Source organism: Peromyscus californicus, unplaced genomic scaffold (genome assembly GCF_007827085.1).
Source record: "Peromyscus californicus insignis strain IS unplaced genomic scaffold, ASM782708v3 Scaffold_19__1_contigs__length_69161282, whole genome shotgun sequence".
Taxonomy (NCBI): Eukaryota; Metazoa; Chordata; class Mammalia; order Rodentia; family Cricetidae; genus Peromyscus; species Peromyscus californicus.
In genome coordinates, this window is record NW_026294491.1 from 57,412,950 (window position 1) to 57,539,383 (window position 126,434).

A 126,434-nucleotide genomic window follows, 5' to 3' on the forward strand; every position below is an offset into this window, starting at 1 on the left:
TATGGACTTGTGTGAACAAATGGGTCTCTGCATCTCTACCCCTTTCGTGTGCCTTTCCTTGAGCTCTTTCCTTCTGTCTATTTTATCTTGTTTTGATATATTAGGTTGTGTTTTATGTTACTATATATTATATGAGAGAAAAGCTGTTTCCAATAGAAAGGGGGAAAAAGAAATATTCCCAACCACTGAACATTTTTTCCTAAGCTCTATGCTCTTAGAGAAGTCGACACAAATCATCATTATGGGCAAATGGAGAATTACCAAATTGTGCAATTGGGCTGGTTCCCTTAATATAAGGTACCTTTATTTTAGTCCTGTCAGAGGCGTACAATATTGCCGATTCTTTAGATGTAAAATAAACAATGCCAACAAAACAAAAATGGCTCAGAATGTTGGTGCAATATATTTTCTTTATTTAAAAAAAAATGTACTTGAACAGCAGCTGTGGCTTCAAAAGAAAATGATTTTCAGTGTGCAAAGAGAAACGGACAAAGATGAAAAGTACTAATCCATCCTTCCCCAGTACAGTCAACAAACCGTTCTTCAGTTCAACACACAGCTGGGACAAAACCAATAAGTCAAACGCTAAAACATCTTCTGAATGTTCTCATAGAGAGTACTTACAAGTGCTATGTACAGGTTGACTTGACAGAGGACTCTTTGAGAAGTCTCCCAAATAAATGGTCCAAATTCTAACCGTCTACAAGAATAAGTGGTTGATGGTTTCAAGGGCATGTTCACAGTAGTTAATGCATCAATAAGCTCTGTTACTATCACAATGAGTAGGAAGCTTAAGGTACGATGCACCTTCCCATGGCTTAGGATGTGCTTTTCATCTTGGACCACTTTAATCATCTATAAAGACTGAAGAGTGGACACTTCACATGCTATATACTTACAATTAAACTTCGATATCAGCACTGCAGTCAACGCTGACCATATATTTTCTCAACTTAAAAACAAATGCAAAGAATACACTACAAGCTTTTTTTTTCGGCATTTCAAAGAGTATATTGAAGCTGGCCACTTATTTCTGAAGCCCTGACGGACAGGTGCGGGGTTTCTCGGCCTCAGAACACAGATGCTTATTTCTTGTCACAGTCACCATCATTACTGTGACTCTCTCCATCCATAACATGGGCACTAGTAAATCTGGAACTGCTCTGTTTGAGAGAACAACAACATTTTTGAGGTGCATGTCTGCTAACGTCAGGCTGCCTTCAACAGCTTCCCAGTACTATTCACAGATGCAGAATGGTGTAGATCAGTGGTTCTCGACCTTCCTAATGCTGTAACCTTTTAATATGATTCCTCATGTTGTGGTGACCACCAACCACAAAATTACTTCACTACTACTTCACAACTCTAGTTTTGTTACTGTTGTGAATTGTAATGTAAACATCTGATATGCAAGATGCGACAGGATTGCGACTTACAGGTTAAGAACCACTGATATAGATGGTCTATAACCCCAACCCACACTCCCTGAAGCCAGACTCGGATTTGTATGGATTTACCCATATTTGAGCAATGATCACTGGAGCAGAAATGTTTAATGCTTACCTTAGGGCACTCCAGAAAGATGCTAAGGATGAAACTCAATGGGAAAGGGAGAGCTTCAAGGATAGAATCTGAACTCAGCTGAACTTAAAACCAGAATGAACTATGGTCTTATGCCTCTCTGGGAAATGAGTAAAGATATTCTTCTGCTTTTGAAGTATAACCAAGGACCACAAGAATACAACCCATGTTCAGAAAACCTCAAATATAATGCAATTATTACCATATATCTTTACAAAGCACTTAGATGGGAGATGGATCTTTTGCACCCAAAAATACGCATGTGTATGCAAAGGTACATATATACATGCATGTGCTTATATGGATGAATGGATAATAGGTGGATGGATATAGATGATAGAGAAACAAATAGATTTTTTTCCTTCAGTTCTCCCATGAAGTAGAAAGATATGTTGTATATCTATGATAGTATTAGTTTATCATTTCACAATTTAGACAATGCACTACATATCAAGGAAACACCACCCCTAAAAAGACTAAAACAAATAAACTTGGAGTAATAGAATTATGCCTCCGGTGTATTTCAAGTTGGAGATTCTAACCCAGCTCCTTTATACTACACTCACAAAACAGAAGCATAAATGTCTGAAGCAAGATCACCTCTTCAGGCCCGACTCGTCTGACTGCGCATCCGCTCCAGACATCCCTCCCTTATCCCACAGAGAGAAAACCATATACAGCAAGTATACCATGTTCTCAATTCACCCCACTACTTCTCTTGCTGGTTACCTAACCCCACGTCCTTGACTCTCTATGCTCTGATAGCAGGACCATGTCTCTCTCCCTTGATTTCTGTCACTCTCTTCATGGATACCTATTAAATACACTCTTCTGATAAGAGCTAATGTTATGTGATAATCAGTGATTGGCATGCCATCATATAGCTTTCTCTGTCAAGCTTGATTAAGGAAATGGGGATGTTAAGGGAAGAAGTCTAATTAGCATCTAGGATCCTGCAAATGCAATAGTTCTAGAAATATCTTGCAAATATGCTTTTCTCAATGCCTTCTGGTGACCACCCCTAGACTCTACCCATAAGCCTTCAATCCAGATTCTTCTATCCTGATTCAATCCACTTTTTGTTATTTTTAAGGATGAAAAGTCTGATGCATTTTTGAAATTCCCTAGTTTTGTTTGATGTTTTGCCTCTTTAAAGTGTTTTGCTTATACATGAGGTAAGGTATTTTATAGACAGATACACACCATTCTCTTCATACCAAGATAATAATGAAGGAGAATGATGGATTATTTTTACTTTTTTTAACATGTGTAGTATTATTTTATTTGTGCCAATAAAACTGTATTACTAACAAAATGTTTAAAAATTCTCCCTGATTGTTTTGAAGTGTCTTTAGCCTCTTTAGAGTGCACTATCGCATGTCTGTATTTGCTCTCCTCTTGACATTATAGCAACCTTAATTATAGAAGAAACAGTTTTCCACCAAGAATTCAATTTGTCACTCAAAATATTTGTAATCTTTATATATCTTACTCTGTTGTGAATATTACTTTGACTAGGCAAAGGTGTGTTACATGTTTGCTTATGCTGCATTTGTTTAACTATGTAAAGATGTGTTATATTTGTTTATGCTATGTGTGTTTAATTATGTAAAGATGTCTTGCTGTTTCACCTTGCCTGCCTAAGGCACCTGATTGGTCTAATAAAAAGCTGAATAACCAATAGCTAGTAAGGTGAGAGATAGGTGGGGATGGTGCATAGCTGAAGTTTCCAGGGGACCCGAAAACTTCAGCTACACTGGTGGGCAGAGAGAATAAGTAGGAGGAGACATCTATGCTCAAGAGAATAAGGGAAGAGTATAAGTGAGACACCAAGGGCCAGCCAGGCAGCCTCCAGTCAGTCAGACATGGAGTAGAACATACAGAATGAAAAAAAGGTTAAAAAGGCCCCAAGGCAAAACAGAGATGAAGAGAAATAGGCTAATTTAGGTTCTAAGAGTTAGTGGGACAAGCGTAAGTTCAGGCCAAGCATTCATAATTAATAATAAGTCTCCATGTCATGATTTGGGGGCTAGTGGTCCAAGAAAGCCTGTTACATTACTCTGAAGTAAATGAGTAGTGACGTTGCATTTAGACATTTAGCAATTCTCAAATCACAAGTTTGTCCAGAATTGTACAATGACAACACATGAAAATTGTAAGACAGAGAACTACAGAGATCATTTTCAGATCAGGCTGAACTCCTCCCCTCCCCTCTCCACTTCATCGTGCTGAACACTTCTTCACTTCTGCTGGTTTCCCCTTTCAGTCTCCCCCAACAAACTATAAGCTGCATTCTTACACATCCTCTTCTCAAGTCTGTGTCCCCAGACTTCCACTCATGCATTCCCCTTTGGTTTGAAAAAAGGATATATTCCCTCTTCTGTTTTTTTTTAAAATTTATTGTAGGGGGAGGGGCTATATGTGGAGGGGGAAGCTATGTGTGTGAGTGTGGTGTGTGTATTAGTATAGTGTTTGTGGGAATGTCGTACAGGGATTGATTGCACACCTCTGCATTTGCTCTTGGAAGCCAAAGAAGGAATCAGAGGTCCTGCTCTGTTATTCTTTGTCTTTTGAGAGAGGCTCTCTCATTGAACCTAGAGCTAAGCTGGTAGCCCTAGCAATCCTCCTGAACACCCTAACCCACCCTGTGCTGGGATTACAGGTGTGCAGACACACCTGGCTTTTTTATGGATGCTTGGGATTTGAACTCAAGCCCTCACATGCGGGCAGCAAACGCTTACTCACCAATCCAGCCCCTCAGTCCCTGTCTTCTTATTTATGAAGTTGTCACTGCCAACTTTCTATCTCTTTAAGAAATCCATCTGAAGAAACCCTCAGCATGTTACCCATTCACACTATACTCCAAGGTTCCCTTTCCCTCAATAATATTAATGTGGAATGACAGCCATTGGGGGATATTTTACAAAACATCCAATCAGCTTCCAGGAGCTCTGCAAGAGGGAAAGCCTGAACTCATGGTGTCCTCTCCAGTTCTCTTGCAGCCTTGCTGTGCTATTCATCAAGTCCTAGGAGAAGGTACTTGTGGCCATTTCTCTGCTCTGGCTTTGTTGTTTCCATTTTTAAACTACTTGTAGGACTTGGCAGGTCCATGTGTTATATCATTCGATCACCAAAAAGTAATTTAAGGGTTATATCCCAATTTTCAGATAAGCACACCAAGGCTCACAGAGTTATTCTCCCAAGAACTCACTGTAAAAGCATAAGAAGCAACTCCCCAACCCTGGAGAGCCAACTGCAGCATCAATGCTATCTGCTGTATTTCGGTGGCACCGCCTTTTTAACAGCAAGCTATAAGTTTACACCACCTCGTAATTATGAGAGTGGATATAATAAGTAGTGGGATCAAGATGCTTCATTCTGTATCTTTCCTCTTTTAATTTACCTAGAGACATTCCCTTTTAATCACCTGCAATGAATGATTGCTTATTACATAATTTTATGGCCCAGATACATGCAACACTAAAGCTGACTGAATTGCCCTTGATAATTATAGCACGTGGGGAAAAAAATCACATTTGCTTACCTTGACCTACTTGAATGAACTGATAATGTTCATTCTTAGCAGCCATCTAGCCAAATGTTCCCTATCTCCATGCAAGTGTAGCTCAGTCAGAATAAAAGCCCGTGAATCAGAGGCTTGGGGATTGTTTTGTTTTAGGTTGGGTTGGGGGATTTTTTTTTTTTTTTACTGTTCTTTGTTTTGTTTTGTTGTTTTGCTTTGCTTTTGCAAAAGCTCTGCTAATGTTGGTGCTTAATTCTCTGTAGCCATTATACAACTGTCCTGCTTCCCATGAGGCACTGAATAGAATTGTGTACTTGTAAGTTTTTGCATAAGTTTGTACTCATTAGATAATAAAGCTAACATGTTACCTAGGAGGCATACTTTGACCTTAAAGAATGAATGATAGAGGTGACACATGTCTCTTTCATGATTCTATTCTGGCCTCTCCAAAGGACATCATGGGTAAGTCCACTAATGAGCTACTGATAGATTCTGCAGAGACGATGCCACTCATAAGAGACAAGGACTAGAGTTTACAATGCAGGGGTGGTAGACATCACAAAGAGCATCAACAGGTCTCCATAGTCTGAAGGAGTGAAGGGATGCCATGGCCATTTATAGGTCAGCCCCAGGTTTCCTTAAATGCTAATGGAAGCATGAGCTCCTGCCTCTAAGAGATTCTGAGAAAAGCGTTCCCAGGAGAACATTTACCTCTGTCCAGTGGGTCTGGATAAAGGTGACATCCCATGTCCTATTCCTCAGCCTTCCCAGTCATATCAACTAGAACAATACAGGCTTGGGGTACATTCTATTTATGAATGCAATATTCACTATGCATCCAAAAGAAACTTGTCCCGGACATAAAAGGTTCTAATTCCAGTCCCAAGATGTGCTTGTGACCTTGGGTGAGGCATACACATTCTGTACCTTATCTGCTGAACAGAAGTCCATCCTTTCCTCCCTTTTCACAAAGCATCAGAAAGTTTGGTTAAGACAAGGGAGCTTTAACAAGAACACACAGTACGATGGAAACCAAAAACATTACTGTTAAATAAATTCCTAGTGGCTCCAGCTAATGTCTTTTGTTGTGCCTTGTCACTACAAGGAACCTGAAGTATGTCAGAACCACCAAAGGTCCCTCAGGTCACCAGCTGCTGTTAACTCCCCTGTCACATGCAGTGTGGTGCTTGAGAACTCAGGCTCAGGGGTGTCACACAGCCCCCAGAAAACCCTGCACTGGTTCAGGTGCTATGAAAGCATTTTCTGAGTTTCCATTTCCTCTTCTGAAATGGGGTGATATGTTCATGAGTAAATCCCAATGAATCTGACTATCTAAGTGAGGATTAAATGAAGGAACTAACCCATATAAGAGGATTTAACATGGAATTCAGCACCCAGTGAGTGCCTGATCAGGGCTAGAAATATTACCGCTTCAAATGTCTTCCTGTGACAAGAATAGAACCTCCAAGCAAGAAGGATTTTCAGAACCAGTTAAGTTTAGAAATGGATAAATTCCTATGAGGAAACGTGAATGTACTCAGAACCATCCATGCATAGGCCAGTTCTTCAAAATGGAGGCGTGTTATCTACACTTTGCATGACGTCTTTGAAGATTAAAACAGTTTCTTTGTGCAGAAACTTTGCAGGGCTGGATTCAAGGGGTCATGCTTTGAGAAATATTGCTCTCAAAAGTCAGATATTCATTACACTATGATGTTAAGCTCCTCAAAATATGAGAAAGAGGGTCAGCAAAGGGATTCAGCAGGTGAAGGCACCTGCCACCAAACCTGACAACCCGAGTTCAATCCCAGAGACCTGCAAAAGGGAAGGAGAGAACCAACTCAGACCTCCACATACATGCCATGGCAATGTGCTTCCCAGATTTGAAACACACAAATAAATCAATTCAATTTAGAAAAGAATTTAATATGAGATGAGGGAGAAAAGAAATGGATGGATGCACCTAGTTTTTGTTTCTAGTTGACTGAGTTTCAGGGCACATTGATTTGTTTCCTTCCGGTGAAATTCCTGCTTCTACTTGCCCTCTAGCCAGGCTTATGAAAGAAGAAAGGCTGAGTGCAGTTGGCCATTGCTGAAGTTGGGTGATGAATATAAAATATGTCATTATAACATTCACACCATGCACCTTCTTTTGTGCATGTTTAAAAAGTTCCATGTAAGTGTTAGAAAACACATGAAATAAATCAGAAAAAAAATACATGTGTACATACAGATAGACTGTTACTTTCTTTGGTGTACTACATTTTATTATTTATTTTGTGTGCTTTGGGGGGTGAGGGGAGCACACATGTCCCATGGCACGCAAGTAGAGGGCAGAGAAAGACTTGCCTGAGTCGATTCTCTCCTTCCAGTGTGAGTCCTGGGAATCAAACTCAGCTGAGCAGCCTTGGGGCTAGACATCATTATCCTCTGGGCCATCTCACCAAGCCCCAGACTATCTTTTAATATATACAACAAATCTAAGAAAAATGGCTACTGTACTGGGGTTTACACTCCTATTCAAGAAGAGGTAAATAATTGGCTTCTTTACCAAACTTGGGGATGAGGCTCTTCTCACACTTCAAAACCCCAAGAGGTCACTCTTGGTGACCACATTCAAGCCAAGTGGGGTGTGTGGAGGTATGGGAGCATCAATCTTTCAGCAAAGATTTTGTATTTTAAACCTAGAGTATAAATTACATCTTTAAATGAGTCTTCTCTCTTTCCTGCCTGTCAGATACGCTGCTGTATTCAGTCAAGTAAAATTTCGACAGCACTAATAACACAATCATCTCCTGTGCAATAGTGGACTTGACTTGAAGAACTGTGTCTAGTCTTCATTTGGGGGGGGGGTAATCCTTTTTTATTATTAAATTTTTTCATTTTTTTCATTTATTTTACATACCAACCACAGTCTAGTCTTCATTTTAACTGAAGTGGTCTTTGGGGTTTCCAGCTGCCAGAAAATCCTAAGGAAGTTTCATTTGGGCCAGAATCCATTTCACTTGGCAAAATGCTAATATGTTGTAAGAATTACCTTTACCGCTAAAAGTGAAATCAGCAAGCAGCGATCACATTTGGCCTTTTGGACAAATTCTAAATGCTCTTTTGTTCCAAATGCAATTGTTTTAAAATGTACCCCGTCCTGTCTAATTATGAACAATTCAGGTCCTTGCATAGGTGAATCGTGTATTTTATTGCTTGAACTCACTTTGGGACATTCACACATCTGCCTGTCACCAAGGTTTGTGTCCATGCATTAGTCATTTCCCAACTGGCCAATTTCATGGCCTCTGGGAGGGCCATTCTCATTCAACCAGTTTGTGTTTATAATACAATCAAAATTTATAAGGCACTTGGGTGTGTTTCGACCCTCTAAAGTTCCTCTTTCCTCTCACCCCCAGCCAGGCACAACAACTTTCTTCTTCACCTAAGAGTAACCTCTAAAATTAAGAACTTAAGGTCATCACTTTTGTTCCAGTTTACAAGTTTAAAAAAAAAAAACAGCTCTTATATTGAGTCATGGAGATAATGGCTCACCAAGCTCACAATAGGTTGACCTGCTTTGACTGCAAATTCCCCAAAGTCTTTAAGGAGGAAGATCCTTGGGGGCAGGGGAGTCTTAAGAAAAGGTAATTCAACTTTCAAAAGTGGATGTTTCTACCTATGTGAACTCACACTGTGTTTCCAGTCACAAAAACACATTCTCACCAATCCACATTCACATCTGCACAATAAAAACAAGTCATATTCCAGATAAACACACAGCCTGCCACCCTTAGTCAGACTTTCCAAATGAGCTTTCACAAGACTATATTGGTTTAAAAAAAAGAAAGAAAAGAAAAGAAAAAGAAAAAAAGAAAAAGAAACACAGGGGCCTTTATTCACTAGTCAGGTTGCTCATTGCTGGCCATAGAAGGATGGATTTCTAGCACTCAGTAACTGTCACTGTTTTAAAATAAAATAATGGGCTTTGATGCTGCAAAGCCATACCATTGTTTTACATTGTTTATTAGTTTCTTTCTCCTAGCAAGATAAATAGAATAGAAGTAGAAAATCAAAAAGCTAACATTAGTAAGCCACCTTCTCTGCAGATACCAGGCCTGGGATAAGTATTTTGGTTGTGCCTTTTTCAGTGGACAAGTTGATTTTCCCCCTTATAGAGAAGCCAAAACTAGGCTTCAGCAAAAAGCACAAAATTAAATGCAGCCCTAAATGTCCCATACAGATACCAAAAGGATAAGGACTGTGTGGGTCCAGTTCTCAAGGACAGCTTCTCTCAGAACCTCCCTCTTGCCCACAGGCAGTTGGTCTGGCAGACTCTGATCCGTAGGTGCGTTTCATCCAACTCCCTTTCTGAGCCTTCTAACGACCACAGTTATACGTCCAGGCCCCTTTGCTCTCCACGTCACTTTCATCATCATTTCCTTGTCTTCTAATCATTGCCCAGAATGAAATTCACCCTTCCTGGAGTCGACTACAGATTTGTCCAAAACCTCCTCCCTGCTCACTTGAACCAACTGATGTTCTGATATGCCCTTGAATCCACTGGGTACAAGGAGTTCACCACCTTCTTTCTGCTCAGGCCTCTCTGGGGCCAGTTCCTGCCCCTCCACCTATGCTTAGAAGTTGAATTTGTTCTTTTAGAGTCTGAAGAAGCCAAACTTCCTCCTTGAAGGCCAATTCTCTCCACTCCCTAACTCAGCCTTGCTTGTTAGACAGGAAGTGCCCTGATGACTAGACTCATGTCTTACTCAACATTACAAGCCAGTTGCTAATGGAGCCAAGATGATGTAACTAACCAGGGGCAGAAACTAGTTCTGGTGAATGTATTAGCAATGCTTTTTCTTCCAGTATGCATGCTGCTTAAGACTGTGCTGGAGTTAGGGCAAGCTCTGTGATGTTCTCCTGTCAGTTCAGAACCATCCAAGAAGTCTGTGTCCTTGTGCTTGTCCCTTGAACCCATATGGGGGACCACTTGTCCCACCTTCAGTGACAGTGAGCTTGGGGCACTGTGCAGTCTACGGATTTCATTTCATCAACAAATGTATGGAATGATTTTTAGAAAAAAAATTAGTCAAATAACACTTTCCCATGGAGGCACATCTTTATGATGGTGGTTCCTGAACAGGTCCTCATTGGCTCTCTAGTGGACAATCTGCCCACAGAACAGATTTCTTAATTAAACTGAATTGCCCTGTGCCAGACTCCATTTCACATTTGCTAAATCAGTTTCATGAACAGGCCATCTTGTGTATCAGACTCTTGACTGCAAATATGTATAAATACACATTGCATCCTACTGTTCTGGGCATAGTTTTGAATCCTGGGGAAATAAACTGGGCATTTGTTTCCAAGCTGACTGGCATGTTTCATTTCAGAGTGAACAGAAGGGAAGCTCTCGGGGAAGTCTGTGAATTGGGAGGGGAAGAAATTCTACCCCATGTCAATAACTGAAACCTGGAATCTTTAAATAACAAATGGTATTTTTTTTTTGATACCCAGGCTTCAACCCAGTATCAACACTTGTTCATTTTCACTTGTAAAATAGTTTTAATTTTTAACTATCCTTCCCCTACAGGCCTTCTTTAGGCCTTCATCGGCCTTTAACTGACATCGATTTCTAAATCATAGACTTTAAGAATTAGCTAGGACATTCACTTGAATACAGACACACAGATACCAGTCCACAGACTGTGGAATGGGCCCAGGTAATTCACATGTTAAATAAGCTTTGCAGGCAATTCTGATAGAGGGCCATGCTTGGGCCAGAACAAGGACCAATGGGTCTGTCATCTAAAATGGAGATCTGAAAATAACTTACATGCACTAAAAACTTATGCTTTCCCACACCAATTAAGAACAGTAGAAGCTTTTGACCTCAGTGGCATGATGTTCAAAGACTTTTATGACCCTTTTCCCTGGATACTACCCACTTTGGTAGGACCTCCAGAAATACTGTTCTAGAATATTGATGTGGTGTGCTCATCCTCACAAAACTCTCTGATTTTAAGCCCCTCTCAAAGACTATTTCTGAACAACTCTTAACTTGAGACTTCCTCTTCCAAGATTATCTCTGGTCCCAACTCCTCCCTACACCGTGTGGTTCAGAACAATCCCTTTATATTCTTACAGATCCCTCAGTAACGTCAATCACAGCATCTCCCATGATGCAATGCAACCATCTACTTACTAATGTTTTTTCTGCCGCATCACGACCTCTTTCCACACAGGAAGCACACCTCATTTTGTGCCTACCTCCTCTAAAGAAAGCACTCAACCGATGCTGTCTATTTGAAGTCAATCTCTGCTGTGACGGCAGCCCCCTACAACTCATTCCTTATCCCATATGGTTAAAGCTTGGTGTGCAGAGTCTTAAAGGGAATGGCCATCAGCGCTTAGTTCTTCCGTGCATTTGTAACTACAGCACCAAGAGGAAAGTGTTGTCATGGCCACTGATGAAGATTTTAAAGCAAGCAAAGGGAAAGAAAAAAAGTGCAGATGAATCTCTGTCAGTCACGGAGCAGAGGACGGTGCTGTAGGCTGACCGAGAGAGGGGAAGCGCAGCTCTGCTGTGAGCAGACCACACCAATTCTCTGTGTCTTAATTTTCTGATAGAGAGTGAAGAATGCCCCCTGGTTCTTTAAGACAATGAAGAAGATCTTGGCAAAGATTTTTCTATAAAGTATAAAAGTACGTATTTTATGAAACCTAAGAAAAAGGTTGAGGAGTTGAAAACCTTTTGCAACATAGAGTCTCTCAACTATTCCAAAGGACAAGAATCTATGGGCAATATAGAAAGGAATGGTTGCATGCCAATACAATTTTATTTCTGTCATTTACTTATTTAATAGTTAAATAGTCATTCTGTTATTTGTTTAATAGTCAGTGAGCCAGATTTGGCCCAAGGGCTGGGGTTTGCAGACTTCTGCACCAGACTAAACCACAACAGGTGCTGAACTTGACGATGTTGATATTTTCCTTGGAGAAATTTTCTACTTGGTGAGCACTCTGAGTTTCAACCTTTTATACAGCCTTTAATTGTGTCCCCACTGGAATGAGATTGCACCATGACCATGTGTACTCGCCTGAATCAATATAACATAGGCTGTCATCTGGGACTCACTACCTCATATTTCCCATAATTCTAATCTATATTTGTCACCAGAAGTAAAACCAGTGGGGTGGGCCTGGGAAAGCATAGTTTCTGCTACGATTTTAACCATTTTGCCACACAGAAGTTAATCTGAAATTCTTTGTGAGACACTGAAGCAACAGCAGCAGCCTGACTGATAAGAATGATTTTCTTCTACTTGAAAATTGCTTGTATTGATTGCTAAATGGTTAACTAAGAGCCGTGTTAAATGAAATCCAGACAATGCTGAATGAAACTAAGATACTAAACTGTTGAATGCACTCCATTGCTCCCACCTTTCCCTCACCTATCACCTGACTGTGACAGCCAAAAAAAAAAAAAAACCCAACCTTCAGAATTATTTAGGTATTTCTGACCCTCAACATACATCAGTGTGACTTCAAAGGAAACTTATTGTACTCTAGCATGAGATAACACACAGATCCTGTGCCTGCTAATTTATGGTATAATAAACACTGCTAGAGTTTTATCTAGAGAATAAGGCAAAAACAAGTATTTAAAAAATAAATCTAAATAATCCATACCTGCCACCTTTGTATATCAGCATTTATAGGCTAACTTTTTTCCATATTTTTCTGGAACAAGTTGTGGCCCTCCTCTGCCCACATAGTTACCAACTTTGAGTCCTCTAATGCCTATCTTCATTGGCAAAGCCTTGACCAATAGCAGCCACTGCAACCCAAAAGGATGGGAAATAATTTGCCTGCTGGCTCTCAGATGTGGACATGCACCTTCATTCTCGCTCTAATTCCTACCATATTTGAACAGCTCATATACACTTTGGCTGCTTTAGCTCTTCTTGTGAACATCTGTGCACCAACTGTTTTTCTATGGGTGCCTATCTGGTCTAGTTCCCAGGCTGACACAACTGCTAACCTCTAGATCTGCTCAGGTCCTCCATATATTGGTAACAGAAAATAGCTTAAAAAGACAGGGCTAGGATGTACTCTCATCCTGGAATAAAATCTTCCCTAGTTTGAAGAGGTATCCTCTTTGTGAGACTGTCTGTTTCTTTCCCCATCCTAAGAGAACAAATTCATAAGTACCTCACACTCGGGCTCAACCCAAGCTAGGATTATCCTTTGGCTACCTTGCAAATTCCTCACTGGTAGCAAATGTCTGCAAAACAGGCCTTTGAAAGTGTCTGTACAAGTCTCAGACCTGGTCGTATTTTTTAGAGAAAGGTGCCAACTAATCCACTCTGGGAATGTGGACTGTAACTCACTGCCTTGATGACATTATTCTCCCCTCCAAACCCTTTAAAATATTTCATCAGCCTGTGCTGTCACATAGACTTGCTTCTACACATATAAAATGTCAAAATGCATAGCTCCAGAGCTAATTCTGGGCAGTCTGGGTAAACCCCACCTGCCTCCTGGCAAATCTAGGTTTTTTTCCAGGTAGACCAGACGCTTCACTTTTCTTCCAACAAGTTAGACTTTGTTCATTTGGGAGTATGTGTATGTGGGTCAGGTGAGTGATAGAAGCAAATAGCACTTTCAAAGTAGAAAATGCCAGGAAAGTATAACTTTGGGTATCAAGGGAAAAAATACCCTTTCTGAACAAATGCTCAGAGCAGTAGATAAACCCCATTGTTAAAATTGTCTATGAAGAAAGGCTGACACATGCAACTCACTCTTCCCTTCCCTGCTTCCGTGAGGTGACCAGACTCTGCCTACAGCAAAGGTCTTCACAAAGGTTCTCCTGAGACACCTGATGCTCTACTGTCCCTTTGTCCTAATGAAACACACTAAAGAAAGTGCTCTGCTCACAGAACACTTGTCCCTGGGATCCAGAAACACTTTCAGCACACAAGCTCTCTTTCTTACACACCTGACTTTCGGCTAAGATGCTCAGGTGAGTTCTGATCCTCACCACACATACACAGTGGGACAAGTCTTAGAACCATGCTGTTCTTAAGAGAACCATTGATTTAACAAATGCCAGTGGGTACCCATGTAGCCTTATTAAGTTACACATCCTGGATCAGTCAATTATATGATCCTGTTTCTACATTTCTAATCAGCTCTTAGGAAGCACTCAAATCCTGGGTATGCTGTCAACATTTGGGGTGACAAGAATTTAAAGCACACTGTCATAAAGACTGGTAGATTAAAGTCCCTGCATAGCCCTCCAAACACAATCTCTGATATATTTTGTTGTTGTTTGGTAGCTTTTCATTTGTTGTCTGTTTGTTTCATATTCACTATAAAGCCCAGGGTAGCACAAAACTTACAAGTCTCCTGAATTCTGAGATGACAGACATACAGCACAGGCCCAGTTTTTTCTCTGCTTTTAAATACACTCCCCAAGTAGGAAGCAGAGGTAAGTGAGAATTTCTGAACTGTCTGGAAAGCCAAATAAGATTTCTAATTGTTCCTCTGCATGTGCACATATGGTAGGGAATTGTTTTCTTCACTCAGCAACATGGTACCAGAATACCATGGGTCTTCTATCAGAGCCAGGTAAGACTGTCCAACCCTGTGGGATGACTCATCCCTAACAGGATTGAGGGCCAGCTGGCCCAAACCTGTTTCTGTGATATTTTCTGAGAGCCAACCTGGGTCTGCCTAAGGGCCTTAGCAACAGCAGCTGAGACATGATCTGGAGATGACCTGGACCAATGAGAGGCAGTCATATCACACTAGCAGATGCATATTCATCAGACCTTCCCTCAGGGTGGGGTGGAGGGTATGTAATGCTTGCCTCTTCCTGAATAAACTGAGCTTGTAGTTTCAACATTCTCCCAGAGTCTGTGTCATTGACTCTGCACCTACATGACCCATCCCCTAAAGGGAAAAACAGCACAGGACCCTGCCACACAACCCCTTTATCCTTGTTGGAGACTCTTACTGGAATGAACCAAGTCTCCTCTGAAGCACTTCTTGTACCCCAAATGTCCCTTACACAGGAAACATCTTCTCTGGTCCAAGGTCTAACACTAGTGATGCCCTGTGGAAGGATTAAAAATAGCTGCTTCCACAGAGTCCTGTTGTTTTTAACCTTCTCAAGAAGAGTGAGAATCTCCTAGATCTACAGATCCAGATACCCTCTAGCACATTTAGAAGACCTCATGATAGCCCTATGAGATTGACTAAGTAGTTCTAATAAAGACAACACTAGCTGCTTCTATTTATTTTATCCTTTCAAGGATCCCAACAGTTCCTAATAACCTTGCAGACTTTGCATGAATTTAAAACAAATTGTAATAATGTAAGGCTGTCCCTATTCATCAGCTATGACAACTGAGGACCATGGAGAAATAAGGTCATTTACCCACATATCTCCTGGGTGACATGTGTTTGGTATTACATAAGGCTAATTCCCAAACTGTGCTATAAACTCCTGTGCTCTGTTTCCTATACTTTATCTCTGTTTTCCAGAAAAAAATCCATAAATTAGTTTTCTTTCCCAGAACATAACTAATTCATGAAGTTCAAACATCAAACTCTGATGAAACTACTACAGTTGTGACCTTTTGTTAAGATGACACAGATATAGATAATATAGACATATAAAGAGATAAAGATGCTATATAAACATACAGAGAGTTGGCAATATTTTCTGATGCTGACACTCAATTCCTAAGAGAATGAAAACACACACTCTCCTTCTTTTATATTTCCCAAAACTTTTAGGTCACTGTATACTGCAAACACATAATAAAAACTCCTGGCTAGAGTGAATGAGCCAATGTAATATTTACGTGGGTAGAGTTGGCCAACGTTGAAACCAAAACAAAACAGAACCAGTGAAATCCTTGTACAATGTGGAGTGATTTTTCTCTCAGTTATGTTTTGTGTGATAAACATCTGTCTACTGCAAATATCATGGTGTACTTGAGACATGATCAGCAGAGATTGGAGATAAGGAAGAGATATTTCACATACCTGACAAAAGTCACTTAAGATTCAAACCTATGCAGTAGAATAATCTCAAGAATTATTCTACCCATTACTACGACCTGTGAATACACACGTTGAAAGTAGTACAATCTTTAAAAAGCAAAACATTCAATTTCACAACAGCCACAGTGGTGAGCAAGGGTTTTAGCTAAGGAGTACACTAATACCTTGAGGTTTTAGGCTGTTCATGCTGACTGAGAACATACTTTTGAAGATGTTTTCTTACTGAATTCCCTATAACTTTTGAAGATCTTGCCTTTTGCCAACTTTTCACCAGAAGCATGAAAACTATTTACCATTTCCTAAAATGGAAGCAACCTAGGTACCTGTAGACAGGTGAATGGAGAAAGACAATATGTTAGAAAGGGTATGGTGTGCATATGGAATATTATTTAGCCATAGAGAAGATAAATATTCCATCACTTGCAACAAAATAGCTATAACTGGTGTATATTACATTGAGTTAAATAATTTAAATAATCTTTCATGTATGAAAGTTAAAAGAAAAGTGGACCTGAAAACAAAACAGTGATGACTAGCAATTGAGAATGGAGAAGAAATGGATAAAGAGAGGCAAGATTTGTCACTGCTTGTTGTATAAATGTGTGTGTACATATGTGTGTATATATATATATATGAATGTATATATAGGCATATCAGATTGAACTCCATTAATATGCACAATGAATATGCATTAATCAAAAGTAAAGTGGAATGAATAATGGTCACCACTTTAATCCTTTGGACAATGAGACCTGGCTCCATCACAACTAAAATAATTATGAATCCAAAGCTGATGAATGCTACATACTAGCCTTTTCCTACATATCTTCACTGGATGCCCTCTGGTATTTTGATACATGAGGGCACCTTCTAGCCCTTCCCAACACTTAAGAGAACTTGCCATTTTTCCTTCCTCATGCTCCTTGACTGTCTATTGCTCTTCAGAATCTGGTTCACATCACTATAGATTATCAAAGAGCATGTTTTTTTAAGGAAAATGTAGATGAAATGAAGTATGCAGTTACCAACCAAGCTGTAAATAAGTTTAATGTTTGATTCTTAAGAAAACTGCATTTGGTTGATTAAATAGAGTTTTACTACAAGATATATTCCAGCTGCCTTCCTCTGAAAATAGTTGAAATGTTTTTTGGATTTTACCATAATTCTTGAAAATCAAATTTTCAACTTCATAGGGATTTAAGCTCTCACTCTCTTCTCACAAATTCATTTATCCATTCTTTTTTTAATGGAATAAGCTACATTTAAATGGCTGCCCATAGAAAGAAGGCAATTTAAAGTAAGGACTGGCAAAGAAAGGGAGGAGGGATTATATGGGGGGATCAAGATCATGATGGGGAAACCCACAGAGACAGCTGACCCAAGCTAGCATGAGCTCATGGACTTGGAGCACAGAGGATTTAAATCATATATTTCAAAATGGTAGGAGAAACTAATGCTAGGATCTTTCCCCAAAGCTCCTAATATTTAAACTCTATTTTCCCTCCTCACTATGCTAATCCTGGTTTGTACATGCTCTTTAAACCTGTGCTAAAGTCCACAGTTTAGTTAGTTAATAAATGAGAGTGTGCACGCTATGTTTAGGGACTCCTGCAAAGGTCAATGTTAGCTTTCACTGTTAGACTACACTAGACTGAGTGGACTCACCTCTGCAGTCTCCCCCTCCCTCTCATCTAAAAATCACCTCCTCAAAACACCTCCTTTGCTTTAATCCTTTTGGGTCTTTTGAAATCAACACTCTTTCTCTATCCATACTACTTCCCAGGCAGATTTCTCAAAGCCCGTCATAACTCTTCTATCACCATGCAACCATGCAATCAACTGCCAAGGACTCCTACTTCTTAAGACGTTTGAAAGCTCTGTTTTCATTTCCAGGGCCACTGTCATCCCTTCATCCAGGATTTCATAAATTGTACTTCCTTTACAAAGTTCCCAATAAGTGTGAGAATGTACAGTCATGACCCTCCATCCTCACCAAGAAATCCACCCTCCACCATGCCACCAGACTGGTCATTCTAGACATCGCAAACACCATAACTTCCCAATGGGTTTGTGCAGAACAACTCTTGCCCACTTTTCTACTGAGCATTGCCACCTACTTTAATGGTAAGAGCAGCTATTTATATGTTGGGAGTGCATCCTCACTAATAGGTAGAGTTCTGAGTAGCTTTTTCCTAGTCACTCAGCTACACCTCACAACAACCCTTTGATATTGTTTCCTTTCCCCATTTTGCAAGCTTGCCAAAGGCATAGAGTTAGGGTGCAAACTACTAGGCAGTCTGGATCTGTGCTCTAAACCTCTGGCCCCCTCCATCTAGGTTCCTCACCCTCATGTCTCTATAATTACACATCTGTCTATGAGCAGCTTGCCTCTCCCTTCTAATGACAATTGTGTCCTTGCTCAAATCCCAGCTTAGTAGCTCTAAGTCCCAGAGAGAGACGCTAACTTTTGCTTTAATCACACAGCTCTTTTGTTGCATCTTCACAACACTTATCCTAAGCCAACAACATGCACAAACTCCTGCTTCATCCATACTGCAACCCTCAAGGAAAATAAACTCAGAGGAGCTGAAGTTGTCATACACAAAGGGCTGAGCCTTTGAGGGAGTGGCTGGTTCTCTATAAACCTTCAAATGCAAGGAGTAAATAGATCATCAGTGCAGGGGAGAGGCCACTCACTTCTTGCTTTTCTCTCTGGCAGTTATCCAAAGAGTGGAAACAAGTTTGACGAACAAGACTACGTTCACAGTAGACTTGGAGGTAGACAATGCACAAGCATGGAGGATACCTTCTTGGGCTCATTCCCCAGGGAAGGAGAGAAAAATCAGATGGACACTGATGAAACAAATGCCTATCTACTGGAGCATTTGCATGTCTTATTCTTCTCCTTAGCATTGAAAGGACACAGGTCTGCTTTTGAAATCCTTCCTTCTCGTTAACTCTTTAACCTTGGACTTCAAAGGGTACTTGTGGGGATAAATTGAACAATAACAAAAAAAAAAACCCTAAGGTCACAAAGAACAAGCAAAGAAAAGAAACAGTACTTACAAACAGTACTGCCACTAAATCCCTTCCTTAGGTACTTATGGCTAGTAGTGCCCTATCCTATTCACTGTATATAATTAGCTAGAACCTAATGAAAACCCAGGAGAATGAAACTGCCATCAGTGGGAATTATTTTTGTAATCAAATTCAGAGATACAAGAAAACCATTCAGGGTTTTCAGACCAAGCTGATTTCCCTTAGGACTCCTTCCCATCACCACCAGCACAGAGTTCGACCCTCAGCCAGCAGAGAAGAGAAGAGCTGTAGGAATCTAGTGCCTACCAAGTAACTATGGCTCCACACTGTTCCAGTAATCAGCTGCCTAGGTGAACCACAGGCATACCATGCCTGGTCCTACACTCAGAAATTATGAAGAAGGTGATGAAGATTGATGATGATGATGATGACGATGATAAAGAAGATATCATGATGGTAAAAGAATACCCTAAAAATAAAACTTGTAAACATTTTTTCTTAATGTCTTAGGCAAATCCTACTTGGTGTGGGGTAGTTTTGGCATAAGGAAAAGAGAGTATCAGGGATTTCCTTCCTAGTATTCAGCAAGTCCTAGCCTAGTTTCCATTTGCAATTTCCCAACAAACCCTGGCTTCAAGAGAAAGAGGGGGAATATACAAAATATAAAAATATAATTTAAAGACAAGAGTGAAGCCACGACTGAATGTTAGGAACAGTGGAAAGGCAAGCATGTGAGTAAGTGTGTCCATGAGTGATGCTGTGTCCATCTTCATACCTCTTGATGGATTTCCAGCACAGCAGAAGACTTCCTGACTGCGGTTACAGTGTGCAGCCTAGAAACAGAAAAGAGACAAGGAAATGCATCTAGACACACACATCCACACACTCCTGAGTATGTTATCATGTCAACTGAACTACCATCACTACTGGTTCAGAGAAGCCTGGGGTAGGAGAGCATAGATGTGATCTAGATATATTGTATACATCTATAAAATTTTCAGATGTTAAAGAAAAGCAATTTTATATCAAGTGGTAGAAAAAGAAACAAAAACAACTTGTGAAAAAAAGGCTAGGCATGAAAAACTTCAAATTTTCAAAAAAGAAGAAAACTAAAACTCTAGAATATTCAAAATGGAAAAAAAAGTCTCTTGGGCAAAGCTTTCTGCATGCAGGCTGCTTCTTTACAACAAATTCCATAAAATTCCGTGAAATCTGTACTTTCTTGCACTCATTCATTTGAGCCCTGCAAAGGCAGGTTGTAAACTAGAGCAGTCACGGAGACCGAATGGTTAGAGCCATCCCAGAACTTGGGGTGTTGGTTTCCCTGGGCTTCATCTTCTAACGTATTAGAAATGAGAAATGTGTCTGTCCTTTATAGCACAGCCCAGGGAGTCTTTGGACATAGTTTTCTACCCGAGCAATGGAAGTCTCTTTCCCGTCATCAGCCACAGATGATCTCGTAGGTCTCCGTGGAGGCTGAGACGAAGAGCTATAACTCTGCACTCCATCGCCAGTATTTTCCTTTCTCGGCCTCTGCTTTCAAAGATGGCTGTGATGAGTATTACCTGGGAAAGTGATTCAGCCAAACGGTTGAAACTCAGGCCCAGCCCAGACCATTGAATCTCTGCTGATGGAGTTTTCAGAGTTCCTGAGATATCTCAGTCACACATCCACAAGAGACTCCATCTTGACACCCAAATGAGGAGTGCAGAGCCATTCCAAATAGGAGTCTTCTCTATGTGTGGAATTCTGGGGTCTTTTGTGTTTGCTGTCTGGCTCGTTACCTTCTGCCGAAACTTCAGGGAACTTGGCTGTGGAAGGTTGAGTTTTACTTTTCTAGGACTGTTAAAATTAACTCAAAATTTATTTTCATATGCTCATATTTTTTTTCTTCTTCAAAGCCAATACATTTCAGATCTCAGAAACAGAAGAGCAAAGATATCATCGGTTAATCCCATTTCAGTCCACTGACTTGTTCTGAACTGGCTTCACATCCCTTCACCTCACCCAAGAAGCACTTTGTCTCTTAACAACAAAGATAAACAAGAAATCATTTTGTTCTCTTTATTTATAAGAGAAACGCTGAGAGATGCCTTCCACCCTTGCGCAGTCCTCTGGAGCAGACCCTTCTAAAGCCTGCACAGCTCAACACCTCTTCAAAATGGCTTCCCAGAAGACACTCCAACCTGTGGAACCCAAGGTCTTCTCACCGCTGCAGCCCTGATGCCAGCTTCCTCAGAAGAAGCAGAAACTTGAGGAACATGGGAGAGTCCTTGTCCTCTTCAGAAAAGTAGTCACTGTATTCCGCATAAATGTTTCATGAGAACAAGTGAACCGAGCTGTCTCTTGCCTGACCGAGTTTTCTAAAGGCTTAGACTCCAAAGTCACTTTCTCTCCCTCTTTCTCTTGCTGGATGTTGAATATCTATGCACTGCTCACACTTGCGAGTAAACGTGCAAATTGCAGAGCCGGTCCAAGGCAACATTCTGAGTGAGGTGAAATGTGCCTCCAGCCATCCCTGTCACGTCATCATTTTTAAATAAAGAAATGTTCCATCGCGTTCTCCCAAAATTCTCTGTGAAAATTACTCTCCCTACCTGTATTCACAATAGCTGATAAGGACAATGCTTTATTACTCCCTAAGGAGACAGATGTTAGCATTTGGGTTTAACTACTCATTTCCAAAGAGACGACTTCCACTATCACCAGTGTGAAAGGCCACCCACATTTGTCACAAGGCCTTTCCCATACATCCTTTGGTTCAGTTACTGGAACTTCCTATTATCAGCTCATCCCAATCTGAGGCTCTAAGCAACTAATATGCCCCTCAAAAGTCAAACTACTATAAACTACTGTCTTAAGCACTAATTTTCTGTCTCAAATTGTAGATCCTGTCCCTTTGTCACAGCAACAATGACAATATTGTCGTTAAATTATAAATTTCATGATTATTTTTATTTGATCATGTACTTATAGAGTAAAAAAAAAAAAGCAAAGTTCAGAAGAACTGTAAAGCAGAGTATCAGAAGGCAAAATTCCGTGTCTTCATGATGATCTTTCTCTAATACCCATTAGTAAAGGAAAGAAGTGTTGAACAATACCTGGTCTCCAGGTAATAACTGAAGAGGACCGGAGACCCTGAGGCCTTCCCTCCCTCCTCAGTCTAGACAACGACTTAATATGCATTTTCTACTTTCTACCCAAAGGCAGGCTCTGAAGAGACACAGGAGAAACCCACCCCTACAATCCTAGCTCTTTACTCACTCTGAGTATTGGGCCTTTAGAAAAAGATAATTCTGGAGTCTCAGACTCTCTTGTACTCCGTGCAGCAGAAACAGCATCAATGAAAAAAGCCGATGTTTAAGTGACAGTTCCTACCCTGCTGCCTTTTGCCTGTGTAAAGGTGAGCGGCTTCCCCAGCCTTAACTGTCCTTGAACCCATTCCTTCACAGGCACAGAGAAAGAATGCCTTCTCTCCCTCAGAACATAACTAAAAAAGCCTGACAGAGAAAACAAGGAGAAGGGAATGGGCTCATCACCCTGCTCCCTCACTTCTGCCTCAGTCCCTTGATTTTAGCTAAGAGCACTGATACCCCCAAACAACAGTGGCCAATAATTCTTTCACAAGAATTTATTGCTGCCACGTAGAATGGTGCTCCCGGACTGATATGGATTTAATCCCCCCCCCCAAAGGAAGTTCACAACCACTGATACTTAGTGATTGCTCCAATACACTCAGCCTGGCATCTGGTGGCTCCAGGATCAAAAATGGAATGCCTCTCGGTATCTGCTCGTCATCTAGCCCATATACATCTGATGACTTGGTTTTAGAAATTTTGATGAACTGAAAACAAAGTCCTCCTAACACAGCTCCTTGGGAACTCAACATCAACCCGAGTGTCTGCTTAAACTGCCAAGCATTTTAAGACAAAGAACATACAATTCATTTCCAGCTTCTGAATTTTACCTAAAGTCTTCCAAAGACTTCTTCTTCGTTGCTCTCAAGCGACCAGTCTGGCAGCAGGCAAATCTGTAATCAATGACCTGGTAGATGATCGGGTTGTACATCGCTGCAGATTTGGCAAGAAGGGTGGGCACCACGGAGAGCTGTATGGGAATGGAGTCTGGCCTTCCAAAAGCTGACCACACAGAGACCACCGCATAGGGAATCCAGGCAATCAGGAAGCCAGCACAGATCAGCATCGCCACCTGACACGGGGCAAGTAAGAGACAGCGGGGTCAAGAGAATTCATGAGCAATCCAGAGTGAGTGACAGGCGTGAAGGAGGGGGGCAAGGCCTTCACTCGGAAAAAGTCCCTTTTCGGTCACAGAGATTGCTTCCCAATGACTTCTAAGAACTTGGCACAATTCTTTATCCCACTTGCCACATCCTGTCCTCTCTCCACTTTAGAATTCAAATGTACCCAAAGACCCAAAATGTAACCCTACAATAGCTATCAGATTTTGCCTACATTTGGGGCAAGAGATCATAATAAAATGATGCCAGTTCTCTTCAGCTTGCCAGAGTTCTCAACCCACATTCACTTAAAGATCTGACAGAAAATAAGTTCATCTTGATGAAACCTTAAATCATCTCCATTTGCCTCAGGAAACTGAGAAGTGATGCCCTGGTTTGAAATTCAAATGTGTGCTTTCTTCAGAGACTTTTATTAAATGTTGTTTCTTCTGGTCCAAGTTTTTCACAAGTTTGAGGCTCAGGTCACAGAAATTTCCCACAAAAAAAGGTTGGGGAGCTTCACCCAAAGCAATATGGAAAGTGATTTTCTCTCACAAAATTAAAATAACCTCTTAATTTTCAGGCCACAGAGTAATTAGAAATACAATTTAAAACACCCTCACAAGTTTTCACCGTCCCAAACTCAATCCCTTCAATAGTGTTGCCCTAACGAGTACCCTACAGCTGCTGATCCTAACAAGTTATTTTAGTTCAAGTAAACAAACAGTTTTAGCAAACGCTTTGGACAAGACACTTAAACTGAGTGCTATGGGACATCCCAGAATGCCCCAGTTTCTGAATTGTCTCCCTCTAGAGCACGATAAACAGCAGAACACAACACGCCTCGATATGGTTTTGACGCCAGCTCAGAGGAGAGCAAGTTTGTTTCCTACTGGAATAAGTAAGAGCTTAGTGAAGAGTGTTGCAGAGACCCTGACTTGGGCAAGTTGGAGAGATAGAAATGGGAAAAGCTCTGGGGACAGCACCCCATGTATGAGTGGAGGTTGTACATCTGCAAATGAGGAACTTGTGTGGACGTGAGGAAGCTGCACAGGGAGGGAAGGCCAGGAGGGCCGAGAATACACACGTGTTCAGGGTTTTGTGAAAACGTATTACTGAGTTTTAGCCCCACGTGCTCTGCAGCTCTCAGAGGTTTGTGAGCAGAAACGTGGAAGATTAACCCGTAGGAAGAAACTGCCTGGAGAAAACAGCAGACAGACAGACCACTGTTGGTCCATTCAGCCAACAAGCAGTATTGAGAATCTGTGTTTTGTGTGAAGAACACAGAAAAGAAAAGCAAACACATCATGCCCACTTAGAATCCCCACTCTTAACAGATTTGTTTAGACAAATGCCTAAACAAGAAATAAGATTTTCCTGGCCGGGCGGTGGTGGCGCACGCCTTTAATCCCAGCACTCGGGAGGCAGAGCCAGGTGGATCTCTGTGAGTTCGAGGCCAGCCTGGTCTCCAAAGCGAGTTCCAGGAAAGGCGCAAAGCTACACAGAGAAACCCTGTCTCGAAAAACCAAAAAAAAAAAAAAGAAATAAGATTTTCCAGGCTGGGCGTTGGTGGCGCACACCTTTAATCCCAGCACTCGGGAGGCAGAGCCAGGCGGATCTCTGTGAGTTCGAGGCCAGTCTGGGCTACCAAGTGAGTTCCAGGAAAAGGCGCAAAGCTACACAGAGAAACCCCGTCTCGAAAAACCAAAAAAAAAAAAAGAAAAAAATAAGAATTTCCATGAGAGGACTAACACCAGACGATGAGGTCCAGGCTCTGGATTTTATTTTAAGTGAGCTATTTCAGGCCCCACTTGAAAGAGAGCATTACTAACTTCTAAGTGTTCTTACACTGCTGTTCTCCCACTGAGATAAATAATGAAACTATATTTAAATCAGCACGTTGGTATGCTTCCCCTTTGGTTTGTCTGCATTCATTTTCATTTTCTTAGTGCGTCTTCAACTTTAGAATTCCCAGCACCTCTCCCCCTCCTAGTTTTATGAAGTCGACATAATAGGTAGTACACAACTCAGATCTGACCAATAGGAGTGCTAAAATGGCCTGATGACAAGAACAGAATGAGGCTCTTGATCAGATTCATCTTTGAGATTCAGTGATGCTCACTTTTTATCTCTGAGCATCCTCAGATCTTGGGAAGATGTAAGAATGGTGCTAACAAAGGTCTCATTGTTTCTTCTTCCCATCATTTGACTTAAAAGATAACATTCCCGATGTCCTGGTCATGATGATAGCAATGAAGAGGAATGAGACCCAACATGTTGTACAAACATGTTAAAAATATTTATAGAGGCTCTTTTGTTTCAGTGGCACAGCTGGATGTTATTTTTCTGAAAATAAGGCTTGTATGCATGTGTCTTGTTTGAGCACATACAGATGTATGTACATTTCCATATGAATTAGTAGGAGCATAATTATTATGGGAATGATCCAAAACTTGTCTGTCTGTAACCTAGAGAGCAGCATGGGTGCGAGATGAGTTGCCATGGAAACATACCTTTGTGAGAAATATAAGAATGAAGCATGAGGCTGAGTTTGGTGATAAGAAACTTGCTTAGCATGTGCTTCATTCCCAGAAACACGCACACAAAGACACAAACACAGACACACACACACACACACACACACACACACACACACACACACACACACACACACATACAGAGAGAGAGAGAGCTTGCAAAATATGTTCTAAGGGTACAGAACTTCACTCAAGAATTTCAAGGCTCAGGAGGCTGAAGAGACAGAGATGGATGCATGTTGAAGGCAGCCTGTGCTTTCACTCACAACCACTTGTAACTCCAGCTCCAGAGAACCCAGTGCCTCTTCTGGTCACTGCAGGTACTGTACTCACCTGCACATATCCACACATAGATGTTTACACATACACATGATCAAAAAAAATAATAAATCTTTAAAAAAAAGAATTTCAAAACTCATCTTCAAAACTAATGGCAGGCCAGAAAAACCTCAGTAACGCTGTTTGCGCCACGCTTTGGAGAATGTGAATCCCCAATAGATGAACCAAAGTAGCCAAGACTCCTGCTCGAGGGCCTGCAACCATGCTTCAGCATCTTAAGCTAAAACTTCTCTTCTGTGCTCAACACTTTTAACCCATTCTGACTAAACACCCCCCCTCAACTTGCTTTTCCATCATTCCACAGAAACATACACAGGAGTCCTTTCTGTTTGGTTTTGTAGGACTTTTGTTTGTAAAGAGTAGGTGCCCCGAGGTGCACAGTGAGGTCCCTTTTTTCCTAAATGCCCAGATAAACATTAGTGACATGAATAAGGCTTGTGTTAGCAGCTGGATAACCCCCATCTGGGATGCAAGGGTGAGTCACAGGATGATTTTATGCCATCTCAAAAGCCATTTTCTGTGCTGCTGCCAAAGTCATTGACAAAAAAATGAGTTCTCACAAAGCCCATAATATTTTCTACTTTCATGGGAATTTCAAGAGGAACAAGAGAGGTTTATAACATTTGTGCTATGTTATCTTTTCTTAAAAGATACAGAAGACCTGGATATACTGTGGGGTTATTGTTTTGTTTTTTGGTTTTTTTTTGGTTTTTTTTTTTTACACAGTCAATTAAGTACTGTGGTGCTTCTGGCTTCAGAATAAAACACAATCAGGAGAAATCGAGTCTAACACAGAGAGAAAGTGTTAGGATGAGATGTGTGGAAAGGGTGGTGCTTGTGTATGTATGCAAAGTCAGAATGAGGCAAATCCATTTCCTTTAGCCTCATTTTAAATTAGATTACATAAAACATCAATCATTTAGATACTACATCTGGGCCAGCGAGATAATTCACAGAGTAAAGTAAAGCCACCAAGGTGGACAACCTGAGTTTGATCCCAGGAACTCACGTGGGAGAAGGAGAGAACCCCTTTTGCAAGCTGTCTTTTGACATCCACATATGCAATGTGACAAATATGGGCATACACACACACACACACACACACACACACACACACACACACACACCAAGAAAACTAAATTAATGTCTAAGCTTTTCTAATATATTTGCCACACACTTTCTGAAACTGTCGTGACATTTTTCCAAAGCTTAAACTGGGCTTAAACTTTTCATCCGTTCAGCCCTCATTTAACCCAATTCAATCTCATTTTAATTTTCCAACATTTATTTCCCAGATATCCTTAAGCCAGTGATAACAGAGGCCTCAGCACCCATCACCCTTCCTAGCTTGTTTATTTTTTAATGACTTCACTCCTGTCACTGTCTCTTGGTTCACTGACAAAGCACTAAAACCTCCAGTTCTTAAATTAGACTGTTTTGTGGGAGGAAATTCACAGGATTCGTGTTTAGCTTGTACAAAAGAATCACACATCTGCAACTCGGTTCATTTTAAATAAGTCTTGCTGCAGAAGACCCAAGGATGTCAGTATTCCCCAGCTCTAGTTCAAGTTGGCAGTAAGTGTTACAAAGTAATGTCGCCTACGTGTGCTCAATACCAGTGAACTAGCTAGTTAACACAGTCATAAGGTAATGGGGATGAGCTTAAATATTTGAATTGATACATGCCTCTGCATCATCAGAGCAGGCAAGGGTTCTAAGGAGGGAGGTCCCATCCTCTCAGTGTGAGGGACCTGATGGAAGGCTGCAGAGTCCTTGGCTATAAGATACTGTGTCTCTCCATGGTCTCAGTCTTAGTATAGCTCCACTGTCTCTAAGAAGAACAAAAACCCTGCTGCTCTATGCACAGCCATTTCAGGAGTCCACTTCCTCCCACCAAGCTCCTTTGCCCAGATCTGAGTCAGGCTTCAGCTGCATGCTTCATTGAATAATGAAATGGATGGGAGGAGGCCATAGAATTGACATGAAAGGAAAAGCTGAAAGAAGGGCCAAGGAGATGGACTAAACATCACTGTTGGAATTACATCACCAAACAAGTGATAGCAACGCCAAGTTGGTGGCTGAGGTGAAATCAGTGCACCAAGAGAAGGGGGTAGTAGAGGGTCCTGCCCACTGCAGGAGAGTGTGTGACTGACCTAAGCATGGGATGGATGAAAAGACTGAGATATATCATCATAGATCTGCTTAGGAAGTATATGGATTTGCCCACAACCAGTGAAAATCAGATTAAAAGAGAGTAATGCCATTTCTGGGACAGCTGTCTTCCATGTGAGGTATGCTTATCACTAAATGATATTATCAAAATGCAAAACAAGTAAAAAGCCAGTATGAATGCATATCAGTGACCCTAGCACTCAGGAGGCAGAGGCAGGAGGACGGCCATGAGTTCAAGGCCAATACTAGTTTCAGAGTGAGTTCCAGGCCAGCCTATACTATACAGTATATTCTTGAAGAAAAAAAAAAAAAAAACAGTAAGAAGTAGGGGGGAAGAGGAGTGGGGGAGAAAATAAGTAAAAAGGTGGGGAACCTGACTGTTGCATAGTGCCGTAGCTTTTTGTCCCTCTGTTCCCTCACACGTAAAAACATGAGTAAGGATATCTGTGCTCTCTGGCTACCTTCTAAGAGCTTAAGTCATTCAACAACCGAAGCAGGTCTGCTGTGGGATATCTTTCTGTGTACTGTGAATATATGTTGTTCCCACTGGTTAATAAATAAGCTACTTTGACCTATGGCAAGGCAGCTTAGAAGCAGGCGGGAAATTGAAGCTGAGATACAGGAAAGAGGCAGGCAGGAAGAGAGATGCCAGTCCTCCACTGCCCAAGGAGCAGTAAGACGCCAGCAGACCGGTAATGCCATGGCCACATGGCAACATATAGATGAATAGAAATGGGTTAATTTACATGAAAGAGCTAGCTAGCCAGAAGCTGAAATCATAGGCCATACAGTTTGTAATTAATATAAACCTCTGTATAATTCTTTTATAAGCAGCTGCAGGACTGAGGGTGGGAGAGATTTGTCCAGACTGTGGGGCCGGAAAGGACCAAGAAACTTCTGCCTATGTCTGACGTTTCAACATGGAGCAAGAATTTCCACCTAAAACCTGAGAAAGCTTTAAAAGGGGGTTCTAAAACAGAGCCAAGAGCAGCTTCTTAGTTCGTGTCTCTCATGCAGGCCAAGGGACAGAGACTCTGCAGCATTCAAGCTTGAGCACAGCATGGTGGATTCCTGCCGCTGAGCTATACAGAGGCATCTCCAAGCTGCGCAACTCACTGTGTGGCAGATTTAGCTTTTGCTAGTACAGACCAAAAAAAAAAAAGGTTTCTGGACTACATGCTGCTTGATGGAGGAATAGACCCACTGCTTCCCAGAGTTGGCGGTGAGCATGACTCCCAGAGATGGCAGTAAACGTACCTCCTCCATGGTGGGAAGCTGAACTTTCAGAAGAACTTTACAGAAGAACTTTAGTGGCCAGGGCTGCCACTTTCATCCTAGCCATGCAGCTTAACAGTTTAAAATCTCTCCTGGTCAGAAAAGGATTACAGATATACAATAAAACAGATTCAGATGGAATAACCTTCTAAACAGTTTACAGTGTATATAAAAATGTACATAGGCTTGGAAGAGAGAGGAAAATTAGTATAGGCAGTTATATAGAGAAATAAATAGTTTTAAAACATAAAGTCTTTAAAGAAACAATAGAAATAATAAAGAAATAGCCACATAAAGATGGAAATTATATAGAGTCTGTATTATGTATATTGTGTTTTCTTTAAATTTTTTGACTGTTAATGAGCTGACTGCAGAAAGACATTTGATTGTAAAGGCTACAAAGTTAAACCAATATATATATTTTAAAGGAATCTTGACTTCAAAATTTGGATCTAAGGATATGTTGCTTCAGAAGGAGGCTCTGCTTTTGTTTCCATAGGAAGCAAGAGGCTATGGATTTGTTTCAGGTTAAGATCGGATTTGTTTCAGGTTAAGATGGATCAGATTTGAACCTTAACAGATGGTATCTATCAACAAAGGTTATAGCTGGTCTTCCCAGGACTTGACCATTATTTCAAAGTTTCTCAGGATCCCCATAAGATTGCCAGCACCCCAATCAGCAGGAAGTAGTATGAAAAGCTACACCCAAATTCCCAAAGTATCGTTTATAAATGTTTATTTTTATTTAAGGGTAGTTGATTATAAATGCAATCTTTTTCTAAAGAAGAAATGGGGATATAGTATGATAGGATAAAGGGTAGATTATTGAATCTACTTTTTAAAAGCAATAGCTTGATTGAAATATTTTACATTGCTATGAATTTTAGTCTATTGATAAAAATTTAAAGTTAATTTTGTTATACTGTATGTATATTTCTACTCTTGTTTAAGGTGTTATGTTTATGTAACTCATTTAAAATTGTAATATATTAAGAAATACAGATTAATAGTCATTTATGACAATCAAACTTATAGTCTTGTTTAGTTAAGCTTTTTAGGTATACAAAGCTATATTTCAGTTAGGGAGGTAATCTTCAAACACTTCAAAGACCTACAGAATATGGCATTTAAAATGTTGTAAGAACTTAAACTTTTCTGGACATTGAGATACATCTGCTCCTGGCAGCACCAATCTACTTCAGAAGAGATGAGGGACATCGAAGAAATTCCATATGGAGTTTGCTTTCTTTATGGCAAATGTTAGCCACTTGGACAAGAAACTGCTCTTACCTGGACTGTTTGACAATATGTTGTATAAACTAGACATACAGAACCCATAGGAAAGTGACCACTGAACTTTGCCAAAACAAGGTGAGATGGTCCTTCAGTTTCCTGCTTCACAGAAGATACTGCCAGACATTCTGCAGGACACAGAGGAAAGTGACTGATGAACTTTGCAAATAGGGAAGACAATCCTTCAAATTTCCTGCTTCACTAAGAAGTTTGGAGAGACTCTAGGCCTGTAGGCTGAAGATGGATTCCCCAATGTTACAGAAAAATTTTAGGTGACTGTCCAGGCAGCCAGATGTCTCTGTCATTTCTAGAATTTTACATGCCCTTATAGTGCACTTCCTGTTTACTCAAGTAATAATTATATCCTTCTGGGGTCTTTGATGGAGTTGAAGACTAGACAGTTATAATTATATTTTTCCTTAGTTATGATAAAAGGTAAATTAGATACAAAACTTTAGACTCACAAATATAGGATAGATGATAGAATATTTTTTTTAATTTTATCAAATACAAATAGCCTAGCTATCATAACTTGTAATTCTTGCTCGATAACGGTTTTATTACATATAATTTTACTATATTAAAGTTAAAACCTCCCTTTTTGATTAGACAGAAAAGGGGGAGTGCTGTGGGATATCTTTCTGTACACTGTGAATATATGTTGTTCCCATTGGTTAATAAATAAGCTGCTTTGGCCTATGGCAAGGCAGCTTAGAGGCAGATAGGAAATCTAAGCAGAGATACAGGAAGGAGACAGGTAGAGAGATGCCAGCCTGCTGCCCAAGGAGCAGCAAGATGCCAGCAGACCGGTAACACCATAGCCATATGGCAACATATAGATTAATACATATGGGTTAACTTAGATGAAAGAGCTAGCTAACAAGAAGCCTGAGCCATAGGCCACACAATTTGTAATTAATATAAGCCTCTGTGTAGTTATTTTATAAGTGGCTGCAGGACCACAGGTGGGAGAGATTTGTTGGACCATGGGGCCAGGAGGAACCAAGAAACTTCCACCTACACAGGTCTGCTTTGAGTTCCTTTTGTTTTACCCACAGAGTAACAACTGAGCTCAACTGTCTCACACCCTCTTCCACAAACTTGCAAAGAAACTTTTCTGGAGTCTTTGGGGCGCCTGCCATCTGCGAGCCCTGGCTATGAGCCAAGCAGAAAATATGAGCTCATGCTTTAAAAAAAAAAATCCACACTTTCCAGTTGCAATTTTCTCAAACCTTAAAATACCGCTACTCTAAAAACAAGCAAAACCCAAGACTGAAAGAGAGGAGACAAATTAGGTCACTCATCTTGCCCATCTGTGTTTGGGAGTTTAAGTCTAAATCTGAACATGATATCCCCAGACTAAGCCACGACTTGTCCTCATGAACAGGGAATAATTTATAAGTGCCTGTTCAACAGAGTAAGGGACCTGGTGGAAGTGTATTTGTTATAGGTGAGCCAAGGTCCTTAGATAGGACACTGTTGCTTAGAGTAGGCAAACAGCTACAGGGCCCAGCTAGCATTACTTTTGCCAAACTGCCGCAACAGGCCTTTAAATGAACCGGAGTGTAGAACCATGTTGGCGGAATCACAGTTTTGAAGTCAGTGACAATGTCATTTGGTTTTATGGTCCCCTCTCCCTGTCTTACACCCTTTCCACAGATGAGGAAAAACTAAGGCCTTATGCATTGAATGGTTTGCCCAAGGCAGGGTCATACCGGAATCTGGGTTGTAAGTCACAGCACTGACTTCCACTGAGTGGAGTAGAACTTAACAAAAGATGCAATTCGGGCTGTAACTTGGAACTGAGGCTCAGGAAAAGATACACTCAAGCCACAGCCATGGAGTGGTTCTGATTAGAACAAATCACCTAAGGTGAGGAGGACTCTGGCCCTGGGTCCGCCCTTACTAGACCCTGATACCCAAGACCGGATGGCTAGTGACAGGAGCTGTGTCCCACAGCTCAGAGACCAAGAGACTAGGTAGTAAACTGTTGGCTTTTCTGGCATTTTTAATTTGAATCACATAGCTCTCACCCCTACTCCTCCACAACGATTAATAATGTTGGAGATTTCTCAGCACAGAATTCGAGCCCTGACGACCAACATCAGTAACAAATGTTAACAGTGTGCGTCTGTGCTCTCATAGGGCTAGTGGAAAAAATGGAAATGACCACTGCTTTGAAATCCTTTTTTTATTATTATGTCTCTCTGGACTAGTTTTTCTTTCCTTCCGCAAATATATATTAAGCACTTAACATGCTAAGAGGCAATGTGTTGTGTTCTGGGGACATGAGGTAACGGAAGGATGTGGTTTCCCTTCAGGCCCTGTTGGATGGAAGTAAAGAAGGACATTGAACAAGCAGCCACGAGTAGAGTGTGCAATTGCAAACGAATTAAAAATTTGATAATTCCCAAGAAGTAATTGCATTTCAGTGAAACATCCTAATAGGAAGACCTGAATTCCATTTGTAAAATCCTTCCCTGAGAAGTGGCCTTTAAGCTTGGAAAAGCGAGAGAGAACAAAGAGAAATAACTAATTGGTTTTTAAAAAGAGCAAGCGTTTCTACTAACTGCCCTTAGCATCCACATAGGGAGTCCCCTGAACCTGATACCTCACCAACAGGTAATAATCAATGGGCAAAACAATGAAGCCAGCCACAAAGGGAGAGAATGAGGCAAAACCCAATGTCCCAAAGAAACAGATGCTCATGCCTGAAGTCAAAGGACCACTTTACAGTTATCAAGGTAATTGGGTCGCCTTAACCATGTATTCGATGATACCATCCATCGTGGTTGCCATCTAGCAAGCGCCGGGCTGTGGAATGCAAAACCGAACAGAATGTGACACTTGCCTGTACTACATTCATTCTCTTGCAAAGACAGAGAGATAAATATTTGGCTCAGTATGATAGGTGCCACTAAAGGCAAAATACCAAACTCTCTTGTGCCCTGCAGTGGGGGACTTACACTATCCAGGGACAGCTAGGGGTGTTTAATGAGAGTGAGAGGGACAGTAAGAAGAAGCCAGGGTCTTGATTAACTACGGGTCTGGACATAAGGTGATAATGTTTGAAGACCTGATGTGTCCCTCCTGACATTGTCTTCTAACCACAGCGCTATCCCTTATCAGATGAGCCGCAAGAGGTTTGCTGCACTGTGTGAATAATTTTACCAGCAGAAGTGTGATAATTAAACATTCATTTTTGGGCATCTCAGTATCAAAACAGAAATTTAAGCTTAGCTGGCCACAGTAGAGTATGCCTATAATTCTAGTACCTGGGAGGTGGAGACAGGAGGATTGGGAGGTCAAGGCCAGTCTCAGCTACATGGTGACTTTAAGGCCACTCTGGGCTATCTGAGATAGTGAAGGAAGGAAGGAAGGAAGGAAGGAAGGAAGGAAGGAAGGAAGGAAGGAAGGAAGGAAGGAAGGAAGCTAGCACCATGACGCTTTGAAGACCTCCTCAGTACTCACAGGCAGCTCTGAGAACAGAAGGGGAGGCCCTGGGGCTACTGAATTTACTTTTATTGGCCAATAATGAAGTAACTTTGTTTCACAAGGTCAAATGTAGACAGAAAGGTGAGGTTATGTTGAGCCACAGAAACAGAGAGTACATACAGATTGTGCACTTGTGTGAACGATTCACGGATGTATATACAAGTACACACTATACTTCTGTTTGTAATCTGTGAAATTTTGGACTACTGTGAGAGTCAGAGAAACCATCATAAAAAAGAATAATGAGCCGGGCGGTGGTGGCGCACGCCTTTAATCCCAGCACTCAGGAGGCAGAGGCAGGTGGATCTCTGTGAGTTCGAGGCCAGCCTGGTCTACCAAGTGAGTTCCAGGAAAGGCGCAAAGCTACACAGAGAAACCCTGTCTCGAAAAAAAGAAAAAAAAAAAAAAAAAAAAAAGAATAATGAGAGAAGCCGACAGGTTTATGGACAGACGCCCTTTCATAGTTTGCTAGATGAAATCAGATCAAAAGAAGGCAGATCAAGATAATAACACAGAAAATGAGCTTATTTTGATGCTAAAATCTTGGCCTGTAGCCTTGAAGCTAGACACTTCTGGACCATTGGTGTTGTGGAGAGTAGAAGCTCTGAATGAGTGAGAAGCTGGGCAATCCTGAACAGAGCTGAATGGAGGACAGAGAAAGGGCCCTGTGAGATTGTTTCTTCTTTCTTCAGCAGAAATCGGTCAAAAACAGTGTCAGTGTATAATATCATGATGGGGAGCTGCACTGCTTTTCCTTCTAAATTTATTTTCATGTATGTGTGTGGGTGTTTTGCCTTCATGTATGTACGGTTTGCGCATGTCTGGTGCCTAAGGAGGCAGAAGAGGGTGTCAGATGAGTTGTGGGCCACCGTGTGGATGCAGGACGCCAAACCGGGTTCCTCTGCAAGAGCAGTGTTCCCAACTACTAAGCCGTCTCTCCAAACCCAGATGTTACTGTTCTGGTTACACAGTGAGGAAATGGACTCAAAGAAGCTGGGTGTCACAGAACAAAGATGGACTCAGCAAGTTGTTCTTATAGATTTGTCAATGTGTGTGTGCGTGTGTGTGTGTGTGTGGGTGTGTGTGGGTGTGTGTGTGTAACAATAATAATCAAAAAAGAGAGGATATCAACTTGAGAGTGAGGGGGACATGAGGGGATTGGAGAGAAAGGACATGGGAGGGGCTGGAGAGTAGAAAGGGAAGAGAGGAAGAATAATTATATCTTAATTACAATGTAAAAAATCAATCAATTAATTAATTTTAAAAGAAGCTAGGTGTCTAGTGCTGGGTTACAAACAGGGCAATGTTTGTGCTGGAATGCAAACCCTTATCTGTTGTCAAATTCTGTGTTCCTTTCCTTTTACCATGGTATCTAAAGAACTGCCATCTGTGTTCTTTCACATTTACCAAAAGATACAACCCTTTCAGGAACAATCTGTGATGACCTTCTTCAGTAAACAGTGTGGATGGTAGAATGTCCTTAAAAGGCCGACCAGAGTCCAAGTAAAATGGTACAGGCTGTGAAGTATTATGTGTCATGACAGATACAAATAAATAGAGATGATAGATAGCTCAATTAGATAGATAGAGAGAGAGAGAGAGAGAGAGAGAGAGAGAGAGAGAGAGAGAGAGAGAGAGATAGGTAGATAGATAAAGCAAGATAGATAGATAGTCAGACAGGTATTCCAACAGAGAAAATAAGCCCCACTGAAACCATCGTACTAATCTGGTAAATATTTGTGTGGTGAGAGTTAGGGAACAGAAGAGGGACTATTGGGGAACAGAAGTTAGACAAGCCCTAACAAGGTTCAGAAGCACGTACACAATCAATAGGGATTCTAGGTTTTCCTGGTCCCAACAGTCCTTATCCCTCTCACCCTTTGATGTTTCGACTGTTCAAAACTACATCTATAAAGTGACTGCAGTTACCTTGGTCAGTTTCACCTCAAGCACATGGCTGCTATGGATCCGACTGTCGAAATGAGCTACCTTTTTGGAAGAGGACTTCACCTTGGCGATGATCTTCGCATAAGAGAAAACAATCACAGCCGTTGGGAGCAGGAGGCAGAAGAAGAGGATGCTCAGGATGAACACCTGACCCCCACCTGAAGCCTGGGCCAGCCACCAGTCCAGGGTGCACGAGGTTCCAAAGGGCTCGGGGGCATAGTCCCCCAGGCCCACCAAGGGCATGGTGGTCCAGAAGGAAGCGTAAGCCCAGATGACTGCCAGGCAGATGTAGGCATGCTTTCTCTTCAGCCAGACCCCTGGAGGTGGAAAAAAGAGCATTACCCACATGGAACCTGCCCTACACCCATAAACCTCCCCTGGACATGTCAAATTCCATCTCCAAAGATTTATTCCACTGAATTCTGGGAGACGTGGACAGATAATTGAAGCCTGGGGGAGAGTGAAGTCACGGGAGGGAAAGTTCCAGAGCTGGAGCCTTTGTCCAGGAGGATGCAATTTGAAGAGAATTCACAGGGACAGTTTTCTCTAGGCACCTAGGAGCTTCCTGAGGGAGAAGTGACACGGGGTAGAGGGGTGGGAAAGCAGACAGCAGGAGGAGGAGAGGACGCTGAAGACAATGGAGGAGCTTGGGAAAACATCTCAAGAGTATGTTAGCCAGTGGTCCAAGCATTGAAAGGAGAGTCCTTCCCGGGAGGTGAGAAATCACAAAGGATTGGTTGTGTCTTTCAAACACCCTTACTCCTGAAAACTTTCCTGTGCCTACACCCCTTCTTTGTCTACTCTTTGAGTGAGTTTTGATCCTGACCCCCCCCCCCCCCCCCCCCCCCCCCGTGTGGTGATGCTGAGGAGGGTGACTGTGCTTGGAAATTCATGCAGATTTTTTTGTTTATTTGTTATTCATGGGACGGCCAAGCACACACAGTCATGGTGGGAGAAAGGCAGAGAATCTGATTAGGTTGTCACACATGCTGTGAGAGTAACTCTGAAAAAAAAAACCTGTCTTCCAGAAAGCTGAGGGGTGTGGGGAAGCTCTGTGTGTGTATCAACCCTAGTTTCTTAAGCAAAAGAGAATTCCAAGAGTAAGAAATGCTGCAGTAATTTAAAATGATTTTTTTTTTAAAGGTTGCAAAGGACTAGTGATCATTTCCCAAAGTGCAATGCAGTCACTAAAGCTGGGTCAGCAGCAGTCGGCCTGGCGGTTTTCTCTGCGCCTCACCCGTCAGGTCACGTTGCAGGAGGCCAGGGGAGTGGCTCCTCACTGCGTTCATTGCACAGTAGCAGGGAAGAAATACGAACACACACGGAGGGAAGCTAAGTGATTTCTTCCACGTGCACTGGAGTCTGCTTCTGCTTCGCTTGTTACGAGCAAGTGAGAGTTAAGTCACTAAGACCACAATTCTTCTGAGGGTGGTAGGTCATGTCATGTTTCTAAAGACTCACTGTTCTTAACAGGAAGGGAAGTTGTGCTGACTTTATTTTCTTTATTTTCTGGCTTGTTTTGAGACACAGTCTCTAGCCCAAGCTAGCCTCAAACTGGCTCTGTAGCTGAGGATGTCCTTGGACTTCTCATCTTCTGCCCCCATCTCCCAAGAACTGGAATTACAGGTGTGCATTCCCACTGCGACTAGTTTGTATGGTGCTTGGGGGTAGTATCCAGGGCATTGTGCATGCTAGGGGAGCACTCTACCAACTGGTTTGGATGAACTTTAAAGAAAATGAAATCGTGTCAATTGTGCAAACTCTAAACTTGAACATTAACTCCTGTGTGCGTGTGTCTCGTCACTAATATAAAAAAAAAAAACAGAATAAATTGTTTCTGTGCTCGGTTGTCTACATTTTCTCAAATCCGCGACATCACACATCATGAAGCACAAGACTTCCTCAAGCCCAACCTGAGAAGGGTAGCGATCAGGTAGCCACAAAGGTTTTGTCAGCTCTTGGTTATCCATTTAACGCATCAAACACTGGCAGAGATCATGGACAAATACTCATAAGGATGTGCATAGGCATACGGATAAGCATTGATAGTGAGGGTTACTTAGTGAGATGCTTTCGTACTTACATTCCAGTATGGTGAAAGGCTGTCAAGTACAGGAAGGAGTAGATTAGTAGATGGGTTCTGTGTTGCTCCAGAAGTCAGAACTAGGACCAATGGGTGGAGGTTACTGGGAGGCAGTTTTGTCTCAATATAAGGAATAACATTGTAACAACGAGAGCAGACCAATCAGAGAATGGGCTGCCTTGTGCAATAGTAAGCTCCCCGGCACTGGTCACTGGAATTAGTCAAGAGGCCAAACAGTCATCTCTCGGGGATGACCATTTACAACATTTACATGGTGGGAAGGTCTGCATGTCCCCAAGTGACCTTTAAAATTTCAATATGCTAGAGAACACTGTGTGGAGGGTCCAATAGTGAATCAGATTAAATGAAGAAATATCACGGAGGGTCAACCTTAGAAGAGTCTAGATAATATACACATGTCTCATAGAGTTTTTGCCCTGACATGATTCTGGTTATGGATAGAATAGCATCCTCTCTTTAGTTGATACAAAGTTTAAACTCAAGATGACATTTTAAAACAGAGATCAAGGTTTAGTACTCCTCAAATACCCCCAGGAAGTTGAGCTTTCTATCTTCTTGTCTATAAAATCTATGATTTTATTACAAATAAGCTTGTTGTGCTAAAAAAATAAGATTATGGCAAGAATTAGACTCTGGTGTCATCCAAACTGTATAATTTTACATTCTGACTCAGGCTGTTTTTACTGAAAGTTTCAGATGTTTATAAAAAGAGATGCAATTTTTTAATGGGTTTTGAATCATGAAAACATTTACAGCTACCCTCCTCCTGCCCCATGCACAGTCTCCTCTGTAGTCTCGGTACTATAAACTGTTGCCACCTCTATGTGCTGGGTGTCCTCTGTCCTACGGCCTTAGCCACTCTAACTGACTGTCAGTCCAAACAGATTTATGCAAAGGGAGTCAGAACCACTTCCTGGGTAGGTCCAACTCTCAATATTAAAATTAAGTGCTCCCAAATTTTCTCCCTCTGGTTCAATAAATTCCCAGAATTCCCAGAACCAAAAGTATTAAAAGTTTAATCAGTAGAATAGTTCAATCTTGAAAATTCAGGGCTCTGAAAACCCCATTAGTCCTGCCTCACTGGTTCCCTTAGTCAGCTGCTCTTCTACCTACCAATACCAAAAGAGACCAGCAGAACAGTCTTTCAGTGTGTGTGTCCTTTCAGGTAGGAACATCTGTATGGCTCTCTAAACCTGGAGAACATTCTGGAATTCCCCATCTCTGAAAACATGGGGAACCTGAGTCCTAAGGGAGAATCACAGACAATTTTTCTTATAATTACAAAACGGAGTAGGTCATCAGCTAAATATCCCAGACCTAATCACGTTCATGCATTTTGTTTTTGTTTTTGTTTTTTGCATGAGGAAATGTGGTAGACATTTCCATACTTTATACAAAAAAAAGTGAGACATTTAAAAGTTATAGGCATTATTATGAAAGTAGTACTAAAGGAAATATACATTGACACGGGTCAGATCAAAATATATAGAAGAACAAGACAGGCTATGAATAGAAGTATCCTTGGTCACTGAAGTTATTAACAACCTTTATTTACTGTGAAGAATATGTACAGTTCTAACATTCAAACCATCTAACTGTCACTATTAGGGAACAAGGAACCTTCCAACTTACCATAAGATAGATAGCAGATCTTCAGATATCGGTCCAGGCTAACAGCAGTCATGGTAATAAGGCTTCCACAGCCAAAGAAAAATCCAGCCCATCCATACCAGCGGCAGCCAAACCAGCCAAACACCCAGCGGTGGCAGAAGCAGGAGATGATGGTGAACGGCTTGCCTACAACTAGAGCACCAGGCAGTTGTCAGAGGAAGTCCCTTGCCGTTAAAACCTCTCCACTTGCTCACTGGACTCGCCTGGCCCTTCCTCCCCACAAACACATTTCGAGATGTGAGTATACACTTGTATATACAAGATGTGTATATAACTATATACTTGCGAGCGAGTGCGTGCGCACACACACACACACACACACACACACACACACACACACACACACACACACACACTTCATTACACAGAACTGATGAATTAGTAAGATTCTGACAGTTCATCAGTGGCCCACGACAAATAAACAATAAAACCCTGTTGTTGAAGACACAACAGATCTTGGTCGTAGACATAAAATGATAGACATAAAGTGATAAGACATAAAGTGATCAAGCTGGAACTGGGACGGAAGTTTGCTTCACGCTGGATAGTCCTCCTAGTGCTTGAAGGTGGTCTGCAGACTGCTGAAAGACAATTGTCCTCAGCAATCCTAATCAGTGTAGATGATATGTTCAGTAATAATACCATGAGTCCACTTGTGCAATAATGAATAATGCCACAGCTGGTGTAGACGTAACCAACTGTGTTCTGACTGGATTTGAAGCCTGCTCCAGAAGTCGAGTTCACATCTGGAACTGTAAACCCACTCAAACGCTGATGGCTGGGGAAGCCCCGGGGAATTTGAAGACCTGCTAAAGAGGCACTGTATGCCTTCTAAATAACTATGTTTTTGTCCATAGATTAATGCCGCTGTCAGCTCTGGCCAGAGAAATGTCATTTTGCCGTTAACAATAGTGACTTCTGAGACAACAGTCAAAAGTGCTGAAAATAAATGACTGTTGAGTGTCAGGCCATCACACCTCTCTCTCTCTCTCTCTCTCTCTCTCTCTCTCTCTCTCTCTCTCTCTCTCTCTCTCTCTCAGAGAACAACTCCAATGGAGCAGAAAGAATGTAAGAGTGGCAGGAGGGGATGGGAAGGAGCATGAGATGCTGACATGGTGACAAACTGTCCCACTGCTGAGCTCACTGCAGGTGTGACTACCTGCACGAGAGCTGTACTAGATTGTGCCAGGCCTGTCAACACCCTGCCATGGGAGGGAAGCGGCTCATGGCTGTCCATCCCTCCCTGGAGATGATAGTTACTTAATGGTTGCTGAGGGAGGGAGAGGTATATCCTTCAATGGTGTACACTCATAAGGTGCCTGAGCTTCTGTAAGCAACCCTAATTAAAAAAAAATCACTGAAACACACACAAGAGGGAAATGAAACTAGACGGGAGGTTCTTAGGGAAGGGGTAAGGTGTGGGAATGAGAGAGGATAACAGAGGAGTGAATATTATTAAAATATATTACATCCATGTATGAAAGTGTCATGTTATATTAATATATGCTGACAGAGCCATCTGAAAACCCCTTTCAAGTATTTAGAAATAGAATTTGCATAAACCAGGTTTGAAATTACCCTGAAAAGTTTTCATTCCCAATAGCCAAAGAATTTTTGTAAAATAATTATCACTTTGCTTACTATCATAACTGTCTCAAAGAGACTCACTTCAGGGAGTACAGGAGATGGGACCCCAGGGGGCGATGACAACAATGTGGTCATTTCTAATCTTTTATTAAAATGGTTAATTTCAAAGCTGAGCAAGAAGGACACTATATTTACACTAAAATATTTGAGAGAAAATTTCTCATAAAGCACATTTTTTCTAAGCTGGTTTCCCTCTTTGACTGCCCTCACACTCCATTTTGCTCCCATCCGAAACTGGATGTTCAAGCTTGAGTGTTCAACGAATGATCCTGGGAACAGAGTTTTCTACAGTGCCCTTCAAGTGTCTATTCAACATACCAACCTTATTGGCAGACCTGTAACATGGCCTCCAAAACAACCATACTCAGCCAGTCAAACAATACCCAACAAATGGTACCTATTCTAGTCCTTGACGGTGAAAATTCAAGACACTTACAAACTTCCAGTTCAGAAAATATTTTGTGCCCAAATGTATTGACCATGGACCCTGCTGATGGGACCAATTACTCCACAGATTAGGAAGTAGGCCTCATCTAAGGAGGGAGGAAGAAGAACCTGAAGTAAGACTCCTTTGCCTGCTCTTTGGACCCTTTTCCTCCTGTTGGGTTTCCTTGTCCAACCTTGGTGTGAGGGCTTTTGCCTTTTCTTGCATTTTTTTTTTATTGTGTTTGGTTGTTGTCTCTTGAAGGCCTACTCTTATCTGAAAGGAAATGGGAAGAGAGTGAATCTGGAGGAGAGGGAAGGTACGGGGGTGTGGAGGGGAGCTTAAGGGAGGGGAAACTGTAGTCAGAATGTATTATATGAGAAAAGAATCTATTTTCAATAACAAAGAAAAAAGACAATAGCCCTTAGACCAAGAAATATTTCAATGCAAGGAATTCTAAACTTCATGTGTGCAGTTCACTGGCTTTCCAAGCCTGCTGATACCCCATTGTGCAGTCTCATGAATGACATGTAATGAGAGCTTTCAACTCATCTGATTTCTATTTCTTCTGTTATTGTAATGTCGAAGGTTTACAGAATAATGTTAAACACAAGTAATCATAGTAGGCATCCATGTATTGACAAATTTTAAAACAAATGTTTTTAAAGGTTTTGGTTGTTGTTGTAATAAGTTGTTGGAGTGTTTGCCTGGTGTACATGTGGTCCTGGTTCAGTCCTCAGTTCACACAGATCAGACATGGTGGCATTTCCCATAACTGTAGCACCCTTGAAGTAGAGACGGAAGGGTCAGGAGTTCAAGTCAAACTCTTCTACATATGAGTTTGCTACCATCCCGGGCCACACCAGATCCCAACTCAGAAGAAAAGGAAGAAAGGAAGGAAGGGAGAAAAGAACGAAGGAAAAAGGATGAAAGGAAGGAAGGAAGCTAGTTTTAATATTTCATTATTGAATGCTTCTTAATCAAAGGCACTCCTTTGTCACACTAGTTTGTTGAGGATTTTTAACCAGAAATACATCTTGTTTTATTAAAAGCTCATGAAATTTTATGCACTGATCATGAGTTTCCCGTTCTTGTTGAACCTTTTAATACAATCACTCCTGCAGTGAGAGCGTGAACATGGTTTAGAAACTTCATACACTCAGAGTTAAGCCCTGAAAAGGGGTATTTGGGGGAGGAAATGGGGAGGTATCTATGGGTGTAGTGGTTTGAATAGGAATGGCCCCCATAGACCTGTGTTTAAACACTTAGCCCATAGGGAGTGGCACTATTAGGAGGTGTGGCCTTGTTGGGTAGATGTAGAGAAAGTGTGTCACTATGGAGGTGGGCTTTGAGGTCTCATACGCTCAAACCACACCAAGTGTGACAGTTCACTTTCTGTTGCCTCCAGAACAAGATGTAGGACTCTCAGCTCTTTCTCCAGCACCATGTCCACCTGTGTGCCACCATGTCCTACCATGATGATGATGGACTAAACCTCTGAAACGGTAAGCCAGCCCCAATTAAATGTTTTTCTTTATAAAAGTTGGCATGGTTATGGTGTCTCTTCACAGCAATAGACTCAAAGCAATTCCACTAAAATCAGGAACGAGGCAAGGCTGTCTGCTCGCCCCATACTTATTCAATATAGTACTTGAAGTTCTAGCCAGAGCAATAAGACAACATAAGGAGATTAAGGGGATACAAATTGGAAAGGAAGAAGTCAAGCTTTCCCTATTTGCAGATGACATGATAGTATACTTGAGCGACCCCAAAGATTCCACCAAGGAACTGATACAGCTTATAAACACCTTCAGCAACATAGCAGGATACAAGATCAACTCAAAAAAATCAGTAGCCCTCCTATATACAATGGACAAAGAAGCGGAGAAGGAAATCAGAGATACATCACCCTTTGCTATAGCCACAAATGACATAAAATACCTTGGAGCAATAGAAATTCTAACTAAGACAATGGGGAAAACCTATTTTGAGAAACCATAGACATTATATACCTTGAATTCAGAATGGGAGACTGAAAGGCCACAGAGGTGTTAGTCTCACATATATTTGCTCAATTTTGAATTTATCTACGATATATATGTATGATAAAATGATATGTATAGATATATCTTCATTTTACTATTTCCTGTGGTTATTGTCAATGAATACAAAACAGAAATTCAGGTACTTGCAGGGAAATGAAAGGATTCAGAACATGAAAACTGGGAGGAATCTTGGAGTTGGAAGAAACTTTACCACTACAGTAATTCTCAAATGCTCCTCCCTCTGGCTCCTCTGATAGCACACATATTTCTGTGTATGTATACATATATGCATGCATATGTGTATATGTGTGCCTTTGTGCATGGCTCAGTATGTGTGCATGTCTGCACGTACACAGGTATGTGGATGGGTGTGTGCAAGGCTGTACCATCTGTGTGTGTGTGACTCTGTGTGGGTGAGGGGAAACTGGACACAGAGAGACCAACCTCCTTTCAATCAGGAAAAAAAATATCATCTTATTTATGGCCATTTTATGATATTATTTGATGTTTGAAAATGTTTAGGAACACAGGACTAGTTAGGAAGGATAACACCGGGAATGAGTAGGGGTGAGGGGGAAGGGAGAGGGAGGGAAGGGAGGAGATTTAATGAAAAGTATGGAGACAATCCTGTAAGAAAACTCATTACTTTGGGTACTATTTCTAAAAAACTAGCAAAAATCGTTCAGCAATAACTTCTTTAAACTCTTTCATTTTTAGATTAAAACCAGATTTTCCATGTTCTCTTGCAGGTTTTCCTCCTCTGTTCATTCTTTGTCTCACTTGTTCTGTTGAGTTATTGCTCATTCCAATACGAGAGGCATTTTAATAAATGTAAAGTTCAAACGCAAGATATCTATTAGTAAATACAAGGTTCGCTGTGTTGACAACCATGCCCAGAGAGCAGGGAGAGAATATGACAGGATGACAGATAGGAGCCACTGGGGTAAAGAGAAATGGAGTTCCGAGATAGACAGGAAGCGTTGTTTCACATAGGGAGTGACATTTAGGTACAGGCAGAACCAGTGGACTGAAGAGTCTTCTGGCAGAGAAGACAGTAGACTCCAAACTTGTGAAGAACCCCCTGGTGTGGAGGCCAAAGCAGCAGAGAAGATACACGTGGCCTACAGACCAAAACTGGTATCTGTGCCAGGTCTCCATCCATAGTGGAGTTTTATTTGGGGGGTGTGCGTGTGTGTGTGTGTGTGTGTGTGTGTGTGTGTGTGTGTGTGTGTGTGTTGATTGGTTGGTTCTTGAGACAGGGTCTCATGTAACCCAAACTGGCCTCAAATGTATTCTGTAGCTGAAGATACAGGATGACCTTGAGCTCCTGGTCTGCTTGTCTTCACCTCCCAAGTGATAGAGTTATGAGCATACGTCTGTGCTCAGCCTGGAGTCAATGGAGCCCTTGATGTGTCTTGTAGGTAGGGTCAGCTACAACGAGTATCCATCCATCCATCCACCCACCCATCTACGTGTATGTGTCTGTCTGTCTCTCTGCCTGTCTGTCTGTCTCCTCCACGTAGTAGAACACTCCTCAGCCTGGCTGCTGTTAGAGTCACCCCAGTTGTTTTCATTGTATTTTGCTTGGCTTTGCTTTCGCTGTCAATGTCCAGGACTTCCAACCCCTAGATCTGCTGATGCAACATGCCTGGAGGGAACTCAGGCAGCGGCTTACCTTCTCTGACTCTCCACCTGACTCTCCTGCATGTCCTTCAGCACGAGCCTTTGTGCCTATGACAACCTGCATTAGCTGCATATATGCAACACGTCTGACTTAGAATGTGCTTCAGTATTTAGAATAGAATGCAGCTGGGTAAGGAAAAAGACCGAAAATTCTAGGAGGTATTGGAAGAAAGTGTATTACAGACACTCAACATGACCTAGATTAACTAGAAAAAATTCAGATGGAAGAAAACGCGTTCTGGTGGATTCCTGTAAGTGCATTTGCAGGGGAAGGTAGGAGGCCAGGCAGTTTCTGTGATCTCAGGGCAGGCTGGCAAGGCTGGGAGCAGTTTCAATGCATCAGACCAATTAAGAGCGTGTTTTAATTTGAGCCTGATCTGCGTCAGCCTTCAGCAACAGTCAGGTATTACTCACTGGTGAAGGATGTAGCTGAAATGACAGAGTTCACTAGGACAGACATTTTACACTCAGAACAAGGGAGCCTTAGGTGAGCGGATGGAGAAAAACCAGACCATTCCTGCTGCTCTAGCGCCATCGCGTGGCCACAGCCCAAATGTCAGCCACTTTGCAGACTCACAAACCTCGGGGTTCACACAGGGAAAGGGGCTTGGTGCCACATTCCTTTTCTGTTGAACACGCACATTTACCACATGAGGGCTTTTGATACTGGGGTCTATCCTTACCCAGTAACACCTCCCCAAGTAGCCGGGAGCAGGCAATCTCTGAGGACAACATGTCCGCTGTTTAATATTGTAGCAATTCGACAGGTCGAGGATTATTATTAAGCTTAATTTTTAAAAACTAGTGATAGTCGAAAATTCTGTTTATGAAGAGAGATGTACTATTTTTAAAGAGCAGCGGGAAACTGCTCTTAGAAAAAAGTTTCCACATAAAAACAAACACTTCACTAACAACTTGAAACCACAACTGGTTAGCCAATGTTTGAATCCAAATCAGCTAGGCAACCTTGGCACTTCATAGAAGGGCTAATACACACACGGAATTACTCCTTCTTAAATGAATTACAGTTAAAGAAAAAATATTACAGCTCCTCTTTGCTGGGCTATCTAAACAGTTCTAAGAAGCAAGGGAAAAATCCAATTTTCAATTTTGTCCACACAGTAACTTGGCTGGAAATGCATGGAGGTGCCCACGTGGGTAGATGTATGTCTGTATCTGTGTGTGTGTGTGTCTGTGTGTGTCATGTGTGAGCAGATGCACACATTTGCTTGTGCACGTGTGCAGACCAAATGTCAATGCGGGTGTCTTTCTCTACCATCTTATTTGGGGGACCAAGTCTATCCCTGAAGCTGGAATGCAAGCCCCCTGGGGGTTCCTGTCTCCACTTCCCAGTGCTAGGATTATGGATACATGCTGTCCCACCCATGGACGCTGAGGATCCAAACTCAGGACTTCATGCGTGCACAGCTGCATAGCAAGCCCTTTACCCACTGAGCCTCTCAACCCCCTGAATTAAACTCCCCGACATGAGTACTTTTAAGTGCCCCCCAGTAATGTTTTTGTGCAGCCCACTTGAAGGACCATGGAAGCAGAAGCTTGTGATCCGTCTTTAAGTTACAATTAAAGATCACTGTTGACCCAGTAGCTCTTGTGGACTCTCATGGTGACCTGTCACTGTCTTTGGCCGGTATTTTCCCTTCAAGATGCTGTCCTGTTACAGTTTGTTTTCACCAGATTTCCATGATAGTGGGAGAGCAGCCATGGAGCGCAAAGCCATGGGCTGTTAGATTCCCAATCTGTAGTTCAATGCATTTACAGTATCTTGTGTTGTCTGAAATGTTATCCTTAACACTTAACATGCCTGGGGCACAGCAAGATCTGAATGACAGGCTTGGGAAATAGCTCCATGGGTAGAGTGCTTGTCATATAAATGGGAGGGCCAAAGTTCAGATCCTCAGCACCCATATAGACCCTGAGTGACCGGCCCATAGGAGGCAGAGAGAGTGGATTCCCTAAGGCAAGCTGGATAGCTAGAGAAGCAAATTGGTGAGCTAAGAATCCAAATGAAATACCCTGTCTCAGTCCATAAGGTAGCAAAGGATGGAGGAAAACACTGACATCAGCTTCTGACCTGTGCGCACACGCACGCGCGCTTGCATGTGCACCACATACAGGTGATTATGCATGCACACACACATACACATGAATGTGTAACCATACAAATTTGTCCAAATATGTGAAAGTGCATGTACACACATATATATGTGCAAGGAAAATAAATAAATAAGAAAGAAAGAAAATATTTGGCAACAACAACAACAAAGATCCAGCCATAGTGCTGTCTTGTGCTATGTGGAAGGACAGGAGTATTGAGAGCCGCTGGTAGTAAAAGTCCATGGGAGTATACAGCAGTGACAACTAGAGTTCAGAAGGTCAACCTATCAGAACTAAGGGTTCTGTTAGAGGAAACCATCACTCAAGGCGTTACGGAATTACTGCTTTTTGAATGAACTGACTATCTCTTGTTGTAAACTTCTTGTGCAATAACAGCTATGATTCCCCCCATTAACCGTGCATCTCCATGTTATGTGCACATGTAATCTCACGATTGCATCTCAATCTTGGGCACAACTTTCCCTTTATATTTGGGGTAATTGGAGAACCGTCCCCAGCTGTGTTTATTTTTCATTAACATATACCTGGCCAGGGCCATTCTCCATACAAAAGTATTTCAGCAAGGATAACTTTTTCCAAGGACAAAACTGCACATAGATAAATATTAGCTTATCTCACTTACAGATAAGAGAAAATAACCACTGGCAATTAAATCCTCAGCTCCTTAACTTCACCCTGGGTTATTTACACAAGACCCTAACTTAAAAGATTTACTGCTCACATTCCTGGAATGATGTTTTAGCCATTTTCTAGTTACTGAGTTAAGGTAGTTACTTCCCACTGACCCACGGAGACTGCCCAAGGCCAGGCAGGTGATAGGTGCCAAGCTTCTTTCCTGTGCAAATTAAGCTTTTATTCCTCCTCAGCCAGGTGCTATTCCCAGATTCCCTAATGGATCTTAGCCTTCAGTTGACCCTACCAGAGAACTCCCCTTCAGTCGCTCCCCTTTTGAGCTGTAATTGGAAGCTGACATTTATTGCTTTATGTGTGGATCCTTATCACCTCTCTCTGTGACCCTGAAAATTCCAAGTCCCACATGGCTTTGCCAAAGAATTACTGCTTGTGTATATATACTGGCTCTCTGAGAGCACTGGGGGAATGGATTTAGAAGAACAAAGATGAGGATGGAGATGGGGAAAGAGCTAGATAGACATGAGAGAACAGCAGAAGGGACTGAGAGCAGGAGGGACTGAGAGGAGCGAAGAATGAGAACAGAAAAGAAACGGTGTAGATAGAATTGCCTGAGAAGAGTGAAGTGAATGGACTAAAGATTAACTCAGTGTGCTTAGATTCATTTGATATCTCTCAGATTAGTATCCTTGGCTGCTTGTAGCATCTGCTCTGGACCCTGATAGAAATCTCCTCATGGCAGGAACTTGGGGGTAATTTGTTACAGGAGGGTGAAGGGTCTAGTCATCCTCACGGACACAGCAAGGCAAGGGACAGCCTGAGCTACAGGAAACCTTGCCTCAAAAGGAAAAGGAGGGAAATGAAAGAAAGAAATGAAGAAGGAAGGAAGAAAAGAAAAGAATTTTTGTTTTTATTTTGTATACAATATGTTTTGATCATGTTTTTGCCCTCCTCCAACTCCTCCCAGAATCTTGCTACCTTCCCACTCACCCAACTCCATGCTCTCTCTCTAAACGTCCTTAACAGACGTTTCATTGACTGTCTACAAACACGGCAAATATGCTTTGTGAAGGTAGAAATGAAGTGGGTGGTGACAAGATTGAGCTCTGAGCCAGGGAGTGATTTAGAATGACTAAGATCTTATAACCCCACAAAGAAGGAACAGCAAGGCCGTGTTACCTGATATCCCCAGATCACAGACTGCTAAATTGATAGTCATGATTTCAGCAGGTCTCAGTTTCTTCTTGCGTCTATAAGACATATAAAGGACATACCCATTTCCAAATGTAGAGAGAATCCCTACAAAGAAAAATAAAATGTCCCATCATTAGAATGAGGATTAGCATTCACTTGCACATGAAACACTTTCAAAAATGGATACCACAGATTCAGAGGGTAATGAGAGGCCACTAAATAAAAGTCTAAATTAAGAAGATGAAATCAAAAGCATGAATTGTGAATGACAGGCAAGGGATGGGTTGCCTCGAAAGGAACAGGAGTCAGGGATTGCAGGACTGAACTTACCCAGACAATGGAACCGCTAACTTCCCAGTTAGGCTCAGGAGGATGTGGGAATCCCAATGGTCAGTTCTTGTACCGGCCCCCAGGGCAGATTGTTTTCCTCGGCCATTTTTATAAAGTATTGGCTTTAAAAGACTCCCTCCCTTGGATAACTGGGATCAACCCCTTAACTATTTATATGTCCTGAAGATAAAGTCAACCAAGAGGGTGACTTTAGTACCACTGTGGGCTTCCATAGGAGCACCAGCATGCGAGAAAGGTGTGGTCAGAGGTGGCTGTTGTGACTCCTTGCAAGGAAGGGGTCATCTCCTGGACACCCCAGGGCTTCGACTCCTGAGGTGGTATGAACCCTCAGTATCTGGAACACAGAATGCCTTCAGCTAGCACTGGTCTAGGTGTCAAAGGTAAGTGTGTAACAACTGATAACATGGGCACTCCCCCTCCCACCAAGGGGAGAGAAAGTGACCCTCAACCCACCAGACCTAACAACAATGACATACGTGTGTTCCCAAGGTTGCATACTCTTTTATTAATGACAAGTTGGTTTGGGTATTACAATAAAACTGTTCCAAAGTTCTTACAAACCCAGTTAAAATTCAAAAAAAAAAAAAAGACCCATTATCTACTGACTGTATTTAAGAAAAGAATACACCTACTTCCATAGCTTAACATGTAGAGTAGATTTCCTCAGGAATTCTTGCTTCATAGTGTAGCTGTATGTAAATGGGAATCTGGTACAGCTGCCTTCAGTAGTAAGGAATAAGGAAAGCATTAACGGAGAGACCCAGAGTTGTCTGTTTTAATTTCTATTTTAATTTCTCCACCACAATTCATTTGGGGGGGGACAAGGGGAAAAATGTGTGTCTCTGCTGATGGTACGAAGCCACCAGGACCTGACTGCATTGTGCTCCTAGGAGATGCTGGCTCTCTGGAGTCAAAGACGCTTCATGGTCCGTGAAAGCCTCTTTAGCTTTCTTAAAGCAAAAGGGCAGAAAAGTTGAAGGGATTGTACAGGTCTAAAGCAGATGAAAGGCAACTCCTGTCTCCTGATAAGAAACCATCTAGCAAGGCACGCTGGGAAAAGAAAGTGCAAAAATGCAGCTCAAAAATAATAAGACAAATTCCATCCATGTCATATCCAAAAAAAAAAAAAGAGTAAAAACAGTTAAGTATTCGCACGCAGTCAATTTAGAAGGTTTGTCTGATGCCCTTTTGCCTGCCAGCATCTCTTGAGAATATTTCTTATTTGCGTTTCTTTACATTGTTACTAACCCTATTTCATAGGGTTTCACCCAGTGCCCATGGTGATTTAAAAAATAATGAATTCTATTAAATGCCATGTTCCATTGTTTGCACAAGCAACCTTGTCTGCAGATGAGCTTAAAGATAAATCACATGTATTTTTAACACTAAGGAAAACAAGATTAAGACAATAGAGACTATGGGGTGGACATTTTTTGATCATCAAAATCCTGTATCTTTTGCAAATAAGAAGGACAAAAAGCCTTCCTCTGTGGGCAGTTAATAAAGCAAATGTTAATGTGAAAAAGTGGAGAGTGGAAAATGGGTCTCACATTTATTTCTCCTGCCTGCCAAACTGGGGTTTCATTCTGCAGTTTCCCCTACAATTCCTAGTATTTAACAAAAATGACCAAGAATGTTGCTCTGTCCACTCTGGCTCCTTAAAGGGGACCTAGACATGTAACAACCACACATGGGCAAGACATGGGTCTAGAAAGAGTCCAAGCACCTCCATCCTCATCCAAATCTACCCTTCTTCCCTCATCCCACATGTCTGTGACTTCAATTTCTCTCCCCAATTCATCTGACACTCCTTTGCTTGGGGAACTCTTTGGTCAACACCTAATTTCTAAGCTCGACTCAAGACTCACATCTGCCTTTGATTCCCTTGAATCCATCATGCATCAAGTGAGAACTTCTCTCATTTTCCCACCCACACTGCTGGACTCTCTTGCTAGAATCCTTCAAGCTAGGAAGGAATGAGCTCAGAGTCCTCCAACTGCTACATTGCCTAGAGCCATTTATCTGGTTAAAGATGCTGTTTTCAAACCATCCCTTGCAACTGACTGAAATAAATTAAGTTCAATTTATGAAATGCTTGCTCGTCTGCCTCTTCCGATCACTCAGTTAAATAAAAACATGATGTGGACTTTACTCTGAAGCAGTCTCTATTCCAGCAAAGGGCTTTTCGTTACTCTATTCCCAGCCACTTCGTATATTTGTGTTGGAAAGGACAAATTTGAATTAAATGAAAAGTAGTTGAATGCTCATGGTAAGTATAATGACCCTGGGAATTATTTTGCAATAGAGCATGTTTTTTAATCTCACAAATTCTTTCTGCCTCAAGCACTGACCATAGAGGGATCTCAAGAACTTTCTAATGAGTTTTTCTAAGTTCAGGAATTACATGAATTTCTTCGCCAGTCAGAGAGAGATGAAGGACGTCGGGAAGGGAGAGAAGAGGGAAGGGAGGGATAGTGGAAGGGACAGAAAAAGGAGAGAGAAAGAAAGAGAGGTTGAGAAACCAGGCTTGAACCAACATCTGAAAATATTAAAGACATATAAACCTAAAGATGGAAGCCAGCTGCTCATCACACATCCAAACTTAATATGACAACTTTAAATTCAATAAATGTTGTAACTATTTATTTTAAAAGCAGGGTACCACTGTGTAGCTCTGGCTGGTCGGGAACTCTTCTCTGTAGACCAGAATGGCCTTAAACTCACAGAGATCTGTCTGCTTATGCTTCCCAAATGCTGAGGTTAAAGACATGTGTTACCACACCCAGCCAAATGTTATAAATCTGGACTGTCTGCCTTAGTGCAATCCAACAGAAATATAATATAAACCAGAAACATGAGCTACACATACACTTTAACTTTTTCTGGTAGCCACATTAAGTAACATAAAAGCACATAAGTAAATTAGTTGTAGCAATTAGATGCCTCATCTAATCCAGAAATTACGAGTTCAACGGGCATTTTATATTGCAAATTCTTAATGAGATATTTGTACATTATTTTTCCAGTACTAAACCTCCACTAGGAAGCATGCATTTTCACTACAGTATGCTCATTTGAAAGGTAATAGTTTGTGTGCACAGGAGCCCCGGGTGGCTGCTGGGTTGGATAATACAGTCTAACCACAGACAGAAGCAACCCTGCGTGAATGCTACACAAAAATCTTTCCACCCTAGGCTGGTTTCCATTGATCACCAGTGTAATTTCTATCTTAGCAGTGTTGATATGGTGCAATTTCTAAGGCAGTGTCCGCTGTCACCACTGTGCTGGGCCACAGTTCCCTGGGTTGTGAGAAGAGAGAGCTGAAACACAGGGCCAGCAAGTGGTCTAAGGGCCACTCTCTTAGGACAGAAATATATTCATTATCACACTTTTGATATTCAAAAAGCCAGCCTACTAGTTAAGTGACCAAAATGAAATAATCTCTAAAGAATTCACTGTGAAAGCTCTTTGGAGTATTTTTCCCTAAGGACAGTAGAAGTTGTTTTTATGAAACATTGATTGACTGCCATAATGCCAACCCGCCTTCCCCACCTCCGCTAATATCCATGTAAGTATCAGAATCGTTTGTGCAAAATCAACACAGCCTCTGATATCTCTCAATGCAGCCTCTGACACAGAGCATTAAGGAAGCTTACCGATTATTGTTAGGTAAAAGCCAGCCACTAAATCCGCTTCCCAGGAAAGTTTGGAAGCAAAGGGGTCCTCATCTCGAAGATAGTGTGGCAGGTGCTCGTCCTGGGGCAGGGCAGTGTGGTTTAAGGCCATGCTGTTCTCACACCACCAGGGGTCTGTAAAGCAAATCAGCAGAGATCTTAACAGAAGGAATAATATGTCCCTTTGGATCTGCTCACAGATGCGCCGTTTTCTGTAAAACAAAAGGCACACTCCGGAGCCCTATGGATGATTAGCGCCCAGGGAGGAAAAAAAAGTTCAGCGCTTTTCTTAAAATGACGTAAACACACCAACACTCCGTTGTTCAATTTGCAGTCTGGGCAAGCCTGCATCTTCTCCTCAGGCTTCCTCTGAGCCTCTTCACACCTCCCTGCAGTGAATAAGAGGCCGAAGACTGGTTTATGCTATTGCTCCTTAGCAAACTTTGTAAAGACCTGAACTAAGAGAGGCTGCTGTGTGAAATGTGGGCAAGGTGTACACTGTTTGACCTGTCAAGAGTACAGTGATAGCCCAATCGTCTCCGTTCCCTACATGCTTGGTGAGCTGTAGAGTTCTCTAAGGGGAGAAACAGAGCAGTCAGTGCCAAGGAACATGGGTACTTCACTAAATGAAGCTAAGAGGTCAGAAACTGACCAGGTTAACCTAAAAGTTGAGATTGTTCACAAATGGGGGAGGGGTGCACCAGCCTCCGTCCATAGCTAAGTAGCTGTTGACAGTTGATGGCTGCTAAGGGAAGGAGAGGCAGTTTTCTTTGAGGATGTGGCCTCTGGTGGATTAACCACGGTCCAGTAGGTGGCCGTGCACCCGTGTGTATACGGGCAACACAAATTAGACTCAGTATGCTATTAAAAAAAAAAGATGAAATTAAGATGGAGGGTGACCTGGGGGAGCTGGAGTAGAATTGAAGGAATGATATATGTATATGAAATTCTCAAAAATAAATGTTAAAGACATATATTTAAAAAATTAGGGGCTGGAGAGCTGGCTCAGTGGTTAAGAACACACAGTATTCTTATAGGACACCCGAGTTTGGTCCCCAGAATCCAGACTGGGTAGCTCAGAGTCACCTGTGTCTCAGCTCCAGGAAGATTTGGTTCCTCTGACCTTACTATGCACACACACACACACACACACACACACACACACACACACACTTAAACACATACATACCCACAATCACACACACATACATGCACACACATACATGCACACATACACACACTCACACAGAGACACACTAGCATACATATTCACATACACACAATCACATGCTTAAAAATGAAATAAATCTTAGGGGAAAAAAATGAGGCTGTTTAGAAAAGAATTGGGTCTTGATTAAGGCACACAAAGTTCAGGCTTAGGAAGGTTTAGATTTTCCTAAAACAGAGAACACCACCACCCTCCTTCAAGCCCAGGACAAGACCCTGAGCAATGAGGAACCCTCCAAAACACACAGAATTTTGGGCTATTGATCTTTTGAATTTTGATTTTGAAAGGTTTACCAAAAAAAAAAAAGCAACTCTACAAAAACTCAAGTCCCACGCTACCCCTCCCTGGTAAGGAAGGAGTCGGTACTTCTGGAAAGTGGCACACACTGCTGAGGTAACAACGTCCTGTGGGACAGTCATTAAGTCCTAGCATAGAAGAGGAGAACTATTACTTCCCAGGGTTCACTTCGGAGCTAGCTCATTTCAAACTGCACCAGTAGGTGTCGCTGCGCGGCCCTCTGAGACAATAGAAGCGTCAGGATCAGCCTCGCACAGGGTGATCGGCAATCCGTAGATGTCACAGAGGTATTTTCAGTTTCTGTAAAAGGACAGATTTAACCCCTTTCTGACGGACCGTTTACAGCCCACACCGGGCATTTCGGTGAGAACTGGCATGTGACAGATGTAACTGCAGTTTGAGGACACTCTGGTAGTTAATATTCGTTCCCATTCTCCCCAGGAGCTACAGAGGGCTTGAACTGGAAATCCTGGCTGCCAGGCCCACTCCATCTCCTCTAGTCCTGCCCCAAGCCAGGGGTTTTCTTTCTATCTGTCAAGCTCCTGATTGCCCTCCTTCTGGTAAAGTCTTCCATCCCAAGCTCTCCAGGCACTCTGGCTGTCTAATCCCTTAGCTTCAGAAACACAAGATGAGGGCTGTCAGATCTGGCACTCACCCTCAGATTTCAAGCAAATCCTTAAATTCTGATCTACGGCAACTTCTGGAAAAATCACATCTGACGCCCATTATCAACGAGATAGTGAATTTCTTTTCTGTTTCTGATTTTCCCAATGTGTGTGGTTGTCATGGTTACATGGGCCCGTTTGCTTGGGTGGGAGCACAGGTGTGGGGCATACACATGGAGGAAGGCCTAGGATGATGCCGGTAATCATCCTCAGTCCCTCTCACATTGTTATCAAGCAAGTCCCGAGAGATGTCACTCTTGCTGGCAAGTCCCTTGGCCCTGTCTCTGCCTCCCAAGACTGCTGTGACGCCACACCCACCTGATATTTTCTGGGTATTTCTGAATATGCAAACTCTGGTCCTCACACATGCAGGGTATGAGATTTAGCTGCTGAGCCATCTCCTCAGTCCAACACAGTAAATTTGCAAACACATAGAGGCGAGAAGCCCTATCTAATTTTTACATGCCAGAATACCTACTTTTCCCAGACTTACGAACTTTGGATTACTCATATTAGCATAAACCTTTAAGCAATAAAATATACCCACTGCTCCCATTGCCTAGTCAGGAACTCTTTGACCCTAAATAAAGGCACCTAAGGCTTTCTCATAACAGTTCACATACACACACACACACACACACACACACACACACACACACACACACACACACAAACACACACACACAAAGCCAAAATCACTTCCCACTCCTGATCATGCATACAAGTTTTAAACAGCTCTTGGAGCCTTACAATAAATTTGACAGTATAGATATATCTTCTATCCTCTATGGATCCATATTAGAAATTAAGTGATAACTTGAGTCATAACTAGGCCTAAGTTCTTGTCATCATGGCAAAAATTACCACTGGTGATAAATTATCTGTGAACATGAGATTCAATCCATCAGCACCTGTGAAAATTTTACTGTATAGAGTCTGGGAAGCTAATGACAGAGACCTACCAATGGGAAACATGGCATGATACAGGTTCTATCAGTCATGGATGAGGGAATTGTAAATAATGCTATGAAAGAAGATGGAAGTCTAAAAACAAAGAAGCCTATCAAAGAAAGAGGAACAGTGAACCCTGAAACAGTCAAGCCTGGGGGTCAAATTTGCTGCGTGGCAAGTCTGATTCAGATTTCACATTGCTGGTTTGCACAGGTCTTTATCAAGTGAGACCTACTTTTCCTATTATCTTAACAGTAACAATAACAACAGAAAAAAATCGTTCATCATTATATAAACTCCAAAAATTCAAGCCCAGCCCAGCAGATCAGAAACAACTGCCTTTTCCCTTCCTCTCCAAACCCAGTGAGTCAGGCAGTATGGGTCAGGGTTGCACAGGAATTAGCTCATTAAGGACCAGGGAGAAAGGCAGCTCACTTGAGCTCCTGGAACTCCCAGTCTGCCTCTTCTCCCACACAGCTTCAATCCGGGTCTTCCCCATCACACCACCACAGTGGTATCTAATTCTTCCCTTCAAGAAGTGAGCTGAAAAATGTCATTGTTATAGAATGATAATGCCATTACAACCGAGGGGAAAACACCGTGTACCAGTTAATATTTTAAGTGAAGAAAAACATAGGGAAACAATATAGAAATACATGTTTCAAGGACTAAAATTGATTTGTGTTTTATACACGTACCTGTGTATACACATATGTCTTGTACATATATAAACATATACACATGTATAGATACCATAGTTATTATATGCAGCTTAATGGTAGCTCTTTACATTTCATTTGGCGAGCAAGGTTCTTAATGATACCCATAATTCTCAGCTAACTGCCAATGGTATGTCACTTTTTGAAATATTAATCTGTGAATTGTAACATAAGATCTGTTAGTGGTTATATTAGTGAAACATTCAAACCATCAAGTTATTCATTCATTTAAATATTTATTTACCATACATGATGCGCAGGCCCTTGCTGTGTATGTGGTACTTTGCAGGATCTGAAATTAAAGAGGTTTTGTTATTGTTGTTTGGGTTTGGATTTTCTGCATGGAACCTTCTGAGAGCCCTGGAATTTTACCACCCAGGCAGCTGTTCCCAGCTGTGCTTTCTCTGAAGCCAACACTGCCCTGGGTGGATATCAATCAGAAGTCTAACTCCCTTGTAACATGGAGAGGATTTATAACCTAATAATCGTGTCTTTTCTTGTTCCCCGAGTGTCCTATAAATTAGCAAACTTAAGTCAGGGCTTAGTAAAGCTTTTCTTCTGTCTGAGCAGCTGTAGATGCTCCAGAAAGGTCTTCAGCCATGATAATGTCAACACTGTCCTAATTTACTGTGGATCAAATCTGATGGTCTTAAAAAGTTGGGATTATTCTGACAACATAAAGATGTACTATGCTCCTACTATACAACGAAAACAGCCAGAAATCACGGCCACATATGAAGTAGAAATCAAGAAATAAAATAGTTGTGGAGCACAAATCCCCGAAGCCAGGGTAACATTTATCTGTTAGAGACTGCTAATGACTTCTTTGCCTTTTCTACCAGCAAAATGCTCACAGCCAAGAGGAAAGCTAGAAACTGGCTGAGGGTGTGTCTCATACAGACATGCACACACGCTCTTCCAACTCTATATATATGATCCAATATGATCCTAGGCAATAAAGCAAAAGAATAGCATTTGTTTTCAGCCCACTTAAGTGGATATATAAGAGAACCCATGGAGCATAAGGAAGAGAGCCGACAAGGCTAGAAGAGGGGGAAAAGGGGAGGAAAGAAAAAATGCTTTTGTGCATAACCAAGCAAGCAACAGAGTAATCAATAAACTCAATATCTTCTAAGCCATGTGAGAAATAGAGCCGTGTTATCTGTTGAGAATAACAACCTTTATGCCAATTTATTTTCAACAATTTCAGCTTGAAGCAGAAAGAAAATCCTAAGCGATAGAAGGAGCCACTTGAATATTTTTAGATTGTCACTACTGTCTTAAACTGTCATGCCTCATGTAGCCAGTGTTTATTTCATCCGCCATCTCCTCTGAAACTCCAAGCAGCAAGTTTCAAATCAATTCAAGCCCACGTTGTCTCCAACCTACCTCCCCTAAACAAATACACATCCACAAGGTACACATCTTACAAAACAATTATTAGTGTGACTGTTTGTCTTCAATAACTTTTATTTAAAGGATGAGAGGGACTTCCTACTACAAGGCCAGATAGTGTTGCCCATCTCCAGCAAACCATACATTCTCCATCTCTCCTGGAGAACCTTGCATACATCCAAGAGCCCTTCCTGGGAAAGCAGTCAAATACCACAACCCTCTGTGCTCAACAATGACCTTAGTTCTTGGCCTAAGACTATCCTACAAGTACACAGGATGCTGTAGAGACCAGATATGGAGCAGTGACCTCTGAATTCCCATCAGCATCATCAAGGAGCACAGGACCCAGGATCCTTACCTACAGAGCACCATCGACGTCAGCCTCACTGCAGCCATCTCATCTCCTCCTCAGCCCTCCAATCATGGGAAAAGAAACGCGAGGGGAGAAAAGGACTTTGAGAAGGGGGCCAGGAATTCCCTAGCTTGCTCCCCACATTCAAACATTCCAGCTCTGCGCTCACAGATCTATGCAGATCATGAGCTATGATTTACAGCCACAGAATAACTACAAATAATGGTGGCTAATAGCAACCATCAACAGGAAACACAATCAGAATTGATAGTAAGGGTCAGTGTGAAACATGTAGAATTTTCAACATTAGAACTTATTCATTCCCTCTCAAAAATGAAGTACATCATGCAAGGTTTAAAAAAATACAAAGAGGAACATAGAGGCTAAACACATGTTTATTTTGTCAATGGATATTTCAGGAAAAACATCTGAAATGATCTGAAATGCTATTTTTTAGATGCCATTTTTAAGCATTACTTGATAGATATGGGCCAAAACTCAATAAGGAAAAAAAAAACTTCAATTACACATCATTATTAAGAATGAGGATTCTGATCAGTTTCTACCTGGTTCCTTGTTCTTACAAAGTCAAAAAAAAAAAAAAAAAAAGGAAAGAAGGACACCAGGACACCGATCCCCATGCCATCCCCATCAAATCCAGGTTGTGATCTCTTTGCCCTGTGAATCATAATACCTGGATAAACCCCCTCACTGACCGTTCAACTCCAAGTCCAATTTTAGACAGTAGATAATAGAATGTGTCCTTTCTAAATTATTCCAACCCTTTGTTAAAACTCACCGTGTATGGAAGGGCCTGCCAAAACCAGAAGTTTCCTTCCTGGGCTTCTAGCTGGATCTGCTCAGATCTGTCACATCTTCTTATTGGTTCTTTCCAAAGCAACGCTCCACTTGCTTTTCACCTCCGCTGATGTTAAACATTATTGAATAAAAGTACTCATTTTCAAGATGTCGCTGTTCTCCCCACCCCTCGATTGAAAAGACCAATCATATCCTTTGGGGGGGGGGAGCTCATGTTATTGAATTATGAGCAGAGATGCAATTTTTGGAAGCTTAATTTATCGGTGATTAAAAAAATACAGCAGCAGCTACTTGGCGCTTATATTGATCAAAAAAAGTCGGGGACTAATGCTGTCTGCAGACTGTACTTTAAAACACCATATACCTGCTCTTTGCTCTGCTGATGCTGAAGCCTCCACATAATCTTTTAAATAACTAAGGATTAAACCTTAAATTCTTTCTAAATGATTTGTTTCCCGAGGCTATCCTTTCAATCAAGGCAGATTCTCCTCAACTGCCTACTAGAATTGCCAGAGAGAGCTACTAAAATGGGAAAACACAGCATGTAGATCATTGTCAAAGCATGAGGGTTAAGACTTACCCAGGCCCACCTCATACCTTTAATGGTGTGTTAGGATTGAAAGCGAAGTTTCGTTCCTTTATAGGAAGCATCCACAGCTCTTCATCTGCAAAGGATACCTCCCTGTGAGTGGCACTGGGGCTTGGTGGTTTACAGACAGTGTTCCATTTCTGCTCCACAACAGTAATGAGACGAACTTGGCTGTCATTGTCACTATTTTGTGGATTAAGAACATTACAGCTAAGAACGCTGGTGGACAGCTAAGGCTGCAGTTACCCAAATACATGCCCGTTTTATCGGATCCAGAAAGGTTACACAACTCATAATAGGTCAAGCTATGTGGTTCCTTGCAGTTTCTCACTGTAGACTTGATGGCAAAAATGAATGACTAAACCCTTACCGGCGTTATAGTTTGAATATGAAATGGCCCCCACAGGGTCATGTATGTATTTGAATGTCTGGTCCTTAGCTGATGGTGTGCTGTTCCAGGAAACTGTGGGTCTTAAGTGGAGGAAGTGGGATACCAGGAGGCAGGCCTTGAACATAATAGTCAGCCCCTTCCTCCTGTTCAAGCAAGGATCACCCTGCTTCCTATTTTGCAGAGATTTAAGCTAGCTGAGCTGCAAACTCCTCTGAGGACAGTTCCCCATCCCTCCACTGCCGGGCCTTCTTGCCGTGATGAATTGTGGCCCCTAAACCTTGAGTCCAAATAGATCCTCCCTCTTTTAAGCTGTTTACGCCACTTATTTTGTTCATGGACTAGAAATGTGATGGATACATGTAGCATTGTTTTAAATAATATTTTTATGAAGAAAGGGAGTATTATTTCTCCATTAGAGAAAAAAGTGTTACATGACAATGAACATAATCATTTTGGAGAAATCTTCTGAAATATAAGAGTCTTTCAGACAAACCTTCTGAAGAAACACTCCTAAATATTCCTATATAAACACAGTTTTAAATAGCCTAACCAACCAAGACCAGACTTACTCGTCTTATATGATAAGATCCCATTTTTTGAAAGATTGTCAAAATATTTTTAAACTGTCACAGTCATGATGGAAATCAGTGTGGGGGTTCCTTAAAAAGCTAGAAATAGATATACCATGCAGCCCATCTGTACCACTCTTGTACACAGACTCAAAGGACTCCCTATCCTACTACAGAGAAACTTGCTCATCTTTGTTCATTGCTGCTCTATTTACAACGGCTAGGAGACAGAAGTAACCTACATGCCCATCAGTAAATGATGCATACTGGAAACATGGTACATATACACAATGCAATACTCATCAAAAGGACACAAACATAGTATAGAAAGAAAAAAGTTCATGGATTAGTGACCTAAAACTCCATCCTGAGAAATTCAGATGGAAAACAAGCAATGTAAACAGAAGAAATGAAATGCTAAATGTAAAAAATACAAGTCAACAAAATGAAAACATAAAAAAATTGAAAAAACATAAACATGAGAACATAAAGAAAAATCAACAGAATTACAAATGGGCCTTAAAATGTTTCCTGGACTGTGGACTGAAGAGGTAGCTCGTTTGGCAGAGTGCTTGCCGTGCGCGCACTGGGTTTGAACTCCAGCACAACATACACCAGGTGGAATATCACACTCCTGTAATCCTAGCTCTTGAAGGTGGGATCAGGAAGGTCAGAAGTTCAAAGTCATCTTCAGCTATTTAGTGACTTGGGAAGCATAAGATCCTTTGAAAGGAGGGGGGCGGGGGAGAGGAGCAGGAAAGAAGGGAGGGAAGAAGGAAGAAGGAAGGAAGGGAAGGGAAGGGAAAAGAGGGGAGGAAGGAAGGAAAGAAGGAAGGAAGGAAGGAAGGAAGGAAGGAAGGAAGGAAGGAAGGAAGGAAGGAAGGAAGGAAGAGAAAGCATCTCCTGAACAACAACAGCTAAAAAAAGAAACCCACAGAACTGTGCATGCAACAAAACTGAAAACTGAAAAAATGACAGAACAATAAGAATATATCCATTTTTAATTCTGTAAGTAGATCAATGGGTTAAAATATTAGGTATTAGAATCACTTATGGGACTTGTTTAAAATGTGTTTTCCTGTCATCCACTGGGAATTTTAACTCAAGTCTAGTCACACACAATTCAAACCTCTCTAGTATCCCTGATGAGTACACATGCATAATTAAAACTGTTTGCTTACGTCATATGAGAATGTATTTGTTTTGTATTGATTTTTCAGACTCATATATGAAGAGGTCATGATACAGAGTTCTATTGAAAACAGAATTCCTCAGAAATGAAGGAGTACGGACACTGGCAAACCCCTGGGAGAGTGAAAATGGAGGCTGTGCAACTCCTGCATACCAGTGTAGCCCCAGCTACAACTCCTATATGCCATCCCTGACAGTCCGGTGTCCTCTGGATGATTACTACAAATTCAATGAAATATAGAACATGGATAACAGAAGCTAGCTACATACGCTAGCAAACATCAATAAAATCCTACATACTCTAGAACAGTGAGGATGGATTTCTCATTGGGCAACACAAAGACTAAATAAACACCATCTTGTGAAAAGATTTACTGTACTCCCTCAAGGCACTGCTTGCTTGTCTGCTTGTCTGCTTGTTTGTTTGTTTGTTGTTTTACCCAGTGCCCAGCTAGGACAATAATTTAAAAACAATAGTGATGATGGTGATAATAACTAGTATTTAAGTGGCTACTAAATGCTTAATCTATACTAATGAATGTAAATACATATGTACACATAATAGTGTGTAGAATATATAGATACAATGACTGTATTGGCCTAGACATGTTCTTTACCTTATAACTATAAATAAAGAGACATCTTCATCCTCAAAACCTATATCAATAAGGATTATTTTTATCCTATGTTAACAGGCAAAATATGCCAATCACTATTATATTTTAATTTGTTAAAAGTCATTATGTACCCAAGAGGCTAGAAGTATACCTTGGTTGTAGTGCACTTGCACAGCATGCATAAGACCCTGCATTCCATCCTCAACACCAAAAATATACAAAAGCTTTTACTCCTTCTTGAGCCCCATATACTTCTCCTAAATACCCTGAATTATTCACTGAAAACCTAGTAATGGGGTGGAATGGAGAAGGAAAGTGCTGCTTGTGTCTTTTATTTACCAGTTCTGACCCATAATTTCTACAGTCACACATAGAAATTAAACATTATCGGCCTCTCAGCCACAGATCTTTATTGAGCAAAACTTCCTGCTCAAATGAAGCAATTGGAAGATAAAGACTTCTAACTCATTGAAATGCTACAAACCATGTTTTTCAGTTCTGCTGTAAGTCTCTAGAAAGGGTGCTAAGGACCACATGCCTTCAGCAGTTTCCCATGACTATAATAAAATGCCTTAGGGTTAATATTTTAGAAAGAGGAAAATTTTATTGTGTTTTCAGAATTGGATATTGTTACAAACAATCTTATGCTGTGGGATGTCGCTCTGTATGCTGTGAATATGTGTTGCTCTGATTGGTTGATAAATAAAACACTGATTGGCCAGTAGCCAGGGAGGAAGTACAGGCGGGCAAGCAGAGAAGAGAATTCTATGAAGAGGAAGGGCTGAGTCAAGAGTCACCAGCCAGACATAGAGGAGACAAGATGACAAAGCAGAACTGAGAAAAGGTACCAAGCCACATGGCTAAACATAAATAAGAATTATGGGTTAATTTAAGTGTAAGAGCTAGTCAGTAATAAGCCTGCACTAATGTCCATGCAGTTATAATTAATCTAAGCCTCTGTGTTTACTTGGGGGACACAAGTGGGAGAGATTTGTCCTGACCACCAGCTGGCTGGGACACAGAAAAACTTCCTACTACTATCTTATGCCCCACATTGAATACCACTTGTTACAAACAATCTTTATAAGTCTGTTTAATGGGCAATTGGGATTTATTAAGATAAATTGGGGAAATACATTCACAAATACAGAACTGAGTAAACACAGCTGGAGTCATCCTCTGTTCTGAGAGAATGCTCCTGGCTGTCTGGTGTTCGATCATACCAAGAAGAAGGAAGTAACCCTCTCTCTTTCCTTTTAAGAGATCACATACCCAGGCAAGAGGTCACGTGCACAGTCAAGAAGTCATGTGCGTAGGCAAGAAGCACCGCCTCTTTTGGGCTGAATAGCCCAAGGTCATTGGCAGAGCCAATACCACTACAGGATATTCCAATCCATGATCAGGTGGGCTCACTGCTCCAAGTTGTGATGGATGTGCTGGATGTCAGTCAGAGAGCATATGGTAGATCAAAAAAAAAAAATCACTGTATTCATGACCCAGGAGTTCCTCTGAGTTGAAACATTCCTTCCAGGAAGGAGAGGGATGCTCAAGAGACTAAGGAGGTAAACAAACTGCACGTCTCAGAAAAGGGCAACTTTTCCAGGGATATAAACGCTGTACACAACTTCTAGAGGCAGACTCTAACCAGGGAAGTGGCCAAGAGGAGATTCTGAGACCAGAATTATGCAGAGAGCTCTGGCTTTGCAGTTTTTGCAAGCCTCACCTATGATGAGGTGGGCTTTTTGGCAATGTAGCTATTTTTGAGTCATCCCCTCACATTTAAGAAATCTGTCTCCCATACTCCTGTTAGTAAGTCCAGTCACTAAACTGGACTTCAGTGTAGCTGCTTCTTTAGTCTGCTGTGGGTTCCCTTTCTGAGGTGAGCAGCCATATGTGGGTGTCTTATCAAGCAGGAAAAGTCTTACACAAAGCAGGAAGCAAAGAAGGGGATAGGCTACCGCACTCCTTATCAGCAGCATGCCCCCCATGACCTAAGGTCATCTCACAAAGTCTGTATCCTCTAAAGGTCCTATAGTCTCCTGATGGGTCTAACTTGAGGAAAAAGACTTCAGCACATGGACCTTTGGAAGAGACTCACCCAAACAATAGCTAAATATAGTATCTAACGAGACATAAAGTATATGGGATAAGAAAGGTAGAGAGATGACTCTCTGGTCAAGAGCACACACTGCTCTTGCAGAGGATCTGAGGTCAGTTGCCAGTACCCAAATCCAGACGTTTACAACTGCCTGTAACATCTGCTCCAGGAGGATGTGATATCACTGGTGTTTGTGACGATTTACACTAACATACACAAACCCACACATAGACACACACTTAATTAAAAATAAAAATACAGGCCGGAGATATGGTTCATCAGTTAAGAGCACTCTCTGTCCTCCAGAGGATGCAGATTTGGTTTCCAGCACCTACATTGGGCAGCTCACAACTACCTGTAACTTTAGTTCCAACACATCTGACACCTTCTGGCTTCCTCGGGCACCTGCCAGCATGTGGTACACATAAACTTACACACACACACACACACACACACACACACACACACACACACACACACACACAATTTAAATTAAAAAAATTAAGTCTCTTTTCTTCTTCTTCTTCTTCTTCTTCTTCTTCTTCTTCTTCTTCTTCTTCTTCTTCTTCTTCTCTTCTCTTCTCTCTCTCTCTCTCTCTCTCTCTCTCTCTCTCTCTCTCTCTCTCTCTCGGTATTTTGAGACAGCAGGAACTTACTATGTCAATCAGGCTGGCCTCATACCCACAGAGATCCACCTTTCTCCCCCTCTCTTCCAAGTGCTGGGCAAAAAAGTCTTTTTTTTTTTTTTGAAGAAAGACTATAGACTGACAGTGTGGGTGAGAATATTTCAAAGGAAATTTATTTAAGCTCTTGTCAATTAGCTTTCTGGAGATGTGCAAGGAACAAGTCAGAAATACTTGCCTTCAGCAAAGATTTGTAATGAAGGAGAAAAGTGAGGAAGGTGAAATAAATGGTATTTTAAGACACAATTACTTCAGTTCTGACTAAAATTTTGACTCGGATCTTATTTGTGAACCCCTCGGAAAGCATTTTAACGGTGGGTGGGCAGGATGATAGAACTGTTTAAATCTATCAGCCTTCACAATTTATTTTAACAGCAAACAAAATGTTGCTTACCTCTCTCTTGTCAAATATGACAATTAATCAGCTAATAACTGTGGGTACCAGGAGCCACTTTATAATGACACTTGAGTGTGTTTTTTCCTTCTGAGTTTTATATAAACTGTTGATGTTTTCAATTAAATTAAGTTATGCGAACATATCTTTTGTAAAATTCTTTGGAAATTTTCATATATACTATATTCATACATGAGTATATATAGAGAGGGAGATTATTTATACAATGTCCCTCCATTACCCTCTCATCCTCCTCTCTTCCCCATTGAAGTCTTCCCCTTCTTTCCCATAAGGTTTTCTGTGTGTGTCCCGCTGAATTGCGTTAGGGTTGTCTGCAGGAGCATGAGTAGAAGGACATTCGCTGGAACATGGGAAACTTATTGGTGGCTATACCACTGAGGAAAATAACATACCCCAGCAACCACTAACTGCCTAACTGAGGATGTAACTCCTCACTTCCTAGGACCCTCCCCAGCCATGCCGCAATGCTGATGGACCGACCCAGCATTGTGCAGATCTTGTGCAAATAACCACAGCTGTAGTGAGTTCTTACGTGTGTAAAGGCTGTGCCATGTCCAGAGGACCGTACTTCACAGCACGTCTCATCCTCTGGCTTTTACACTCTCTCAAGCGTCTCTTCCAAACGTTCTCTGAGCCTTGGAATGGTTGGTATGGATGTTCCACTTAGGACTGAACATTCAACAGTCACTCTCTCCAAGTACCTTGACGAGTTGTAAGACTCTGCATTAACTGTCCCCACTGTGAAAAGAAGAGTCTCTGAGGAAGACAGAGTAGCACTCATCAGTGGGCATACAGATCAGAATTTAGAAGGACCCTGTGTTGGTTGGAATTAGAATGGCCCCCATAGGCTCATATGTGTGGATGCTTGGTCACCAGGGAGTGGAACTGTTTGAAAGATTAGAAAGATTCAGAGACAGAGCCTTGTTGAAGTAAGTGTATCATTGGAAGTGGGCTTTGAAGTTTCAAAAGCCCATGCATGGCGTTCTCTCTCTCTCTCTCTCTCTCTCTCTCTCTCTCTCTCTCTCCCTCCCTCCCTCCTCTCTCTCTCCCAATAAAGCTCTAAAACGGTAACCATGGCTTGTGATTTTTCCGCTGCTAACCAGCACTCTCCTCCATCCACGAGCGCCACAGTGTAACCAACATTTCTCTTTTTGCTCTCTCTCTCCTTCCGTCGTGGTGGCCAGCCACGAGCGCCTGTGCATAACCAACAATGTAGTCTTAAAAGAACCATGTAGCATGATTCTATTTGGGGATATAAACAACATGTAGTTTGCCACCACCTTTAAGCAGTCACTTGGCAGGCAGCCATCTTCACTAAGGTTGGAGAAGACAGATGTCATGTGGCTTCACTGCCATCTTGATTAAAGGTGACCACGTGGCATGAACCAACCAAGGAGGCAACAACAGGTCTCCACGATATTTTAGATTAGGATGGATTTTTGTATGATGATTATGAAAGGTAGGTTTTTAAAAACAATGCTTATTTAATAAGGTATTAAAGCTGCACCTCCAAGCGTTCATATGCAAGAATATACCTTGTGCGGGCAGCCAAACTTTGTAAAACAAGAGTCACCCAGGTGGTATGGGCTTTAAAGATATGAAGGGATCATGGAGAACAGCTGAGGCTTACCAGTGTGTGGCAGGCCTGGAGTTCCTAAAGAGAGCACAGTTCCAATTGGGAACCCACCCTAGCAGTTTGGGAGATGCGGGTGCCATGTGATAGTCACCAGAAACGCCAGCCCCAATTAAATGGAGCCAGCTGGGACCTAGTAAGCAGGCTATGTCTGCTGCCGAGCAGGGCCAGAGAGGTGACCCAAGCCCATAGGATTATGAACGGATCACAGATACTGAGCCTTGAATTTTTTGCACTGTTGGAGCTTGATTTTTCCTTGTGCAGACTATGGCTGTGCCCTGAATCTTCACTCTTGAAATAAAAATGGTACTTTATTTTTGATATTGCAGGAGCACACAGTTGAGAGATTTTAAACTTTTTTAAGAGGAAATTTGGGGACTTTACAGGAAATTTAAATTTTAAAAAAATGGATATTTTTAGAAGAACAGCTTTTAAAATATTTAAATTTATAAGGCTATGGGACATTTTAAGTGTATAAATGTTTTATATTATTAATATATGATCTTTAAAAAATTAAATAAAAAGGTTAAAAATTCGGGTCACAGCTATGGGCACCAAATATTAAACATCGGAAACTGGGATGTTTCTATTTTATGATGTAGCAATACAATGACTAAGCAATCTGGCAAAGAGCTTGGAGCAGTGGTCTTCAACCTATGGATCAAGACCCTTTAGCAGTCCAAAGACTGATCCACAAGGGTAGCCTAGGACCATCTGCATGTGGATGTTTGCATTGCAATTCATCACAATGGTGACAAAATTTCAGCTTTGAATTAGCATGAGAATGATTTTATGGTGGGGGAGGGGGAGTGCCACCACAACATGGAGAACTGTGTTGAAGGGTCACAGCATTGGGGCAGTTGGGATCCACTGGCTTAGAGAATGTCTCTCCTTACCTAAGGTCTACTCAGGCTTAAAAACAGATGTTTAGCTTCCTTGTCTTTGCTGACTTTGTTAAGCTTTAGCTATTTTGATAAACTGAGTAACACAAAAGACTGTCATATTCTGTAATGCTATACTATGAAAGACCAGGAAATTAAAGTTGCCCATCTCCTTATGGACCATATTTGTGAGTTAAAGTTTTATTTAGATACTAAAGGAGCTTTAATTCAGAAATGATTGTTTAAGGCTCAAACTTAACAGAGATAAATCTGCAAAATCCTAATCTTATAAAAAAAACTATTAACTTATCATAAACTGTTAAAGATAACTAAGACATGCAAATGAATGGCTGGTCACCTTATAAAGTCTCAAATTCTTTAATGTGTTCAGAAGTGTACTTGTAGTCATGATGAGTGTGAATGTGATTTATTATAGGGGAAAAAAAAAGCTTTATTTTGCTTCCTGTATATGTTTTTAAGGTCAAGCCTAAAGCAAGTAACTAAAAACAAAGTTTGTTTAGTTCAGATATGCTTAACAGATTATTATTCTTCAGAGATCTGCTGAAAATATGGTATTTAAAATGTTTAATGCAAAAGGCTTACTAAGACAGATATCAGCTCCTAGCGGTAACCCCAAGGTCTCCAAAGAAGATGATGGAGCATGATGACTCCACCTGGATATTGGTAATGCTAACCACTGGCCAAGACTGTCCCAATGCCTCATCCACTGCCAGGACTCTGCCCAACTGTGGACAAGCAGGACACTGGAGAAGTTGATTGACCCACTTTGTCTAAAGTAAGATCAGTCCCCCAAGTTCCTCCTCCACAGGAAAAGTCTGTCAGGTCTCCTAGGCCTGGCAGCCAAAGATTAATGATAATCCTGTTACCTCGGACCCAGATGAAGCCATGAAAACCACAGGAGCCTGGGATGACCGTCTAGGTAATGGGTAAATCTCTGTCATTTTGATTAATATGTAGGTTATTTGAATTCTACTTCCTCACAGAATTTATCCTTCTCAGACCTCTGACAGCATTGGCAGCTAGGCCAACCATAGCTTTGTCAGTTTAACAGCAGCAGGCAAACAGCTCCTCCCCACAAGGCTGAAGCCACCTTGTTAGTCCATTTTGTGTGTAAAAATGAAGCCTTGCTTTTTCTAGAGGTTCTAGGTCTTCTGTTAAGAAAAGGCAGACAGGTTTGCCTTCCTAACAGCCTTCATATTAAAGGATAAACAGGTTAAGAACCTGCTTTGGAAGGATTGCTCTCAGTAACAACTACCTGTGTCTCTAGCAAATGATTAGATGGAAAGAAAGAGGTTTAAAGTCTATGCAAGTTTTGAGGGTCTAAGAAAGTGATCCCAGGTGTGTAAAGGTCTGTGGATATGGAAGCTTGAATAAACTCTAAGGGTCTGAGAAAATGATTTAAGGTATATAAATGTAAGTTGTAAAGGTGTAAGAGAGTGATTTAAGATATGTGAAAAAAAATGGGAAATGCTTCAGATTCCTTTCCCTTCCTATGCTATTGTTATATTAAGATTTCAAAAGTTCAAAGTTTTAACATTGATTAATGAAGTTCTAATAAGCTGGAAGAGCACTGACTACTTACTATTCAGTCACAAGCTCAAGATTTTAAACTTCCTTTGGTTGTCTTCTAAGTATAACCTTAAAGGTGCCGCTCATTGAGCAAAAAACATCTCTGTCCAATCTATATATCTGGCTATCTGGACAGAGAAAAAAATGCACATGCTTTTTAATCCAAAGCTATAGTTTTTGCTGGGACCAAAAGGCCTGAGTCCACTACAGCTGTCAAACAACACGGATTTCAGCACAAATTACAAACAATGGTAATATATAAATGCTAATATATCTAAAACTTTTATCTCTTTGTAAACTAAAAACTTCGTGTAAGCTTCAAGGAGCCAGAAAACTTGGATCCACCTCTCACAGGTCAAATGGACTCCAGATAAGCACAGCCTGCATTTCCCCACCTGTCTATTCCTGAGGACGGGATCTCTCTTTCCCCTGGTCTTGAGACTCCTCCCCTCCCCCAATTACTGGGACTACGGGCCCGAAATTTCCAAACGTAAGAACTTCCTTTAAGTTCCTAAATGGTAACTTATGTCTCTAGTCTATATCTGTCTCAGCAGATTTCCACTTGCCAGAAAGACACATCCAAGCATCAGCTGCTGACTACAACCTGCTCCAAATGACTGTGAGCCCTGGACTTGCTGAAAGCTGATGTGAACCAGTCCAGCCAATATGATCACTCCCTGTCTCTTCAGCTGGGTCAGCTAACCAGATGCTTCTGATGAATACCTCATTGCCTAAATCCTCTCCCAACTTTTGACTAGTAATTCCAGCCTTCCTGGGCCCTGATAACAACACCCTAATTTCAGCAGGAAGTGATAGAAGAGAGTACACCACCCCTTGTCCACCAGTAGGCTAGAATGTTATCTCAAAAGGAAACTCCCTGGAGTAGTGGACAAAATGGCTACCATAGTGCCTACTAGCTACCAGGAAAGGTACCTTTTAAAAAACAGATAGACCCACATCTATCAACAGGTAGATTCATTAGCAGAAATAGTTCCATAATATCATAGTATATTTGACATGCTCTATGTAAAACAGAGAGGTTATTATATAGTTTTAAAAGAAAATTGGTTTTTCTATACAAACCACTCAGGAATCATTAGAAATAATCTGGTTGTACTTAAAAAGTATTTCAAAAAAAAAGGGACTTGTGATGAAATAAATAACATTCCCAGTCTCATTTCCAGGTTCCTCCTAGATAGCAACTCTCACGTCAGCCATTGCAGGGCCTTTGACCCTTCTGTTTTTCCTAATTACTGTTGGCTCTTGTATCATTAATGCCTTAACTAGGTATTTCCTGTCTGGGTACCATTAAACTGATGGCTGTTAGATCCCAATATAAACAGGTACTCATCACAGAGTCAAGGATTTGACTCGGGATACCACTCAAGGGGGAAGTGTGAGACCAAAATAGGAAGTGCATCAGGATATATGATTGCCCTTGATTGGACCTGATTAGAAATACAATGTCCTTGTGGGTTTGCTTTTTTAAGCATCTGCCAAATATGACTCATGGCCATTCTCTGGGAACCCTGAGATGGTCCTGGCCAGAGCCCATCCTCTTGGCCAGGATTTAATTAAAGTTTGCTTTAAATTTGGCTCAAAATTGTGGTAGTGGTCTTATTCTCAATCAAACCTCTGAAACTATAAGCAAACCCACAATTAAATGTTTTCTTTTATAAGTGTTGCCTTGGTCATGGTGTCTCTTCCCAACAATAGAGAAATAACTAAGATAAATCCTTTATTACCAAATGATTATTCTTTCACAAAGTGAATTTACCAAAGTTTAAAGAAGAGACTCCTCCTGAGTTTTATCATAGAACTATGCTTCACACTAAAAACAAGGTCACTTTAGACGTTTGTTCACAATTATCTTTTGATGTCAGTCCAATTAAAGTAAGGCCACAAGTCTCTTTGACATAAGTTCTTCTGATAGCTTACTGGTACGTTTTGTTCATTTTCAACTAAAATATGGATAAATCTGTTGAAATAATGATGGACTTAACCATATTACATTTTCTTTATTTCTAGCTCTCACTCTAAACTGCAAAGAAAAATGTTACTCTGGTTTGCTGAACCACTACATTCCCAATAGCAGGAGATAATGCATAAATCCGATCAAAAGTGGGTGAGTGAGCAATGGAACTGTAGGTAGCAGAAAAGCATCATCAGGCTTGGAGACCATTGAGAACAGACCCCTTTTTCATAGGCAGCTTTGGACCTAACCTCCTATTTCCCTAGTAGCCCTAGAAAGAGGCAGGGGGATCACAATTGCCCCCTTAAGATTTAAGTTATTGTATGAAAATGTAGAAGTTCTGGGGCTTTCTGAGGCCCTTTAAAGGGAAAGCTACTTTCTCCTAGTCAAAAGAATGGGATCTCTGGATACACACAGGAAATTCTGATCCTCTCCAAAGATGAGTGAGTCCATTACATACTATTGTTGCCTCCCTTCATAGTTAATTCAGCTTTGCCTGCCAATCATCTGGCCAGGAGACCACTCTCGTAGGAAATCTGATTCCACTGAAGACATGCTAGGGGGAAGGGAGGTCTAGTTATCCCCTTACGGAGATAATGTACTTCTTCTTCTTCACAGAAGCCCCTCCCTTGGTGCAGCTGTTCAGGAATTTCTGCCACGCCACACTGCTAAGCCTGTGCACTTTTATAACTCAGGAGAGACTGTAGCTCTTTCTCTTTCTCCTTTTCCTTTTTCTAACTCTAAACCTAACTCTGGGCTTCTTTCTCAGAAGCCGTCTCCCTGTTATCACAAGGAAAATGCAGATCAGAGTGTTATGCCCAGATCAAGACCCCAAAGAGACCACTAAAGACCGTGGATGTCCAGAATGCAAAAATAAAGTTTATTCTGTAGATACAAGTCTAGACAGGGAACTCATTCCTATACCCAATACAGTGAGGCAGGGAGGAGTTGCTCTTTCTTTGTGAGGCTAGCTTTTTAAAGGCAAAAACCACAAGCCCTTCAGGACGGTTGGGGGGGTTGGGGGTTTGGCACGGGTGCAACTCGGATTGGTTTATTTTTATTTTTGAAGGTCTCTGTTCTCTTTTTATTGGGGGAAGGTATGTAACCTTTGAATTTACTAGTTGGGGGTTACAATTATCATTTTGGGGGCAGTCTGGCACAAGTCCCAGGCTTTGTCCTTGAGCTGCCATGGGGGCTGGCTGGCCTAGCACGTATTGACTGTGGGGGCTGACTCAGTGGTCTAGGCTCTGTCCTTGACTCATGCACATAACTCTAAGTTGGTGAGGAGTCCCAGACAGTAAACATCTGGCTGAACTTTGAGCAGTCAGAGTACGTGCAGAAAGGGAGCTACTGTAAGGACTATGTCTTTTGTTCACGGCCCTCTCAGAGACTTGCTCAATCTCAGGAAACTGAAATTGAGGTCTGATCTCTGAGAGAAGGCTGAGCAGCCTGTTATAGCATCTGCTTGGTCCTTTCAAGAGCAGAAGGCTAAACACAGCAGGCTCATAGAGCAAGAAGCTGACACAAATTTACCCTGTCCGCTTTCTTAGGAGAGAGAGCCTTGTGACAATGGGGATGTGGCATAGTTGGTCATTTAAGTGGGAGAGCAATTAGGAGGGATACAACAGAACTCTCTCTGAAGAGAGAAGCTTCATTGGGAGAGACAGCTTGGAATAGAAGAGTAAGAGAGACAGCTCCCATGTACAACATGCTGGGGTCTTAAGGAGGAAGAGCCTCAGAGAGGAGCCTCCACTCCCCTCGCTGCCACTAAGACAAATAGCTGACTCTCATGGCTTTTATACAGAATGGAGGACATTTTGTAGCACATGATTTATGTGCCAAGGAACCATGTTCTAGCTAGGACTGTACATTTATCTTGCATCTATGAGAAAAAAAGGACTGGGTCCACAATTTCCCTCTGAAATCTGGGTGCTCTAACACACATCGGCAACCCGTCAGCTGCAGGGAGGGTGGCCCGCTTTCTGGGAGAGGAGAGGCAAGTATTGGTGATCTAATGCCCCCTTCAGCCATCCAGCTGTTTGCCGACTTCGTCATTAGGTGTACCTGCTTTCTTCACAAAGGTGTGGCTATCTCTCTTCTTCTGCCCCATTCCCTCCTCCTGGAAGCTGCTGAGAATTACACCTGGTGTGCCCTGCAATTTCTCTCAAATTCTGAAAGAAAAAAAAATTACCCTCATGCTTCCTTCCAAGCCTGTCTCTACGTTCCTTTCCTAACAAGACTAAGAACTCCAAAGGAAATCATGATTGTCCTGGTAACAGAGCCACCACTAACTAACACAGAATACTGCAGGCTGGTAATAGATATTTATAACAATTATTGATATATGCATGTAACTGGCGATAAAGCTCATCAGGTAAAGGTGCTTGTTGCCAAGACTGATAACCTAGTTCAATCCCCAGAACTCACATGGTGGGAAAAGAGAACAGATTACTGCAAGTTGTCCTCAGACCTGCACGTGTGCACCGTGGTATGTGCCCATATACATGCATGTGCATACCTGCACACACACATGCATACACAAAAAGGAAATAAATGCGTGATAAAAGCATTTTAAAAGCATTCGAAGACATTTAAAGTACAATATATAATGTTCATGGAATTATAATTTATAAATAAAAGCTTTAAAGCTCTGTGGAGGCTAGGAACCCAAATAAATAGTCATAGAAGCAAACGTCTCAAAAAGTCCATTCCAAGCCGGGCGGTGGTGGCGCACGCCTTTAATCCCAGCACTCGGGAGGCAGAGCCAGGCGGATCTCTGTGAGTTCGAGGCCAGCCTGGGCTACCAAGTGAGTTCCAGGAAAGGCGCAAAGCTACACAGAGAAACCCTGTCTCGAAAAAAAAAAAAAAAAAAAAAAAAAGTTCATTCCAGGTGGTTAAATTATAGGTGATTATTTTTTCCTATTCTCTTTCCCCAAAATGTTGAATATGACTCTACTGGTCTTTAAATCTAATAAATATTTAGAGAGAAGAATGAAGACTGTTATCATACAGAGAAATTTGGAAGAGAAAAGTAATTTCCTCAAAATTGTTTAGCTAACTCCTTAGTGTGAGGGGTTTTGCAGCCACCCAGCCCGGAAGTCCTCTGTTTGCGGCCTGAGATGTACCGTATAGCCACTTCTCACGGAAAACGATGGATCCCTCTCAGCTGTTCCGCTGTTTGTTGGCCACTGATGTGCTTTTGTGCCTCTAGGCCTGACACATGGAGTCTCTTCTGGAAGCCATTCCAGCATCACGTGGTGCTCTCGCGTGACATCCAACAATCCTTTCCACAGTCATTCCATTCCCTACATGGAGTCTTTCCGTTTGTCCAATCAGCTGGAGATGTTTCCCTTATCCATCCCCTTGTCTCTGTTACAGCCCACTTTGCCTTTTTGATTACACTTTTTTCTCATGCTCTACCCGACCTCCACAACGCACTTGATGCCCCGGCACGGGCAATGATTTTACGCGAGGAACAAAGCTACTTCGAGAGCGGTTTGGAGATGTGATTTCTTCGTTGGTTTGTAAGACGTCCCATTTTGTGAAGAGTTAGTGTGTTTGCTGGAAAGAAGGGTGTCGGAGCTACTCAGAATAAAATGAATGACACCAAAATGAAGAACGTTCTCAAGTAAGGCTGTGCACCGAAAAGCAGATGTCTTTGAGCCACATTCGCACCCCACACCCCAAATTCTTCACATTTTATCATGCAAATCACCCTGACGTGTGTGTGTGTGTGTGTGTGTGTGTGTGTGTGTGTGTGTGTGTGTGTGTATGTGTGTTTGTCCGTCTCAATCTTCCTCTGGTGCTTCTCCTTTGTCCTGGTGCTTTGATTCTGTTGAACTGTTTCCAGTTCCCCTTCATCCCTTCTCTCAGGCTGATACAGATGATGGCTTCATTTGTTTGAACAGTCTTAGCTCCTTATGCTAGGCAGGAGGTCGGGCAGCTCTGGGAAGGACTGACAACCCACACACACACACAACACACACACACACACACACACACACACACACACACACACACACAAAAAAAAAAAAAAAAAAAAAAAAAAAAAAAAACCACCCAGCATATAAAGAATCCTAGGTGGTGATGATCCATTCTAGCCACCAGGTCACCTCAAAGCAGCCTGAGAGTTTTCCCACCGCGGCCACTAAGCCTTTTCGCCTAGTGAACTTCTCTATTTCAGTATCTCTACACCTTTCTACATATTCTTGCATATCAATTTATAACAGGCTGAATTCTGGGTAAAATGGGCTCCCAAGGAGAACACGTCCCTTTTTTAGATGTGCCCATCCTAGAAGAAGGTATGGGGGTGGGGAGGTTAACAAAAAAATGAATAAGTACCTGTGGCCCGCAGTGCCTGCTTGCTTCCTTGTTCACTCAAATTAAACTGTTGACAGCTCCTGCCTGAATTATTCTTCAGGAGCAGAAAACCCAAGGCAGCCAGTAAACAAGGAAAATCAAGACAGCCCCATAGCAAGCTCGCCCCGGTACAACTGAAAGCTCATGGGATGCAGCTTTTCCTACCTGCCTTACATCACCCAAGTCTTCCGTGAGTTTAGCCCTAGGCTTAGCTTCATTTGAGGAGCAGGCTTGGAGTTTCATCTGAGAAGCAGACTTTGAGTCTGGAAACTTTTTAGTGACTCTTTTCAGGAGCCTTCTGGAAGCCCTGGGCTCAGCTCAAAATGAAAACCTAAATAGGGTATCCCCGCCTAACCTCAAGTTCCTGAGGCAGTTGAGCAGTTGAAGAAGCTGCAAAATTCACATATAAAAGAAAGCAGTTGGTAAAATAAAGTGAGTTAGCAGAGAAAGACTGGAAAAGTCCAGTCTTGGGCAGCTAGAAAGGACTGGACTCAAGTGCAGAGGGACTCAGGGCATCTGAAGGTGACCTGCGGCTCCTTCCAATACTAATGAAGGGGCTAAACTCCCCCACTTTTACAACTGAATTTAGGTTTTGTTTCTCTGAGAGGGGCAAACAGGTGTCTCTCCCAACAAAGGACCATTTGTCAACAAATTACCTTCAGGACCAAGGGTGAGAACACAAACAAGGCCTGCAGCCAGCTCCACAGTATCTCAAGGACAAGTCCTACATCAGTCTACCAAATGTCAAGAGACTGGTCGATTCACAGTTTTCTACAAATCAATGTAACACTGTATGTGTTTATCTGAATATTTAATGCAGCCAGCAAGAATGACTGTGACAACTAGATTGTCTGAGGAATTAACTAAAATACTTAATTACCATGTAATTAAATTGTCCTCCAATTTGAGCAATAAGTCAAGGTAAATTTTGTAAACTGAAAATGAAAGTATGTTAGAGACATGATAAAATAGCTCTTTCTAAAGAATGGAAAAAGTGTTCCCAATTCCTAGTGCTTGGTGACTTACTTTTCTATGGCGCATGAAAGTAAAGGGAGGGGGTTGTTTGTGTGCAATATATGTATTGCACGACAATATATATATTTCAGGTTAAAGGGGGGACTAGTGAGATACATTCAGTTGGATGTTTGCTTGTGATGGGCCCGAAAGAAAAAGGCCCCCAAACCAGCCAAACTCAGAACTAACTCTTCAGATATACAAACCTGGGACAACCTTTAAAGGAATCTTGTAACTTTGTTCAGCTATGAAACCGGCTTGGATTTAAATGTACAAACAGAAAGCCATTTTTAGTAGAGATGCGAAAACATTAATTGCAAATTTAGATACAGAAATTTTTTTTTTTTTTTTCAGGAGGCAATCTTTAATACTGGGACCATTTTACAATGGAAAAAGAAGAACCTTACTGATACACTGGCATACGTGTTTTGAAAAATCAAATCCAAGTATTCAAAGTAAAACAGTAATAATTACTGACAAAGCACTGCTTTTAACATTCAATTACATTTGGTATGTATGACTTAATTAAATTGATAATATACAAAAATACAAAGAGCAAAGTCATATTAGCAAGGCCAAGCTGAGAATGAGGATACATGGGTCAAAAAAGAGCAAAGGATATTTCAAACAAGGAAACAACATACACAATAGATCTGGAGCAGAAAGATGGCAATTTTTTTTTCCCCTTTTCTATTTTAATAAAAAGGAAAAAAAAGAAAAAGGTTATAACTAACAAAAGAAAAACTATATACAAAAGTACAATGACTATATACAATATATACAAGTAATAAATGTCTAAACAATGTCTAGTCCATTTGTATTTGACAAATTCAGAGAAAATAATTTCATTATCTATCCTATTTTGTTAAGTCCAAAATGTATCTAATTCACTTTCTATCCTAATTAATCTTCAACTATAACTAACTAACCTTCAACTATAACTAACTAATCTTCAACTCCCTCAGAGACCCAAGAAGGAAATAATATTAGCTAACAAAAATAAAAACAGAAAATGCATGCAAGCAACTTCCAAAAAATTTGTGAGTTGACAGAAACAGTCAGCTGCCTGGACAGTCACCTGAGGTTTCTCCACAGTGTTGGGGCATCATCTTCAGCCTATAGGCTTAGCATATCTGACAGACTCATTTGTGAAGTAGGATGTACACAAGGTCGACAGTTCAACCTCACATTGGGTGAGAGCAGTCCATGTACCAGAAACACCTGAATTCCACTAGTGTCATGTCATGATTCAGGATTTTAAATTCTGGAAATTGTTGTTGATTTTTTAATTCAGCTGTCCATTCTTCTTGGCTGTGTATATATGGCTTCATCTTAGCATCCCGTTCTTCTCCACATCCCTCTGTCAAATGCCAGTTTACTATTGCGAGGCGTGAGCTTAGTTACTCTTCAAGAATAACTGTTTCAGCTGCTGTTCCATTGCACATCAGAAGCCATCGGCCCACTGCCTATTCAGCTGCCTTCGAAGAAAAGGGCACTGTACCTTTTCCGAATTGCAAAGGCAACTTCAGGGATGGTGCCCTATTGTCCTGGCCTCAGAAGATGCCTTTTGATAAAGCCATAACCACACTCGTTTTGGCAAGAATCAGTAGTCCTTTGTTTCATGTCCTGTCTGTCCATTTTGTCCTATTGATTCGAGGATACTTTGTTGTCCAGAGGCTAACTTTTGCCACAATGAAAGTTAACTCCATATGCAGTTTCCTCAATGCCCATATTTTCTCTGAAGTAGATTGGTACTGCCAGGAGCCGACATGTCTCATAATCATAACAAAAAAGAAAAATTTTCTAAGTTATTAAAACATTTTAAATGCCATATTCTGTAGATCTCTGAAGGGTTTGAAGATGACCTGTCTAAAATATATCTGCTCAATTTTTAAAACATATCTAATATGACTACAACTTCTATTGTAATGTCTAACTACTAACTTTCATTTCTTTATATCCTAATAGTTGGTAATAATAACATTCAAGGATCAGAAAATTGCATTGTTAAATGAACGGTATAAGTACAATTAGAAATATACATATAGCATTTTCTAACAATATCAATTTCAATATATATAATTTGTAGATACAGAAATTTTGTTAGAGGCTGGAGAGGTAGCTCAGCAGTTAAAAGCACTAGGGCGCTCTTCCTGAGGTCCTGAGTTTAATTCCCAGCCCCTACATGGTGGCTTGAAATCATCTATAACTGTAAACTCACGTGACCCAATGCCCTCTTCTGGTGTGCAGACATAAAATCAGAAAAAACACTATATACATAAAATATATAAACTAATGGTGGTGCATTCCTTTAATCTTAGAGGCGGAGGCATGCAGACCTCTGTGAGTCCAGGTCTATATAGTGAATTCCAGGATAGCCAAAACTACTTAGTGAGATCCTATCTTAGAAGATAGACAGAGAGAGAGAGAGAGAGACAGAGAGACAGAGAGACAGAGACAGAGAGACAGAGAAAGAAAGAAAGAAAGAAAGAAGGAAGGAAGGAAGGAAGGAAGGAAGGAAGGAAGGAAAGGAAGGAAGGAAGGAAGGAAGGAAGGAAGGAAGGAAGGAAGGAAGGAAGGAAGGAAGAAAGAATTAGGTCATCATACCACTGACTAGGGATTCCAAGAGCCTTAAAAATATTTTAGTTAATTTCACATGAATAATATGATTATGTGTTGTCTCAAAGGACTTCCTAAATAAAAAATAAATGTTATTTCACAGCCTAAATTTTGGACTTGGGGTATGTTCTTTAGTTACCTTTAATTGCCAAAGAATAATTTAGCATATTATCACAACAAAGGGTATTTCAGGTATTTTAGATTTAAACTTCAGATTTATTGGAATTTTAAACAAGAAACATGTTTTCTCATGACTTCAGCATAGCATGTGCATCCTATTGAAAATATTTGTTTTTTTTTTATTTCTGAAAGTATTTTATTTATGAAAAGTCTTGATGGTTTGGTGAGAGTTATCCAGCCAATATATGCAAGTGCTAAAAGTCACAATAATGACTTCAGAACAGGAGGCAGAAACTGCTGAGGCAGTTTAAGGCAGGGACCCTACCCCCATGGCACCCGCCTCCCAAAAAAGCCAGTTTCAGGAATGTCTTGATGGAGGCAAGATTACCAGAAGAGAGTCCTGGCTCCTTGTTATTCCTTCTCTGGAAAGAGGGCCTCTGATTGTATGTGTATGATTCAAACTCCTCTCCAGAACCTAATCCCTCCTGGTGATCAGTTTTGGAAGTGGTCCTTGGGGTTTTCAAGGTTCCCCCATTTCAGCGCATCTTCTCGATGATTTTAGTGCCCTTTTCTTGAGGGAGTGATGTTACAGGAGCCTGCATGGCCATCCCTGGTGATGAACCCTTTCCTCCTGGAATCTACCTCTGGTCCTGTGTGGTGACAGGACAATCCCATCCGCTCCAAAGATTAAAACATTGCTATTTCCTTCCTTAAGAGTTAATCCAGCTGGGACTGTCAGTCACCTAGTGTGAGAGCCAAAGTTATGTCTTAATTTTAATTACTGTGCCTAAGAGATCCATAAAACAAAATGCCAGTACCTGTAAGCCCCTGGCCCAAGGACAGACACTTCCTGAAAAGATGGGGGCTAGTGTTTGTGTAAGATAACAAGCCACGTGTTTTTGCTCCCCTCAACAAGTTTGTTTCACCCAGCTGCATCAGATGTGCTTGATCACATGGAGGCGGGAAGTACATAGGCAGGAAGTACATCAGGATATATGCTTGCCTCTGATTGGACCTGGTGGGAAATGCATAGCCTTACAGGTGTGCCTTTTAAAGCATCTGCCATTTTCTGGGAACCCCAGAAAGGACCTGGCCAAAGTCCATCTTCCTGGCCAGCGTTTAATTAAAGCTTGCTTCAAATTTGACTCAAAATTGTGATTGTGGTCTTATTCTTGCCCACTGCGATTAACACTAGCTAAGAGACCAACCCTTAGGAAGGCTGCCATAGTAGAATGTGGGAGGAATAATTACCTCCTTAGTGATGTAATGTGCTTCCCTTCCCAGAAACCCCACTCTGTGCAGTCTCCTGCAGAGCTTCCATCATGTAGCAGTACAGAGTCAGTCTGTTTTCTAATTCCTCTGTAACATGAATCTTAAAAGATCTTATTAAATAAAAAACCCGAAGCCAGATATTAGGGTGCAAAGCTGAGAGATCAAAAAAGCAGAAAGAAGCTAGCCATGTTCTTACCCACTTGAAGATCCTCCTCTAAAGAGACCTACTTCCTGTATTCCCACACCTATATGCCTTTCTGTTCTGCTATCTCATTTTCTTTTCACCCAGCTACATCACTTCCTCTTCCTGTCCAGCTCTGTCACTTCCTGTCTGTCTGTACAGACCTCCAGACCTTTATGGTTAGTGCTGGGATTAGAGGAAAGTGCCACCATGCTTAGCTCTGTTCCCAGTGTAGTCTTGAACTCACAGAGATCCAGACGAAACTGTGCCTCCTGAGTGATAAGACTAAAGGCATGTGCTATCACTGCCTGACTTCTATGTTTACTATAGTGGCTGGCTTTTTCCTCTGATCCTCAGACAAACTTTATTGGGGTATACAGATAAACTATCACCACATTCCTCCTTGTTATTCTTTCTGTCTCTTTCCTAATCATGCTTTTCCTAACACTTTGGACTTCCGTGCTCTTTCTCTGAAGCCCCACCTGTTGGTTTTAACTCAGTGCTTTTACCCTTCGAGGAAAAGTCACAGAACACAATAAAAACCCACTAACAAGAGTTTTATTGAGAAAAGGACAAAGTATGATCAGGCCTGCTGGAAAGACAAGTGAAGAGGAGGAGGGAGGGTACATGGGATTCGCCTTTTAACGACCACCCTGCACATGTGAACATGGGCCCACGTGGCTACTCCACAAATACGCATAGATCACATGGCCACGCTGCAAGCAATTTACATGACCACACAGCTCATGGATTACGTAGGACATATGACCCAGAAATGACTAAGTGTCTCTCCAGAACATGCACCATCATGGGGACATGGCTGGAATTCCTATCACCACCTCTGCCCCTCTCCATCCCTTTTCATAGCTTGCCTGCCCTGCTGCTTTTCTCTGAAACTTCCTTCTGAGTCCCTTTTTAAGTTCCTTTATCAACAAGACTGAAATCTAAGTGATAGGATACTGTCCTAGTTAGGGTGACTATTGCTGTGATAAAACACCAAGACCAAAGCAACCTGGGGAGGAAAGGGTTTATTTGGATTACATTGCCATATCACTGTTCATCACTGAAGGGAGTCAGGACAGGAACTCAAACAGGGCAGGAACTTGAAGGCAGGAGCTGATGCAGAGGCCATGGAAGGGTACTGCTTACTAGCCTGCTCTAAGTGGCTTGCTCATCCTACTTTCTTTTAGAACCCAGGACCACCTGCCCAGAGATGGCACCAGAAAAAGAACTTCCCATCACTTATTAGCGATAATATTCCTGGAATAACAAAAAGTAGACAAACCTGTACTTTGATGAGTAGTGAAATATTGAAACTTTGGGGTGAATTTTTCAATTACAAATCCACTCCACTGATTTGTAATTCACAACGATCATTCAACATTTATACACACACACACACACACACACACACACACACACACACACACACACACACACAGAGGGAGAGAGAAAAAGAACTTCCCACCACTTAAGTACAATGCTAGGACTTTTTGTAAAACGTTCTTTAATCTGACTATTACAATTAATAAACATATAAATATATTTCTTTACTTCCTGGATAATTAAAAGAAATTGTCTTTTTGCCTGTTTCTTCTTTCTCTTTTTTTTTATAAAATAAAATAAATTTTAGAGGGGGGAAACGAGCTGTTCAGGTTATTTGGGTTCAATACAGGAAGAAATAGGAAGAGGAATAAAACATTACAGACAGTGACACTGTCACGGTTGCACACTTGGCTCACACTCATATCCCAGTTGCACACTCGGTTCTTATTTCGTAAAGACCAAGAAGTATGAATGTTGTCCACATTGGCAGATTTAGAGATGCTCTCATCATCCCTAGTAGCCTCAACTTTTAATTGGATGCTAAAAAAAAATCACTTACTGTTATCAGAAAGTTCAATATTATAAGTAAAAGATAATAAGCGAGGAGCCTTCAGAAAGTGATATTTACTTAAAGAGAAAAGACCAAATTGGCTCGCCAGGGAGAGGAAAGCAAATTACCTTCCTCAGAGGACTGTGATCCCAATAAATGTGTTTCAAGACAGAAATTGAAGGCGAAACCACAGAACACCTCTGTCTGTCTGTCTGTCTGTTTTTCTCTACAAAGTGGAGCTGCTATCCATAGCTTCAGGAAGGTCAAGATAAAAAAAAAATCCCTCTATTTTGTCTGCCTGAGCTTACTGTTTGTATAAACGTCTGTCATGGCTTTACTTTTGCTAAGTGGTATTTTGTTGCCTTTTTAAGCTGTTCTGTCTTTCAGAAGTCAGCGTGATCATCTGCAAAAAAAACAGCTTCCAAACTGAAACTTAAACTGACATTGTATTGGCTAGTGTATCTCTACCATATCCTGTGAGGTCTAGCTCAACACAACACACCCTGTGGTCTAGCTCAGCATAGCACACCCTGTGAGGTCTAGCTCGGTGTAACACAACCTGTGAGGTCTACCTCAGCACAACACAACCTGTGAGGTCTATCTCAACACAACACACCCTGTGAGGTCTAGCTCAGCATAAGACACAACCGGTGAGTCAGCACCTCCTTGCCCAGATTCCTGGGGTCACTTCCTATGGAATGACAGTTTGTGTAATGAGTTCATGAGACTAGTTATGGTGCAGTAATGGCTGTCATCTTCATCTTGGTTTGACTCCTTTGCTTTCTACTCACAAAAAAATGGGAGGCTTGACTGAAAGCTGTGGAGAGGGCTGGCCTGCTCTGGCTTCCCTCCTGATACTGTGTATTCTCACTCACTGTCCCTTGCTCTCAGGGTTTAGGGATTAGGTGGCAGAAAAAGCATCAGCTGGGGCCCTATGAATTATCGGTCACCACAGTTAGACATAGGGACCTGGAAATCATAGGCCAGTGAGTCAGCAAAGCATAGAACACTACTGTGCTTGTAAGCACATCAGAGAACAAAGTAAATCAGGTGTCCATGACATAAAAGGGTTGGGGGGGGGGAGTCGAGAAAATGATCTTTGCTGTTGACTTAGAGTCAGGAAATGGTTATTGGAAATGGGTGTTGCAGTCAAAATTGTGGAGAGGTCATATGAGTGCCACATGAGTGCTCTGGGAACATCCTCAACTTGTACTAGGCCAGTAACAACGTGGTGAGCAATGGCAGTACTGTGTCAGGATCAGTGCGCCCTGCATGATAAAATCCTAACTGGGCAATCCTGAGTCTTCTTTTGCTAGAATCATGCACTTAGTCACCCTAATAATTCTGTGCTCTGCAATCAAGACTTCTATACACATTTTTTCTCAGTGTTTCACACAGAGTACAGAAGGAAGGACATGCTTTCCAAAAGCTTTACTCCGTTCTTTTTAAATTTCTTTTTAATTTCTGATTATGTGTAAACTGAGGGAGTTACACATGTATGTAGGTGCCTCCAGAGGCCAGAAGAGGCTGTCTGATCCCCTGGAGCTGTAGTTACAGAAGGTTGTGAACCATCAACATGGGTCAGTTGGAACCAAACTTAGGTGCTCCCCAGAAAAGCAACACAAAATCTTAACTGCTGAGCCACCTCCAGCTTCTGAAGCCATTCTTTAGGACCTCAGATCAACTAAGATTTGAACAAGCCCTGTATTAGTTTGCTTTACGGTTCTTTGGGGGGGGTTGTTTTGGTTTTTTGTTTGGTTTGTGTGTGTATGTGTGTGTGTGTGTGTGTGTGTGTGTGTGTGTGTGTGTGTGTGTGTGATAAAACACTAACTAAAACCAATGTGGTGAGGAAAGGGTTTGTTTCAGCTTACACTTTATAGTGCATCATCAAGGGAAATCAGGGAAGGAACTCAAGTAAGAATCTGGAGGCATAAACTGAAGCAGAGTCCATGGAGGAATGTTGTGGAATATTACTTTAAGTAGGCAAAGATGTGTTACATTTGTCTATGATGCATTTGTTTAACTATGTAAAGGTGTGTTACATTTGTCTATGCTGCATTTGTTTAACTATGTAAAGGTATGTTACATTTGTTTATACTGCATTTGTTTATGTAAAGATGTGTTACATTTGTTTATGCTGTGCGGGTTTAATTATGTAAAGATGTGTTGCTGTTTCACTTTGCCTGCCTAAGGCACCTGATTGGTCTAATAAAAAGCTGAACAACCAATAGCTAGGCAGTAGAGGGATAGGTGGGGCTGGTGGGCAGAGAGAATAAGTAGAAGGAAGAGAGAGAAAATGAGAGGAGGGAGAAAAAGAGGGAGATGCTCAGGGCCAGCTAGCCAGGCAGCTGCCAGCCAGCAGGACATGGAGTAGGACAAACAGAATGAAAGAAAGGTAAAAAGTCCCTGAGGCAAAACACAGATGAAGAGAAGCAGGTTAAATTAAGTTATAAGAGCTAGTCGGACAAGCATTAGATAAAGCTGACCATTCATAACTAATATTAAATCTCCGTGTGTTGACTTGGGAGCTGGTTGGTGGACCAAAAGAAATTATCCTTCAGAGGAAAACTGAATACTGGTTTGCTCCCTCTGGCTTGCCCAGCTACCTTTCTTACACATCGTAGATCCACCTTCCTAGAGATGGTATCACCATAGTAGGTTGGGCCCTCCTAAATCAATTAAAAAGGAAAAATACCACACAGACAATCTGATCTAGGCAATTCCTCAGCTGATGTTCCCTCTTCCAAAGTGACTCTTGGTTTGTCAAGTTGACAGCTAAAGTTAACCAACTACGACACTGTGGTGTGACACTATACCTGGGGAGACATAAACAAATCAAGAAGAGACCGAGGTACAGATACCACCAAAGTCCAACTTGGTGAACCAATGAGTTTTACTGGGGGTTGCTTACAGGAGCAGATCTGTAAAGACAGCTGCATCACCAAACCTTATCCCACCATTGATCACAGCTCATGAAAGCTGACAACCTCAAACACACTGCACAACCTTCAGGCAGCTCATTGGGTTGAAGCATGCCCTTTGCAGGTAGCTCAGCTGGTCTGAGGCTCCTCCAGGAAGATGGGCTTATCTCCTTCTTCCATGCCAGCTCATCTTATCTGAGAGTGCCTCTCAGCCATCTTTACTGGAGGGAGGGGCCTAGTGAATCTGGTCAGGGACCACACATACGTACACCCTCTACTACTATTGGCCGATGTTTAGAAATTCAGCCATTCTCTCCCTTTTTCAATTTCATTATTTAGCCTTAGAAAATGCCATTGATGTATATAATGTATCTTAATCATATCTACACCCCCATTTTCTTCTCCTCCTACTCCCCCAAGACCTCACATCACATGTTCCTCTCAAGTTCATGTCCTCTTAGAATTTTTTATTTATTCGTTCACTTTTAACCAACTGAGTAACTCTCTGCTTTTAAAATTATTTTTTTTAATTATTTAATGTATTTTAAGCCGGGCGGTGGTGGCGCACGCCTTTAATCCCAGCACTCGGGAGGCAGAGCCAGGCGGATCTCTGTGAGTTCGAGGCCAGCCTGGGCTACCAAGTGAGTTCCAGGAAAGGCGCAAAGCTACACAGAGAAACCCTGTCTCGAAAAACCAAAAAAAAAAAAATTATTTAATGTATTTTATATGTATGAGTGTTTTGCCTGCATGTGTGGACGTGCACCACATGTGGGTGAGGCCCACCGAGGTCAAAAGAAAGCTTTGGCTCCTCTAGAACTGGAGTTACAGTTGGTTGCCAGCCACCATCTGGGTTCTCGAGCCAAACCTAGGTCCTTTGCAATAGCAACAAATGCTCCTGGCCACTGAGCCACCTCTGGAACCCCCATCCTTTCCCCATTTTAAAGAATCAGTACATGATTATTAATACTGTCATAAGTCTTAAGTGGCCTCTTCTGTATCCTCTTGGCTAGGAAAATGCTCTAACTTTGTGATGTTTCTTCTCCCCCTGGCCACCTAAATCCAGTCCTATCACATGTACCTTTTTCCTGACACACACACACACACACCAGATATAGGACTCAGTTCTGAGAAGAGAGTCTGTGAGGAGAACGAGGCAGGCTCCTGTCCTTGGGACAGGTTTGTTTACAAGTTCTGACTCATTTTGATTCAGGTAAGTCAGGATTTAAATTAGACAGTCTCTGCTGGGCAAGTTATCCTGATCCAAAAATGGAACAGGGCAAAAGGAGGTGTGACAGCCCCGCACAGTGATTCATCTCTGGCCAAAATTAGACTTTCTCCATCACCCGCCAAGTGTCGACAGTCCTGGGTGTGGATCTGCACGGCCTCTCTTATAGACTTTGTCGACTTCTGGTAATCTTCCTCAGTTACTGAGCATTATTGATCCCATTTCCACACATCTCAATGCAATCGGCTTCTCCTCAAGCGTCCCCATGGACACCAGAGACCAGCTTGACCTGTTAAATAAGCAGAGTTGATTCCTGTTAATATTTTCTCTCTGAGAAGTTGAAGAGTTAGACACCACCAACTGAGACAACTTATAACATGTTCTTAAAATAGGACAAATGAAGCTAGATGACCTACCCGTACGGGTCCATACCATTGACAGTCAATCAGCAGTATAATTGGTATCAAAGGGAATTGTGGGACAGAGAAAGACTTACACACAAGAGGAAAACTAGGCCAAAGGGCTCTGGAGTCATTGTATCTAAAGCCTTCAACTATCCCGTGTTCGGTACTTGCAATTGCCAACAAAAACAGAAATACAAAGCACAAACATTCAGCCCTCTATATATTCCCAACATTAATGCATAAAAAAAAAATCTATCACTGTGGGACATTAGTGGGCCTGCTTGTAGTATATACATAATCTTCATTTTAAAATAAATTTTAAAATTCAAAATGCCTACAGGAAAATAACACAATGAAATAAATCAATCTATATGTTCTTACTTCCTAATATGTTATGAGTGTTAAAGTCTACATCAATGGAAAATAAATTTCAACGTTCTCCATCATACAGCCTTTGTCCCTTGGGGTGCCATCATTTGCATATTAAATACTTGCCACTGGTTTCTGAGTCTGCTCCAAGGGTATAGGCTACCCTAGAGTTCAGCAAGTAGTAGGAACCCAAGGACTACCTATTGGTGAGAAAGGACTCCAGAACCTGCTGTACTAGGTGCCTTTGATATTTCTCATGACAACGATATAAAAGCTTGTCCCCCTTTCATTTTTCAAGGTGTCACCAGCTAAATATTTTCCCTCTACAGTAATGTAACACAGTTCCTATTTAAACTCTGCACTTCCATGTTCTGGGAACAAGACAGTGGCTTCAGAGTTCACTGTTATGAAGAGAAGCACAGTCAGCACTACGTCTCCATCTAGAGAAACCCTGTCTTGAAAAACCAAAAAGAAAGAAAGAAAGAAAGAAAGAAAGAAAGAAAGAAAGAAAGAAAGAAAGAAAGAAAGAAAGAAAGAAAGAAAGAAATGGAGTGGGAGGGAGAGAAACCTTGGGGTTATGTTTCACCCTCCCAGCATGGTGAGAAAGAACTTGTATCATCAATCTATAAACACACCTCCCCTTGACAAGGCTACTCCATTCCCCACATTCAGATCCCAAAGTTGCTGATCCAAAACACACATCTCACCTCAAAGGTAGTAAAGACAGTTTATTCTAAACCAAAAATGAGTGACCGCGACCCAAGAACACAGCTTCATGAACTCTTGGATCTCCTTTCTAATCCTCTCATTCTTGATGTTTATACTCCCTGGCTGACACGTCATAGCAAATCCTTTGTATGTCCTCTCTATGTCCTGATCCCTCTTGCTTTAAAAACCAAAAGCTCCATTAGATCCAATTCATCACATTCACCTTCAGTCTCTTTAAATAAATATGTGCCTCAAAATCAAGACGGCCCTGTAGGTTACCCAGTTGGCACAAGGTACTATGGTCTCCAAAATGTCACTCTAAATCTCGTCTGGTAAAAGAAACCTGGAATCCTGGCTACTTAGGAGACTGAAACAAGCCAGGTGACGGTGGTGCATGCCTTTAATCCCAGCACTTGGGAGGCAAAGGCAGGAGAATCTCTGAGTTTGAGGCCAGCCTGAGCTACAAGAGGAAGTTTAGGACAACCAAGGCTACAAAGAGAAACTTTGTCTTGAAAAACCAAAAGCAAAAAGACTGAAGCAAAAAAGATCACAAGGTCAGGGCCAGCCTGGACAGTCCAGTGAGAGGCTGTATCATTATAAAAAGGTAGCTGGGATAGATGTAGCTCAATGGTAGAGCACTTGCCTGGGATACATGAGTCTTTTTGATTTCCAATAACTAACACTCCTCGTTCCCCAAGAAGAACAAAAGACAGCTCTTCATTTTAGTTATCTTCTCTTAGTTATTTCTTCCCCTATCCAGCCCCGCCCCCCACATGCTGTCTTAACCAATGAGTTTTTATTCTCTTTTTTTTAAGACAAGAGAAGCTACTGGTAGTGAACTTCCAGGGACTGCCCATCATCACTGCCCACCCACCACGACCGGCAACTCTGGCTGTCTACCTGTGTCCATAGCTGATAAAGTCTGAAGTCACCTGTTTACTGGCAGTGTTAGCTCACAGCTTGGAGCAGCTAAATGTCCATGGTTCTTACTAGTCTTTGCCAATTGCAAGGAGCTTGAAGAACTTGAAAAGAACACTTGATAGCCATGTGGCAATACCAAAGATTTTACTCTTAGTCATTAGGGACAACAAATCAAAAAAGAAGAAAAAAATCTGTACAACATTTGCAGCTGACCATGGGCCATAACTTGAATCAGTTTTACGACCAACTGACTTCATGATCTTACACGAGTTACGAAACAGCAGAACATTGCCTCCTGTAAATGATAGCACTGATCATACATTGTGTTGAAGCCTGGATGTCCAGAGTCACACAAAGTGTCTCTGGCATGTATTGTCTTTGTGTTTGTTTTCCCCTTTCTGATTTGTTAATTTTATATGGGTCAAAGAGGGGAAACAGGGCCAGTAAAATGGGTTAATGGGTAAAGGTGCTTGCTGCCAATCCTGACTGCCTCTCAGAGTTCCTTCCCCTGGGCCCACATAGTTGAGGGAGAAAAAAAAAAGACTCCGACAAATTGTCCCTGACCCCTACATGTGCTCCATGACACGTACATGACTCTTGAGACATGTATGCACATACACACGAGCTAAGTAAATAAATGTAAAAAAAAATAAGTAAAAAGGAAATAAATTATAATATCAATTCTACTCTGTAAGAGACAGAGGAATATCAGGCTCCAGCTCCCTCCCACAAAATGTCCATGTCTTATTCCCAGAAACTGTGAGTAAGTTTCTTTCCTGGAAGGGGAGATTATTTTACCAGAGGCAATTAAAGATTCTGATATGGAGCAATTGCTCTGCCTGTTCTAGGTTGGCCTTGTGTAATCACAGGAATCCTGAAAGGGGAAAGAGGAGGCAGAAAAATGAGACAGTGCAAGTTTTATCTACAGGAGTCATTGCGAGTAAGTGAAGGGCAGACTCAGTGTATTATGGGTCTTGAAGATGGTGGACCAGTGACAGTGGCCTTGGGTGGGGGACCCATCCCTAGTGCATGAGCCGGCTTTTTGGAGCCCTATGGTGAGACACTTTGTGCAGCCTTGGTGCAGGGAGGAGGGGCTTGGACCTGCCTCAACTGAATGTACCAGGCTCTGCTGACTCCCCATGGGAGACCTTGCCTTGGAGGAGGTGGGAATGGGGGGTGGGCTGGGAGGGGGAAGGCTGAGGGGTGGGAGGAGGAAGGACAGTGGAATCTGTGGCTGGTATGTAAAATGAATAGAAAATCTCTTAATTTAAAAAAAAAAGACAGAGTAAGGAGGGAAACCAGTTCCCCAACAGCCTCTTAACACACACTCAGATACGCCCGCCCCTTGATCCATCCAGTGAGACCCAGGTAGAACCTCTAGGTTTTTAACATAATAAATTTGTTGTGTTCTAATTTATGGCGATCTAACTCTCATAAAGGAACTAAGAGGCTCACATGCCTCCTACCCATTGCCATATGCCTTGCCTTGCCTGTCCTAACCAGAAAGTAGACAGCTACTTTCTATTTTCATTATCCCATAGATTTATGTTTAAATAAATGCATGTGTAATTGTTTCTCTTTCTTTTCTCCTTCTTTACTCTTCTCTATCCTTAGAAGTCTTCTTAAACTTTGAATTAATTTTTAATATACTTTTATTAATCCTTTGACAATACAACCCCCCATCAAAACTGAATTGTAATTCTTCACAGAAATTGAAAAAAAATTTGAATTTCATATGGAAACAAAAATGACCCAGGATGGTCAAACCCATCCTGAACACTTAAACAAAACAAAACAACAAAAAACCTTCTGGAAGTATCAACATCCCCAGATTTCAAGTTATACTATGGAGCTATAGTCATAGAAACAGTGTGGTAATGGCATAAAAACAGATTCATTGATCAATGGAATAGAATTGATTACCCAAATATAAGCCCACACTCCTGTAGCCACCTGATTTTTTTGACAAAGAGACCAATAATACAGTATTGGAAAAAAGACATTTTCAACAAATAGTGCTGGTCAAATTGGATAGCTACATGTAGAAGAAAGAAATGCAATCCTTAGTTAAGTTCTCATCTTGCACAAAACTCAACTCCAAATGACCAGGGACTTCAACATAAAACTGGATACCCTGAATCTGCTAGAGGATAAGGTAGGGAATATGCTTGAACTCACTGGCACAGGAAAGGACTCTCTGAACAGACACAGGCATTAAAACAACAATCAATAAATGGGACATCATGAAACCAAAAAAAATTCTATTCAGCGAAGGATACCATCAAGTGAGGGAAAAGTCAGGCTACAGAATGGGCAAACATCTTTACCAGCTACCATCTCACAGGGGATAAGTATGTAGCATAGCTAAATAAATAAATAAATAAATAAATAACCCACACAACTAAACATCAAGAAAATGAGCAAACCTGTTGTTTTTCAGGAAGCTTTTGAGGAAGTGGAGCATAGGCAAGGAACGAGGGGACAGGAGGGCTGAGCTATGCATCATCAGAACAGTATCGTCCACTGATCTCATGGGAGGCTCTGTAACCATGTGGTCCTTCCGAAATGACTGAGCAAGCCTTTTCTTTTCATGCCAGGTGATCAGGTGCTTGTGGAAAGAGGGCCCCAGGAGGACAAAGCAAAGCGATGAGCTACCAGCCTCAGGCCCCACCCTCACTCCCCATACCTAGGAGAAGGTGCTCCTTGGTCCTTGATCAAGGAAAGGCTCTGCACCATCACTGCATTCTCAGCCACTAAGCAGTCCGGTGTTGCTGTTTATCTGTCTGTATCTACTGTATTAGCCTTTCTGTTGGGCTTTGAAACAGCAACTAGTGGGAACAAAAATCTGCCATATTTCTGACATTTTTAAAAACATAAATAAAATCATCTAAAGTGGCATTGACATAAAAACATTCTTTCAGGACCTGCCAGGTATCTCATCAGTAAGGGGTCTTATTGCTAAGACTGAGAATTTGATTTACATCTCGGGGATCCACAAGGGAGGAAGGAGAGAACTGGCCCCCGAAAGTTCTCTTCCAACACACACACACACACACACACACACACACACACACACACACGCACACACACACACACACAGTAAATGTGATTTTTCTTTTTTTTTTATTCTCTTTATTTTTTTATTTTTCTTTATTTTATGCCCAGGCTGAACTGCTCTCATGTAAATGTGATTTTTAAGACATTAATAATAGAAAGCTGAACACCAGGATTCATCTCTCTCAGCTTCCTGACTTCAGGTGAAATGTGACCAATCAGCTTCCTGCTCCTGCCCTAAGGAGTCCCCCACTCCCAAGGCCATCTGTACCCTCAAACTCTGACTCAAAGCAAACCCTTCCTTCCTTAAGTTGCTCTTGTCAGGTACGTGGCCACAGCAGTGAGAAGGAAAAAAAAGTCACCCACTAGAGAGTGGAATTTATCCCCACAGTTTGCTGCTCCACGGTGGATTCACTAGCGTATGCTGGGGTCCAGACTGCTCTTGTTTACCTTGTTAAGACAGATCCTGTGCCTGGGACCACATCCTCTTTAAAATCCTGTGACCAGGATGGAACACCAGGAGATTATTTGGAGACCACACCCCATCCCTGGTTATCTCTTGCTCTTGGTCCTAATAAAATTCCTTCCATAGAAATCACCAATTTCCTTTCTCTAATCCCCCTACCAGAACTTGGGGTGTCTCAGCATGTGCATGACCTAGGGCTCAATCCACAGCAATGAAAAGGAGGGAGGGAGGGAGAGAGACAGAGAGGAGTCCCCCAATTACCATCTCACTTGCTGTGCAAAGCCAACAGGCCTAAAGGAAAAGCAGGGTCCTCTAAGCTCCTCTGCACTCAAACAAGGATGGGGAAAGATCACCCTGCTGAAACTTCTAGCACCTGTCATACACATGAGCAGGCATTTTCATAGCCATCACCTTCTTCACTTTCCACACTATTCATTTTATGGAGGGATAAAATAGTAGACACAAGTAGATCCATTAGCTTGCCCAAGTCACCCATTAGAGACTTGACACGCACATCTATGTCTCCGATCTTTGCTTCTTCTCCATTGGCTCATGTTGTTTAATTGACATCTACCCTCCCCCAAACCCCTAGCCCCAGAAGCTTAGGGGTTCAGTTCACTCCTTGCTTTTCCCACCCCATTTATGACACTGTCTTAAGATACCTTCGTATGTAGAGTAGGGTGATACCATTCTGTACACACCTGATCATCTCCTGATTAATGAGTTTCAATTCTTTATTTGCTTATCAGCTACAATCTGTTCTTTGGCAACTCATTCTATCCTGCCCAGGGAGCATGAAATCCCAACAGGTCCTTCCCCAAGGAGGCTGTAGGATGTGAGCAGGGTGTGAGTACCACACCCTCATTGCATCTTTGAGGGGAGCTATCTGTTTGGTTCAGTGTTCTCGGTCTGTGCAAACCAGTTCCCCACTCCCTGGGCAGATCACTGTGCTATCTCTTGAAGAGCTGGGTGGAAAACCAAACATTGAGTAAAAGCTGTCTCCTATATCTGTGCTGGTGTTGCAAACTTTCAACCACACCTCTTAAAGAAAAAAATTAAATATAGAGATGGGAGATGATGGCACACTCCCCAGCCACAATGGGTTGGTTAAAATGGATTTGGTCTTAAAGAGTGAAATGGAACCACATGCACTCCACCACTGACTTACACACAAAGATAACAATTGCCAGGAGGGAGAAACTCCTGGCCGGAAAGTTGATCTTCACACTTGATCAGGGATGAGATATTTCTGTCTGAAGCTCATGCACAGAAGCTAGAGTCAGAGCAGGATATTTATTCAAAAGTCTGTACAGCACACTCCTGATGAATGTCCCCTTTAGTCCACCCTGTTGGCCCCTCCACGTTTTTCTGCTTGGTTATGTACTAGTCAGGGTTCTCTAGAGGAATAGAACTTACAGAATGAAGATCTGAAAATCCAGTAGTTGTTCAGCCCATGAGGATGGATGTCTCAGCTAGTCCTCAGTATACGCCAGGATCCTGAAGAAGTAGGCTCTAATGCCAGTGAAGGAATGGACTTGCCAGTGAGAGCCAGAGCAAGCAGCAAAGAGAGCAAGCTTCCTTCTCCCATGTCCTTTAACAGGCTATCAGCAAGTTATGGCCCAGACTAAAGGTGGATCTTTACACCTCAAAAAAAAAAAAAAAATCCAGATTAAAAGTGGGTTTTCCCCACTTCAAATTATTTAATTAAGAAAAAGACCCTCACGGGTGTGCCCAGCTGGTTGTATTTCAGTCAATTCCAGCTGTAGTCAAGTTGACAACCAAGAACAGCGAACAGCCATCACAGTTACATAGAATCAACCCTTTCTCTCGAAAACAGAAATTAGTCCTGAACTCTTTACTATCTATCCTACGACCAAGACCAAATGTTACCAGGAAAATTTGAGGTTCCCTTTCACGTTTTCGTGGACTCCTTAATAAAAGAATCTAGAAAATGACTTAGAAGGAAGCTTGAGGACAATTTCATTAGAGGAAAAAGCAGCAGGGTAGGAAACCCGAAATTCCCAGTGTCAGATCCAAAAGAAACTCAGGACAAATGGCTAACCGTGGTGCCTATTAGCATACCAACGTGTCTGCAGGCCTCCAGGCCCACTCAGTACCTGTGGCTCCTCTCAGCTCTTCTCACCAGGCCTCCTACCCTAAACTCTTCATCTCATGGGCTTCTCCCCCCAGCTTCTCATGCTCTATCACCCTGCCATTCTGGCCATGCTCTCTCTTGGTGCTTCCTTGGCCCCCTCTCTCTCTTGCCCCTCTCTCCTGACCCTCCTCTCTTGTTCTGCCACCCCTTCCCCACGACCAGGTCCACTCTGCTGGACGGTCAGGGTGCTACTTTCTCTCCCTGCCCTGGACTCTTCCAGATGCCCCTGATTGTACTCTCCCTCATCTCTCCAATAAAAACCTTCCCCTCAAACCAGGCCTTGGAATGGCCATGTCCTCGGTTAGCACACCCAGCACCTGCTGAGGGGAAGGGCGTGGAGATGAAGGGGAGAGAAAACTTTTGGGGGTCAGGGTCTGGGATAGCGTCCATGTTCAGCAAAGGAGGTCCGCAAGCACCTTAGGGGAAAGGGGCTGGGCCTTTAGAGAAAGAGTGAGAGTCGGGAAAACTGACGTAGACTCTTGACCAGGATCAGAACGAAAAAGAGGTAGAAAAGACGAAGAAGAAGAGTCACACTTTTCTGAGTTTGAAAGAACAGTGAGCCAGCTGAATGCCAGAGGCTCTGTAAGTGGCTTCATGGAATATGGGCTTCTGGAAGGATGCGTACATTATCATCTCATTAATGGATAACTATTTTTCCATCTCTTTAGAATGTCCTTGGGTGAGTAAACTGTCTTCAGGAGCGGTCTCCTGGCTAAGTGACTGAAAAGCCCAGTTTTGAAGCAGATCAAAACATCTATCTCCACCCAGGACCAGAGGCAGAGTCTATTCTTTTGACCAGGAAGCCTCGGGAAGGGCAGTTAGAATGCTTTCTGTTCCAGGGTTAGGTGGGAAACAGGAGATGGGATCCAAAGCTGATCTGGAGAGGGGGATCGATCCTGGATGCCTCCAAGGCTACCAATCTCTGTCTAGATATTAACAGAACCCCCAAGTCCCCAAGAAACCTTGGTTTTCCACAGTCCTGACACATTCTCTACGGCAAACACGGGTCAGGCTGCTCTGTTCTTCGTCACCCACCAATGTACGATTGACCCTCGCTTCCCTTTCTGAAGAGACCGGATGCTCCTCCCTGCCTAAAACCAGCTCCTCCCACATCTGTTCACATCCTTTCCAGCCGTTAGACCCGCAGTTGTCCCATTCCTGGCCCGTTGTGCCTCGGTGCTTCCCTCCACATCTGTTTCTTAGGGTGTGCTCTGATACACAACACACTCGTTGCAGCAGGTGTTCGTGTAACAACTCAGTGTGGGCCCAGTTTTTCCCTGTCATAGACAACATTTTGAGTTTTTCATAGTTTTTATACTTGGTCACAAAACAGAGACTAGCAAGACAGATTGTGGGGTTTTTCCCCCCGTCACTTGTTCCATTCAAAATAGGAGCATATACCAAGAAATCAAAAAATATTTATTCGAGTTAAAATTACTAAGCAACAATTTATTTCTCTTTCTTTATTCTATCAAGGTTTTTTGTTTCCTCTGATAAGAGACCAGCTGACTTAGAATCTCTGGGAAGAGAGGGGCTTGAAAAGTTCCTAAGGTTTTCCCGGTGACATTCAGTGCACGGCTGTTGTCTGTGGTGCCCGCCATGGTACAGGGTCAGTTCAGCTAAAAGGCTCTCAAATACTAGAGTTTGGTGTAGCTGGATGGATATTACTGATTAATTTGAATAGAATATGATTTTTCTTTGTTGTTTATATGTGATATCAGATGAACAGAGAAAACTGCACATGCATAAACCAATCCATGAAGGAAAACACAAAGTACATGCATATAAATCATGCATACACATTTACATGCATGCACCACACATACCACGCACATATGTGCACATATACACACACACATACAAATACACACGTGCAAGCACATGCATACCTATATACATATTATATATATACATACATATACACACATTTGCATAGTCATAGACACATATACATATACATTTGTACATATATAATACATACATACATATGCATGTGCATACAACATACATATACCTACACATAGATACACATATACACATATACACATACACACATGCATGTATATACCAGATACACACATATATACATACACATGCACACACAGGTGCACACACATACATATGTACACATATTTGTATATATACATACACAAAGACACACAAATGTACATACATGTATATACCATACATACAAATACACATACATACACATAGGCATGCACATACATATGAACACATGCATGTGCAGAAGTATATAAACACACATACACACACAGAGAGAGACACATACAAGAAACTCCCTCAGTCCAGCACCCACTCTAAGCCACCCCACTCATTCCTGGCATGACAGCTTCCTGTTGATATCGGTGACCTTCCTTCACAATGATGGCGACCATCAGCAGCCCCTCCCAAGAGCAAACTCCAGATCTATTCCAAAAGAAAGGGTCACCTTTACTGTGGAATTTATGCACCAAAGAAGTTTACCAGACTAAGGTCATCTAAATAAATTTGGCCGGAAATCACATGACTATCTTGATTTCTATGTTGAAAGAAAAGTTGTTCCCATGGCAGCAGGACTCAGGATGGAAATGTCAATCAATAAATTGACACCCAGGGAACCTTACAAACATAGACGTTAAATTCATATCTCACCAAAGACCTTTTAAAAGTGCTTTTTATTTTTTAATTTAGTGTGTGTGTGTGTGTGTGTGTGTGTGTGTGTGTGTGTGTGTGTGCATGTGCACTCTCACATGTAGAGGTCAGAGAACAACTTGCTGGAGCTGCTTCTCTCCTTCCCCCATGTGGGTTCTGGGAATCAAACTCGAGTGGTCAATCTTGGTGACGAGCATCCTTATCCATTAAACTATTTCTGCAGCCCCCTTCAAAGGATGTTTCAGTGACACCAGAAAGAAATGGTCTATAATTTTATAATACCCTTTGGTTTGAAACCAATTTTGTTTCTAAACCAAAACTAAAAGTTTTGGCTGTAGTCCTGCAGAGATAGTTACTTCTGGATCCAAAGAAGCTCCCCAAATGGCAGTGCTGGTGACAGTGTCCTGAACCCCTTTAAACCACCAGGAATCTTCCTTAATCTGTCAACTTGCCTGGGCAAGGGCCTCTAGCTCCCGGTCAATCCCAAAAGCCTGTATCAGCTCAGAGACCCTGCTGACAGTCGTATAAAATCTGCTTGCCTTTCCGCCATTTTCCTCCTCCCTCTGACCCCCCCAAGAGACAGTTGTGGCAGTTAGAACCTCAGTAACCTTTCTTTCTAACCAAGGAGAGGTCCAGTTCAGTGGTTTCATTTGCCCTCATTTGCAGTTACTAAATATTTTGTACTGTGCAAAATATGTCTGCCAAATGGTCCACACCATCTCTAGTCCTAATGATGTCACAAGTCTGGAGGCCAGTCCAGGGGGTTGCCATCTACCAAACCTTTGCAGGTTTGCACTTCAAGGGCACATGGCAGGTCAACCTTCCCAGACTTAGCCCATGAACTGAGATGATAACACTTCTGATATCCCAGAACTTGGGGCTATCATCAGAAAAGCCCATCTTGAGCGACAGACTACACACACGAGCAAGTTAGGGAAAGTAAGTGTATCTCATTTTTATTTCTAAAACAACACCCCAAATTTTCTTTATTTACAGTTGTTTAAAAAGAAACAGTCAGAAACACATACACATATAAATAGTAAGGCCTGTAACAGCATTGTGTCTGTCTCACAAATGAAGAAGCTAAGATCCTACAAGGTTGTTTTACTCAAGGATTAAAATAATAAGCACACAGAACACCCACCCGATGTTCCTATTTGGGGGAACCTACCATGGACAGACGGCAAAGTAGATACAGTATCCTTCACATTTGACCTCCAACCCTACCACCGTCACTGAATCTGACCTGAGTCCTCCAGACACCTAGGATCCCCTCAGTGGGAGGGTGTCTGGGTCCAGAGCCACAGAGCAGCCTGGGGAGTGAAAGCAGCCAACTCCACAGCCTGCCCGCCAGCTATGGGCTCGCCAAGGAGACCGTACAATGCTTTGTAGATGGACTGTGAATCTTGACAAGGTGAACAAAAACCCGGTCTTTGTTAGATCAGAGCTGGCGCTGGCAGCTGGGTCTTTTGAAAAGCCCATTGTGAGCCTCAGCTAGACTTCCCACTGAGGTAGTGCTCCCGGCTGGAAGAGGATGTCACTTCGTTCCAACGCTTTGTTCCTTCTCTTGGAACCCTTCTCCATCCCAGCAAGCAAGACATCTCTGAGAAATAAGCAATCTGGACGATGAGGTCAGAACACTTTGTTAGTACAAAGAATGATAGCTGGCACTTCTTGACAGCTTAATTTGAACCAAGCAATAGTCTAGGACAGAGGTTCTCAACCTGTGGGTCACTACCCCTTTGGGGTCACATATCAGATATTTACATTACAACTCATAACAGAAGCAAAATTACAGTAACAAAGTAGCAACAAAATAATTTTACGGTTGGGGGGGTCACCACAACATGTGGAACTGTATTAAAGGGTCACAGTATTAGGAAGGTTGAGAACCAGTGCTCTAGGGGAAATCTCACTGAGGTCAAATGACCACTGTGTCAGAAAGCCTGCTTCAGGTGTGAACAGCAGAGGGCACTGTGCAGCTGTGGCCTCCATAGGAATGAGGTTCACCTCTCCGTGGTCCTTGACAGGATCTGTCATTCAGAATCGCGACCGAAACAAAGTGCCCTAGTTTCAGATCTCTGCAGTCCTCCTTCCTCACTGTGGGCCTCAGGACAGAGCTGTCGCAGTTCTGGATCTACACCCAACCTTGACCTGAGATGACTGGGTGGGATGAAAGGGGCTTCCATGATGTAGGGGCTTCTATCTCATCCCCAATCCAGCCCTAATCACTGACTGCTAGAGCTCGACTTACTGTTTTCTGTGACCTAGCACGTGGTTTAAGAGCGGCAATACTGCCTTTCAGCTTGGTTTCACCATGAAGTCTGCACACCCGCCTTGCATGTACCAAATATCACTCAGAGTGTTTCAGTGGTTGGAGCCCCCCTCTGTTGGAAGATACCCACCTCCCCTGTGCCACCAGATCTCCATTCCGGACTTAAAATTTTCACCTACTGTGGCTTTCATATCTCTCTATACTAATGCTTATTTGATCCCCAACTTTTTCTGCCACAGTGCCAACTGCTGTTCCGGAGCCCTCTTAATACCATGTATATGTAGGTGTAAATTCACAGACCCAATTACCGAGAAAATTCAATGGGGACAGAGACACCTGCAGAGCATACAGAGCCAAAAAGAGGCAAAACTCAGTTCACCACCTACCTCCTAATTCAAAAATAGAACTGAAAATCAACTAACAATATGGAGTGGGCTTGCTGACAGGTATACGCCCAACTTCCCAGCCTTCCTCCAGCTCAGATCTAAGCCTTCCCGGGCTCTAGTATAGTGTGTCCCTTGTCTCACAATCTGCCACTTTTCCATAACCAAATGTGCCCAACCAACTGGAGAGAGGACCTCATCAATGGTCCTCTTCTCCAGAATGGATGGGTAAATTATCCCCAGAAGACAGGCCTCCTCCCTCAGACATGATCTAAGAGTGTCGCTGGCAACTGAGGCCTTGCTGGAAAGGCCAGCTCTGATTTTCTATTAGGAGATGTTAATTATATATAATGGGGTTCATTACGCCATTTTGTACATGCATATAATGTATTTTTCTCATGTTCAACCCTCCCCATTCACCATTGTTTGCTCCTTTCCAATATCTTCTTTTGTTTGCTAGGTTTTTTTTTAATTGGATTTTAGCATTTTTGGTTTTGTTTGTTTGTTTGAGACACAGACTCACTATGTAGTGTTAACTGGCCTAGAACTCACTCTATAGACCAGGCTGGCCTTGAACTCACAGAGATCTGACTGCCCTTGCCTCCTGAGTGCTGGGACTAAAGGCGTGCGCCACCACACTTGACACTCCTCTCCTGCTTCTGCTGATCTCCCCAATTAATGCTCCCTTTTCACCAGCTCTCTTTTTAGTAGTTCATCTGAATTAGGGACAAGTCACAAACCGTTCTACTGTGGGTGAATCCCACAGCCTAGGGAATGGCCAGAGCCAGTAAAAGTCAACCTTTTAAACACTTGAATATTAAATCCAAATGTGAATGTGATCACTTAAGAACTCTATGCTTGTGGTGATTTGAGTAAAAATGGCCCCCACTGGCCCATAGGGAGTGGCACTATTAGGGGGTGTGGCTGTATTGGAGTAGGTGTGGCCTTGTTGTAGGAAATATGTCACTGTGGGGGTAGGCTTTGAGATCTCAGATGCTTAAGCCATGCCCAGAGTGGTAGTCACTTTCTGCTGTCTGCAGATCCAGATAATAGAACTCTCAGCTCCTTCTCCAGTACCATGTCTGCCTGCACATAGCTATGCTTCCTGCCATGATGATAATGGACTAAATCTCTGAACTGTAAGCCAGCTCCAATTAAATGTTTTCCTTTATAAGAGTTGCCATGGTCATGGAGTCTCTTCATAGCAATAGGAATATCTAAGACAATGCTGGTTAGTTTTAACTAGGTGTGTCAAGTGTTGACACAACCAATCACCTGAAAAGAGAGTCTTAATGAGGTATTATCTAGATCAGATTGGCCTGTGGGCAGATTTATAAGGCATTGTCTTGATTGTTGATTGATGTACAAATACTCAGTGGATTATAGACTGCACCGTTCTGTAGGCACATGATCCTGAACAGGGTAAGAGGGCAGAAAGCTAGCTGAGAGCAAGCAAACAAGCATCCATGTGCTTTGGTCTCTCTGCTCCTAACTGTGGATCTGAGTCTTTAAACTCCTGCCTTGGCTTCTTCAAAATAATGAACCATAACCTAAATCTGTAAACCAATAAACTACTTCTCCCCTAAGTTGTGTTCTTATTGGTGTATTTTATCACCACAACAGTTAAACTAGACCAGATTACATGACAGCATAGCCCTTCTTTTGCTGTCCCAGTACCCCACACCTGTTAGTCTGCAGAGATGGCTTTTCCCCTTTTTCCCTCTCTCCTTCCCTTTTCCTGGGACCCTGCATCAAAGTCCCATGCCAGCACATCAAGTTTGTGGGGTTTGTCATGCAGGAAACTTCACAAGATTTCTTCCAACTCACAGTGCCTTTGCTTCCTCCACTAAATTGTTTCAAACCCTTACCTGGGCCAAACCTCAAAAAGAAACATAAATGTAAAAGAAGACATGGACAATGCCCGGTGATGGAGTAAAGAGTAACTCTCAGCTATGTACATGTGGAAGGGTCATGGAAACTTCTCCAAGACAGTGTCTGATACCAGCAGGTCTAGCCTGCACCTGCTGTTACCAGTGGCCCAGTTTCTGGCTGCTGCTTTGTGACTTAATCACCTCTTCATGACTGCCTAACATTTGTTCCCCCCAATTTCACCTGTGTAGAAATAAGTCTCAGGGGTCAACGGTGGATATGCAGGCACTTGCCACATGTCCACCCAAATCCTCTTAGGAACAATTCTAGGCCCCACTTCACCGGGGAGAGGCAAGCCTGCCTGTGGCTTTGCGACTTGAATCAATCGATGCTTTTGTCTCAGCAGTGAAGTTCCCGTAAGTGCCAAAATCAATTCACAAGAAGGAACTAAGCCCTTCTTTAACAATGAACAGCAGCGAAGGCAAAGACTCCCAGCTCCCAAGATGCACAAAATAAGCAACCGGAGTGGGCTCAGCTCTGAAAAAGACGTGGACACCACCATCTCTAAGGCTTGGGGCACATTGTGGAAGACGGGGTGGAGGTCTTGAAAATGTCATTCTCTACAGTCTGGATGCCTCTCTGGAGTCCAGTGCCATCATCAGCTCCCAGTAGCTGTAGATACCTACATGTGGATAGGCCCTATCCACAATCAGTCACGAAAAGGGAGGGGCTCGCAATGCCCTACCCTTTGCCTCTGAACAACTGGCTGTCAATAGATTCTGCTAGCGAGGGGATTGCTGTCTTCAGTTGTGTGCTCACTGCTGAGCCCACCAGTCATCAATGATGAGCTCCAAACCCATTGTCATAGACATATATGAGACACATAGACATGAGAAATTCATGGGGACAAATGAGGGTGGGCATGGGAGGTGGGTAGGTAGTTAGAAGATGACCGTGGTCAGTATTCATTGCTTACACATATAAAACTGTCAAAGAACAGATTTGACTGATAAAATATAAAACTTTAGAAGGGAACTAAGGTGTGTGAGCTTGGCAGATGGCTCAGTGTACCATATATTAGCACAAGTGAGGTCCCATCATCTCCTCACCATGGCCATAACACTGGGGTCTGGTCATAGAAACTCAGCTGACACTTGCCCTGTCTTCCCTTCTGTGCTGCGCTATAGAGAAGTGTCCCTCCCGTGATAGTCCTGCAATCCTGTTCCCTTTCATCTCAACCTGGTATCACACAGTGGGCACCAGCCTGCTCACAAATGCTTCAGTGGCGCTTGCAAGTCAAGTTTCTACTGGCGTGTTCGGTACTCACCAGTTTAGTCTCAGCGGTTCAGCACTTTGGATCCATTGGCTGGGCTTAAGGATGCTTTCTAAATGGGGTGAGGACAACAAAGTTGCCAATGAGTAATGATACCGGCAAAAATATGCATGTTTACAGGTTAATGTGCAGGCTGCCTAGAGATAACCGTGTGACAATGAAGCTATGAAGAGAAATATCCAAATTGATACAGCCACAAAGAATAGAATGTCTGTATTTCACTGAATGTAACATCATGAGCACCTCATTGTCCTTGTTTTGCTTTTTTAAATAAAGAAGCAAAACTAGTCAATTAAGACATGGTATATTAATTGGTTAGACGGTACATTTTAACTTAAGAAATGTTAAATGGTAAAGAAAATTTCCGTCTTAAAATTGATGAAGTGTGATACTAGAAGTCATGCTTGGAAGTAGCCATAGATAGTGCTTCTCAATACATCCAGAAAGTTTGTTTTTAAAGCTCAGAGGAAGAACATACTGGCTGAACAAATAAATTTTAGCAGATTCAGAAATTTTGATACTCGGTATCTTCAAAGACAGATTGCCAACTCCAGAGTCTTTTTTACAGTACATACATAGTTATTCCAGTCAATGGAAGTGTGGTCTACTGGAAAGAGACCAAGACATGGAGGTTGGGCAGGCTTTGACTGTCCTTTCCTCCCGGCTATGATTCTACTTTTAATGAGATGAGTGACCTTGTACATATCCCACTAAATTCTCAACTAAACTCATCACTGGTAAAATGAGTGGGTTAAACTTTTTCATTTCCTAGCTCCCACTTTTTATAAACCTCTGGTCCTGGGTTCATCTCAATGGCCCCACGTCAAGCTAAAAATGTACACAAATGCAAAATTCCCTCAGAAGGTATCTTCTGCTAGCTTTCCATTTCAGCTGATTCTCTGTGCTTGTGAAATAAAATAAAAAAAAAAAAGAATAATTCATTTTGCTAACAAATTCTGTGTCCTGGGCTACGTCACCCCTCTCTGCATGAGTAAGGACACTGACCCACAGCGTCATTAGAAGGAGGTACCTTACCTCTACTGCCCTTGACTTCCCCTTCAGTGAAGACACTCTCATCCTCAGAGCATCCCTTATCTGAAAAGTAATTACAGTCAGTGGTCAACAGAGGAATCAGCAGCATTCCAAAGCCCAGACACATATCTTAGAACTTCAAGACCAGTGAGTCCGGCCAGAGCAACATTAGGTGGTTCAGCATGGCACCCAGCAAACAATGGGACTTGGATAAAAGTCGGAAAGTGCTATTAACAATCCGCAGAACCATTTTCCAGTCATAGCCATGGTTTCTCTTTTTTCCCAACAATATCCTCATGTGACCTCTGCTGGTCTTGACGGCAAGCAAGCTCAGAGAGTAGGGTGTGCTCTTCTTCCTCACCACGGCGGCCTGAGCTGTGCCCACAAGCTCAGCAACTCTAGACTCCAGGTAAAACTGTTTCACCCTCCTGCCTCACTCGGCCACATGGAATTGTCTGGCAATGAAGGAAGCAAATTCAAATTACCTTGTGATCCATAATCGTGCCAAACAGCAAGATGAAGAAGCCCTGTTGTAAAAGTCAACAGAGTCATTAGGAATGGCTTCCCACATACCATGCCAGTGTTATTTTAACCCCACCCCTCTGGGTAACCCCTGGACAGCACCTGGACATTGGCAATCCATTTCCACTGATGCAGATGAACATGCATTGGCAGAGCCTGGCCTGGTGGCAGAGATCTGTATTCCTAACACTTGGAAGGCAGAGGTAGGAGGATCTCTAGTTCAAGGCCAACTATGTCTATAATGAGTTCTAGACAAACCTGAGTAGCTTAGCAAGACCTGTTTCTAAGATAAATAAAATAAGATAGACCATCAAAATGAGTCAGAAGGTAAATGCACTTGCCAGCGAGCCTAAAGACCAGAGCTTGATCTCTAGGATCCAAGTGGTGGAAGTAGAGAAAATAACTCTGGTATGTTGTCCTCTAACCGCCACATAGAGGATGTGTGTATGTGCATTCACACACAAATGAACAGGGGTGGAGAATATATATATTTTTAAAATTAATGAAATGAGCATTGATGGGTCTTTCTTTTTAATCTACCTCCTTCCCTGGCAATGAGGATCACCCTCGTGGACTTGTACACATGGGTTATTGATGCCTATTCAATGACCGCTGATGTAGAAAAAGAGTTTTCAGCCTTACTGTATGGTTTGAATGAGAAGTATCCCCCATAGTCTCATGTACACCTAGTCTCTGGCTGCTAGAGCTGCTGTGGGATAATGTGGAACTTTTTGTACATGAGGCCTAATGTACAGAGTAGGACAGTAAGGGTGAGGCTAGAAGTCTGTAGCCAAACCAGGTTCCAGCCTGAGCTCTCCACTTCCTGACCCACAGATGTAGAAGGCCATGCCACAAGCTCTTGACATCAAGACCTTAGCCCTAGCTCTCATACTGCCCCCTCATGAAACTAAGAATAAAAAGAACTCCCTTCTTTTCTTAAGTTTCTTGGACTTGGCATTGTGTGCCAGTGACAAGAGCAATCACTAAAACATGGATTAGATTCCGTGATTTCATCTCAAATATTGATATATCGAACCTTTCTCATGATGACAGTTGTACAAGACATGGAACTTGGTCCTCCAAAAATCACAACCAGGAAACCACGGAAGTTATCTTTAAAGAAATGAGACTTGTGTCCTGGCCTGTTTTCAACTGGGGCAAGCATTTTGTAAATAGTCAACCATGGACTCTGAGATGGTAATTTTTTTTTAATAAAAGCAAATGAAAAGTACAAAGACCAGGAAGCTGGGAGGATCTTTTCTTTATCTGCAGTTTTGTTGTGAAGAAAAGCTGATCAAGTGACAATGAAATCTTAAATGTAAGTCACAGGGAAGGCTAGCTAAGAAAAGAGGATTTAGCTTAACTAAAAGGTTTTTTTTTTTTTTAGCGGTTTCCATGAATAAAAGAGAAATATAAATGTTCTGAAGAAGAAATACATTTAGAAGATTCCTAGGGTTTAATTAAGTTGCAAATAGTAGGAAAGAAAAAGATGAGGCCTGGAACTGCAGCTCCATGACTATACTGTTGGAGCTTTATGAAGGCCTGGCTTTGGTTCTCAGCACAGAGGAGAAGTTTGAACAGTGAAGGGGAGGGGGTGGAGGGAAGAGAACAGGGGGAAGGAAGAGAGGAGAAGAGAGGAGGGGAGGACAGGGGGAGGGCAGGGGAGGGGAAGAGAGGAGAGGAGAGGGGAAGGGAGGGGAGGGGAGGAGGGGAGGGGAGGGGAGGGGAGGGGAGGGGAGGGGAGGGGAGAGGAGAATGAAGTGTTTTGTCACAAGAGTAACTTCCAGAGTGGGAAAATTAGCCAAATATGGTTGTTCACACCTGAATCCCATCACTCAGGAGGCTGGAACAGAAAAATCACTATGAGATTGGGGCCAGCCTAGGCTAAAGAGTAAGATCTTTTCTCAAAATCTGAGATCACAACAGGAGTCCAGAGAGGTGGCTTGGCAGTTAAAAGCCCTTGTGCTCAGTTCCCGCACCCACATGGCACATGGTAGCTCACACCCATTTGTAACTCCAACCCAGGGGATCTGATGCCCTCTTCTGGCTTCCTTGGGCACTGTATGCACATAACATAAAGACATGCATGCAGGCAAAATATCCATTATACATAAAAAATAAAGGAAAAAACTTTTTTACTTAAGGCAAAAAGAATAGAGAAATTTATGTCAATCAAGAGATTTTGAGTTCAAGAAAACAAAAGCTAAAGTCAGTGTTTTCCCTTTTTTAATTTTGATTTTTATTTATTTTTTTTTTCAAGACAGGGTGTCTCTGTGTAGTTTTGGTGCCTGTCCTGGATCTTGTTCTGTAAACTAGGCTGGTCTCAAACTCACAGAGATCCTCCTGGCTCTGCCTCCAGAGTGCTGGGATTAAAGGCGTGTGCCTCCGCCACCCATCCAGTGTTGTCTCTTTAAAGCCATGTAACAGGAAGGGTGAAACTGACATTGTTCATAATTATTAAAAAGTATGGGTAAGATACACAAGCGACCAAAGCTGGCATTTCTTTAAAAAGTCTGGTAAGTTTACACTTTGTACAGTGGCTTAAGTCGTAGTGACAGGTCAACAGACATGCTTCACTATTTTGTTGAATAGTTACAATATCTAAGGGGAAAGTGGGGAAACTTTCTCCCAGACACCAGATAGTAAATATTTATACTTTGCCAGCCATACCCCTCTGCTGCAACTGCTCAAATGTGTCATTACACCTCAAAGTCAGCTACAAGGAAAACAAACAGGCATGGCTGTGTTCCAGTAAAACCCTATTTACACGCACAGGCAGAAGGCTGTTCTCCAAGCCCCGATTAAATGTATAATTAAGACTATAAAGCTGCCAGGTTTTCTATTATTCATAGGCAGAGAACACAGTCTAACTAAATGATAGTCTCCCCAAAGTGCAAGCTGAGAAGCAAGAGGGAACATTCAGGGGGACCATCTTGTCAGAGCATGCATGCTAGAGTGGGAAAAATACAATGGAAACCATTCCACGTCCAAATCCTTATTTTGCCAGGTGAGAAAGTTGGGACCTGGAGGAAAATGGCCTTCCCAAGATCAGATAACATAGGACAAGATCCATATACAAATAGTAACTAACATTTACTTCACAGAAAATGGCAAGAAAGAATTATAAGAATTCCTGGCTGTTCGATTTCCAAAGTGAAAGTCCTCTCGCTACACTACAGACAATGTCTATTTTTGCTGAGTTTCCTTGGAGAAGGACAACATTACGCTTATTTTGACCAGGGACCAACTTTTTACACCCATGACCAATGCACAGTCATTGACATGAGAAGATTAACTTCTGATGTGATAGGGCGGACCCAGGTCAGTGAGAGAAAAAGGAGGACCGCCCCTTCCCCCTGCCTGGTCAACTGACTCCAACCTTACCGGTGGTCAAGCATAGCAACTCACACCTATATTCTCAGCACACAGGAGGCTGAGACAGGCAGAGAGCTACACGTTTGAGGCCACCCTGGCTACAAAGTGAAATCCTGTCTCAAAAACAAAAACAAAAAAAACTTATTTTAAAAAAGGGGGAGGGGGAACAGAGGGGACCAGGTGAGATGGCTGGGTGGGTGAAGCCCCTTGCCACCAAGCCTGGTGACGTGAGTTCAGTCTCCAGGATCTGCATGGTTGAGAAAAAGAGCTTACTCCTGTAAGTGGTCCTCCGACTTCCACATATGTTCCGTGGCATGCATACACACCCACACATACGTGGACACAGTGTGCATACAATAAATAGTTACTTTCACGTGGGAAAACATGTCAGTCTAAGTGGAAGATGCTACATTTAGAGATCCCTGAAATGTGGACAGAACATACTTGGTAGCCTTTAATGGTAAATAAATTACAGCCATCCTTTGATGTCTAGCCAGAAACACAAAGCAAACCCCCCTTATTGAACTTACCTGGAAAGCATTGAGCAAGGCAAAGATTACATGGAACACCAGGTGTGTGCCTTCTAGCAAGGTTGCTAGACCAAAACCCCAGGTCAGTCCTAGCAGCGGGGTGAGGATGGCAACGTTTTTGCTGATCCTGATAACTATGGCCATGTCCTGAGATTTTGAACTGCCAATCAGAGGCCTCTGTGTGTTCACAGCAACTGCCAGCACCACAAGGAAATTCACAGCCACAATGGCCAAGGCTGGGATGGCAAATGCAAAAAGGGCTTTGGTCTGGTTCCAGTTAAGCCAGCAGGCATCTTTTCTGATGTAGCCTTCCCCGGGCTCTGTGACAGTAACTGTAACGACAGCAATCACCAGGGGACACCCATAGCCGACGACAAAGCCAATGGCCATCATACGAGACTTCATCATCCTTCGGAAGACAACCAGTATTCCATAGACTATGAGCAGCGCTTTGAAGAGCATCCAGAAGAACAGAGAGAGGAAAAAAAAGTGGCTGAAAAACGTCACAGCCACACACCACTTGTGGTCCTCCTGGACATTTGCACTGGAGCCAATGATGAACCACACGTTCGCAGTCAGGAGGGACGCCGCAATGTTCACGATGCACACATGGCGCATGTATGATATCTCTGTTACAACCACCCGGGACCAAACCACAGCTTCGATGGCCAGGCAGAGCACCAAGCTAAAGATGGAGACACTGAGTCCAATGAAAGTGATATAGTTCAGAGCCTTGTCCTTCACAGGTTTGGATGACATGAGAAGGGAGAAAGACATCGAAGCTCTGCTGTAGTTACAGAGGCACTTCACCGTGCCATTGGTCTCCAACAGTGTATTACATGGGCTCTCATCCCACTGCCTTTTCTCAGAGTGCCAGCGGACACACTGGATACTAGTGCTCTGGGATCTATTGATTTTTTCAAAGGTGAGTATGACTTCTTTCAGATCTTCTGGCAAAACCAGAGACAGGATCAGACCACTTACGGGCTTTGAGAGATTTGTATTCAGCCCATGGACTTCTTTCAGAATGGTTCCCAAGGTTGGAAAAGCTATGGCAATGACTTGGGAGGCATGGGACGGCAGCTCTCGTAGTGCTTGTCTGGGAATTGCTATCATTACTAAGACATCTTCTTTGTCATTGTGCACAGGCATGGAGAGGTTGAAACTGTTCTCTGAGGTACTGTGAGAGATGCGAGCACCTTTTGATTGAATGAAGGTTTCGTTTACAATGTCCTCAGATTCACCGAGGATTTGGAGTCTCTTGGCAAAGGAGTTCACTGACTCCAACAGTTCTGAGCTGGCATTTTTATTAGGAATAAAAGTCCAATTTGAAATGGCATTCTCGTTAAGGATGTGGTTGGCCATTTTTCCATAGTTCTGCAATGAAAACAAGCCTATTAGTGTAAAAAAGTGAATTTCTAAAATCTGAAACTTTGGCAGATCTAATTATTGCACCTCATTTGATACTTGTCTCTTCAAATCACTACTTATTGCAATTGTGCATTAGTAAGACTAATGGAAGAAAATTAAAATGATATAAAGAATATTATTTTAATATTAAAAAAAATAGAATCTTGCCGGGCAATGGTGGCACACGCCTTTAATCCCAGCACTCGGGAGGCAGAGCCAGGCTGATCTACAGAGCGAGATCCAGGACAGGCACCAAAGCTACACGGAGAAACCCTGTCTCAAAAAAAAAAAACAAAAAAACAAAACCAAAATAAAAAATAGAATCTCAGCAGTTGTCCTGGCTAGTTTTATGTCAACTTGACACAAGCTAGAATCATTAGAAAAAGGGAAACCTCAACTGAAAAATATGCTTCAATAGATCCCCCTGTAGGGCATTTTCTTAGTTAGTGATTGATGGGGAGGGCCAAGCCCATTGTGGGTGGTGCCATCCCTGGGCTAGTAGTCCTGGGTTCTATAAGAAAACAGGCTGAGGAAGCCAGGGGAAGCTAGCCAGTAAATAGTACTCCTCCATGGTCTCTGCATCAGCTCCTGCTTCCAAGTTCCTGTTCTGTTTGAGTTCCTGCCTTGGCTTTCTTCAAATGATGGACTATGATATGAAAGTAGTAAAAGCCAAATAAACCCTTTCCTCCCCAGCTTGCTTTTTTGTCATTGTATTATATCACAGGAATAGAAACCCTATGTAAGACAGCAGTTAAGAGCATTGGCTGCTCTTTCGGAGGACCCAGGCTCAGTTCCCAGCACCCACATGGCAGCTCACAACCATCTGTGACTCCAGTTCCAATTCTGCCTCTGCAGGCACTAAACACACATAGTATACATACATACATGCAGGCAAAATACTCATGCACATAAAAAAATAAATCTTTTCAAAAATATATATGTATATATTTATCTAAATATTATTATTGCACCCAAGGAAGATCCTCACAGTACAGAATATAGAAGTCAAGATCCATGAAATGTGAATGATTGTTTTATGGAGGGAAGTATCTGTGTATTCCATGATAAGTTTGAGAAATATTACATATACTATATCCCTATATCCCTCCCTTTAATAATAAATGCCAGTGCTCGTGAGCACACTCTAATCCCTGAGAGACAACCTGGGAATTTCTGGAATAAATCTCAGTTAGGAGACTGTTTTCTCAACATACATGAAGCCCTGGGTCCCCTTCCCAACACATCAAAGACTGGATGGAGTGATGCACATCTGAAATCCCAAGACTAGGCATGTGGAGGCAGGAGGATCAGAAGTGCAAGGTCAGGCTCAGATATATAGGCAGTTTGAAGCTAGCCTGGGCTACATAAGACCCTGTCTCAAAAGCTGAAGCCAAAAAAAACATCCTAAGGGAGCACATTTAACTTTTGTTTAACACACAGATACCAACTACTGTTATGATGCACAACTCCCTTCCAAAAATGTAGAGTCAATGTGTTCTACTCGGATAGCCTTGGTGTGTGGCCATCACTATGTCTTCCCACTCCATCAAGAAGAATGTGTCAGAACAGAAAGCTGAACAGAAACGTCTGCTGCTGTTGTAATGGTTGTTGTGTATTTTACCCTGAAAAGAACATTTGAAACTGTGAAAAATGCAAGATTTAAGAAAACTCGTGTCCGTGTTTAATGAAACTAATTTTTTAAAGTACCTTCATTTTCTCGCGAGTCACATCGCCATGTATTCCATTATAGGTTTGCAAGCCTGCAGAGATATTTTTTAATACATCTACTATGAATGCAATATTTCCAGATGTAACTTCAGAGGATTTCACAGCATTAACTATGCAGACATAGTCCTCAGGGCAGGACTTGTGGATTCTCTGAAATACGTTCCCGGTACGGACTGGTACCACCGTGTCGCTTACTAAGTTCATGGGAAAAACAGAGGATGATGCCACAGAAAGGCTAGGTGCAGGATTCATGCTCTGTGTAAAAAAATAATAAACAAACATGCATTAGATGAAAGGAACTAAACCACAAACAACCCCCATGGGAAAAAGAGATAGGCAAGGTGGTCCTGGAAGGAGCTCACTTGCTAAGAGTAATTTAAGGCAGTCACAGGAGGCCTGGCCGCCACCAAAATTCCTGGAGATCACGCTTAGTGACCCTTTCTAGAATTTGCTTTCAGAATAATGGTTTGAATTGAAGTGTGTGTGTGTGTGTGTGTGTGTGTGTGTGTGTGTGTGTGTGTGTGTTATAAGTATGTATGTGTGTGCATGTGTATACATGTCATGGGGTGGAGGGTGCCCTCCCCTGTGTATGTACACATGGACATCAAGAGTCAATGTTGAGTGTCCTCCTCAATCAGCTTGTCTACTTTATGAATTTTTCAGAAATTTATTTTGTTTTTAATTATATATACCTACATGTGTCTGTGTGCAGGTATGTGCACATAAGTGCAGATTCCTGAAGAGGCCAAAAGAGGACATTGGATTTCTTTGGAGCTAGAGTTACAGACAGTTGTGGGCCATCCAACCTGGGTCCTCGGAACCAAAACCTGGGCCTGTGAATTGGCAGTAAGATTTCTTAACCTTGGAGCCATCTCTCCAGATCTCTATTTTGTTTTTTGTTTTTTGTTTTTTTAATGAGGTCTCTTGCTGAACCTGGAGCTCACTGTTTTGGCTAGATTGGCTGAACAGCAAGCACCGGGAATCTGCCCAGCACTGGGGTTCCAGGCACACGTGGCCGTTACAGAGGTGCTGGGTTCTGAACTCATGTCCTCGTGCTTACTGGCACGGCAAGCGCTTTACCCACTGAACCATCCTCCCCAGCCCTTCAACAATTTATAACAAGACAAATTCTACAGAAATGGGGAGAAGGAAGATCCAGGTGGAATTTCACAGGAGAACTGTTTGGGGAGATTAGCTGTTCAATACTAAAGAATCGCACTTTCAAAAAAAATGTACATTTTTCCAATTGTAAGTTAGTTGGCCATTTCCTGTTATTTTTTTACCTATACCCCCTCAGAAAGTGACCTTGAACAAGCAACTACGTCCATTCTCTTCTGCCTGTCATTGTAGTTAAAGGGACTTGGCCATGGTTCCCTGTGCTGTAAAAGCAACAGCATTTTAATCCCTTTACAAAGCCCCCATTAAGCTGGGTAGTGGTGGTGGCACACGCCTTTAAACCCAGCACTCGGGAGGCAGAGCCAGGCGGATGTTTGTGAGTTCAAGGCCAGCCTGGTCTACAGAGCGAGATTCAGGAAAGGCGCAAAGCTACACAGAGAAACCTTGTCTCAAAAAACAAACAAACAAACAAACAAATAAATAAATAGACAAAGCCCCCATTAAATATAAAAATGTGGAGATTCATGTCCTTCGGTGGGCTTGGAGGGAAATACAAAGAAGTGGGTGATGAGGAGAATTATACAAGATAGATTTCTGTCATGATTGAGACATGTAGGGGCCGTTGAATTCTTATTCCTTCTAGTTTCTCTCTGTTTTAGTTAAAGGATTGAAAGCATAGAAAAGAAGTTATGTTTAATTTAATTCAAGACATATTTAGTTGATTAATTAACACAAGGGACATACAAATCCACCCATAAAGCTAAGCTGAAAATCCTAAGCCATCATTTGCATGTAGTTTAAGTAACTTTTACTTGATTTATTTAACCTTCCGTTTCCAAGGTTAGAGTTAGCACAATCTCTATTTCTCAGCTGGATTCTCACCCAACCCTGGAATTGATCTTTACCAAGAGGGAGAAGGAGGAGGGAGGCAGGTACAACAGAACATGGGTAAGGAAAGATAGCCATGATGCAAGCCACTGAGTAGCTTTCCCCAAGTCCAAGCCTGAGACTGACTGCCATTTAGAACAGATAGTGTCTGCCCCTCCTACCCCAATCAGGGAGAGATAGCTCCTGTCACCAGGAGTGTACCAGAGCGTCACCTGAAACAGGGTGTCCACAGAGAGGCTTGTGCATGTTTCAATTGTTTTTTGCCATTTGTTTTTATTACAAGTGAATACTATTTCTCCATGGAAATTCAGATCACAGCTCTGGTTACAGTTGGAAGGCGAGATGCAAGATCCATTGCATTTATCTGAAAACAGGAAGACAAAAAACAAAGAAATAAAAGAAAAAAAACAAAAACCAGCATGTGAGAGGCCAAATTACCATTTGCACACTGACAAATGCATCTAGTTCATTCTGGGACTTTATGAACAGCTGGCCAAGGAGACGACATTGGACTGCATTCTCAGCAACAAGAGAAAGCTGCATGATCCATGGTATAGCTGGTATCCAGAGGGAGTGAGGCGGAGACAGAAAAGGGACCTCAGGGTGTTCAGAAATCCCTGTTGAGAAACCCTGAGGTGGGAGCAAAGGAAGAGAAAACAGGGAGGGACACAGGAACCTTGAACACTGTGGTGGTTCAAGTGAGAAATGGCCCCCATGAGCGCATGGATCTGACCTTGGTCCCCAGTTGGTTGCACTGTTTGGCAAGGTTATGGAATTTTTAGGCTGTCAAGTGTTGCTGGAGGAATGATGTCACTCAGGGGAGGCACTGAGAGCATATAGCCTCATTCCACTTCCAGTTTGTCCTCTCTGGTTGAAAATGTGACCTTTCAGCTCCCTGCTCTGGCTGTCTGATGCCATGCCTCCACCACCATTATGGACTCTCCTTCTTGAACTGGAAGCCCAAATGAACTCTCTCTTCCTGAAGTTGCCTTTGGCCGTGGTGTTTTATCACAGCAACGAAAGGTAACTAATACAAATGCTGAGCAGAAAACATGATTGCATCTGTGATTGAAAGATAATTGGCCGGTGCAGAGAGAAGGAATCAGTGAACCTTTCTGTGCAGAGTTGGTGGATAAGACACAGGAAATGCGCATAATCTTCGCATAGTTTGAGATACAGTCACTTGTCATTATTCACTGGGGTTACTGTCTATATAGTCCCCATGAATACTGACTTAGCAAGTACTGCTCTACTGTTCCCAGAGGAATATAAAGTTAAATTCCTGGAAATTTCTGCTCATGATATTCTCAACAATTGCTGAGATAGTCTCAACAGCTGTGGCCTTCCTTTATGTCTATTTCCTAATAAAGACATGGTCTTTAATATATATCGTTTATTCATTAAGTTGAGCTCATAGTACACAGAACTCTCAGTGCACAGTGCTCTTACTCAAGCCTGAACAAGGCTGACCTAACACAGACATTTTCTCCATCCCAGCCTTCTTTGAACTAAAAACACTAAACAGCATTCCAGCATTCCTGTTAGAGGATTGCTTGAAAAAGAAAAATCACCACCTGAAAGTCCCAAAGCACAAAATGATGTTTCCTGATTAGTGTTTTATTATTGTTGTTGTTGTTGGTGGTGGTGGTGATGGTGTTTTATTTTATTTGTTTGGGTTTTGGTTTATTTGTTTTTGAAAATTTATGTCCAGAACAGATTGGACTGTGCCCATGTCTGTGAGAGATTATCTTGATTGATGATTGATGTGGGAAAGGCAGGCCTGCTGTGGGCCACACCAGGTGGGCCTGTGCTGTATAAGAAGGTTGAATGAGCATGAGCTAGTGAGAAAGCCAGAAAGTCCCACCTCTCCATGGTTTCTGCTTTAGTTCCTACTGGAGTTCCTGCCTGACTTCCTTCAGTGGACTGTCACTTGGAAGTGTAAACTGAAATAAGCCCTTTCCCTCCTAACCTGCTTTTGGTCATAGTGTTTACCATAGCAACAGAAAGCCTACCAGAACATGACGACACATGGATAGTGTGGGAACTGCAGTGATAAGGAAGAGCAATACCTTGTCCCAACCTAACTGGGCATGTGTGTGCCAGCCAACACAACGACTGTTTTGTATGAAAGGATACTAAGAGTTCTGGTTTAGGTATTTCTCAGTGAATAGGCAAATTTGCAAATACAGACTCTGCAATGAGAGGGTAAGTCATCAATGTATAGATAAACAAAAAAACTACTTTTCCAGGGACAATGTTATACATTGCCTGGAATTCAGATTTAACCAGCCATCCTTTATTTCTCATTAAAAGTGTTTATTCTCACAGATATGTTAAAAATGGTATGTTATCAAATTAATGGAGTCTTCGCCTCTGGTAAAATAAGGTAACTGTTCTCAGTTACCTGAGGTAAAACACTTTAAGAGGGATTACATTCTTATTTAAATTTCATCTCAGGTAGAACATAATTTCTTACACTCTGAATTGTAGCATGCTACTCACAGACAGGAAAACTTAAGCTAAGAGTTGCATCATAAGTAAGAGTGCAGAATACAGCAAAGCAGCACTCCCCAACCCCCAAATTTAGACGTTGCTGTGAAGTCAATGATTTTAAACTTACTGAAGTACTAACTTGCAAAACAAATTTGACAGAAATCATGACTATGCTGAAAACCATAAAGTTTGATGTTAGTGCAGTGAACAGTTGAAGATATTTTTCATATATCAGGACTAATCTCATAATCCTATATTGGTGTTTGTTGATCAAATCTAAAATATAAGCTATAAATAACTTAAAACTGTGTGATGCCTATTCTTGGTTATTAACTTGATGATGCCTGGAATTAACTAAAACCCAAGCAGCTGGGTATGCCTGTGAGGGATTTTTTTTCTTAATTAAATCATTTGAAATGGGAAGACCCACATTTAATCTGGATCTTTGAGGTGGGAATATCCATCTTTAATTTGGACAACACTTTCTGCTGGCAGCCTGTACAGAGGACAGGGAAGTAGGAAGCTTTTGCTCTTTGCCTGGATGTCCTCACTCTTGCTGGTAAGTCCATTCCTTCATACACACACACACAGGAGGTTTATTAGAATGGCTTATAGGCTGTGGTCTAGCTGGACCAACACAGTGACTGTCTACCGACTGGTTGGAGATGGTGCCATGGTGTTGCTGCAGATATGTCATGGGGCAGCATCTTGCACAACACTTAATGTTTACCCAACAATCGCCAGCTTCCTTTCTGTCCTCTTTTCCTGTCCAATATCATATTTACATAGATACATGGGCCACTGGCCTTAAACCTCACAGTGACCTGGAATGTTTGGGTGAAGTCACATGATGCTAAAATGTTAGTAATGATAATGTTCTTGTTCCTCTTCTTCAGGAATATGACCAGTCTTACCACCATCAAATCACCTTGCTTTGCTTTACCAGAACACAGAGTACAAGAGTGTTACATACATTTAAAAACCTTGAATATACCTTTGGAGAAAAGAAGAACAGTGTGCTCTTGGCCTGTTCTGAGTTTAACAAATTCATTTCCCTTTTAAGTTTGAAAATGGTTATCAGTCTGCTGTTCTAGAGCATGTGTGACTATTTACCAACTTGCCTGATTAGTTATGTAAGAAACAAATTGTAAGACATTATGTCAGTGCTGATAAACACAGAGAGCTCATCAGAGGTTATTATTGTATTAGAAAGCCTGAGGTCTGAAGACATGCTTGCACCATCCACCTCCTTCTCTATTTTGGCCCTATCTCCAAATGAATGAAGACTATTCTATAGTCATACATACCTTGTATACGACTAGATGTACGCTTCCATGGAGGTATTTGAAGTTCATCTTTATCCTGAAAAAAAAAAAAACAAATTCCCAAAAAATTTACTGTGTGATGTACTCTCTCAATTTAACTTAGAGGACCCACGTACATGCAAAGAGGAAAAGTGTTCAAGACTAGGAAGGAAACGGGGCAGACTCGAGTGATGATTCTGAGGGAACTTGCTGGAGAAGACACAGGTGAAGACACACTATTCTCTGAGTGCTAACCTTGAAGATCACAAGTTCTGAAGGTCAAGTTAGTGGATGGTGTGGTGGTATTGTGTTCCCCCAAAATATTGTGCATGCTAATAAACTTTTTTGGGATCAGAGAACAGGACAGGGACAATATTAAACATAGAGGATAGGCAGTGGTAGCACACGCCTTTAATCCTAGCATTCCAGAGGCAGAAATCCCTCTGGATCTCTGTGAGTTCAAGGCCCCATTGGAAACAGCCAGGCATGGTGACTCATGCCTTTAATCCCAGGGAGCGATGGCAGAAAGTAGAAAGATATTTAAAGCATGAAGACCAGAAACTAGAAGCATTTGGCTGGTTAAGCATTCAAGCTTTCAAGAAGCAGTTCAGCTGAGAGCCATTGGGATGAGGACACAGAAGCTTCCAGTCTGAGGAAACAGGATCAGCTGAGGAACTGTCGAGGTAAGGAAGCTGTGGCTTGTTCTGCTTCTCTGATCTTCCAGCATTCACCCCAATACCTGGTTCCAGGTTTGTTTTTGTTAATAAGACTCTTTAAGATTCCTGCTACAGGATGGGGTGGATCTCTTGTAGTTTTAAGGATCGAGGGAGAACACAGAAATGGCAGTTACATAATCATCAAGCTAGACTCTGCCTATGTTGGCTGCCTGGATGGAATACAGCTAAGGAGAAACCCTATAAATACATCCTTAGTAAGAAAAGAATAGAAACTAGGAATGGGTTGCAATAGTTGAATCACAAATCTGTTTTGCAGGTAAAGGATTATAAGTATTCCCTTAAAATATAAACTTTGATGTAATAAAGATATGACATATGATAAAGAAATTAAGACTCTATAAAACAAAACAACTCCCAGAGGCAGCAAAAGTTAAAGTAAGGTCTGAATCTGAATTGCTCTGGTGCCCGCTTAGGTCTTTCCTCTCTCGACAGTCACCTGCATACAATCTCTGTGGCTTGCAAGGTGAGTGCCACGCTGAACTGTGGCCTCCCGGGCTGGTTCCTGCCACCCCTTAACTTCTCTTGTTGTTGTTCCCTTCCCCGGAAAATGACTGTCAGTAGGAATAAAGTTAGGATCCTACAAAGATGTATTTTAATTAGCATGTTACTTATCAGGTACCTAGACGTCTAAGGTAACAGAGGGATTTCTCTTGGGATCGATCACACAGGAAAAGATCAAACTTACTTTTGGGGGTTCAAAGCGAAAACATTCTGTGGTCAGAAAAAACACTAGACAGCAAACAATGGTGACCTGGAGCTTCATTTTCACACATGAAGACTTTAACCTGCAACAGAAATGCAAGAAGATGGATCCAGCTGAAGGTGAGGACTGTTCCAGTGGAAGTTCCGCCTCAGCCCCTGTCATCCATATCGTACACCCAAAGAGTCTGGGATGATTAGGAGGAAGCCCCATCTCTCTCTCCCCAGACCCTGCCTTCTCAAACTGGCCCCCTCAAAGCCCACCAAAAGCCAGCCCCTCCCTAGGGCTGCTCAAGACCACGCCTACAGGTTACTTAAGGCCTGGTAGCTGTATTTGCCATGTGACTCTTCCACTGCCTTTCCCAGGGTCACGCAGGATTGCTTTGCTCTGTTCATTAAACCTAGAATTTTTAATTCAGCTTGATTGGCTTATTAAATTGGCAGCAGAGGAACCTAGCAACTTTACTTGGCCTACTCAGTGCCCAGCAGGGTGAACCACTTAGTAAATATACCAGAGAAAGTCACATTGGTGTGTGTGGCTAGAGTCATGGGGAGGTTGGCCTATGGACATGTCTGGGGCGTTTTCTTGATTGATGGTAGCTGTAAGATATCCCGGTCTACTGTGAGCAGCTCCACCCCTAGGCAGATTCTGGGTTGTACAAGAAAGCAGGCTGAAAACACCCTAATTGTTGTGCTAGAAACCTCATCCAACTACTGAGGGATCTGGATGCAGAAATCCATGACTAGGCCCCGGGTGGATCTCTGGGAGTCCAATTAGCGAGAATGAGGAGGGTTTATATGAGCGAGAATTGTTGAGACCAAGGTTGGATAAAGCACAGGGACAAATAGCCAAATGAATGGAAACACATGAACTATGAACCAATGGCTGAGGGGTCCCCACTGGATCAGGCCCTCTGAATGGATGAGACAGTTGATTGACTTGATCTGTTTGGGAGGCACCCAGGCAGTGGGACCAGATCTTGTGCTCATTGCATGAGTTGGCTGTTTGAAACCTGGGGCCTATGCAGGATTGTTTGGCTCGGCCTGGGAGGAGGGGACTAGACCTACCTGGACTGAGTCTACCAGGTTGACCTCAGTCTGTGGGGAAGGCTTTGCCCTGGAGGAGATGGGAATGGGGGGGGGGGGGTTGGGGGGAAGGTGAGGGGGGCGGGAGGGGGGAGAACAAGGGAATCCGTGGCTGATATGTAGAACTGAATTGTATTGCAAAATAAATTAATAAAAAAAAAAAAAAAAAAAAAAAAGAAAGCAGGCTGAATAAACCACCAGGAGTATCCCAGAAATCAGCATCCCTACATGGCCTCTGCTTTAGTTCCTATTCTTGCCTGTTATTCCTGCCCAGGCTTCCCTTCATGATGGACTGTGGTTGGAATGTGAAAGGCAAAATAAGCCCTTTCCTAGAGTTGCTTTTAGTCAGAACATTGATCACAACAAGAAAGCACACACCAAAACAACATTCCTTAGGAGAGGACTCTAATACCTAATTTCAGTCTAATTAAGGTGAAAAAAATTAAGAATTTCTCTCACCATTGATCCTTCTGCTGAAGAAGACAATGGAAGAAACATCCAGAAAAATGCATGTTCGGCAAAACCCTGGTCCCTATTACTTCACAAATTTCTTGAAAGAAATATTTATCAAATTTTCTAGGGAGTCTGGGAAAATGGTTCAATCACACCTGTAATCCCCTAGTACTAGGAAGGCTAAGACAAAAAGAACCCTGGGACTCACTGGCCAGCCAGGCCAGCCCAATCAGCCAGTTCTGGGTTAGTGAGAGACCCTGTCTCAAAATCAGCCAGTTCTGGGTTAGTGAGAGACCCTGTCTCAAAATCAACCAGTTCTGGGTTAGTGAGAGACCCTGTCTCAAAATCAACCAGTTCTGGGTTAGTGAGAGACCCTGTCTCAAAATCAGCCGGTTCTGGGTTAGTGAAAGACCCTTCTCAAAAATAAGGTGCAAAGTGACAGAAAAACAACAAAAACCAATATCATCCTCTGGCCTACACATGTGCGCGCGCACACACACACACACACACACACACACACACACACACACACACACACATGGGGGGGGCGGCTATCCAAATACTGTGCACCAGGTCTCTAGTCACTTGGAGACAAATAGCGTGAGGTAAATTAATGTGCATACTTGTCTGCTACTAGATCAAGTGCTGAGACTCCCTCTAGTAGATGAATAAACTACTGTGCACATAGACGGAAGGTCCTGGGAGGGATTATCTCTTCTGCGGCCATGTCTGCATTTCTTGCCTTTTCCGTAACAGTCATTCAAAGTCATATCCCTAAGAAGGTATCACCACAGCACGTCCATGTGGCATACGAACAATCCCAACCCCTTACTTAAAAAAAAAAACAAAAAACTTTGCTTATAATTTTTCTCTTGGAGGTGCAGATACAGAAGAGCAAAAATAGCCTGGATTTTGGAGACAGACCTGGGCTCCAGTTTCCTGTCTACTGTTTATAAACTGATCTTGCCAAGTCCGTTTTCCCATTCATCTCTCTTTTTTTTTTTTCTTCTTCTTTTTTTTTTATTTTCCATTCATCTCTTTAAAGGTAGTGCAGATCCATCCTAACAGCCAGCCTTGACCAAGTGGCTCTTACTCACCAGAAACTGCACCAGATGAGAGAGTAAAAATCAAAGAGACGGGCTGTCTCGGTTACTTTTCTGTTGTTGTGATGAAACGCAATGACCAAGGCAACAGAAGAAGGAGTTCATTTTGGTTTATGTTTCATAAGGGTCCAAACCCACCATGGCAGAGGGTGGCAGAGGGGTGTGGCAACAAGCAGCAGGCATTGGGGCAGGGGCATGAAACTGAGAGCTCACATTTCAATTGCAAGCCTGAAACTGGAACAGGCAGGTCAAGAGGGGAGTTGGAAGGGAGGGGGGTGAAGAAGCGACTATGGGAGAGCTATAAAACGCAAGGGTCGCCGGGCGGTGGTGGCGCACGCCTTTAATCCCAGCACTCGGGAGGCAGAGCCAGGCGGATCTCTGTGAGTTCGAGGCCAGCCTGGGCTACCAAGTGAGTCCCAGGAAAGGCGCAAAGCTACACAGAGAAACCCTGTTTCGAAAAACAAAATAACAACAACAACAAAAAAAAAAAAAACGCAAGGGTCATTTGAGGGGGCAGTATGGAAACCTAACACAGCAGAAGCTTCCTAAAATATATACATATATCAAGGTGATCTAAATGAAATCGACAAATAATGGGGGAGACAGAGCCACAACTGGACATCACTTGTCACCAAATGAAGCTTCCATTACTGAGATTGGGTTATATCTAACTGAGTTGTTAGACAAAAGGGTCCCATGGGAATCCTCAAATAACCCACACTGTTTCCAAGATTATAGGTTGCTCTCCACAAACTGAGAGCAAGGCCCCATTGCTGAAGACAATGTCCACACAACTCATGGAACGTGGAGAAGTGAAGCAGGTGCCTACATAGAACCTTCATCCCTACATGCTGGTGTATTTGGTACAGGAAGGTACTCTGCATGCTATCAAAAGAGAAACATGAACACCAGCCCAGCTACAAACCCTTTGATCTACAATGCTGTCCTGCCTGCAAGATACGCCAGGGTAACGGCGGCAGAAAGCTCGTGGGAGTAACTAGCCAATGTCTGGTTTGACTTAAGGCCCACTCCACTCTACAAGGCAGAACCCATATGTGACTCTGCTCAGGTGGCCAAGAACCTGAAACTAGATAGCCCAGGGACCCAGGGTAAAACCAAATACTACTGTTCTAAAACAATAAAAATAGCAAAATAATGACTCCTAATGACATTCTGCTACACTTATCGATCAGTGCCTTGCTCATCCATCATCAGAGACACTTCCTTCTGCAGCAGATGGGAACAAATACAGAGATTCACAACCCGACATTATGCAGAGAGTGAGAAACCTAGAACCCTCAACCCTAAAGGAATTTCTCCAACAAATCCCTCCCCTCAGGGCTCCAGGAACCCTGTGAAAGAGGGGGCAGAAAAACTGTAAGAGTCAGAGGGGATGGAGGACACCAAGAAAACAAGGCCCTCTAAATCAGCATGATCAAAGAACATATGAACTCCCAGAAACTGAGGCAGCATACACAGGGCCTGAGAGAGTCTAACCCAGGTCCTCTGTGTATACATCCTGGCTTCTAGCTTAGTGTTGTCATTGGATTCCTGAGTGTGCAAACAAAGGGGTCTCTGATTCATGTGCCTTCTCTTGGGCTTTTTTTTCTTCTGTTTGTTTTGTCCAATTCTGGTGTGTTAGTTTTTGTTTTACCTCATTATATTTTATCTTATTTTTGTCCCTTAGAAGCCTATTTGCTTTCCGAGAGACAGAAAAGAGATGGATCTAAATGGGAGAGGAGGTGAGGAGGAACTGGGAGGAGTAGAGGGAGGAGAAAGAGTAATTAGGATATATTATGTGAGGAAAAAAATCAAAAGGAAGTCTGAGCAGGGACACAGGAGCAGGAGGAACAACGGCTGAGGAATGGCAGTGAATGTTCAAGGACATGGGGATTCTGTGCACAGAACTCAGGATGGTTAGCTAACCATCACAAAACAAAATACCAGAAGAACCTGTATAAGTCCTCTTAAAGTGCCCACACATTTCACAGACACGCCTGACTTTCAAATTTTGTTACCACGGCACAATAAAAAACAGCATACGTATGAGTCAGTATGCATATACAAATACAGATTTCTATATACAAAACTGAAAATACATAATTTCCCACTTTAAACATTTTATTATGATGAAAACATCCCTCTCAATACACACACACACTACCAGATACCCTGATATGTCTGATATTTTTATCTTGTGTGCTACTTTAGTCTATTTGCTGTCTTCTCACGTATTGGCTGTGACCCACCATATAAACTCACAAGCCTCTAATGCATTATCTCCTGTCAGTTAAAAGACCAACAGTCCACTACAAGGTTGACTGTCATTGTCGGGGTTTTCAGTCCTTTGACTGACATGATTGTTTTCAATCCTTCTTCTTCACTCTTCTTCATGATTATTCTGAAATCTCCCTCTCAAGGCATGTGTATCAGAGATAAAAGATACACTCAGGACTAAATATGTAGAACAAATTCTGAAGATTAAACAAAGTCTCCTCCACTAGAAAAGAGAACAAGAAATATACCAATAGGTGAAATGCCCGAAGAGGCATTTGTAAATAATAACAGCCACACCTGAGGCTTCAAGACGAGGTCTGCTTTCCCTACACCATTTTCAGTATAGGAATATGGTTTAAAGCTTGTCAGGCATGGTGGTGTACACTGGT

The 126,434-nt window shown here is 42.1% G+C and overlaps 2 protein-coding genes across 2 annotated transcripts; both read right to left on the reverse strand.

The window, feature by feature from the left end:
• Window positions 1-528: 528 nt before the first annotated feature.
• On the reverse strand, window positions 529-54,173 carry Opn5 (opsin 5). The gene is made up of 7 exons (XM_052745381.1): window positions 54,044-54,173; window positions 50,022-50,141; window positions 40,239-40,409; window positions 36,485-36,819; window positions 23,175-23,416; window positions 19,983-20,040; window positions 529-1,163 (listed from the first exon to the last, which is right to left on the reverse strand). The coding sequence occupies exons 1-7, from the start codon at window positions 54,171-54,173 to the stop codon at window positions 1,086-1,088; spliced, it is 1,134 nt and encodes a 377-aa protein (XP_052601341.1). The 3' UTR covers window positions 529-1,085.
• Window positions 54,174-105,296: 51,123 nt separating this feature from the next.
• Window positions 105,297-121,190, reverse strand: Adgrf4 (adhesion G protein-coupled receptor F4). The gene is made up of 8 exons (XM_052743980.1): window positions 121,113-121,190; window positions 119,694-119,748; window positions 116,106-116,257; window positions 113,869-114,144; window positions 110,752-112,128; window positions 106,810-106,851; window positions 106,328-106,387; window positions 105,297-105,344 (listed from the first exon to the last, which is right to left on the reverse strand). Exons 1-8 carry the CDS (start codon window positions 121,188-121,190, stop codon window positions 105,297-105,299), a joined length of 2,088 nt encoding a protein of 695 aa, XP_052599940.1.
• Between the last annotated feature and the right edge of the window lie 5,244 nt (window positions 121,191-126,434).

Bases quoted from the DNA above. Each gene is read 5' to 3' on its own strand.
- Opn5 (XM_052745381.1), bottom strand. From the start codon at position 54,173: ATGGCCTTAAACCACACTGCCCTGCCCCAGGACGAGCACCTGCCACAC. The intron at 36,820-40,238 runs GTAAGTTGGAAG...TTCCACCTCCAG, and splicing joins GATCTGCTATCTATCTTATG to GGGTCTGGCTGAAGAGAAAG. The intron at 23,417-36,484 runs GTAACTGCAGTC...GCCCCGTGTCAG, and splicing joins TTGAGGTGAAACTGACCAAG to GTGGCGATGCTGATCTGTGC.
- Adgrf4 (XM_052743980.1), bottom strand. From the start codon at position 121,190: ATGAAGCTCCAGGTCACCATTGTTTGCTGTCTAGTGTTTTTTCTGACC. The intron at 114,145-116,105 runs GTGACGCTCTGG...TTTTTTACACAG, and splicing joins CTGTGGACACCCTGTTTCAG to AGCATGAATCCTGCACCTAG. The intron at 106,852-110,751 runs GTAAGTTCAATA...CTTTTACAACAG, and splicing joins CCTTGCTCAATGCTTTCCAG to GGCTTCTTCATCTTGCTGTT.